General features: G+C 40.4%; 7 protein-coding genes and 1 long non-coding RNA gene across 14 annotated transcripts; 3 read left to right on the top strand and 5 right to left on the bottom strand.

Annotated features, from left to right (window-relative positions):
* Positions 1 to 25784: 25784 nt before the first annotated feature.
* Positions 25785 to 37972, bottom strand: LOC311039883 (23 kDa integral membrane protein-like). Of its 3 annotated transcripts, XM_084049893.1 has the most exons (10): positions 37785 to 37972; positions 34911 to 34928; positions 34827 to 34874; positions 33899 to 34021; positions 31839 to 31913; positions 29702 to 29797; positions 29227 to 29291; positions 28839 to 28911; positions 27341 to 27424; positions 25785 to 26800 (listed from the first exon to the last, which is right to left on the bottom strand). In XM_084049893.1, the coding sequence occupies exons 1-10, from the start codon at positions 37842 to 37844 to the stop codon at positions 26672 to 26674; spliced, it is 771 nt and encodes a 256-aa protein (XP_083906019.1). In that variant the 5' UTR covers positions 37845 to 37972; the 3' UTR covers positions 25785 to 26671. The 3 variants fall into 3 exon arrangements, with proteins under 3 accessions (XP_083906019.1, XP_083906018.1, XP_083906020.1); XM_084049892.1 differs by having other exon boundaries at positions 34827 to 34928; XM_084049894.1 differs by lacking the exon at positions 29702 to 29797 and having other exon boundaries at positions 34827 to 34928.
* A 4738-nt stretch (positions 37973 to 42710) lies between these two features.
* On the bottom strand, positions 42711 to 59642 carry LOC311039457 (tetraspanin-8-like). 2 transcript variants are annotated; one of them, XM_084049347.1, is made up of 9 exons: positions 59595 to 59642; positions 59488 to 59559; positions 49450 to 49512; positions 47911 to 48030; positions 46974 to 47048; positions 46629 to 46724; positions 45378 to 45500; positions 45197 to 45280; positions 42711 to 44566 (listed from the first exon to the last, which is right to left on the bottom strand). In XM_084049347.1, the coding sequence occupies exons 2-9, from the start codon at positions 59542 to 59544 to the stop codon at positions 44495 to 44497; spliced, it is 690 nt and encodes a 229-aa protein (XP_083905473.1). In that variant the 5' UTR covers positions 59545 to 59559; positions 59595 to 59642; the 3' UTR covers positions 42711 to 44494. The 2 variants fall into 2 exon arrangements, with proteins under 2 accessions (XP_083905473.1, XP_083905472.1); XM_084049346.1 differs by having other exon boundaries at positions 59488 to 59626.
* Positions 59643 to 65386: 5744 nt separating this feature from the next.
* Positions 65387 to 77080, top strand: LOC311039798 (bestrophin-4-like). 2 transcript variants are annotated; one of them, XM_084049782.1, is made up of 14 exons: positions 65387 to 65459; positions 65703 to 65859; positions 67510 to 67604; positions 68914 to 69001; positions 69409 to 69554; positions 70120 to 70274; positions 70974 to 71051; positions 72342 to 72494; positions 72864 to 72944; positions 73631 to 73782; positions 73961 to 74075; positions 74608 to 74735; positions 74817 to 75086; positions 75882 to 77080. In XM_084049782.1, the coding sequence occupies exons 2-14, from the start codon at positions 65708 to 65710 to the stop codon at positions 76321 to 76323; spliced, it is 2055 nt and encodes a 684-aa protein (XP_083905908.1). In that variant the 5' UTR covers positions 65387 to 65459; positions 65703 to 65707; the 3' UTR covers positions 76324 to 77080. The 2 variants fall into 2 exon arrangements, with proteins under 2 accessions (XP_083905908.1, XP_083905909.1); XM_084049783.1 differs by lacking the exon at positions 72342 to 72494.
* A 939-nt stretch (positions 77081 to 78019) lies between these two features.
* nots (nothepsin) lies at positions 78020 to 83700 on the bottom strand (the record flags this gene model as incomplete). Its single annotated transcript, XM_084049491.1, has 10 exons — positions 78020 to 78199; positions 78764 to 78862; positions 78985 to 79129; positions 79361 to 79483; positions 80025 to 80224; positions 80715 to 80833; positions 81429 to 81546; positions 82088 to 82271; positions 83410 to 83537; positions 83674 to 83700. The coding sequence occupies 10 exons, from the start codon at positions 83698 to 83700 to the stop codon at positions 78020 to 78022; spliced, it is 1323 nt and encodes a 440-aa protein (XP_083905617.1).
* Positions 83701 to 84155: 455 nt separating this feature from the next.
* cct2 (chaperonin containing TCP1, subunit 2 (beta)) lies at positions 84156 to 97779 on the bottom strand. Its single transcript, XM_084050294.1, has 16 exons — positions 97700 to 97779; positions 96009 to 96083; positions 95853 to 95918; positions 94400 to 94511; positions 93003 to 93079; positions 92730 to 92842; positions 91098 to 91300; positions 90540 to 90640; positions 90285 to 90412; positions 89987 to 90090; positions 89118 to 89237; positions 88236 to 88364; positions 87252 to 87355; positions 86294 to 86393; positions 85445 to 85586; positions 84156 to 84742 (listed from the first exon to the last, which is right to left on the bottom strand). The coding sequence occupies exons 1-16, from the start codon at positions 97700 to 97702 to the stop codon at positions 84712 to 84714; spliced, it is 1608 nt and encodes a 535-aa protein (XP_083906420.1). The 5' UTR covers positions 97703 to 97779; the 3' UTR covers positions 84156 to 84711.
* Positions 97780 to 98909: 1130 nt separating this feature from the next.
* Positions 98910 to 100603, top strand: LOC311040192. Its single transcript, XR_014600247.1, has 4 exons — positions 98910 to 98994; positions 100021 to 100084; positions 100270 to 100294; positions 100485 to 100603. It is a non-coding gene; the product is annotated as an uncharacterized lncRNA (long non-coding RNA).
* A 4853-nt stretch (positions 100604 to 105456) lies between these two features.
* ncaph2 (non-SMC condensin II complex, subunit H2) lies at positions 105457 to 127970 on the bottom strand. 3 transcript variants are annotated; one of them, XR_014600245.1, is made up of 21 exons: positions 127868 to 127970; positions 126442 to 126566; positions 125705 to 125806; positions 125024 to 125085; positions 124347 to 124428; positions 122866 to 122928; positions 119082 to 119161; positions 118217 to 118377; positions 116825 to 116982; positions 116175 to 116279; positions 114754 to 114817; positions 114281 to 114379; positions 113585 to 113629; positions 113431 to 113501; positions 112253 to 112364; positions 112047 to 112124; positions 108824 to 108873; positions 108597 to 108698; positions 107023 to 107172; positions 106258 to 106523; positions 105457 to 106209 (listed from the first exon to the last, which is right to left on the bottom strand). XR_014600245.1 is itself a non-coding variant. In XM_084050291.1 (20 exons), exons 2-20 carry the CDS (start codon positions 126547 to 126549, stop codon positions 106386 to 106388), a joined length of 1830 nt encoding a protein of 609 aa, XP_083906417.1. In that variant the 5' UTR covers positions 126550 to 126566; positions 127868 to 127970; the 3' UTR covers positions 105457 to 106385. The 3 variants fall into 3 exon arrangements, 2 of the variants coding, with proteins under 2 accessions (XP_083906417.1, XP_083906418.1); XM_084050291.1 differs by having other exon boundaries at positions 105457 to 106523; XM_084050292.1 differs by having other exon boundaries at positions 105457 to 106523; positions 126442 to 126560; positions 127860 to 127967.
* Positions 127971 to 130746: 2776 nt separating this feature from the next.
* socs2 (suppressor of cytokine signaling 2) lies at positions 130747 to 142423 on the top strand. Its single transcript, XM_084050302.1, has 3 exons — positions 130747 to 131222; positions 137633 to 137859; positions 138432 to 142423. Exons 2-3 carry the CDS (start codon positions 137733 to 137735, stop codon positions 138932 to 138934), a joined length of 630 nt encoding a protein of 209 aa, XP_083906428.1. The 5' UTR covers positions 130747 to 131222; positions 137633 to 137732; the 3' UTR covers positions 138935 to 142423.
* Positions 142424 to 144179: the final 1756 nt, after the last annotated feature.

Here is a 144179-nt window from a genome sequence, read left to right as displayed (position 1 = left end):
ACTTTTATTTTACCTCTGGGGCAGAATCTGCCAATGCTTGTCAATGCAAATGCGTGGATTCTTGGCAAGACCATGAATCCACGCATTTGCAATGACAAAGCATTGGCAGATTCTGCCCCAGAGGTAAAATAAAAGTGGGGTGGGAGCGCGCCCTTACAAGTAAAAGGCCTGTGTTCAAAATGTTACTTGAGTAAAAGTACAAAAGTATTGTTATAAAAATATACTTGAAGTACCAAAAGTAAAAGTACTAAAAGGTTTGAAAATAGCAGATCTACAAGCTCACAACGCGTCGCGACGTACTTTTACTTCTACTTACTAAGTAGAAGTAAAAGTATTGAAAATGGGAAATACTCCAGTAAAGTAAAACATCCTCAAAAGTGTACTTAAGTACAGTACTTGAGTAAATGTACTCAGTTACTTTACACCACTGGCAGCTTGCCATCTAAGTGCCAACATTGTTTTTTCAGCTGTTCTTCCTGCCAGCTAGAAACTCTCTGAACTTGATCATCATTCATTATCAAAAACAGTTTGTCCTTTAGAGCTAGAACCAACAGTCAAACTGTTTTTGTTACTCTCTTATCCTTGATTACTCTTGTATTTTTGTCTCATTTTACCATGTTTTTTGTTGCTATAGGCCTACTAACTGTTGTTGAATACTGCAGTGCACAGTATTTAGATTTACTATTATTATTTACAGTATTATTACCATTATTGCTGCTACGATGTCTGACTCTCTTGCACTCATAAACAACAACCTTGAACCTTCTTGCTACAGTAGATGTCTTGCTAGCCACATTAAAGGGATAGTTCACCCCCAAAATGACTTTTTTCCTATCGATTAGTCACCCCATGGAGACTTGAATTCATGGATATATTTTTGCTTTTGTTGCATAACTAAGCCAATAATTTGATGACCAGTGGACCGGTAGGCAGCGGTTCTGGTAGGAGATACAAAGGAGACTCTTTGAGTCTCCTATACCGGAACCGCTGCCGGTCATCAAATTATTGGCTTAGGAATGTGATAAAAACATTTTTTTTTTAATCCATGAATTCAAGTCTCCATAGGGTGACTAATCGATAGAAAAAAAAGTCATTTTGGGGTTGAACTATCCCTTTAACCCTGGCATCCCTATTTTAGAAAACTCTATACAGGGATAAACCCATGATGGCAAAATCACATCGCCGCTGTCGGGAAGAAACCTTGTATCTCCATATTTCAACTGTTTATGTTTTCTTCTTAAATTAACGCCCTACTTCGTCATACTACAGTGTCACACAAAAATAGCAGATCTACAAGCTCACAATGCTTTGCGATGCAACACGTTGTGAGCTTGTAGATCAGCTATTTTATGTTATTTAAAAAAAAACACATTATGTGTGTCTGTATAGGACCACAATGGAAACAAGTTCCCAGGACTTTTTTGTGTATCCTTTTAGCCTATACCTCGACCTTAGACTGTACCTCGTGCTGTTTACATTTCTGATTAATAAAGTATTCAGTCATTGTGAGTTTGAATGAATGAAAAGCATTAAAAAGAGCTTGTGACTAAATAATAACTACATTCAATCAGGGACGTGCACAGATAGACTCTAGGTGGTGCTAGAGCACCTGCCCTTTGCCCTCTTGACCAGAAGTGCCCTTTTGAAAAAAAAGGGCACATTTCAGTTTACAGCAGGGGTCTCTAGGGGGTCCTCAGAGTTACTACAGGGGGTCCGCCAATTCTTTATGTGATATGATTTTTCTTTTTACCATAACCACTCGAAACCTAGCATCCCTTTTCTGAGGAGAACTTTAGCCAAAAATAGCAGATCTACAAGCCCACAACGCCTCGCGCTGCAAGGCGTTGTGGGCTTGTAGATCGGCAATTTTTTGGCAAAGAGGTATAGGTGTAGAGGGAAAAAAGAGCAAATTTAAAAAAAGTATAATTTACTTGAGCACCTGCCCCTCAAAATGTCTGTGCACGCCACTGCATTCAATTCATTGGAACACAGGTTTATTTATTTTTTCATTTCCTGAAAAGTAACTATTTTGGACATAATTATGAGCGACTTTGGGTAGCCTAAGTAGAAAAGTGCTATATAAATCTGAGCTATTATTATATAAAGGTTAAGCCCCGACATCGACAATATACATTTCCTCCTGACTGAATTATTGCTTCCAAGTGAAGTGTGTATTAATTCGTACTTAATAATTTGTTTCTCGACCGTGTCTCTAAAGTAAAACAACACTGCAGGCATTCTCTGATCCGTGTCTTCCTGTTTCCCATTTCCTGTTTTCATAACGCCCTGTGTTTCGGTTTCCTTTGCTTCCTTATCCTCAATGAACTCCTGACAAAAAAGTGTCTCTGGCAAGACTTGTCCATGACTAGGAAATATTTGTGATTTTGAAAAAAGGATACGTGAAAAAACTTTTTTTGTTCTAATTTTGTTAATTTACTTTACTGATAAATAAGACCCAGTTATTGAAATTCCAAACGCGGAATAGACCAGTGGTGGAAAAAGTACTAAAATGTTTTACTTAAGTAAAAGTGTCAATACTGCAATGTAGAAATACTCTGTTACAAGTAAAGTCCAGAATTAAAAATTGACTTCAGTAAAAGTATAAAAGTATTGGCATCAAAATGTACTTAAAGTACCAAAAGTAAAAGTACTCATTATGCAGAATGTCCCATTTCACAAGTTTTCACATTTTGAAAATAGCCGACCTACAAGCTCATAATGCATGAAAACCTTGTTGTGCCAAATTGAAATGTGTAACATTTTCAAGATAAAAAAAAATTGCAGATCTACAAGCTCGTAGCGCGGCACTCGGTACCCCTGGGGGTCCCCGGACCTCACTTGGTGTAAAGTACTGTCTCTGTCTTCTGTTATTTGAGAAGTAATCTCTCAAGAACAGATTCCGACCTGCGGTGGAATCTGTCGGAGCGGTTCGTCCTAACCAGTGCGCATTGGCTAAAAGTGGGCGTGCCTTCAGATCAGGAAGTGGGCCGCGCTTTACCCAATCAAATGTAGTGGGCGGGATTCACGTGTCCATCCACCATGATCCACCCTCCCCCCCTCGAAACTAGCCGAAACTAATTTAACATTAGCGTCCTCGGAGCGGACAAAACCACGGAAAGATATTCACATTTTAAATTACTCTTTCATCATAGAAACAAGTGGGCTTATAACCAAAACCATCCATGTTCTCTGGGAGAAGTGGTGTTAGTGTTCCGTGTAGAAATATTGTTAGTGGGAATGAAAACATGGTCGCACCAACCGGAAGTGATGCGCTATAGGCAGACATGAAACCGGTGTTTCCCTGCGCTCTAGTCTAACATTATACTCCTGCCAGACTCCACAGAATATCAGAAAAGCAGAGGTCGCTGTTTTTCATTTTCTGTGGGGTCTGGCTACGCGAGACTATTTGAGAAGTGTTTGATGCAACCCTCCCAGCCAGCTGCTTGTAGAGCCACAACATTCAAGACAGATTAGCAGCCATGTGTAGAACAGTTTGCACAGCTTCACTGCATTAGAAATATAGCTATGGTAACCAGGGTGGATTACCACAAGCCACATGCAGGTACCTTACTTTTAAAGGAGTAGTTCACCCAAATAATGACTTATTAGTCGCAATCCTAAACCAATAATTTGATGATGATAATTAAGACCCTAATGTATCCGGAAGGAGACACAAAGAGTCTTCTTACTGGATACATTAGGGTCTTATTATTATATTGGCTTGGGATTGCGACAAAAACAAAAAAATCTCCATGAATTCAATGCTTCACAGGGTGTGTAATTGATAGGAAATAAGTCATTTTTTGGGTGAACTACTTCTTTAACCCTTTAAAGGGCAAGACCACTTTGGTAGAGGTTTGGGTTGTGTAGTTACCTTGCCATGATGTAACTCCAAAGGTGGGCAAGAAATACAAAATAATTGCTCCATTGATTAGAAATTGATAATTCAAAATATGCTCCTCATTGACTTATATTGTACGGTAAAACTGCTCTCAAAGTCACTCTTTTAGCACAAAAACGAACGCAAACAAAGTTGATTCAGACAATATAGAACGTCACCAAACCCAGTACTGTTTTTTTTTTAAATAAAAATGTCAACTTCCTGTTGATTTTGCCATTTTTAATAAGTAGAAAACCCGGACTGGATCGGCGGATCCGGATCCAGATCTTCAAATAGTAAAATCAACAGGAAGTTGACATTTTTATTTAAAAAAACAAACTGTACTGGGTTTGGTGATGCTCTATATTGTCTGAATCAGCTATGTTTGGGTTCATTTATGTGCTAAAAGAGTGACTGTTTTACTGTTTTACCGTACAATGTAAGTCAATGAGGAGCATATTTTGAATTATCAATTTCTAATCAATGGAGCAATTATTTTAGATTTTTTGCCCACCTTTGGAGTTACATCATGGCAAGGTAAATACACAACCCAAACCTCTACCAAAGTGGTCTTACCCTTTAAGACCGATAACATTAACAATAACATTGGGTCATCTTAGAATCGTCTCATATAAGAATTGCGGTCCAAAAATAAACAAACTGTCTCTGTGATATTGTCAGGGAGGTGGCTCTGTATCGTTTATGATAGTCAGTTACTCATATTTGAAACAGTCCGTTTCTGGCGAAAATGTAACTAATTCATCGGAAGTAACATTATCGTTTTCTCACCGTCAGTTGATGGTTCATGTCCATAAGAGTAAAACCGCCGGGGTCATTTGTTTATTTTTGGAACACAGTTCTTATTTGACACGATATTAAACACGTCTATGGGAATTCAGAACGGGGGGGAAAAACCGTGACCCAGGTAGGATGTGTAAATTACGTCAGACTTCGGTGCTCTATTGGGGTGGTTGTATTTTGTCTCCCTGCTCTTCTATTGAGACATTTAGATCGTGTCAAAGGTCACGTCTAACCTAGACACAGGATCTGACACGAATTTTGACCTGATGGTCATAAGATTCAATTTATCCCCTGAGCAAGCAGGCAGGCTCTTTTAGCTCAATGGTAAAAAATGTCTGCAATTGCGCAGAAAACCGGGTTCAAATCTGGGGTGGAAGAGGAAAGTTACGTAGTGCAGTATTCCAAAATATATATATTTTTATATCAATGCATTGCTGTATTGAAATGTATAAACTTTCCCAAACAAATCTAAAAAAGAATGTTCAGAAAGTTTCAAAACATTTTTACACTAGTGAAAATAACAGATCTACAGTACAAGTTTACTTTGATGAGTTCTCTATATTTGATCAGCAGCATGGATGTTTGTGGGTTTGGCTTGTATTCACACTGTAGCCCAGTCAGGACTTTCTACAGGACAGGAAGGACTAGTTAGTATCATGAGATGAGAACATATAATTATGAGATTATAGGGATTAAGCTGATGTTGATAGTTGCACTTGGTGTCAATGTAACTCTCTTTCAAACCTGTTTTTTTCCCCCTCCAACTCAACTGATAGCAGACTTTGCATGTAGTTGCATGTCAATTAGTGTTTTGCTTTAACATTTTGGTTAATATTAGGACAGGTGTTTTTGATGGATCTAACATGTTAGGAATGGAGTTTGAAGTTATAATGGGTATGTATAGGAAGGGGCCGTGTCTGATAAAATGAATATCAAATATCTAAATACTGAATCAAGCATCTTAAAAACTGTCTGGGGGCTCACAAAGGCCAGAGTAGACGATAAAATGACCTAACATTTTTTTGAAAGTTAAATATCCCTTTAATGGGTTAAGTTAAACAAAGACCAATTCTTTCAAACCATGGACCAGTTCCTAGATTAGGCCTTCTGTGGGTTAGGCATTTACTGTAGGGATGAACCCTAGTCAACAATCAACGGGGTACAAAGAAAATCAATTGAGTGATTCAAAGAAACTTGGATACCAGGCAAACATCAAACCATATAGCCTTGTCTAAACAACACGCTATCTAAATAACATACCTAGCATTTGTGGTCAAGCAAACAGTATGTCTATCTTAACCTATACATCTAAATATCAGTGGTGTAAAGTAACCGAGTACTTCTACATTGCGGTATTGATACTTTTACTTAAGTAAAACATTTGAGTACTTTTTCTACCACTGCTAAATAGTACAACTATAGCATCTTTCAAACAATAGAAGCAGTGATACAAAGAATGAGGAGTGCTAGAGGGTGAGATAGAGTCTGAAGTATACGTGGGCGATATGGCAGAAGTATCATATATCACTATTCTTTTCAGTCAGGATCACGATCCACTATCTTTACACTGCTAGTCTGAAGCAGTGGTGGAAAAAGTACTCGAATGTTCTACTTAAGTAAAAGTATCAATAGACTGTTTCAGACTGGTGGAAAATGGGGAGTGAGTCTACTCTACAGGCCTGACTGAGAGGCGGAGGTCAGGGGTCATTCCACAGCTTGGGAGCCTGGAGGGAGAATTATCTAGAAGTGTAGAGCGTTGGCCTGTTGGTTGTCTTTGGCAGTGGTGGAATATAACCAAGTACATTTACTCTAGTAGACTACCTGAGCACAATTTTGAGGTACTTTGACTTTGACTGGGTATTTATGTTTTTGATACTTTATACTTCTACTTTACATCTCTGAATCAAATAATGTACTTTTAATCCACAACAATTATTTGACAGCTTTAGTTACTTTTTTTTGGATTGAACATAACCACTTTAACACCTATTGAGAGCTTGTGGATCGGCTATTTTGGAAAAAAGTGTGAGTACTTTTACTTTGGTACTGCAAGTATACTGATGCCAATTATTTTGTACTTTTACCAAAGTTTACTGAAGTACAATTTTGAATGCAGGCGTTTTACTTAGTATAGTATTTATATATGGTGATATTGCTACTTTGACCTAAGTCCAAAATGTGAGTACTAGTGAGTACTTCTTCCATCACAGCTCTTTTGGAAGGGATGAACAGGCTTCCTGTGTTAGCTTATCTTAGTGAGCGGGAAGGGGTGTGACTGTGACCATGTCCTGTTTGCCTGTGAAACCGCCGCGCTTCTGACCGCCTGGTGCATTGTCCTTATAAACTGTTAACATCATTAAAAAACTAAAAAATGGGCCTGGGCCGCACTGTGGCGGTCCAGGCACACTAGGCTGCAATGCCAGCTTGACATGAAGGCTCTTGGTCAGATGCACCGAGGACGGGGCGGGAGGGCTGTGGAGCCGCATGCCGCCTCATACATTGGCATGCAGCAAGTCTAGGGCATTGGTTCTCAAAGTGGGGTCCGGGGAAATAAATTATGCCTATATGTGTAAGTGAGTGAAGTGCAAAAGCTCATCAGATGAGATAAGCGAAGACATCGGCCCTTTGCCACATCCTGGATTGTCAGACAGATGTGCTGATTGGAGGATGTGCTGTGGCTAACAGGGACCCGATGTTGAGCAACATCAGCAGGCTTTCACCACGGGTGCAATATGGCCTCCCGCACGGGGCGCTATAGCCTCCCCGATTTACAGGAAGTCTTGTAGATGTATTCTGTAGATAACTGTCATTTCTGCAAAAATGTAAACAGTTCTAGGCTAGCGTTTTACCAAGAAACGTTAGGGTGACAAAGGGGACAGGAAATACGGTTAAGAAGCACTGCACCTCAGCACTTCCATCCAGGACAGGTTGAACCCCTAACATAAAGAAAGCCAATTACTTTTTCATTATGTCAGTGATGTGAAACTGCATACGAGGAGTTAGATAAAGAAAAGTTAGGTAGAGGAAAGAGCATTGTATAATATTCACAACACATTTTTGAAAAATCGTGAACATTTGTGCAAACCTTTGAATATGTATTTTTAAAGTGAAAATGTGTAACCTCCCTGGAACAAAATATGTTGAGATGGGGATCCGCGGCCAAATACATATATTGGGGGTCCTTGACATGAAAAAGTTTGAGAACCACTGGTCTAGGGTTCGTCAGGGTTTTGGAGATTTGAAATCTCCACTGACCATTGCAGATTTCAAGAAGAGAGGAGGGAGGAGAGGAACAAGTGGGAGGAGGATAAACTCAAGTTGGTTATTAGAGGAAAAGAGGCTTCTGTCACAGAAGTTGCTCTGTGCAGAGCAGAAGAATGAGGGCGTCATGAAGGACCAGATGAAGCATAGCATCGCTGCTAAAGAGGGAGCGGCTCATCTAAACACCACCGGCAATTGTTCTACTCTCTCTCGCTGACGTTTACTTGTAACAGAGTATTTCTATTTTGTGGTATTGGTATTTGACTTTTACCTAAGTAAAACATTTCGAGTACTTCTTCCACCTCTGGAGTTATGGACAGGAGGACAACATGGTACAAATTGGGAACCCCCCCTCATCCACGCCCTCAGGGTAAAATGACAGCCCCATGTTGTGGACATCACAAGAGACATGTGATAAAACGCCTCTATTATGGTCAGGTATTTAAAGCCTGCAGTATGCTGCTAACACCAGCATTAAATATAGCTTATGGCAACATTACCTCACACAGCACAACAATGGCAAATACACACTCAAACTGTCCAGAGGGTCTGAGAGCACTGGACGTGGAACCACCCAGAGCTTACCACCAAAGCTGCCACGCCTTGACACTTGCAGTGGTGGACAAAGTACTCAACCCTTATTGACTCGAAATATAGATAGTCTTGGTTAGTGGTGGAAAAAGTACTCAATGGTTTTACTTAAGTAAAAGTATCAATACTGCAACGTAGAAATACTCTGTAACAAGTAAAAGTCCGGAATTGAACATTTACTTGAGTAAAAGTACAAAAGTATTGGTATCAAAATGTACTTAAATTACCAAAAGTAGAAAGTACTCATTATGCAGAATGTCCCATTTCACAAGCTTTCAAATGTATAAAAATCTTTTGAAAATAGCAGATCTACAAGCTCACAATGCGTCGCATCACGACGCATTGTGAGCTTGTAGATTTTCAAATGGCTGAAATGGATATAGGTCTGAAGTGGGTAATGTATGTTTTGCAATAATAATCAAAATCTACAAAGTAACTAAAGTTTTCAAATAATTGTTATGGAGTGAAAGTATAATATTTGCCCCTGAGATGTAGTGGAGTAGAAGTAAAAGTAATGAAAATTTGAAATAAAAATACCTCAAAATTGTACTTAAGTACAGTACTTGAGTATATGTACTTAGTTACTTTACACCACTGGTCCTGGTCAAATCTGAATCAACTACAAGTGAAAGTGTCTTTGTAAAAATGATATGGGAGTGCCGTCCTTGGTCCTTGGTGACTCATATTGTCCTTCTAATGCGTAAGGGGGCCGTGTTTTTTCAATTACGGTACTTTTTTCATTTTTTTATGTTTTTGGGGGGAAATGAAAAAAAAAGAAGAAAAAAGATGAATGAAAAAAGTAACAGAAAAAACATGTCCACCATAAAGACTGTCTGGGGTGCTCACAAAAGCCTGAGTAGACGTTAAAATGACCCCAAACATGTTCAAAAGTACAAATTGCAAAGTGCATTTTCTTTTGAATATCAATGCATGCACAAAAAAATACCAATAATAGCGAATGCAAATACTCAAGTACAGTACTCATGTAAAGGTATACTCCCAGGGTTAACACCAAATGCCTTGACAGGAGTTCTCTCCACTCTGCAGTAACAACATGGAACAGTCTGCCCCCTATTGGTGGTTGGAGACAAGTACCGAAGCCGTTAGCAGGTTATTTAAAATGTCTACACTTTACACACATTATTACACTCTTATAACTTTTATGACCTTGTTTTATTATATAAGTTGGACATATTTAGCACACCTAGGTGAAGGAAAATGGACTGAAATGTTGATCATTCAAGTGTTTTATGTCAAGTTGAAGACGAGGATCATTGTAAGTTTTGTAAACATTTGGTGTCACATGTGGGAGCATGTGAGGAACAAAACCTTGAATCATGAAACTTGAAACTCAGACAATTACACCCCCACTCTCTCTCTCTGCCACCCCCTCTGTCTCTCACTCACACTCACACACACACACACACACACACACACACACACACACACACACACACACACACACACACACACACACACACACACACACAGCCTGAATTAACCCCTGTGTTTGTAGCCTGTAAGCTACAGTAAATTGGTTGCCCCAGCAACCCATCTTAAAGCTATTTAAGAGGAAAAGGGTCAATGAGGGAATCCATTTTGTGAGAAGTAGCTCAACTAGCTACCCATGCGGCAATGTGTGTGTGTGTGTGTGTGTGTGTGTGTGTGTGTGTGTGTGTGTGTGTGTGTGTGTGTGTGTGTGTGTGTGTGTGTGTGTGTGTGTGTGTGTGTGTCAGCGTTAGCCCAGGATTTCGCAGAATTCGCACATCGTGGGCGAGATAATAATCTCATGTAGGCAGACAATCACAGATCTCAGCCTACTGTAATGTCTGGTGATATCTGAATTATACCGTGATTACTATAAAACAATGCACAGTATGTTTTATTTCAGTGACTATATTATGCTTCTTCTTCCCTACTAGGAAGGCGGGGACTAAGCTTGTCCCTCCATACAGGGATACGCTTAGTCACTGAAATGCCCCAAGGACTGTCCCCAGAATATTCTGTCCACCATCCACACGACACACACATGCTCACACTTGCATTCGCACGCACACACGCGCACACGCACACGCACACACACACACACACACACACACACACACACACACACACACACACACACATGCAGTGGTGTTTTGGTCGCTACACGGGATACCACAGCGTTCCACTGGTAATTCCCCCCCCTAGATTCACGAGCCAAGTACCCAAATGGTTACTTTGCATAACAGGTTTAACAGTGGCGGTGAGCGCGCGCGCGCGGGCATGTGACGTCATTAAAATACCGTAATCTGGGTGGTGAAAGGGCCTTTCTGTGTGGAGTTTGCATGTTCTCCCCGCGTCCCCTAGGGTAGGTAATACCCTCACAAAAACATGCAGTAATCCTGGTCTCTATACTGCCTTGCCCTGGTCAGCCGGGGCGCCTGATGGAGGGGAAAGGAACTGGTTGGAATAACGTGTTCCTTCCACGCGTTACGTCCAACCGGGGAAACTCCCCCCTGTCAGGTGAAGGCTAGTTAGCTCTCATGCATAGAGTACTGAAGTCCTGACGTCACTCGTTCATCCCCTGGGTCGTAAAGTAATTTCTCTATGGAGAATAACATTGGGTCATCTTAGAATCGTCTCATATAAGAATTGTGGTCCAAAAATAAACAAACTGTCTCGACGATATTGTCAGGGAGGTGGCTCTGTATCGTTTATGATAGTCAGTCAGTCATATTTGATACAGTCCGTTTCTGGCGAAACTTTAGCTAATTCGGCAGAAGTAACATTATCATTTTCTCACCGTCAGTAGATGCTTCATATCCATAAGAGTCACTCCGCCGGGATCATTTGTTTATTTTTGGAACACATTATTTGACGCGATATTAAATACGTCTATGGGAATTCAGAATGGGGGGAAAAACCTCGACCCAGGTAGGATGCATAAATTACATCAGACTTTGGTGCTCTATAGAAGGAGGCATGAGCTCGGCTCTGGGCTCTCCCTAGGCTGGCAGAAGGAGTGTAGCGAGGGGTTGCAAAATCGTGGGACAAAAAATATAAAATAAATAAATAAATACCGTTCCCCTGGGGGGAAAAATCACCACTACACCACTGCACATTATGTACACACGTATGGGGAAAAAAAGGACAAAGCGAGCCCAATTGGTTTCTACAGACAGTTTTGAAGCCACTTTTTTGGCGAATTGAAATCCGCCATCTTTGAACGTCCAGTCCCGAAATGAAACCGGAAACGACTGCTATTGGCTGCAACTGCGGCGAGGGCGGGTCCACTCGGTAGAACCAGTAGAAGCCCTAGAAACATACCATACTTTATCATAATTTTTTAAATTTAATGGGACCATAATTCACTGAACGCATATCATGATGATTTTAAAAAATACTTTAAACTAGCGATTGAAAAGATAAAATGCTTATGAAAATGTTTACTTAGGTAATGAAATCAAGTGTAAAGTCCGGCCAAATTAACCTTGTTCACTTCTATTGAGAGTACTTTGTTCTGCAGCCAGCACTGCCCTGCTGAAGGGGGAATAGCGACATCTGCTGGGCCATTATTAGGAACTGCATGCTTTTAGAGAACCAGGAAATGAGACACACACACGCGCGCGCACACGCACGCGCACACACACACGCGCACACACACACACGGCAGCTGGCAAAGCAGCCTAAGCCAACCATGAAACGTTATTTCATGCAGTTTCTACTCCTGACAGAATGACAGAGCAGAGACCACTGGCACCACACACTTTGACAGCATACTTTATGCCCGTGGTGGAAAAAGTACTCACATGTTTTGTAAAAGTATCAATACTGCAAGGTAGAAATACTCTGTTACAAGTAAAAGTCCGGAATTCAAAATTTACTTGAGTAAAACTACAAAAGTATTGGTATCAAAATGTACTTAAAGTACCAAAAGTAGAAAGTACTCATTATGCAGAATGTCCCATTTTCACAAGTTTTCAAATGTGTAAATTGTATAAAAATCTTTTGAAAATAGCAGATTTACAAGCTTACAATGCATCGCGATGCAACGAATTGTAAGCTTGTAGATCTGCTATTTTTAAATGGTCTAAATGTAAATAGGGCTGAAGTGGTTAATCTACAAAGTAACTAGTAACTAAAGTTGTCAAATAATGGTAGTAGAGTAAAAGTATAGTATTTGCCTCCGAGATGTAGTGGAGTAGAAGTTAAAGTACTGAAAACTGGAAATACTCAAGTAAAGTCAAAAATACCTCAAAATTGTGAGTCAAGTACAGAACTTGAGTAAATGTACTTTGTTACACCAATGCTTTATGCACAATATACTTTTTGTTTCTTTCAATCTTTCTTTCTCTGTCTCTCTTTCATGCTTTCTCTCTCAGTCATTTCTGTACTAATCTACTGCATGCTCTCAGCTCTCTCTGATTTATATTTCTATTAAATTACTCACTGAGTCACTGTGCATTTAATTCTGCAAATGGAACTCAAGGACGCCAGAAGATCGTCTGGTGGTAGACTGCAGGGAAACCCATTGAATACTAACTATACAGATCTGTATTAGTGGTGTAAAGTAACATTTACTCAAGTGCACTTAAGTACACTTTTGTCCAGGTCCAATCTGCTCAGTTCAAAGCTTGTTGGATAGTGACTTTGAGGACATTAAGCACGCAATGACACATTTTCGGGTTGTTTGGTGTTTCTAGGGGAGGCGAGATCTTAGTTGGGCAGGCGACCGCCTGTCCTGACTCTACAGTGGGGTCAGTAACGTCACTAGTCGGCGCTCGTAAAGACAGTGATGTCACTGAAATGCGACAACTTGTCTGTCTGCCATTTACCCTCTGCTGTGTTAACATTATGGGTAACTCGTTAAAGTGGCAAATTAAATGTGAAACACATCAACTATTAAGAAAACAAGAAGATATGCTGACAAAGACACTCCATACATTTGGAAACATATTTTTATTTAAATCAATATCGTCTCCAGTTGTAGGATCATTTTAAAAGTAGGCTAATTCTCATATCCTTGCAATAAGAGAATACCAGCACTCACGGAATAGTCCTTTTAAAGGTACATTTATTTATATATTTTAAGCATTTTAAGCATGGTAGTAAGCTGCAGAACAGTAAACAACGGACGCGTTTCGGCGTTAAGCCTGTGATGAAGGCTTAACGCCGAAACGCGCCACGTAAAATCGCCCATCTCCTAATTGAAAAGGATCATGCTGTTCCATCCCCTTTTAGTATAATGGCCTAACTCCCTAGTGTGACTTAGGCCAAAATAGGCAATTTTTTTGGCCTAAGTCACATGGTTTTGTGACTTAGGCCAAATTATTTATTGATTTAGGCCATTTAAAAAAATAATAATTGGGGCCTAAGTCAGATTTAATCCTATTTAAACCTATTTAAATATTATTATGTTACATAACTGACAGACAGTGTTATTTTTATTTTAATAGTCATAATTTGTTATAAACATTTTGGGTGAAATGATTAAGAAATATCATATAGTTTTGTTTTGGATCAGTTTTTTATTTTTCCTGAAAAACTTTTAAAAAATGACATAGGCCATTAGTTTAGCAAGGTGACATTTTGGTACTTTAAGTATATTTTGATGCCAATACTTCTGTACTTTTACTCAAGTCAATTTTGAATACTGGACTTTTACTTGTAAGGGCGCGCTCCCACCGCACTTTTATTTTACCTCTGGGGCGGAATCTTCCAATGCTTTGTCAATGCAAATGCGTGGATTCACGCAAGAGCGGATCTTTCCGCATGTCGCGCAGACCTTGCGTTTATCTGCTCAACACGACTTGTCCGTTTGAAGCAAAAAACTCATCTAACTATATAAATGGCGACCGACTTCCGCACCCTCGGTGAGGACACCCACAGCTCTGTTATCGAATAAACAACGCACCGCCAGACCACATGTCGCCAACTGACTCGCCACGGCGGCCGCGCTGAATTTACGCCTCGCGTAGGGGACATCTCATTGCTCACTACACCTTTTCCACCGCGCAACATAATTAATTCTACTCACCAAATGTCGGACAAAACGGAAGGGGAGGCAGCTTCGTACCGTTTACCGTGCGCACGACCTAATCACCACAACAGCAGGCAGCCGGTGCGGGGTTTTTTTCCTTTTTTTCCAAAAACATGTTTTGGTCACCATTTTCTCCAGGAACCATTTCTGGTGTAACGCCACCGGCAGCATGCGCTGGGTTGCCAGGTTTGCACAGCCAGCGCCAGAAAGAAGCAACCACCTACATCAAACAAACAACACCCATCCCAAGGGCCCCGCCCTCTTCTACGGGGGTCCCCACGCGCCCCTACACTTACAGGGGGTCCACACGCGGCCACGCTGGGCCCCGTGCGCGCCGGTGCGTTTTTTTTTTCATTTTTTTCCAAAATTTTTTTTTGGTCACCATTTTCTCCAGGAACCATTTCTGGTGTAACGCCACCGGCAGCATGCGCTGGGTTGCCAGGTTTGCACAGCCAGCGCCAGAAAGAAGCAACCACCTACATCAAACAAACAACACCCATCCCAAGGGCCCCGCCCTCTTCTAAGGGGGTCCCCACGCGCCCCTACACTTACAGGGGGTCCACACGCGGCCACGCTGGGCCCCGTGCGCGGCTGGGGTTGAGGGGGGCGTAGCCCCCCGAAACTCTAGTAGACATATAAAGGTAGACGCCTCCTTCGGCTCTGAGGCGTGCGTATCTCGGCCGTGCTTCCACTTCCTTCCGCTTCAGCAGGGCAAGCTGGAAACTTCTGTGTGCGTCACAGAAGGGGGCGTTCGGTAGGCCAATCAGAGGCAGGTGGGGCTGGTCTTTTCTTAAGAGGTAGCCGCGCAGCAACTAGTCAGTTAGACGCGCTGTAATTGGCCAGTAGTCAATGCGATGTGATTGGCCAGTAGTCAAACAGCCCTGCGGAAGAGTCTTGTATTGAGATACAGTCGCTCCAATGAACTGCAGAGGCCAATGAGGTATCTAGGTTTCTATATCTATGATAAAACTGCTGGAGGCAGGAGCTGATTTTCCCCCTCTGCCCAATCGGGTGAGTCGAAGGCGGACCGTCCCAAGACTCAGGAAGCACCATAGCGCTCAAGGCAGAAGGCGGTGCGGGCTACGGGGAGGGTCTTGAAAGTGAGTGACAGGTGGGTCACTCCCGTTTTTTAGAATCCGCTCGCTGCAAAAAACGGTGGCTGCGCACAACCTGCGTTTAACAGCAGCCGGCCATTTTTTGGTGGGAGCGCGCCCTAACAGAGTATTTCTACATGATGGTATTGATACTTTTACTTAATAAGTAAAACATTTTAGCACTTTTCCCACCAATGCTATTTTCCACAAAGAGATTTGGTGTAGAGGTGGGGGGGGGGGAAGAGCTGACCAAGTACAGAGCCAACCCCTGTCAACTAAGTCTTAGTTTACGTTTTAGTTTAAGTATAGAGGGTTTAAGTTAAGTGGTTAAACCTTGGTTCATGTGTGGTCTCCCTTTCGGCGCTCAATTTGAGCCGGGTTTGTGACAACGTGGGGGGCCGTGGCTAAGTAGGAATGTTTAGTTTTGCAGTGTTACACACCTTTTCAGTTTATTTGACAAAAGCTCTATTCTCACAATACCAAGTATTACCTGGGGAACTCGTGTACTGTAATTTAGAAATTAAATTACCCCCAACACATTTGTTTTGTGCAACACAGTCACATGGGATGAGCAACGTCTGTATTTCACCCAGTGGTGGAAAAAGTACTCAAATGTTTTACTTAAGTAAAAGTATCAATGCTGCAATTTAGAAGTACTCTGTTACAAGTAAAAGTCCCGAATAAAATAATTACTTGGGTAAAAGTACAAAAGTATTGGCATCAAAATGTACTTAAAAGTACCAAAAGTAAAAGTACTAAAATGTTTGAAAATAGCAGATCTACAAGCTCACAACGCGTCGCAATGCGACGCATTGTGAGCTTGTAGATCGGCTATTTTCAAATAGCCTAGGTATAAAATAGGGCTAAAGTGGTTAATGTCTGTTTTATAATGTAATAATGAAGAGCTGCAAAGTAACTAGTAACTAAAGTTTTCAAATAATTGTAGTGGAGTAAAAGCCAATATTTGTCTCTGAGATGTAGTGGAGTAGAAGTAAAAGTATAGACAATTGGAAATACTCCAGTAAAGTAAAAGTACCTCAAAATTGTACTTAAGTACAGTACTTGAGTAAGTGTACTTAGTTACTTTACACCACTGATTTCACTTGAATATTGAATATACTGACATAAATATGATCCCCCGAATATGATTGAAATTGCCAATGTGCCGTGTGACATAATAATAATAATAATAATATTATACTTAAATAAACATTATACTTTTCAAGTCATATTTATTTATATAGCATATTTTCAACTTATTGTGGGACAGGAGGAGACTACTCCAACTTTCTTCATTATAATATCTTTTCAGCACTTACAATGTAAGTGTTACATGATACTAACCATGATAGTGACCATGATACTGACCATGATACTGACCATGATACTGACCATGATACTGATCATGATACTGACTGACCATGATAGTGACCATGATACTGACCATGATACTGATCATGATACTGACATGATACTGACTGACCATGATAGTGACCATGATACTGATCATGATACTGATCATGATACTGACATGATACTGACTGACCATGATAGTGACCATGATACTGATCATGATACTGATCATGATACTGACTGACCATGATACTGACACGATACTGACAATGAAATGACACTGACAATAATACTGACTATGATACTGACATGATACTGACCATGATACTTAAATGACACTAACAATATTACTGACCACCATACTGACAAGATACTGACCATGATACTGACCATGATACTGACATGATACTGACCATGATACTGACATGATACTGACATGATACTGACCATGATACTGACCATGATACTAACATTATACTGACCATGATACTTAACTGAAATGTACGTTTTTCTTCATAATGTTTTCCACATTGTGTAGTTTAAATTCAGTTAATTTGTGTTTATTGCATTCTATTCTCTCTCTCTCTCTCTCTCTCTCTCTCTCTCTCTCTCTCTCTCTCTCTCTCTCTCTCTCCTATTTTATGGCATCTTTGAGTCAAATGTTTTATTAGCGCATATAGGTCAACGTGTGTACCTCTATTGTTATTTAATGTGTTGGGCTCATTACTGGTAGAGGTGTACACCTATTGTATAAGGTGTAAATGGGCCTATTTACTCATGTCTGAAGGCTGTTGTAACTGTAAGCAATTATTTGAAAGGAAACCTAAGCACTAAAGTCCCTTGGTAGTCCCAGCCAGGACTAAATGTCATTTTTTTCTCAATGTAGAAATAGAAGAAAGACACAGATTAATTTGCTCAGAATGTGAAAAAAAGAACATTGCAGAATAAAACTATTCCAAAGGTGAGAAATAGACAGAGACATACCCTCCTCATGCTCTCTTTAAGCTATACGGTAGGAGAGGGAAGAGCTTAAGAAATGTACATATTAAGCAAAGTAATCTTTTAAGCATTACATGTTTTGTGATTTCCCATTTTAGTTTTTTTTAAGCTTTTTATTTTTTTGGTGATTTCCATTGTATTTTAGTTTTTCTTTTTTAATTTTCTATTGATTTTAGGGGGAAGTTTTTGTTCTCCCATCATTTCATATTATAAGTTTGTATTCCACAGCTGTTCTAGTTTATTGTGGCATTTGCCCTTTATTTGAGTTAAAGTGTTCATTCTTGTTTTTTTTTTATCAGTTTGATAGATTTTTGTTTTTATTGAGGCACTTGAACTAAATACTTTTTAGAGTTCAGATGACCTTTTAGAGTTTAAATGGAGTGCAAACAAAAACAAAACGTGTGTTCAGACTTGACTGATTCCTTTAGGAATATGCCATAGCTGGGATTGGGGCTAGCAGTCTAAACATAGCCTTACTGTGTTAGGTCACACATGGGGTTGGCTTTCCCGCAGTGTGAGAGAATTGAAGAGAATGAGGTGGAGGAGGTTCTGCTCTGTTTTCTGTCTTTATGAGTTGTGTTTACAAGCAGTAAACCTTAAGGTACTCTGACGCCAAACACAATTCCTGTGGTTTGGTAGAATTCTGGGCTGAGAGCGGACACCCTGGAGTGTATCCGGGTGCAAAGGAACCAGTACACACAGGCTCCCCCTTATCCACCAAAATAACTTTGGTTCTAGAACCATTTCCGTTCTAGATTCTTGGAACCTCGGTGCTCTCACGGAACCGGCAAGATATACAAGCTCATATATGAGCTTGTAGATCTGCTATTTTTTGAAAAATCCTGAAAATTTGCATATATAACATTGAATATATATAACTGCTCCTAAACCGTGTTTTTCTGAGGCACAGAGGCAGAATAGACCACGTTCCCACTGGTGACTAAACACAATGAATAACAAACATCATGAATTAAATGTCCTTGTTGGCAGCCATTTGCTGTCATATTTTTAAGTGTCCATGAATTGTCCATATTATCAATGAAATTGTCCATATCCAAGTTGCACACACAACCCAAACAACAATAACAATCATTATACAGACAAACAAAATAACAGGTGACATACCGTGTGCGCCTTCAGCCCAGAACATTCAGGAGTTGTTACTGTACTTTTTTGTCTTATTTATCTGTATATATCTTCTTTTATATTTTGTAGACTCTTCTTGACAGAAGGAGCTCCTTTCACCTCAGAAACCCTGTTAGTTCCTGTTCTGCCCTGCTCAAACCCAACAGGTGAAGTCAATGTTGCTGTGATTAGTGTCACATGATATCTGCCCCTTCAACAGACCACAGTGCAAAGAACTGTAGATGGCACTATCTTACACTATATATATATATAAATGTTGGGATTTAGAAAAACTTAAAAAATACATATTCAAAGATTTGACAAGAATGTTCATGTTTTTTTTTTTAAATAGCAGATATACAAGCTCATAGCGCGGCTGCTAGCTTGTATGATAGAGTAGGTTTTTTCCCTATCACCCATATGTATAGATACTTATGCATGGCAGAAACATCACATCAGTATGTATATAAAGTACCGGTAACTTTCATCAAAGGCGACAAGAAAAAAACCAGACTCAGGACACAGGCAGCCATTGGATGTAACGAAAGTCTATTATTCAGAGAGAGAGAGTAATGGAAGGTTACAGTATCAGCAGGTTCACGCATCATCGGTCGTCGCCTCTCTCTGCCTTAAACAGAGAAAGCCCTGGACTTTAACAGCGTCCAGTAACATAAACATATGACATCATTGAAGATACATCAAGCGTCCAGCCTTCAGAGGGGTTATCCTGCTATTGGTGGATAGTGATGATTACGTCGTCGTCAGATGAGGATGATGATGGTAGATGATGAAGATGATGTGTTGACAGTTTATCTTTGAACAAACAGCGTCCACATGTCTCGAACAACACATTGGCCTCGGCACTGACCTGGTCACTGGTCAGTGATGACTTCAGTGGCGCTGAAGGAATTGTTAGCAGAGAAGAACATCGAGATACAGTGTTCTCAAAACAACTGATAGCCACAGAACGCCTGTAGCTAGTTTGACCTTGCATAGACAGAGACAGGAGAAATAGGGTACATGACTGAATTTAGGCCAATATGACAGCATTATATTAATTTGACATTTAAAGCAGTTTTAGGGCACTAGACAAATTATGATCAATCAAAATAACTCCATCAAGCCTACATCTTATCATGATTTGGATAGGGTCAAAGGGCAAGTTGATCAAGTCTTGTACCTTGTGACATTATTCAAACCAAATCAGACACAGACAAACCTTACAGTGACTAGGTAAGGACACAGAGATTTCAAATGACTTAGGGGCAAAAATAAATGGTTAGTTATTCAGATAACATACACATTTTTACTTCTTCAAAAGGACTGTATAATTTATTCAGATATTAATTCAAAATTGTACTTCTTCAAAAGGACTGTATATAATGGTTATTTATTCAATTAGGAAGCAAAACATGGTTATATTTCATGACATTTTAAGACACCACACCAAAAAAGTTTTCCCCTTGCAACTTGCAAATAACTTTATTATAATTCAAAAAAATCTCAGCTAATGTACTGTCCCAACAAACCTTTTCAAAACATGTTTAGATTAATCAATTTTCAGCACCGTTAATGACATTGGCAGCTTAGAGATAGAGTGAGAGACAACTGGCCAGTCTGACAATTTCAAATTGAAATCTGACAAGACACCTACGTGTCCGATCCGATTCTGTGCATGTCCAGGAATAGAAAAGTTACCCTCCTCGTTGTGAAGCTGCGGTCCAGTGCTTTATTTAACAAGTTGACCTGTAGGTCCAAGTATTTGAAAAATGGAACGGTACACTCCTGATACCTGTATTTATTACATCATTTTACAATTTATTTAGGGAAAAACTCACGTGGAATGGTCTTAAAACTCAAGAAATACTTTCCGATTGCATCATGTAGGCATGGGGGCATCAAACATCTATCCAAGACATTAGTTGAAATCTGTAAGATAGATGGAAATCAAATTTACTGTTTGGCATGAGACCTACAGTTGACTATAGTATGAAACAGAGTTTAAAACAGTTTGGAATAAAATTAAAGTTTTAGCCCTGTATGTCACAATTAGCAGGTATTGTGACATTATTGTTGTCCAGGAATTGGATTAATGGAGTGGCTTACATTCTCGTTCTAAAATGAAACAAAGACAAACAAAGCACATTAAACATTTAAATCAAATCATTCATCAAACTCCCCTCTATTTGACACTCATATATCTGTAATATAGTGTGTGTCAGAGGACGAATTTGTTGATGAGAAAGAAAAGAAAATCAAACTGAAAATCAAAAGAAAAAAATGAAAAAAAATCATTTTTTTTTTTTTTAAAGTTATAATTAAAATATTTAAAATTAAAATATAACAATGAAAAATAAGGAATAAACATCTTTGTTCTGAAGAGTATATTAGAGTTAGGTAAAGTACACCAAAATAGATGGAAATTAATTTTTTTCCAAAAAGAGCAGATCTACCAGCTCAAAAAACTCTTAAGTTAAAATGATAAAATATTTTCAAAACTTTTAAAATAATTCAAAATGACTTTATAATAAACTTAATATTATAGTTAATTTTTTCCAATATCGATATTAGAACATATTGAATCGTATTAGGGTTAATTTAACTGAGATGGGTTGAATGGAGTTGAACTCTATGGAGTAGGTCGTTGCCAAGCAACGTGGCAGTTAGGATTACGAGAACTAACACTTCCTGTAAGGTATTATGGGTAATGTAGTTTTAGAGACCAGAGTGGTAAACTAATTTTAACTGACTGGAAAATGACTGAAATTTGGACTAAGATTGTTATAGAACGAGCAAGACAGACAAACGCGCATTCACATTCACGCATGCCTGCATAGCTGAATCGCTCACACACATAGAAAAGATAAGAGAGATAGAAACTTTCACCTTACGCTCTCTCACTCCCTCGCACTCACACACCGTAGAAGACAGACACACTGGCGGACCCACAGAGAGAGAGAGAGATAGAGAGAACAAAAAACAATCGTTCATTAATACACACAGACATACCGAACCTAGATATGGTCGCGATAAACTAAATTTGGAATGAGAAATATTTTACTGACTGGGTTCAGTATAGGCTACTTATTAGTTTAAATTATATAAAAAAATATTTAAAAGAATTTAAAACTTGGAATTTTCAAACTTAGGATTAAGGCAAAATATATTCACTGGTTCAAAGGAATATAAAATGTATTATTAAGGCATTTAAAACTTATTGTTTAAAGCTCAACATATTAAATGGATGGATGATTTAACCTACAGTGGTCAAAATAAAACCGGTCTGTGTTCAATATATATAACTTTGACTGGTGACAGAAGAAATCAGAGAAAAAAAATATATATATTTAACAAACCATATAAGACAAAACAAACAAACAAAAAAATGTACTGACAAAGTAGTAAAACACAAACTTCAAACGGACTCGGGCCGATGCAGAAGTTTCTGAATTACAAGGGAGGCAACCTGGCAATGCCGTACGGGAGTATGCAGCTGCCTATTAATGTTTTGTACTCGCGGACTGGGGCCGATGGGTGGTACTAACATAGAAATACAACTGCATACAAATGTGTTACCTGTAGCTAACAGGTAATATGAGGCCAGGGGAAGAGCAACGCTGAAGTACCCTTGAACAGCTGATTTGAGACCCGATAAGGCGGACGTTTTATGCCTGTCTATCTAAGGCTAGAACAGTAGACTAGAACATTAACCCACATACAGCCGATAGGCAGTGTGTAAAGGGGTGGCAGGGGTTAATCTTAGGTCAAATATCAGTATAGAAGGAAAAATGAGTACATTATGACAAACCTGAAATAGTATATATTCATGTAGGCACCACACAGACAACCCCCTCCCACCTAGTGTAAAACTATTATTAGATAAATCTAATCGAACCGAACACCAATGACGTGATAAAGTGGTAATTCGAGGTACAAAAAAAATTATCCATATGTTTATATATATGGTCACGAATACATTGAAACACCCAAGTTTGGATTGTGGGTTATTTCTAGATGCATTTACATAAATATATATATAAATAAAGACAAATAACTGTAAGTAACAGCTGATAGCCAAACATCAGTGTAAAAAAACGTTGAGGATGGATGTGTCTGGTGGTGATCAATATATACAATGGACAAGCCAGAAAATAAAACAACATAAATAAAGACCACTGTATTCTAAATAAGAGGATAATTTATGAGACATTCAGGGAATGTCCTCCCAGGTGATAAAACATTTTTACTTGACTGACTCCCTGGCGGAGCTGTGTTAAACAGTAATTTAAAAACAGGCTGATAATTTATGAGACAAATCGTTCGGTAAAGACAATAAAATAAAATAAAAGGTATACTCATCAGATCAAGGTTCACAGGGAGAAGTTACGTGGAGATCCCAATCACTGGACCATGGTAAAATAAAATAAAAATATATACATACCGAATCAATGGTTCGGGGATCTTGACTCCGATGGCTGGACCATGTGGAATTTGAGACATGTGGAGAGTCAAAGGGCAAGTCCAAAGGTCCAGCGATCGCGTCCAGGTCCAAAACAAAATAAATAAAATAAAAAATGTGATACTGTTCAAAGATAACCTTCATCTGAATAGAAGTGATACATCGTTACACCCAAGGCTGGTTCGTTTGATACGTATTAAAACAGGGGAAGCCAGGGGAAGAGAGTCTGACCGTACAGTTCCGGTCAATAGCTCAGTTCCCCTCGTCCACCCTGTTTCAACCATATCCGGCTCGAAGGACCAATTGATAGAGTAGGTTTTTTCCCTATCACCCATATGTATAGATACTTATGCATGGCAGAAACATCACATCAGTATGTATATAAAGTACCGGTAACTTTCATCAAAGGCGACAAGAAAAAAACCAGACTCAGGACACAGGCAGCCATTGGATGTAATGAAAGTATATTATTCAGAGAGAGAGAGTAATGGAAGGTTACAGTATCAGCAGGTTCACGCATCATCGGTCGTCGCCTCTCTCCGCCTTAAACAGAGAAAGCCCTGGACTTTAACAGCGTCCAGTAACATAAACATATGACATCATTGAAGATACATCAAGCGTCCAGCCTTCAGAGGGGTTATCCTGCTATTGGTGGATAGTGATGATTACGTCGTCGTCAGATGAGGATGATGATGGTAGATGATGAAGATGATGTGTTGACAGTTTATCTTTGAACAAACAGCGTCCACATGTCTCGAACAACACATTGGCCTCGGCACTGACCTGGTCACTGGTCAGTGATGACTTCAGTGGCGCTGAAGGAATTGTTAGCAGAGAAGAACATCGAGATACAGTGTTCTCAAAACAACTGATAGCCACAGAACGCCTGTAGCTAGTTTGACCTTGCATAGACAGAGACAGGAGAAATAGGGTACATGACTGAATTTAGGCCAATATGACAGCATTATATTAATTTGACATTTAAAGCAGTTTTAGGGCACTAGACAAATTATGATCAATCAAAATAACTCCATCATTGTAGATCTGCTATTTTTTTGTATAGCCAAAGAAATCAAAAAATGACACAGATGCGTTCCCGGTCTGAGCAGAACCATTGTAATCAAGGATAGGCTACAATACATCAAGAACAGAGGCCGGTGATGTTTACAGCCTACAGATAGATAGACCTTATTCATTTATTTATTTCAAGGGGGAAATTCAATCGTCAATGGCAGTTACAGTTGGTTTCCCAAAGGAAACTTTGCATGCATTTTTTAAATACAAAATATGAAGGCTGTCAATCCGTTATGAATGGATATGTGTAGCTACAGAATATCTAAAGTGGATATTAAGCTGATTTGTGTGTTTTAGATACACATGCACGCTTCGTTTGGATATATAACTTGGACGATTGCTGCTGTTTTACGTCGGCAACGCATTCATGACAGATTACACCCCTTAGAAATGTATATGACATTACTCACACTTTCATTGCACGCGAGCGGAGAGGAGGATTACTGAGACGGATTTAGTGAGTGACTCACTGAGTGAGTGACTCACTGAGCCTACAGTGTGTTCTGAAGCCACTTTCACTGCTATAGTAGATAAAAGCTGATTATGTGACTCAAGTGTTTGGAAATGTTTCCTGGAAGATCTGGAAGTTCAGTGTTAGCTCCTTGGGGCAGTGGTTCCCAAACGTTTTCCTTGAAGTCCCCCGGCCTTCTCACATCTGACACAAGCCGCCTGAAACCCTCCAACGTGCGGGTGTGCATGCACACTCGTGTTTCTCAAACATGTTAACCACTTGAGCCCTCTATGTAGACTACTTCTCCTGGGACGAATAATGAAATTAGCAGATCTACAAGCTCTATGAATTTGTCTGTAGATCTATTGTAGACTATTTTTTGACAATATAAACCCAGAAATTCAAGTTATAATTTTGTGCAACATGTTTAAAACGTTGGCCTACCTCCTAAAAGACAACTTTAGACAACTTTGGCAGATTAATCTGATCTGATCTGATCGATGCTGAGTGCATCTCAATCATAAAATCCACATCCTTCTGCTATCCTCCTCCACAGAAAATGATGTTAAAGATCTACCAAGCACACTTTTCAACAAACAGCAACCACATCTCATCCATTGTTACAATAAATGTACAAACAGCTGAGTTCAAAACTCAAGTCCATTTTATTCAGAAAATAACTTTTAAGTGGAACAGTCTCTCACAAAGTGCTTCATAAATATCTACACACACACACACACACGCACGCAAGCACGCACAAACGCACACATACACACACACACACGCACGCACGCACGCACGCTCACGCACACGCACAGACACACACACACACTCACACACACACACACACACACACACACACACACACACACACACACACACACACACACACACACCCACACACACACACACTTATAACTTGTGGACAGCAGTGCATTGAATGCTTTGTTAAACGAAGCAGTGTGCTGTGAGGGATGGAATCGTTTAAAGGGGGTTTTCTTTCTTCTTCTTTTTTAAACCTGGTACCTAGGATAATTTGGACCACAAACGAGGGGTGGGTGTTGAACATTTTTGGAATTGGTCCAATCGTCAGGAGAGGCAAGCCGGTAATTCAAACTAAAACTTTAAACAAAAACAAAAATACAGTCTTATATTCTTTCAGTTTAAATGTTCTGAAAAAACAACAATTCCCCTTTAATCAGACTAATTAAATCCACACGTGAACCAAACCCAAACTAACTATTTTCACATAAAAAACTTTAAAAACGTGTCAGTGAATCAAACCACATAACCACATTTCATATAATATGTATATATTATTACTAGGTAATCTGTTTGTAATTAATGACCTGCGTTGCTTGTAGATCTACTATTTTTGGCAGAGAGATTTGGTGTAGACGGAAAACAAACAAAAAAACGTTCCAAGTACAGAGCCAACTCGGGTCCAGTGTATGACGGACAATTTCAAGATAAATTAAAATCTCTGAGATATGATTATTTTTGAGCGTTTTTTTTTTTTATCGCAATAAATGATAATAACGATAATGTTTCCGTCCCGTCGCTAGTTAAAGGTCAGTGATGGTTTGGGCTGGTATTTGACTCTGTTGTTGTCGTCCACGGTGACCTCTACTGGTGGAGTCGTCCAGTACTCCTCTAGACCCAAAACCAATGAAACAACCATGGCTGTTAACTGAAACACAACACACAAAGACATAACTTTTACTCCGAGTTGTCTTTCCTTATTTCACCCCAAAAATTCATGGATTTTTTCCCCCCGCACTCCTGAGTCAATAATTTGATAACCTGCGGTCTCTCCGGTAGGAGAATCAAAAGAGACTCCTTTGTGTCTCCTACCGAATTAGCATCTTTATTATTGGCTCAGGAATGTGATAAAAAAATGTTTTTAGTGAACTACTCCTTGTACTGTTTATTTCTTACCTCCAGTATTGTAATATAATTATTATACATTGTTATTGTCAGCAGCACAGTCTGCATACGGAGCTTTCCTCACCAACATTTTGCTGCTTGTACTTGTTGTATAAAGTGGTGGGAAAAGTACTCAAATGTTGCACTTAAGTAAAAGTATCAATACTGCAATGTGTGTGTGTGTGTGTGTGTGTGTGTGTGTGTGTGTGTGTGTGTGTGTGTGTGTGTGTGTGTGTGTGTGTGTGTGTGTGTGTGTGTGTGTGTGTGCGTGTGCGTGTGTGTGTGTGTGTGTGTGTGTGTTTACCATCACAGTAACAAATGCTGAGATTACTCCTATGTTGACTTTAATCAGGATACTCTGATGTCGTTTCAGGATCGGCCCACAGGGCTGCAGAGAGACAATCAATCACCAAAAATGCATCATCAATACATTGATCAATACTTTGAACTCAAACACAATGTACAGGTAAGTGAAGGCTAGGTATGCAGTGGTGGATGAGGTACTAAACCACAGGACTTGAGTCAAAGTATAGATACTTCTGATCAAATATAAAGTAACGGTTGTCCTGTCAAATTTGCTCTCGAAGTCACTCTTTTATGCCATTAAGGTCTGAGGCCGATTCTACAAATGCCGTTTAAATCAATAGTTCTCACACTTTCAAGATTTTTCAAAAATCTTCAGAAACAGCAGATGTACAAGTTCGCAAGCTCGCAGTGACGCACTGTGAGCTTGTAAATCTGCTATTTTTGAATAGGCAACAGAAAAATCTGAAATGACACAGATGCTTTTCCAGTTTTAATGCGTTAACATAAATGTTATAAACCAATTAGAACAAAGCCGATTCTGCCAATATATAACATTGCAAAAGTACGGCTATTTTATATATTTTTTGATATTATTTTTGATAAAAATGTCAACTTCATGTATAGACATTTGAATTAGGAAGAAGACCCGGACTGGATCTGCAGATCCGGGTTCCAGATATACAAATAGTAAAAACAAAGGAACTTGACATTTGTATTTAAAAGGTAATAATAATAAAAAAAATAGCTGTACTAGGTTTTGGATTATGTGTTATTGCGACCGTAGGTCGCACTTACTACAGAAAGCTGCTCCAGGTGTCCGTCCGTCACTCCGTCACTCCGTCACACACGTCACACTTTTGCCCTGCTCATATCTCCGCACCCATTGCCCCGATCCATGCCACATTTTGCACACACACTCCTTACCTGCCAAACTACACCCTCCAAGGACCCCCGGAGCTCCAGGGACCCCCAGCTGCCTCGGGGACCCCCAAGTGTAAAAAATGAGCACATGTGGACAAATTACCAAATGACCACCCCAACGGGGCTGCTCACGGGGCATTCCCGGGGACCACCCACTCCTGGTGCTCCAGAACGGATGCAAAAGTGGTGGCGCCCCCAGTGGAGGACCCCCTGCCACTGCAGCTCACATAAAATGCCGTAACTCGGGGGCTTGCCCCCCACAAACAATCCCTCCTTTCCCCTATAAACACACTCTCTCTCCCACACCACACACACACACACCAACAGCTCTTGCCTGCACACCTAGAACCAATCGCCGTTACAGCCCTCTTCTGTATACATGTGACCTACGGTCGCTTATCTCCCGATTAGGGAGTCTTACTGGTATTATATGTATAGTAGTGTGTGTGTGTGTGTGTGTGTGTGTGTGTGTGTGTGTGTGTGTGTGTGTGTGTGTGTGTGTGTGTGTGTGTGTGTGTGTGTGCGTGCGTGCGTGCGTGCGTGCGTGCGTACGTGCGTGCGTGCGTGTGTGTTACCTTTTCATACACCCAGATGCTTGGTTGTTGCTCAGTCACATGTACACAGGGTTCTTCTGTGGAGGAATTAACACTAAAGACAGACAGACAGACAGACAGACAGACAGACAGACAGACAGACATGCGCACGTTTGGATTGAAGCTGATATGATGAAAAAAATGCCCAAAAATATGATGAAAATGATATGATCAAAAAAATGTGGATATTCAAAAATAGCAGATATGCAAGCTCATAGCGCGGCACTGAGTGCAGCGCTATGAGCTTGTAGATCTGCTATTTAGATATGTACAATATGAGTGTTGATGAAGAGAGAGAGAGAGAGAGAGAGAGAGAGAGAGAGAGAGAGAGAGAGAGAGAGAGAGAGAGAGAGAGAGAGACAGGACGTACCAGAGACATGATGTAGGAACTCTGTCCTTCCAGTCTGCATGACTCGTCAAACCACAGCAGTGGTCCTGACAGACAGACAGACAGACAGACAGACAGACAGACAGAAAAACAGACAGACAGAAATACAGAAAGACAGACAGACAGACAGACAGACAGACAGATTGGCAAGCAACTCTGTGAGATATATATACGCAGTATACAAGTATTAAAATATGATGTGTTAATCATTATGACTTTATTATTATCTGTATACATCAGTTAGTGCCAGCTTTAAAACACTGATGTACGATATCTGTTAGTAATAGTTGAGTTGAGTTAATTACTAGTTACAGAAACATGGGGTGCGTTCGGAAATACGCACCGGGAGCGCACTCACATATTAGTTTGTATTGGCCAGCAGTGCGCTCAGTGCTATATATCCGAACGCACCCCTAGTCAGAACGCACCTCAGGTCAGACTAGGAGAGGTTGATTACCGATGCCTGGAGTTTGTAAAGTTCTGTCTGGGCCTGTGGATCAGCCTCGTAGAGGGGGGTCATGTTGCGAAACCTGGCCTCCAATTCACTGTCCATCTACATAAATACAATAGAGTTCAAATATATTAACTCACTGTCCATTTGCAGTAGAATTACAATAGAGTTAAGGCTGCCACGATTACAGATTTAAGTTGATGATTAATTGTCACACAAATAATTGCGATTAATGATTTAATTGTGGTTTTCTCTCTGTTTGGCCTTATAGGCGTCGTAATCATAACGTATTTGACAAATAACTTAAATATACAAAGAAATGAATGACATATTTATTAATTTGATACTTTTTAAACATTTAAAAATAGCGGGAATAGGAATAGGAAAATTGCAGATCTACAAGCTCACAATGTGTCGCACTGAGCAGCTTGTAGATCTGCTATTTTTGACGACGAGATTTGGCATAGCCAGAAAAGGGCATGATCTATTTAACAAGATTGTAGAGTGAAGCCAAATGCCTTAAACTCATTATTGCTCTTATCATGCAGATGCCAGCAATTAGCAGAAGGATATATACAGTATATCCACACAGATGAAACAAAGAACATTATTGTAACAGCCTTCACTTTTCCATTTAATTTATTTTTTCTAAATCTCTGTCTTCACTGTTTTGCTTGATTCACTGCCTTTTTGTTTTGGCCATTATTTTAATGCCATAAATTGTTTTGCCATTATTTGAATGCCATTATTTTAAATGGTTTTAATGTTGTTTTTGCTCTTCTTTTTGCTTTATTGTTAAATTATTATTGCTTTTCTGTAAAGCACTTATGCTTTATTTTTATTTTTGTATTATCTTTTGCTCTGTAAAGCACTTTGAGCTGCATTCATGCCATGAAAGGTGCTATTTATTATTATTTATTATTTATTCAGCATTGGGTTATCGTCAGATAACTTATACAAAATAGAGATAAAAATAAGATGGACGGATCTAAACCCTGTTGGGTATCGTGTAGGACGAAAAATGAACATCCGGTATTGAAGAAGAATTGAAAGTAGTTTATAGTGAAAATATAAACTCTTGCTCCAAAGCCTTTTTGCAGGTGCAGGGGTCGCCCCCTACAGATCATTAGACAGAATGCAGATTTATATTGGCTGAATTCTTCAGGCCAGCAGAAGACCCCAGGCAGTGGTGGAAAGTCAGCTTGTAGATCTGCTATTTTCAAAAGATTTTTATACATTTGAAAATTTGAAATGGGACATTCTGCATAATGAGTACTTTCTACTTTTGGTACTTTAAGTGCATGTTGATACCAATAATTTTGTACTTTTACTCAAGTACATTTAGAATTCTGGACTTTTACTTGTAGCAGAGTTTTTCTACATTGCAGTATTGATACTTTTACATAAGTAAAACATTTGAGTACTTTAGCTCTATGGGCCAAAAGCTGCCTGTTTGGTTCCAATGGGAAGTTTTAAACAACAAAGAACTTCTGTGCATATCCAATGGGGACTTCCAATTCAAACAGTTTATTGTTATTAAACAGTCAATTATTATTTTGTCAATCTACCCACTGAGCATTTTTTGGTCTATTAGACGTCTAAAATACGTCTATGGGGTAGGCTAAAACAGGGTTATAATTGGTCTACTGGTGAAAGTTTTTTAGCGGTCTAGGCTTAGCCTAGACGTTGATTAGCTGTTTTTTAAACGTCTATTTATAGACCGTCTATATTATAGACGTTGAAATGACGTCTATAATATAGACGGTCTATAAATAGACGTTTAAAAAACAGCTAATCAACGTCTAGGCTAAGCCTAGACCGCTAAAAAACTTTCACCAGTAGACCAATTATAACCCTGTTTTAGACGGACGTCTAATAGACGACTATTGCTCAGTGGGTAATAGATCCATTTGAACGACCAACAGACAGACAGGCTGGCAGAAAGACAGAGTGGTAGACAGAAAGAGAGGCAGACAGCCAGGCAGGCAGGCAGACAGACAGACAGGCATGCAGGCAGACAGACCAACAAAGACATACAGACAGACGCTTTCAGATAGACTTTTACATAGAGACAGACATAAAGTCTTTCAGATTGACACATTTACAGACAGACAGACAGACAGACAGACAGACAGACAGTTACCTTTGCTTGGTCTTGGATCAGTGGAGATGCCACGACCATCAGAGCAACAAATTCCACAAACATCACAGTTGAATACTGAAGAGAGATGTTACACCAGTTAAAGACGGAAAGTAACCAAGTATCTTTAGTACTTAAAGGTAGGGTAAGTGATTTTCTTTGGTTAAAATAAGTGTTAAATAGCTCTATATTCTGATAGTACTCATTGCTATAGAGTGTTTGTTCAGTAACAGGAGTCTCCATGTCTCAGCTCTTTATTAAACAGAAAATGCATTTTCAGGTCGGGATACCAATTGTATCCAATCAGGGCAGATAACTCAGACAGGATACAGATTAAACAAGTGAAATTGGAAGTGATGACACAAAGAAATAAGCTGACAAAATTGGAACTGGAACACTATAAAAATGAAGCTGATGGGTACTCTCTCCTGATTGGCTCAAATGTTGTCACCAACCTGAACATTTATTTTCTGTTTATTAAAGAGCTGGAGAGACAGGGAGACTCCTGTTACTGAACAAACACTCTATAGCAATGATTACTATCAGAATATAGTGCTTTAACCTTTTAACAAAACACTTTTTTAACCAAAAAATGTCACTTACCCTACCTTTAAGTATAATTTTGAGGTACTTTTACTTTACTTGAGTGTTTCCATTTTTCCATCATATATATTTCTACTCCCACTACATCTCACTACAGTTACCTGAAAACATTATAGTACTAGTCACTTCATCTGATCTACAAGGTCACAACGTGTCACAATGCGACATATTTGAGCCAGGGACCCCCATATAAGAGAAGATTGGTGATGAAGAAAATAATGTAATGTCCTTGACATGAATGTAAGAGCCATTATTGGTATGACCTTAAATGTTATTGGTATGACCTGTATTGGGTCATACACAGCCTGCAAGTACTGTAGTATGGCTCTTTGATTGCACTGAGTAATTAAGCCTCAGCCTATGGGTTGCTCCCTTGTTATTTGATTAGTCACTCACATAGTCTGGTGGGATTTTCTGTTTGTTCAGTAGAGTGAAGCAGTGTGGGGAGCAACACAGTTTTTTGACCACACTTAAGAGAAATAAGTTGTACTGTATAATTTCAAGTAAAGCACCTTTGTTGATTTTTTACTGTCTCTGAGGACTTATTTTTGTGCGTCAAGCTGATTGCTAAAACTGTTACACAGAAGGGTAATCTAACAGGGAGGAAGGAAGATTGCCACTTCAATGAATATGTTTGAGAACCACTGCTTTACGCCATTGGTTCTCAAAGTGGGGTCCGGGGACCCCCAGGGGTCGGTGGGGGCGTTCCAGGACACAGTCCTGTTACTTTTCTGACACACCTCGTATGACCATCACACCGCTGTGTGAGGTCAGGTTTGTATCAAGTCTGATAGTGCAGGGGACTTCAACATTTTCAGGCCAAGGACCCCCTAGCTGAGAGAGAGATGAAGCAGGGACCCCCTCTATATTGTATAAAATTGAGTTTCAGATTTAAAAAAATGTTTACGTGGTCTGCTCTTTTTTCCCCTCTACACCTTGTTCCCCCTCTACACCTCTTTGCCAAAAATAGCAGATCTACAGGCTCACAACGCCTCGCAGCTTGTAGATCTGCTATTTTTGGCAAAAGTTCTCCTCAGAAAAGGGATGCTAAGGTTCAAGTGGTTAAGGTAAAAAAATATCATATCACAAAGATTTGGCAGACCCCCTGTAGTAACTCTGAGGACCCCCTAGGGGTCCCGGAACCCCTGTTGAAGACCCCTGTGATAGTGGGTTCGTTTCAGGTCATAAGTTGCCATAGTAACAAGCACAGACCTTGTGTGATTTCTTCTCATTTGGAAGAAAGATCTTCTTTGTTCTAATTTGGCATTTGAGGGCAGAGGGAGATTTCTGTGAGGATGTCCTGATGAGCGACAAGTGTAGCGCCCGTGTTCCAGTGACTGTAGCCCATGATAAGCACCACTGTGGGTGCGTGTGTACGTGTGCGTGTGCATGTGCGTGCGTGCGTGTGCATGTGTGCGTGCGTGCGTGCGTGCGTGTGTGTTTGTGTGTGCATGTGTTACCAGTATCAGCAGTGCTTTGACATCTTTAACGGAGGCACAGATTCCCAGTACAGACAGAATGACTGTGATTGGACCAAATATTCTCAGGACCAGTATGCCATGACCTCTGCTCCACTTGGCTGACTGGGATGGAGAGACAGAAACGGAAAAAGGGGGGGGGGGGCAGAGAGGGGGGACATGAGTGGTATGGGAGGGTTGAAGAGAGACAGAGAGAGGAAAACAGAGAGGAGAGAGAGAGAGAGATTGAGCGAGAAGGAAGGAAAGAGAAGATAACAGAAAGAGGGAGATTAGGCCTAATTAATATCAAATAATGATAACCAATGCTGTGCTGCAACTATGAACCTTGCACGCATGCACGCACATGCACGCACGCACACACACACACACACACACACACACACACACACACACACACACACACACACACACACACACACACACACACACACACACACACACACACACACACACACACAGTATTTGCAATTTTCAGTGCTTTTACTTCTACTCCACTACATCTCAGAGGCAAATATTGCACTTTTACTCCACTACAATTATTTGAAAACTTTAGTTACTAGTTACTTTGCAGATATAAATTAGTATTTCATAAAACATACATTTACAAAGACTTTAGCCCTATTGTATACATAGGCTATTTGAAAATAGCCGCTCTACAAGCTCACAACGCGCCACGATGCGACGCGTTGTGAGCTTGTAGATCAGCTATTTTCAAACATTTTAGTACTTTTACTTTTGGTACTTTAAGTATATTTTGATACCAATACTTTTGTATATACTTTTACACAAGTAACATTTTGAACACATGCCTTTTACTTGTAACAGAGTATTTCTACATTGTGGTATTGCTACTTTTACTTGAGTAAAATATCTGAGTACTTCTTCCACCACTGCACACAGGCATAGTCACCTCAGCTGAAGTGTGGTCGTCTGCATCGTAGGGGAATCCCACTGCAATGTGGTCGTCTGCATCGTAGGAGAATCCTACTGCAATCATCAGCAGGCCAAACACCTGAGTACAGATTAGAACACACCATAACACAGTTGAACCAGACAAGACAACTCTGGGTACCCTCTACAGCAGTGGTTCCCATACTGGGGGTTCCCCAAAGTATTTTGGGGGGGTCCCCATGAGATTAGCTTAATGTGCAACATTGTTTTTCACACTGAACAAGATAAGTCTAAGTGTATACAGGGTATCTGCACATTTCTAAAGTGACAATTTAGAGGGGTAACCCCAGGGAGTCTGTCTGGCTGGCTGTCTGTCTGTTATCAGATATGTTTAGCAAGATATCTAAACAATCCATGTGTTTTTGCCAAGAGGGGGCATGGCAATGGGCAAGGCATGCCACAAAAAGTACATTTATGACATCTCAAAAAGATAAGGATGGATTTATGCATAACTTTGTGTGAGTTTGTCATAGGCTAAGGAAGAACTGATTAAATTGTATAAGCCAAATAGGCCAACATCACAAAAAGGTGAGTAACTTCTAAACAAATTCACACAGCACCACAAAAAACTTGGCCGGAAATGGTCATGGGCAAGGAACAACTGATTAACTTAATTAAGTTGAAGTTGACCAAATTCAGTAGTTAATTCACCACCATATAGGGTAGGCCTATATGGTGGTGTGCATGGCACTGCAACATTTTGTGAACAAACTGCATTCTTTGGGTGTCTGTGCGCTTCTGAACACATTTTCTAGTTCTAAATGGTCCCAACATTGTATGACATTGTAAGTCATTATAATAACTCAATATCTTGTCATAACCACTAACGTTTTTGTTAGTTATAAAATAATGATTTGGTGATCACAGTTATCTGAAATTGACAGAACACAAAGCCTGTGTTTATGTGTTTATTCTCTCTCTATGGTTAGTCATGGTCAGTATCATGTCAGTATCATGGATAGCATCATGGTCAGTATCAGGGTCAGTATCATGGTCAGTATCATGGTCAGTATCATGTCAGCATCATGTCAGTATCATGTCAGCATCATGGTCAGTATCATGGTCAGTATCATGTCAGCATTATGGTCAGTATCATGGTCAGTATCATGTCAGTATCATGTCAGCATCATGGTCAGTATCATGTCAGTATCATGGTCAGTATCATGGTCAGCATCATGGTCAGTATCATGTCAGTATCATGGTCAGCATCATGGTCAGTATCATGGTCAGTATCATGGTCACTATCATGTCAGTATCATAGTCAGTATCATGGTCAGTATCATGTCAGTATCATGGTCAGTATCAGGGTCAGTATCATGTCAGTATCATGGTCAGTATCAGGGTCAGTATCATGGTCAGTATCATGTCAGTATCATGTCAGTATCATGGTCAGTATCAGGGTCGATATCATGTCAGTATCATGGTCAGTATCATGGTCAGTATTATGTCAGTATCATGGTCATTATCAGGGTCAGTATCATGGTCAGTATCAGGGTCAGTATCATGTCAGCACCATGGTCAGTATCATGGTCAGTATCATGGTCAGTATCAGGGTCAGTATCATGTCAGTATCATGGTCAGTATCAGGGTCAGTATCATGTCAGTATCATGGTCAGTATCAGGGTCAGTATCATGTCAGTATCATGGTCAGTATCATGTCAGTATCATGGTCAGTATCATGTCAGTATCAGGGTCAGTATCATGTCAGTATCATGGTCAGTATCATGTCAGTATCATGGTCAGTATCATGTCAGTATCATGGTCAGTATCATGGTCAGCATCATGTCATGACAGTATCATGCCAATATCAGGTTATTCAGTCATCAAAATGATTTCTATAAGTTTAGGGTAGTGTAATGGATTAAATAAAATAATGTACCCATAAATTGACTGATAAAAGTATTAAACTCCCTGTTAAAATGCATCAGAATACAGGAAATTACATCTACTGTGTTAAAAAGTTTCGGGGGGGAAGGACCCCCCCCAAACGTGTATACTATACAAGACGAGTAAGTATATATTAAGGTCGGGTCTATAATGCATTATAACCACATTTATAATGCATTATAATGCACGTATAAGGCCTTATAACACTTTCCATAATCATGCATAACAACTTATAAAAAGGCTTATTAAGTATTATAATAAAAAATGCAGATCACAACGCGTTGCAAAGCGTCGCGTTGTGATCTTGTATAAAAGTATTGAAAAGTAAAAGTACCTCAAAATTGTACTTAAGTACAGTACTTGAGTACATGTACTTAGTTACCTTACGCCACTGCATACAGATACCACAGAAGAACACACACTATCACAATGAAACCCATTAGACCGCAACACAGTAAATAACAACGCATTAAAACATGTGGAGCAGTGACCGGTAAAAAACTGCTGGTAACCACATCTGGTAAAAGAAACCAGCTGAACACATCTGGTAAAAGAAACCAGCTGAACACATCTGGTAAAAGAAACCAGCTGAACACATCTGTTACAAGAAACCAGCTGAACACATCTGGTAAAAGAAACCAGCTGAACACATCTGGTAAAAGAAACCAGCTGAACACATCTGGTAAAAGAAACCAGCTGAACACATCTGGTAAAAGAAACCAGCTGAACACATCTGTTACAAGAAACCAGCTGAGCTGAACATAAACTGATGACATGAATTTTTAGTTTTTTCAAAACTAGGCTACTCATTAACTTACTATAGAAATATTGCAATTGCTACTAGTTATTTCAACTAAATATAATGAGCATAATAAGTGACTACATGTAGGCCTGTAGGCCAAAATAGTTCTGAGCTATTAATACATTGGTGTAATGTATCAAGTTGTACAAAATGAAAATGGCTTTCATGTGAGTTAGATGATTAACAACAGTTACACCCATAAAGAGCTTCTAAAATAACAGTTCTTACCAGCAGTAGGATGTTGAGGCCCACAGATAAACTCCTCACGAACCTGTGACACTTTGCCATGAATCCAAACTCTCCAAACACCTTCTACTGGAACTGAACAGAAAACAACAGCGGTAGCTGGTACTATATCTGTACAGGGAGCTGTGTGTGTGTGTGTGTGTGTGTGTGTGTGTGTGTGTGTGTGTGTGTGTGTGTGTGTGTGTGTGTGTGTGTGTGTGTGTGTGTGTGTGTGTGTGTGTGTGTGTGTGTGTGTGTGTGTGTGCGTGCGTGCGTGCGTGCGTGCGTGCGTGCGTGCGTGCGTGCGTGCGTGCGTGCGTGCGTATGTGTGTATGTGTGTGTGTGGTGCTGTTGTACATTGTTTAAAAATGATCTCAGTGTTTGGTTAGGCAGAGAGAGAACATGACCAAGTTAGGAAGACTGCAAGAGAGAGAGGGGGAGAGTGAGAGGAGAGGAATGTAGAGAGAGAGAGAGAGAGAGAGAGAGAGAGAGAGAGAGAGAGAGAGAGAGAGAGAGAGAGAGAGAGAGAGAGAAAGCATCCCATCTGTTTTAGCCATTAGCTGTCATTAACAGACTATTTAACCAACCTCCAATTTCTCCCACCCCCCATCCCGTCCAAAAAAACTAGAGGGTGGCAGTGAAGTTAACTTAAGCCCGATTTCAAAAGCAAAAGAAAATGCAGATCTACAAGCTCACAACGCATCGCGTAGATCTGCTATTTTTGCCATTTAAAAGGAAAAAAAAAAAATGTCACCTTTCACATGCCCAAAATAGGGAGGCATGCAGTTTTGAATGATTAATGAATGTATATTTACAGAAATAAAACAAGTGTCAACTCTATAAGTGTTGATCTAAAATATGATTAATATTTATGTTAATGTTTATTCACCTCTGAATAAACATTCAGAGGTGGAGGAAATGATTTCTTAGGTTAAATGCAAAATCTAAAGGGTGACAACCCCAAAAGTATTCACATTTGTTACTTAAGTAATAGTATCAATACTGCAAAGTAGAAATACTCAGTTACAAGTAAAAGTCCGGAATTCAAAATGTACTTGAGTAAAAGTACAAAAGTATTGATATCAAAATGTACTTGAAGTACCAAAAGTAGAAAGCACTTATTATGCAGAATGTCCCATTTCACAAGTTTTCAAATGTATAAAAGGTAGACTAATCTTTTGTAGATCGGCTATTTTCAAATGGCCGAAATGTATATAGGCCTGAAGTGGTTAGTGTATGTTTTATAATAATAATCTAAATCTACAAAGTAATTAGTCACTAAAGTTTTCAAATATGGTAGTGGAGTAAAAGTACAATATTTGCCACTGAGATGTAGTGGAGTAGAAGTAAAAGTAGGCCTACTGAAAATTGGAAATGCTCCAGTAAAGTAAAAAATACCTCAAAATTGTACTTAAGTACGGTACTTGAGTAAATGTACTTAGTTACTTTAAACCACTGCAATTTCGCAAATGACGCCCCTGGGTAAAGTATATCTAAGCACGCCACAGGTTCCCAAACTTCTCCATGCCCAGGACCCCCGAATAACCATTGACAGGTTTCTGCACAACTATCTACTGCTGGGGGGCAGAATGCAGCACTCTTTACAGCATATCTGCAACACCTCTTTCTACTATGAGACAGACTGGTAGTTGAGGTCATGTGATCATGCACTTCAGCTCACTGCTCCAGCTCTGTGGTTCCCAAACGTTTTAGCTCGAGACCCAAAAGTGAAATTAGACGTTTGCCCGGGAGCGAAACTAGTGGAAATAGCAGATCTACAAGCTCACAACGTGGCACGAAACAAGCTCACGACTTCTTTTTTAAATGTATCTATTTAAGGAAATTATTAGATTTTCTGATTTTATTTTTGAAATACTTTTGAAAAATGTTGGAATCGTTTTTTTTTTTTGAGGAAAAGTTGTAATGTCTTTTGTTTAACCTTTTTTAAATCTTTCAAAATAATATATAACAATTTTTAAATTCAGGAAACGGAAATAAAAGGGATATTTACTCGCAACCCACTAAAATGGGTCCGCGACCCACAAATAGGGTCCCAACCCACTGTTTGGGAAACAGTGCTCTAGCTGACTCTAATCACGTACAGCTGATTAGTGTAATCAGCTGTGCATGTTTCAGTCAGAGTGGGTTTGCCCCCTGAATGTGCACAGACTGCACACACCCAGTAATGTTTGTAAACAACCTAGATAGCCTCTGGCTGCTGCTCCCCTATTGTGAAATGGCTGAAAGGAGGACATCCCCCATTTTCAACCTATCTTCATATAATTGGTCCTCACTAATGATAGCATGGTAACATTTTGTTTCCTACTAGGTCTGTGTCTCCGAGGAGGGCTGTGGACAGTTCAGAAACCCGCCTGTGACATCATCGTTTGGCAGGTTTCTTTTTTTTTTGTGAACCAAAACAAAGGCTTGAACAATGGCTTGAACAACAAAAAGAACAATGGCTTCCATTAATAGCATGCTAACTTTCCAGGAATAGAAAGCCTGCAGTTTCTATTACGTTGGAATGGATTCCCCATCGATGACGGTTTCTGAACTGTCCACCAGTGTTGCCAGATTCCGTGAGAGAAACAAGCAACCAGGCTAGGAAAACCAGCCCAAAAGAAGCAACTATGGGCCACATGAGCACTTTAACATATACATCAGCTATTTGAAAATAGCAGATCTACAATCTGCTGTAGATCGGCTATTTTCATATAAAATCTTGTGGGGAACTTATATCTGGCAACCCTGCTATCCACAGCCCTCATCTGAGACACAGACTCAGAGTAAAATGGTACCATATTATCATGAGCATTAGTGAGGAACAATTATTTAAAGATAGGTTGAAAATGAGTGAAGTCGATCTACAAGCTAGATTGGCTATTTCGCTACTTTCTTTCAAAGTGTGATTCCTCAAGCAGGAACCTCTTGTTTTTGTATCCAACTTTTTTTTGTTAAACGTTTGTAGTTTTATTAGGCCTACCGTATATCGAACTCTGACTGGTTCGCATTACAATTAGCCTGAAACCTGGCCTTAATGTGTCAATAGCGTTGGGCCCCTTGGGGGCCAGGCCTGGTTGCAGACTTCTAGTATTGGAGCTCTAGCTGTCCTCCGCTTTGGTCTCTGGCTCTGCTTTCAGGGTGTTTGCCAACTCTTGCTTTGGAAAGTTCTCCAGACTCTTTTAGGAGCCATGAAACATAACAGTGCCACGAAGGTAAACAGTCACCGTTACTACAACACATTCTGAGTTATATTCATTCACTATGATCCGTCTTCCTTTAAAGTAACATTCGTGTTTTTTTTATATCATTTCCGTCAGGCAAAAAAGCAGAGGTCAGAGATTATGTTTTCACCCTTGTGTGTCTGGAGTTAATCCCCAAAACATCCGTACCGATCAGCACCAGATTTATTGTGCAGACTGCCAGTAGGCCAAGGAAGACAGTTCACCCTGAATGTTTCAAATGGGCCTCATGGTGGCACTATCTACCTTACAATTTGAATCCAGTGTCGAATGTTTGCCTGCGTGTGTGTGTGTAAGTTGCATCACTGTTGCCAGATTGCGCGCGAGCAACAAGCAACCAGCTTGCTGCAAACACACAGAGCTGCGCACTGCGCATGCGTGGACGCACTTTCCCTAACCGACAACACGCCACTTCGCGCTTACAACTTTTGGACATGGCAACCCCGAAAACCCCGCCCATCACCGAAAGGCTCCGGCCCCAGCCGAAACACAACGAAGCGACGGCCATTGAAAACACCAGCTCGCTCGCTCCACACAGCTCCTGCACAGTTAACTCCTCAATTCTCAAATAAGCACACATTTCGAACCAATGTGGAAATATTCTCACACAAACAAGCCCAACTTAGATTTCTGACCATTACAAATGTCAATAGACACGCAGGACACGAGGCAGTGGCCCTGCGGAAATCGCGGCCTAATGCGCAAGAATAAGCCTCGGCTGGTAGTGACCGGGCCGCCCGACGGATGTCGGATGTCGGCGGCCCGGCGATAGCGTTAGCATGCGCCTAACGCTAATGTTAACCAACGCTGCTGACGGATGACGGATGTCGGCGGCCCGGCGATAGCGTTAGCATGCGCCTAACGCTAATGTTAACCAACGCTGCTGTCGTCACTCAAACGGCTACGTTAAACATCTTATCAACAACCTGTATGAACGTTAGTGTGGTCAATGTCATCAATGCTAACTAATTAGCCCGTTGAAGAGTGTTATTTTGGTGACTTTTGAGGGTTTCTGTGACACTATGTCACGATGTAGCATCTCAGAGTGTTATGTAACACGGAACGGAATGAATAGCTTAGCACTTCCGGTGGTTCCTTCACAATTAAGGTTGCAACAAATACACACACCATGCTACACGAGAGCCTCGCGCCAGCGACTAGACGGAAGGGTCGCGTAGCGACCCGCACCTCTAGTACAGTACATTCACACTATGTTTTGGCCTGTAAGTCCTAAGCCATAGGTCATACAATCTGAATTGGATGATGACGCAACTCCCCACATGGGATATACCCATTTGATCCTGACCATTTTCTGCCATTCACCCAGTGGTGTAAAGTAACTAAGTACATTTACCCAAGTACTGTACTTAAGTACAATTTTGAGGCATTTTTACTTTAGTGGAGTATTTGTAATTTTCGGTATTTTTACTTCTACTCCACTACATCTCAGAGGCAAATATTATACTTTCACTCCACTAGAATTATTTGAAAACCTTAGTTACTTTGTAGATTTTGATTATTACTGCAAAACATATACATTAACCACTTCAGCCCTATTATATACATTTCGGCAATTTGAAAATAGCCGATCTACAAGCTCACAATGCGTGGCGATGCGCATGTACTTTGTTACTTTCCACCACCGCTCTTGTGAGACATTTTAAAACAGACTAACCAAGGCCAGAGCTTCCCTTTCAGACTTTATTCTGTCAAACAACCATAAAACAACAGAACAGCAGGCAGCAAATTTGACTTCAGGACATTTTTCTGACACTTGTTTATCCGTCCAACTTGTCCAGGTCATTTCTAACATTCAACAGCTTGCACAATGATCAACATTACAATGAACAAATGACAAGCGGTAAAATAAATCATCTCTAAACCCCAAACTAAGATATACAACCCTGAGATGAACACACTGTGTAAAAACAAGTTATTCATAATGCGTTTGAAAAGACATCTTTACGTACAAATAAAGTAAAAAACCTTCATAAATGTGGAATTTCAGTTGAATATCCGTTTGATCAAAACTATAACTATTACTGATACACAGCTAAATCTGGAATGATAATTTAAAGGGATAGTTCACCCCAAAAATGACTTTTTCTATCGATTAGTCACAGACAAAAACAAAAGAATATCCATGAATTAGGGGTGACTAATCGATAAATGGACTTAAACAGGATGAAAGCTGGTTAGTTTTTACACTCTGTTAAATTAACAGTCAAGACTTTACAATGGATCAATGCTATAACTATTAACAAAACTAGAAATATTATTTAAAAAAAGATAGACAAAACTGAATTCAGACAACAGTACATTTGCAGTTATGATGTGATTCTGGGTAGTACCGTCAGTAGTTTGGCTACAACCTACCGTACATTGTGTGTCACCCATAACACAACAACATACAGTAAATAAGACTTTATAAAAGAAATAAAGATCAAGTAGTTTACAGTGAAAGAGGCTTTACAATGGCTATATTGCAGATTTATGACATAGGCAGTAATACTAATGGTTAAAGGGATAGTTCACCCCCAAAATGACTTATTTTCTATCAAATTCACACTCCATGAAGCCTTGAATACATGGAGATTTTGATTGTTTTTGACGCATTCCTAAGCCAATCATTTGATGACCGGCGGACCGGTGTCATCAAATGATTGGCATAGGAATGCGACAAAAACAAAAAAATCTCCATGAATTCAAGTCTCCATGGGATGTGTAATTGATAGAGAAAAATTCATTTTGGGGGTGAACTATCTCTTTGATACAATCCCACACTATTACTCTGTATTTTTACATACAGTACTTCCGAGCTCTTTCATGAGCTCCTACCTTGACCCAAAGTATTTACAGCTGTCGTACAATACTAAGAATCTGTGTAATGACGTATGGAAAAGAGTAAGAGGTTTATTGTCAAGTTGTGAAACTCAAGTTAACGTAACTATGATAAAGCCATAGAATTAGACCCAACTTTAAGCATTAGGTGTCCAAGTTCAGATGAAACAATACCTAAGGGTTATAGATCACTGAAGGAGAATTCCGGACTACCTTTTTCTCACCTTTAATATATTATTATATCCTAGGACGAGTGGTACAGTAGAACAAAATCATAACTCCATACCCGAGCGTATGGTCCGTGCACTCCGCCGTAGTGTTTACAAACTGACTTGGATGACGTCACGGGTGAAATCCCGTCTCGCGAGACCTCCGGAGGGGCGTATCCAACACAAACACTATGGAGCGCATGGACACACTGTACTAGCATGGACCGTACGCTCGGGTTTTTAGCTGCGGTGGACTCGGGGTGGAGTTATGCATTTTTTCTACTGTACCACTTGTCCTAGAACATAATATCATATGAAAAGGTAAGAAAAGGGTAGTCTGGAATTCTCCTTTAAGGGGTTACAGTAAGAATTATAGGTTAAATGTGATTCTTCAGGGGTGTATTCTTGGGGTCCGCGGGGTTTAAGCTGTGGTTGGCCCATCCTTCTTTCCAATCTGACAGTAGAGAGACATAGAAAACGCCATGCCAAAGATCTACACACACACATAGGACAAACGGGAAAAAAAACACACACACACACACACACACACACACACACACCAGTACTACATCAGCATAATAAGTCAAGTGAATTAAAAGTTAAAGTCGTCACTGTAGTTGATAGGCTTGTCACAATTATTACATATTGTCACAATTATTACATACTCGTCTAATCACAATTATTTTTGCATAATCGTCACACATTTTCAAATATTAAAAATAGCATAAATGGCTGATCTACAAGCTTACAACACGCCACGTAAGCTTGTAGATCAGCTATTATTAAATATGTCAATAATGTATTTGTATATTTAAGTTATTTGTCATGTATGCCCTTTGCAATTTGTGATTATTAAGCCTAAAAACCAAACAAAAATGTAAAGTTTTATTCATACACACAATTAAATTGTTAACCGCAATTATTTGTGTGACAGTTAATCATCAACTTAAATTTGTAATTGTGACAGCCCTAGTAGTTGAGCAGCTACTTCTACTGTGTGTGTGTGTGTGTGTGTGTGTGTGTGTGTGTGTGTGTGTGTGTGTGTGTGTGTGTGTGTGTGTGTGTGTGTGTGTGTGTGTGTGTGTGTGTGTGTGTGTGTGTGTGTGTGTGTGTGTGTGTGTACCAGTAAGATAGCAATGGCGAATGCGATGCCGAGGACGATCTTCATCTGACTCTTCAGACTGTCAATGACGAAGGTGGAACACGGCTGAGAACAAAAACAAAATCTACAATGAGCTCTCTCGCTCTCACTCTCTCACTCTCTGATTCTGTCTCTCTCTCATTCCGTCTCATTCTCTCCTTACCGTAGAGTAGACTTTCATGGCGCCGGACATCTCACACTTTTGTGTTGTGTCTTTACATTCACAGGAATCAGGAACTTTGCCACCCCACTCCTTAGCTCCTTCCAACAAACCACAACACTTAAACTACACACACACACACACACACACACACACACACACACACACACACACACACACACACACACACACACACACACACACACACACACACACACACACACACACACACACACACACACACACACACACACACACACAGGGGTATTAATGATTAATGATGTTTACCAAGGTTATAAGTACCATACCAACCAGTGTTAAAGTTTGTTTTGGTCGCATTCCTAAGCCAATAATTTGATGACCGGTGGAGTCTCCAGTAGGAGACTCAAAGCATCTCCTTTGAGTCTCCTAGGTACCGGATACATTAGCATCTTTCCGCCGGTAAGACTTTTTTATTTCAAGGTTTGGTATGCATTAGGCCACAGACTCCCTTTACTCAGAGAGTGTTCAAAATGAAATCAAATGGACCCGTAATACCATACCATTTTGTACACTCTCTGAGTTACAGACCTGTAGGGCTCCATTTCGTCCCTAACCATCAATAATGTTGCCGGGGGTCCCCGGACCCCACTTTGAGAATCACTGGCCTAGGTCCTGTCTACAGATTGGTTGTTTGGAGCTCTGAAGATGGTAAAACAAAATCTATGGCATTGGTTCTCAAAGTGGGGTCCGGGGACCCCCAGGGGTACTTGAGGGGGTTCCAGAGGGTCCCCAGCTAAATTATGGATAGGAACCAAATGGACCCTTATGGGTCTGTAACTCTGAGAGTGTACAAATGGACACTCTCAGAGTTAAATTAACATTGATTTTACAATATGAATTGGGGTCCCAGAGGTATAAATGCCATTACATGGGGGTCCGTAGCCTAATGCATGTTAAACTGGGGGTCCTTGAAATTAAAATGGTTGAGAAACACAGCTAGAGAGCCGTAAAAACCTTCTCTTATTGGGGTCCCTGGCTTATCTTTTCAAAAGGGGGTCCGTGGGGTAATAAGAGTCAATTTGGGGGTCCTTGGCATGAACAAGTTTGAGAACCACTGATCTATGGCACATTTGTCGGAGGAGGTGCTGTTTTCTGTATCCATAGATGGACTCTTACTAGATACACACTATGTTCCACCATACATCTGCTGCCATCTATGTTCAAGAATACTTCCTATATGAACATACAGTACAGTAAATAGAAATGTGTTACCTCCTCTTCAAACTTCTGCAGATCTGTCTGGACATCAGCTGGTTGATCCTTCAATGGAAGAAGCTTTTTGATGCTCTCTTTGGCCCATTCCATAGCCTACACACACACACACACACACACACACACACACACACACACACACACACACACACACACACACACACACACACACACACACACACACACACACACACACACACACACACACACACACACACACACACACACACACACACACACACACACGGAATTTATTGTATTATTTTGATGTCTATTTTAACTAACAGTATCCTAGTAATGGTACCCTGGTTAAGTATCCTGGTAACCATATCCTAGTGACTGTACCTTGTCCTCGTAGACGGCTCCGATGATCCCTGCAGCCACGAGGAGGATGAAGATGAACAGCAGGCCGATGAAGAACTGCAAACACATAGATTCAATACCAGCAACTGTAAGAAGACCTCTAGACTGGGCTGGTAATAAGGGTGTGTGTGTGTGTGTGTGTGTGTGTGTGTGTGTGTGTGTGTGTGTGTGTGTGTGTGTGTGTGTGTGTCTCTATACTTGTTGTGAGGGACAAATGTACAACTGAATTTTACAATTTTCCTCGTCCTCACAAGAAAGACATTTTATGGTTAAAAACGATTTGGGGAGGTTAGGATTAGACAGGTTTAGGAGTTGGAAGTGTGCCAGATTTATCCTTGGTAGCTTGTGGATCGGCTATTTGTGGCTTTAGGGTTAAAATGGCAACAAACAAAAAAATGAAGAAAAAAAGATGCGATTCATAAAATCAAGTTCAAGTTCTCACAAGTAATAATAGAAACGTGTGTGTGTCCGCGTGTGTGTATATGTCACAGTGTTGATTTTGTCGACTAAAACAACTAGCTTTAAATAAAAACTAAGCTACAATGACTAAAACTAAGACTAAATATACTGTCAATTTCGTCAACAAATAAAAACTAGACTAAATGTTAATGAAGAAAAGATCCAGTATGTTTGGTTGTGATCAGGTGTTGATTTTCAGCATGCAACCAAGTGTAAAATCAGCCATTATGACGCCATCAAGGCACCACCAACATACGTTTTAGTCAACTAAATCAACTGTAGATTTAGTCGACTATAATCTTATGATATTTAGTTGACAAAAACTAAAACATTTCAGATGACTAAAACTAAATGGAATTTTATTCAAAAGACTATGACTAAAACCAAATCAAAATGGGCTGTCAAAATCAACGTGCGTGCGTGTGCGTGTGCGTGTGCGTGTGCGTGTGTGTGTGTGTACCAGTAGTAGCAGACAGCGGTTCTCCTGGATGGCTCCACAGCATCCCATAAAGCCCAGCACCATGATGATGACCCCTACAGCTATCAGCAGGTCCACGCCCGGTACCGCCTCATTGGTTATCTACACACACACAGGGGCGGGGTTACATCAATGACTGACAGGCAACGCTCTGATCACACACACACAACAATATCTGTCTGTCATGTGATACTGTATGTTAACTTGTCTGTCAAGGATGATATAAACAAGGATAAGACAGACGTCCTATACGCCATAGCATGTGCCATAGACCATTCATAGAGCTTGTATATCTGCCATTCTTGAATAGGCAACGAAATCTTAAATGACACAGATGGCCTTCCCAGTCGTAAAGGGTTAAACCAAAATGAAAGGCTGCTGCCTCTTTTAACTCTGAGTGCCCGGATCTCCCTTTTTTTTTTTTTACAAGATCTCCCTTCTCGCACATCAGTGCATCCAAGACAATGCCCCCCCCCCCTCAAATAACCCCTCAGCCGCACAACCCCTCGACTCGAAGCCTCCACTCGCAACACCACCGTTCTCCTTGTCCCAAACCCTCCCAGAGAACCTGAGAGCACTACAGTCGACTCATGCTTTTAAAAATGGACTAAAAATCTACCTTTTTAACAAATCGGTTTCTTAATTGTCTTGGGCCTTTGTTTTCTTCTCTATGCCCTGATTTTACCAATGTTTTTATTTGACCCTTTAGCCTAGTAGGGTCCCATGTAATTGTTTGGCTGCCTTTGATGTTTTTATGCCATGTTTTTAAACCCTGTAGCACATTGAGATTTGCAAAAATGTTACAAATAAAAATAGATATTATTATTATTAAATCATATTGTGCGCACATTGAAAAACAATATATTTTTCTTAACCGATTATTTAATGCAGGTGGGCAATCATTAAAAGATGTTGTTCATTCATAATGCTTGTCCTCCCGGTTCTCATTGAGAGCTCGTATTTTCTGTGAAGCTTTCCCCACAATACGGATTCTGGGTTTTAACCCATTAAGACCTGGAACGCATCTGTGTAAGTTTTTGATTTTAGCTAAAAAGCATTATTTTACACTTTGGCAATTCAAAAATAGCAGATCTACAAGCTCATAGGCTATGAGCTTGTATATCTGCTATTTTTGAAAAATCAAGAAAATGTGTGCAAATTAATATATTTATATTCTTTTCAAGCGAACATTTTTAACTCAAATCTTTGCTTCTGGGGGTCCCTGGAACAAAATATTTTGAGATGGGGGTCGGCGGCCAAATACATATAATTTTGAGGGTCCTTGACATGAAAAGGTTTGAAAACCACTGATATAGAAGCTTTAGAAGACATAAGTAAGAATCGGCCTCAGGTCTTAATGGGTCTAGTGGTTATATGCATTTCTTCCATCTTCTGACTCCAGTTTGCCTCCCCAGTGCCTGACGAAACTGATGCATCTGCCAACTGGAGTTGCAGGACCAGTTTACGTGACGTTTCCACCCTAATCCTGTCTGTCACGTGACATCAACCTCGACAACTCACCTTGTTTGAACCTCTGGTGACCTTGACATAGATGGACGCAGCAAGGATGATGCAACCGCTCACCTAGAGAGAGACAGACAGGGAAGATGGGTGAGACAGAGACACACGTGCACAGAAAGAGAGACCACTACTACGCTCTACAGAACACTACTCTGTATCAGAATGTCTGTTGTCCAACACGTCAAAAACATGAGCACGCTTACAAACGCATGTACTCATTAATACATTAACATATTAAGAAAGACATTGTCAATAAAGGCATTTAAAGAAAATCTGCTGATAAGTTATGATTGAGAATGGATGATTGTCTTCATATCAAAAGAAAAGGTCACTCTGGTGACAGCTAGTGGAAACAATATGTAACAGCAGGCTTATTATTATTTCAGTCAGTAGTTTTGCTGTCCAATTACTGTTAGTGTGAACCTGAACCTAACCTATAGGACTATAAACATATAGCTGTATCTATACAGTATATAAACATTATCTACCCGTATATGGAATATGACCAATTCATGTTAAATCCATCATCTCAATTATACTAAACTCGTGCTGTTGCTGCTGAGTGCAAAACAATGCTTATATTAAATATATTCATTCAGCTCTCATCCAGAGAAGCACACACACAATATGAGGCCGACTGAAAAACACGGCTCTTCAACTTGACATTAGACCACAAAATTATACCTTAGGTCAGATGTCAAATTTTGAAATCTATTGAAGTTCAATGGCTTTCTGTTGATCTGATAATTATGATGATACCAGTGTATTGTGTTACCCAGCATTATTTTTGTCACCATACCATCTTGTTTTTTGTATCTCTATCCTACCATTTTATTTTGTTGATTTGTGTTGATTTTCTCTTCCTTTCCTATGTATTTTTAACAATGTGCAAATAAACTACACTGAGTCAAAGGAGAGAAAACCAGCTGTTTAGATGCATTAACGGTTAATCAATTGAACCCTAGCATCCCTTTTATGGGTGGGAACATTCGTCAAAATAGAGGATCTACTCCTCTACAAGCTCATAATCGGCGTTGTGAGCTTGTAGATCACCAATTTTTGGCACAGAGATTTGGTGTACTGTAGAGGGAACCAATTGACACCTAATACTATTGCTGGTATCAACACCTTAACATTAACCCATTAAGAAGACCTGAGGCCGTTTCTACAAATTCCCTCTAAATCAGTAGTTCTGACTTTCAAAACATTTCAAAAATACACACACACACACACACACACACACACACACACACACACACACACACACACACACACACACACACACACACACACACACACACACACACACACACACACACACACACACACACACACACACACACACACACGACTACTATTTAACATTAGCTCTTAGTATTTCCATTAGCATTGCTATCTGTTCCCAGAAGCCTTGTCTAAGAGGGTTTAGGAAAATAAAATTCACTGGCTGTGTGGTCTTGTTTGCTTAGGAAAGGTTCCAAACCGAGTCAAACCACATGAACCCTAGTATGCCTATTCTGGGCATGTCATAATAGGCGAACATTCACCAAAAATAGCAGATCTACATATGCTCGCGTGAGCTTGTGGATGGCGGGTTTTGGCAAACATATTTGGTGGTGTAGAGTGAAAAATGTCAATGAATAGGCGTATAGGGTTTAAAGGGATAGTTCACCCTGAAAATGACCTTGTTTCTTTTGATTAGTCACCCCATGGAGACTTCATGGATATTTTTTTTGTTTTTGTCGCATTCCTAAGCCAAGTCTCCTACCCGAACCGCTGCCTACCGCTGGTCGTCAAATTATCCGCTTAGCCAAAGAAATCTTAAAATGACACAGATGCGCTCCCGGTCTTAATGGGTTAATAGATGACACTATGACGTTTCTGAAATCAAAATGGACGCACAAAGCCACCACTTCAAAGCACAGTCAGGTATGTTTCTGATTGTTGATATAAGGCGTTACCCTGAAGTGGTGCCGTGATTCTTACGATACTGTATCCATGAGCTTATTGTATCACATTGCGTACACAACTCAGAGGTCTGTCTTGCAATACTGCCAGGGCAAAGGAGACAGAAAGGTTTTAGCCTACGCTGTTCATCCCACCAATGAGTGTTCCTTACAAATCAGTCATAATTTAAAAGCAGTGGTGTAAAGTAACTAAGTACATGTACTGTACTGTACTTGAGTACAATTTTGAGGTATTTTTACTTGAGTATTTCCAATTGTCTATACTTTTACTTCTACTCCACTACATCTCAGAGGCTAATATTGTACCTTTACTCCACTACAATTATTTGACAACGTTAGTTACCAGTTACTTTGCAGAGAGAGAGAGAGAGAGATATAGAGATATATATATATATATTATAAAACATACATTAAACACTTTAGCCCCATATACCTAGGACAAGAAAATAGCCGATCTACAATCTCATAACGTGTCGCATCGCGTTGCAGCAAGTTGAGCAAGCTCTCAGCTCTGAACTCACCAAAATCTATACTTGGCTTACTGATACCAAACTGTCACTACACCTTGGTAAAAAAGAATCCATTCATTTTGGGACCAAACATTCCCTCAGTAAGATAAATGTAATCGATTTCAAGGTGAAATTCGATGACACAGTAATCTCTAGCAAAGAAGAGATGACCTATTTGGGCTGTATTCTTGACAAATACCTGAAGGTGAAAACATGGCAACAAAGGTGATCAAAAAAGTAATTTTTGGGCAGAATGTCCTCTTTTGTCAACTAAAGTGCTCTCGGGACTCTTTCCGGAGCCCTCTTAAGTCCCTCTTTGAATATGCTTGCACCTCCTGGTACTCCAACATCTTGTAACTAAAGACTAAGCTTCAAACCTCCCAAAACAAACTGATTCGACTGCTCCTTGGCCTGGGGCCCATGACCCACCTTTTTCCCACACATTTTGCTAGCTTAGGATTTCCCATGCCCTCAATACCTGCATACCTGACTAAATACCTCCAAAACGTTTCAGACACATTCAGCCACAATACTAGAGGTAGCGTAAACAACGATCTGCTAACAACACCCAGGCACCTATAGAACAAACAAAATGGGTAAATTCTCCGTCTACAGCACTGCCACCCAAGTGTGGAATGCCCTGACCTCATCCCTTAAATAATGTGGTTCACTGGCTACCTTTAAAACAGCCCTGAAAATTCACTTCTCCCTTAGACAGGGGACCCCCCCCCCCCTCCTTGTTCTTTCTACTCTGTACATAATGTTTTATATTTGTGATGATATCGAATGTTTGTGCCTTTTTTTTAATGAATTGAATACCTCGGACGCCAATGGAAACAAGACCGCAAGGACTTTTTGGGTGTTATCCTTTTAGACAAAGTGTTTGACTGTACTCGTGCTGTTTTACATTTCTGTCTAATAGAATATTCAATCAATCAAAGTCTCTCTGTGACTGACCTCTCCACATACTGGTCATATTTATAGTATGAGTCACTAAGGTTGACTTGCAACACTTTTAACCTCTTAAATTTACACAAAGCACAGCACCGGTGTTTTAAACACACTGCCAAGTCCAACTAGCCTGTCCAGTACAACCAGTCTGAGCAGTTCAACACAAACATTTGAGGGCTAAGTGCTTAACCTGGTTACGCTACTGAATGAATACCGAGACAGTTCAGTGGTTGGCATGTCAAAAGTATGAGGAAATTAAACCATCAACCACTTTGATCTCATTTTGTTCGCTGTGAAAGTCACTCACATCTGTGGTACTGTTCCTTTAAGAGTCCACACACAAACCTGTAGGTCGTAGAACATAATATACCTCAAACTTGTACAGAACTTGAGTAAATGTACTTAGTTACTTTACACCACTGCATTTGATACTTAGTTAGTCCACTTTCCACAGTCAGTTTGCACTCTATGGACATTCTCCACTGTTTACCACTGCACAAGGACTTTCGAGAACCGCCAACCTCCCCCCCCCATATGCCTATATATGGGCATGCCTATATACTGACAACATCAGGGATCATATATGGGCATAACAGGGACACAGGGGCCGTCTCTCTCTCAGCTGTCCTACTGCCTGTCTTTTCTTTTCAGAATTATTTTTGGGCTTTTATTTGACAGGACAGAAGGCTGACAGGAAATGGGGAGAGAGAGTGACATGCAGCAACGGCCGCCGGAATCGGGAGTCGAACCCGCGACACGCTGGCAGGCTACAATGAGCCTAGGTGCCTGGCCCGCTACACCAGTGATCCAGGCCGCCTGTCTTTTCTACACTGTCTAGATCCCTCTTAGCGTTCCTTAGCTGTCTGTCTGAACCAAACAGTTTATTCCATTCCTCTCACAGACAGTAAATTCATGTTGGGTAAGAACATTACTTTCTGCAAGAGAGAGAACACTGTATAATCACATTACAGCACTGCAAACAGCCCCCCCCCCACACACACACGTCTTAACTTTGTTTAAATCCAACAGTGTAATGGAAAAACAGCTTCCAGACACACCTTTAATTGCAGCGATGACTCAATAGAGGTATGTGGGTGGGAGGTGTGTGTGGGGGGGTTACTGAAAAGAGGTCTTAAACCAGCCGACAAAATAAACATTGACTTTACGCAAGGTTTCATCTACTCTCGGCAGAGTTACAACAAGACACTGACTGACTGTGTCTGTCTGTGTCTGTCTCTCTCTGAGGGCTTTGTGAGGCAGATATAAGAGTGAGAGCGAGAACCAGTTCTAGCTGTACAGCTACATTCTGTGGTGCATGATAATAGCAGCAGTAGAACAACAGTAGAGGTGTGACACTGGTCACGGATTCTTAGGAATAAAAATGACATTTCAGTCTGTCGACCAGGTCAAACAGACACGTTCTGTGTCAGGGACCAGTAAGACAACACAGCCGTACACCCCAACAACATTCTGTGTGAGGAAACAGTTAGGGAACAGCCATAGAACCCAACAACATTCTTTGTGAGGGAAAAGTTAGGGAACAGCCATAGAACCCAACAACATTCTTTGTGAGGAAACAGTTAGGGAACAGCCATAGAACCCAACAACATTCTTTGTGAGGAAACAGTTAGGGAACAGCCATAGAACCCAACAACATTCTTTGTGAGGGAACAGCCATAGAACCCAACAACATTCTGTGTGAGGAAACAGTTAGGGAACAGCCATAGAACCCAACAACATTCTGTGTAAGGGAACAGCCATAGAACCCAACAACATTCTTTGTGAGGGAACAGCCATAGAACCCAACAACATTCTGTGTGAGGGAACAGCCATAGAACCCAACAACATTCTTTGTGAGGGAACAGCCATAGAACCCAACAACATTCTGTGTGAGGGAAAAGCCATAGAACCCAACAACATTCTGTGTGAGGAAACAGCCATAGAACCCAACAACATTCTGTGTGAGGGAACAGCCATAGAACCCAACAACATTCTGTGTGAGGGAACAGCCATAGAACCCAACAACATTCTGTGCGAGGGAACAGCCATAGAACCCAACAACATTCGGTGTGAGGGAACAGCCATAGAACCCAACAACATTCTGTGTGAGGGAACAGCCATAGAACCCAACAACATTCGGTGTGAGGGAACAGCCAACAAGCTCACAACGCATTTTAAATTACATTCACATTTGAAAACAATGTACCTATAATGATACGCCCAAAATAGGGCGCCAGGTTGAAAGTGGTTAATACATATACACTGTGGTCCTATAAGGCCAGTGTAATTTTATTTGTTGCGTAATGTTCAACATAGCCTTTGAAAAGACCAAAACCAACAACGCATTTCTTCTACTAGACAAGTAGACAACACCAGATATAAGTAGCTCATATGCAAACACCCCTACTCCACACCCACACACATTTCCATTTCAGATTTAAGGCGGGATTCATTATAGAGTTGTTCCAATAGGAAGTATAGTGTTAATCATAAATTAATTGTGCAACAATGGAGTTGACACCGTTGTGGGTTTGAACTTTGGCTCGAGTCTGGCTATAGCTTGCCAATTATTTGAGATACTAATCACAATTTCCACTATTCAAAAACTATTTTTATAGTATAAAATGATTGAATATGTTATTTGACATATCTGCCATGTGCAATTATTGTTTGCAAAGACAAACAGCTGTGCAAAGTTCCAATGATCAATGTCAAAAATACAATTGGAGTCATTCATCACATTTATTTGACAATGAATCATCAAGTCAAATGTCATGATCGTGACAGCCCTAACTATGTCATCAGTATGACCATTAGATAGAAGACCACCAGGCTATGATGTTTCATAGCCACTAGGACTGTAAGGTTAGCACAACACCTTCTAAACACGCTTTCTGTAGAAGAGCATTTATAGCCTACTGTTCACAATGTAAACAGTATAGATAAAGCACAGATAAAGAAAGGGGAACTGATACAACCTTTGTTTTATTAATGGAGGAGGTCCCTCACACACACACACACGTAAGAGTTGCTGTAACTGGGTAGTCACAGTTCATTAGGTCATGTAAGGGCTTCACACACACACACACACACACACACACACACACACACACACACACACACACACACACACACACACACACACACACACACACACACACACACACACACACACACACACACACACACACACACACACACACACACACACACACACACACACTATTTTATTTAAGTAAAAGTAGAGCAATACCACAATATAAAAATACTCTATTACAAGTAAAAGGCCTGTGTAACAATTACCAAAAGTAAAGTACCAAAAGTAAAAGTACTAAAATGTTTGAAAATAGACAATCTACAAGGTGGAAGTGGTTAATGTATGTTTCATAATGTAATAATTTATATCTGCAAAGTAAAGTAAAATTATAGCCAATTGGAAATACTCCAGTAAAGTAAAAGTACCTCAACATTGTACTTAAGTACAGTACTTGAGTAAATGTAGGCTACTTATTTACTTTACACCACAGCAAATGGCCATATGTTTTACAGGCTAAATATGAATGTACACTGCATGAGAAGATGGGTATCAGTCAAACTATCTATGGGACTTACTCCCACTCAATGACATGCTTATGTTGTCTGTGGTAAATTACAGGGGAAACCCACATACTTTTCATTCCAACTCTTTTACAGAGATCTAGCTAGTATCTGTACATCATCCAGTTGAAATACTAGTGCAGATTTGGTTGATGTTTATTTCCTGAAATCTGTTTTGTGAAATGATGATACATTATACCAGTTAGTTCTGATGACCATGTATTACATTAGCCTTCTAAAGAGAACATTTTCTGCCCCAAGTTATTCATGTTAATGACATTGATGTAAACACCCAAAAACCAAGAAGGAATTTATAAACAGCTCTATTGCAACAATGTCCACTATAACACAAAGCAGCTGCATCCAGTTAGTATTGATTTACTGTCATAAATCATTCTCAGCCTGACTCCTCTGACAAACACTGAGCAGTGAGCTGCTAAATATATGAAAACATTTCCAAAGTTAGCTCCTCTGTTCTAGTATTTCTGTCTCTTTCTCCCCCTGGTGAGATGTCAGTATTATTTATGAACCACGCACACCCTCCGAAACTCAAATCATTCATGGATGAAGAATGTAGAATTTCAACAAACATCTGGACATGAAAATCCTCCGCACACACACACACACACACACACACACAGTTAACAGAGTTGAACATTACTTATCAACGTGTCAGTTTAAAGGTGCGATAAGTGATATTTTTGCTTGGTTTGTTCAATCTTCTTGTAGTGATAGTAACCGAGGGCTATAGAGTTTTAAAGCAACTTTTTGTAACTCAAATCTTTGCTTCTGGGGATTCTACAAAAGTCTTCTAAATCCTAACAGTTTTCTGGAACACTTATGCTGCTATAATATCAGTGGTTCTAAAACTTTGTCATATCAAGGAGCCCCAAAATATTTTGTTCCAGGGACCGCCCAGAAGCAAAGATTAGAGTAAAAAAAATTGCTTTAAAACTTTTTTTTCAAGAATTAAAAAAATAAATAGCAGATCTACAAGCTCAGTGCCATGCTATGAGCTTGTAGATCTGCTATTTATGAATAGCCAAAGTATAAAATAATGGTTTTAAAAAATGACACAGGTGCACACAGGTGCGTTCCCCGGTCTTAATGGGTTAACTCACCTGCTATTCAAATCAATTCAACTACCATTCAAATTAATCAGCCACCAAGATGTTCAACCAGCTAGTAGTGGAAGAACAGGTTCCTGACAAACGACACCACACCAGTTCATCCTGTGTTCATTGTTACTTAGATGGTTGCTAGTTGCTTGAATGAATTACAACAGAATGTGGCCTATTTCACCACCAGTCCAGGAGTCAAACAATCATGTCAATTTTTTGTTCTGAATATCTTCTCCTTAAACATGTGTTTAGCATTTAAAATGAGCCGGAACTGTGCCAACAGTGGGCGTGGGGTTGATTTAAGGTGTTTTAGACAGTTTCCGGAACACAGGTCTGTGATCCAAATTGAGTCAAGGACCCGTTCTTGTTTTAAGTTGTGAAATATCAGTCGTCACATTTTTCAAAAAATCACCAAATAATAATAATAAAGAATAGCAACAGTAGTAAGAAAACATAAATAGCATAGTAGGTAGATTATGTATGAGCAAACTAAGCATGTACTATGTGCTTAGTGTAAACACTGAGCGAAGGCCCAGAGGTTGATAACTAGTCACTGTCCACAAAAACACCATGACAACGCACACAAATACACACAAACACAGACTTTTCCTGAGACAAAGTCAGTGTTTTATCAACAAGTTAAACAACGGAATAACCTTCACTTCCTGTTCAGCATCATACAAACAAGAGCAGCTGTGAATGTGGTCTTTGATAAGAGGCTTGCCTCACAAGACAACCGAGGGTACCGACCACACCCTGATTCCACTGTCCGCCATGATGATGACACAGAACACTAACAGAACAGGTCATTATTTGCATTAGCACAGCAGTGGTGGAAAAAGTACACAATTTTTTTCACTTAAGTGAAAGTATCAATACCACAATGTAGAAATACTTCTGTGGCCAGTAAAAGTCCTGTATCCAAAATGTACTTTAGAGTAAAAGTACAAAAGGATTGGCATCAAACTGTATAAAGTACCAAAAGTAAAAGTACTCATTGAATAGAATGTCCCATTTCAAAAAGTTCAAAATGTATTTAAAAAAAGTATTTTAGAAAATAGACGATCTACAAGCTCACAATCGCCACGCATTGTGAGCATGTAGATCTGCTATTTTGAAATGGCCAAAATGTGTGTAGGGCTGAAGTGGTTTGTGTGTTTTGTAATAATAATCAACAATATTTTCTTCTGAGATGTAGTGGAGTAGAAGTAAAAGTATTGAAATCTGTCAGTACTGAAGAAAGTTAAAAAAGTACCTCAACATTTTACTTATATACACAGTACTTGAGTATACGTCCTTAGTTACTTGACACCACTGACAACAGCAGTCTCCAGGGCATATTCCAGTTCATACAAGCAGGTCTACATTAAAGGCCTAATGGTCAAAACCAAAACATGAACCGACAACTACGAGGTGAGTCATCCACTATCAACTTAACATTCCATTCCAAAGTAAACTGGGAGGTTTGATTCTCAACGTCACACTTAACCTCAGCAGGCCAAAAACCTATGTATGTAAGCCAGCTGCATTTGAACACTGATGATTGCAAATGTTCAGTCAATCAGTGTAATGACATGGAACCTGAGCTTCTCTACTCTGGGCATGTAATACAAGGCAAACATTCAGTAAAATAGAACTTATGATGAAAATAGCAGGTCTACAAGCCATATTCATATATATATATCAATTCTCCATTAAAATAAAAAGTTATGCTTTTACAACCTCTCAACTAGTAGTCAGATTATATGTAATTATATACAAATAAGATTAAGTAAGATGAGTGGATGGAGAGATTTGTCCTTAAGTTGACCAAAATGAGGTTATAGTGACCAAACAGTATATGTTTTTCTCCCCCATGACATGATAACATTCACCGGCTTGTCAAACACTCACCCAGAACAGGAAGTTGAAGAGGAACAGAAGATACTTGATGCATTTATTCACAGCCATGGCTCTCAGTGTTCTTTTTTTGTGTTTATGTGTTTGGCTCTCAGTGTTCTGAGCTTCTCTGTAGTCTCTGGTCAGGTGCTGAGGGCGGAATGATGGCGTCAATGAGTGTGTCAGACCAGAAGAATAGGTGTGGAAGAGGGAGTGTCTGAGAGAGAGAGAGAGGGAGGGGGAGGGAGAGAAAACACACACACACGCACGCACGCACGCACACACACACACACACACACACACACACCTAAACCAATTTACTATTCTACCTGTTTTCTCCCCTCTCTGCCCTCACATTATTGTCCTCCTATCTGTCAACACCACTCTAGCTCCCTCCCTATCCAAACAAGAAAGAAAGAGAAAGAGAGAGACAGACAGACAGACAGACAGACAGACAGACAGACACTTGGTGCAACATCATTATTAGTGGTGGAAAAAGTACTCACATTTTTTATACATAAGTAAAAAATATCATACTGCAATGTAGAAATACTCTGTGTTACAGGTAAATGTCTGGAATTCAAAATGTACTTGAGTAAAAGTATTGCATTCAAAATGTACTTAAAGTACCAAAAGTAAAAGTACTCGTTATGGAGAATGTCCCATTTCAAAAGATTTCAAAAAAATCTTTTGAAAATAGCAGATCTACAAGCTCACACAAAGTAACTAGTAACTAAAGTTTTCAAATATTTGTAGTGGAGTAAAAGTACAATATTTTCCTCTGAGATGTAGTGGAGTAGAAGCAAAAGTACTGAAAATTGGAAATACTCCAGTAAAGTAAAAGATACCTAAGAATTGTACTTGTTTTTGTCGCATTCCTAAGCCAATCATTTGATGACCAGCGGACCGGTAGGCAGTGGTTCCGGTAGGAGATACAAAGGAGACTCTTTGTGTCTCCTACCGGAACCACTGCCGGTCTCCATGGGGTGACTAATCGATAGAAAAAAAGTCATTTTGGGGGTGAACTATCCCTTTAAATCTAGACTTAATAAACTGGACCTGAGCTTTTTTACCCTCTACACACCAGTCTCTTTGCCAAAGTTTTTGGCTATGTATCCAGAATGTGGATGCTGGGGTTATCTAGCAGAAAGTAGCCATATGTGCCACAGACATACAAGTCTTGCCACGGACACGTTTGTCCGTGCACGGACATGTTGGTGATGACCCCTGGAAACAACACAGCTTTCACCATTGGAATTGCATTACGGAACACATTTTGTGCGTTTATTTCATCATAGCGCAACAAGAGGGACCCCATACTGTATATTCTTATTTTTTAGAATGCTTTCCATTCTGTCATACAGAAATGTGAATGGCGCGTACATTGTGGCCTTGCATAAAACTTTAAAATTCAGTTCAGCTCACAACCCAGACATCGTCATTGAAATTGTCAGCCAGCTCTGTGCCGACACATTATCTTCAACATCAAACAACACTGTTCCGTGTGAACCTCAGAATGGTGAAGTAGAGCAGGGCGTTCTTCACAGCTTCTTCACAGCTTTCATGACATCTGACAATTCAGCACTAATCTATTTGGCACGAGTGACTCCCTGTGACCTGTGTAGCATGCAGTTTAACCTGTAACCTGTGTAGCATGCAGGGCCTCCATCAGGTGCACACATAGGAGCCAACCAGTGCTCGAGCACCTGCCTGTTTGCTTTCATAGGAGACATTACTTTCTTATTTAAATATCGGTCTTGCTGAACCACAGTTGCTCTCCACCCTGCTCTCATTTAATACAATGTAGGTTAGGCTTGTTTCCTCATTCTGATATGTCTGAAAACATTTTAGTTGAGCATGGCAGTCTCCATGTTTATTGTTAAAACCAGAGTATAAAAGCAGAAAAATAGCAAATTAAGTTGCATTGTTGATTTCGCCGACTAAAACTATGACGAAAAAAAATCTTCGACTAACTTTTTTTCAATGACAAAAACTAAGCTACGATGACTAAAACTAAGACTAAATATATTGACAATTACGTCAACAAATAAAAAATAGACTAAAATGTTAGGGAGGGACTAGTGGAGAAGAGATCCAGTAGAACTAAAAGACACGTCATTTTATGCTTGGTTGCACTCGGGTGATGCGCTCTGAAAATAGCCGATCTACAAGCTTCGCAGAAAATGGCAAAATACATTTTAATTGACTGAATCAACTGTAGATTTAGTCGACTACAATAATACTTTATTTTCTAGGGGAGGCTGGATTTTAGTTGGGCAGGCGGCCGCCTGCCCTGCCTCTATGGTGGGTACGCCACTGACGGTGACTACACTGTTGCCTACATCATGGGTTTTCAACTGGTGGTCCGTGGAGGTATTGCATGTGGTCCCTGACCATGCTTAGTATGTAGGAAAGTGAAGATTTGTATTATATTTTATTTTATCGATGGTGGATACTGTTAATGTGTGTGACAACAGAAAGGAAATTCAACTCAAGGATGACAGTTTTACACGCACACAGCGCAAAGTATTTAAGGGAGGTTTTAGTACATCAAGGTAAATACAGGCTTTTATTTGGACATCCGACTCCGAGTCAGACATCCGACTTCCAAGTAACTGACAACATTGATGCGTCACATCATACATCAAATAAAATCCTGTATTTACCTTGATGTACTAAAACCTCCCTTAAATACTTCCACAGAAATGGGAGTTAGAATTTCAAGGGAATGTGAATGGGGCGTGCATTGTGGCCTTGCATAAAACTTTAAAATTCTGTTCAGCTCATTACTTGTGGAGCTAGGCTGGCATCTATGCACAACTGTCCATATACAGTAGATCCAAATTAATCACAAGCACAGAATTACTTCAAATGATTATGAATATCCAGTTATAAATTGGTCATTGTAACCTACCTGGTGTATGTAATTCTATGATCAACAAAAACACACTTAAAAGAGGATATCTCTGTGTTGGAAATTGGGATAATGCATCTCTCTAATATGCCTAACACCTGTTGAAGTGTTGCTTAAAATGCTTTCCATTCTGTCATACAGAAATGTGAATGGCGCGTGCATTGTGGCCTTGCATAAAACTTTAAAATTCTGTTCAGCTCACAACCCAGACATCCTCATTGAAATTGTCAGCCAACTCTGTGCAGTTAGAAGTAAAAAATCCTGACTAGACACATTATCTTCAACATGAATCCTTTGTATCATTTGAAATTTGAAATGAGATGGGTCATTGACAACTGTTCTGCTGTACTAAAAATGTATATAAAAACGGACTATTTTATTAATTCAAAATTGCATGACCCTCCCTTGGATTCAAAGTAAAATTAGCTGACCCTCCCTTGTACTAAAATTAAAAAGGCATGACCCTCCCCTATTTTCCTCCAGGGACCCCCTTCTGTAAATTTCGACTGGTCCCTATGATATTTAGTCGACTAAAACTAGACAAAAACTAAAACATTTCAGATGACTGAATATGACTAAAACTAAATGGAATTTTATTCAAAAGACTATGACTAAAACTAAATTGCAGTCAAAATCAACACTGTTAAGTTGTCAGCACTCGCTACGCAACACATTTAAAAACATGCAGCAGAAGAAGGACATTTCTCAGACATAATGTGGGTGTGGTTTACATCATAGGACATTGTGCAAGTACACTCAAAAGTGTGAACTTACAGTAGGTTCTGTTGACAGGCTTTTGTATTTGGGCTTATCTGTGAATCATTATCATTCATATTTGTAATTATATGAAGTATGTACACTTTTACTAGACTGGGTCTATATTGTTTAACTTATCTGTTGCTTAAATTGCTACTGTCCTCCACACAGTGGGGGTTGGGGGTATAGTTGGGTAGTCATTCTTACAACGTATTTGCTAATATGTATATCGGGTTCATGCATATTTTCAGACATTTAAAACAAAACAAAAAGAGTATCAGAAAATAAAAATGTGTGGCCCCCCTGCAGTGACTCCGAGGGGGTCTAGGGGTCACAGGCCTAGGGGTCACGGACCCCTGTTGAATACCCATGATGTAGATCCCACAGTGGAGAGTGTGTACTGTGATAGGTTTCCTTCTTTGAAGAACACAGCGTGTGGCCAATTGCATTTTAGGGAAGAAGGAATAAATGAAAAAGAAAAAGAACAGCCTAAAAGTAACTAGTTATTCCTAGAAATGTACTTGAGTAAAAGTTAAAAATTTGTCTTGGAAATTTGAAAAAGAAAGTAAAAAGTATCAAAAAAATGGAATACTCAAGTAAAGTACAAATACTCAAAATATGTACTCAAGTACAGTACCCAAGTAAATTTACTCCGTTACAGTCCACCACTGCATGTTAGTCAATAAAAAAAAGAGAATGGCAAAACACATAGCTAGACAAGATGAGTAAAAACAAAACAAGTATGTCTGTATTGTGCAATACTATTACTCTGTCCACAATCACTTGTGTATTAAATACAAAAAATGACTGGTTGTGGGTTGTGGCATTACATTAGAATGATAAACAGTAACCAGTTAAACAAAAAAGAAAGGGGGAGTAGCTTATAATACAGCAAATACAGTAGTCAACATGCAGTACAAAGGCTTGGCCACTAGGTGTCATTGTCTGGCCGAATATTGAACTGGGGTTCAGTAGTACTCCACACTGACCTCCACACCACACCCACTCAACCCTTCCACCTCTACCCTACAATAGTGCTCCATGTTGGGCTACTTGGCTCTGGTGCTGCAGGGGAGAACAACAACAACATACTGCTACCAATAATAATAATCATTTTTACTGCACTTTTCAAACAGAGGACATGGGTCATTATCATGGCTGAACCGATATATCGGTCAACATCGGTATCGGCTGGTTAAAGTTGAGAGTTCTTACTCGATGGCGTTTGTGATATGATAATGAAATGTAAGCTTACCATAATCACAGTAAACATTATCATGTCATATTCAAGGGCTTTTTTTTTTACTAACTCCAGTCACTTACAGTTCAGCACAGCTGAGGTGTGGAGTCACTGTCCAGCTGATGCTCGTTGACGTTGACACTCGTTAATGTTCCTTGCATCAAGGCAATAGTCCATATTCACACGGCGGCCATTTTGGAATTTAACATTGCGTTGCTGTGGCAAATGGGGTGGCAACTGGGGTGGCATTTCATTGACTTAATGGCAATATGGCCGCCGTGTGAATATGGTCTATTATGTTGTGTTTCTGCAGATTCTGAACAGTTATTTCTTATAATGAAGATGTATTTGTTTCCCTGGCACAAAAGGGGGAAATAACAACAACAAAAACTAAATAATAAATATTGTTATCATCGGCTATCGGCTAAATTGTTATTTTAAACATCGGTATCGGCCAAGAATTTCCATATCGGTGCATCCCTAGTCTCGCTTATCAACATTAGCACATACACATAATGTATTTAAGTTGTTGACCTGAGACTCACTGGCCAGCTGCAAACAACACTACTATTTATAAATGAACATAAATGTCACACACGCACACACACACACACGCACACAACCACACCCACACACACACACACACACACACACACACACACACACACACACACACACACACACACACACACACACACACACACTCTAAGCCACATAGGCACAGCATGGCAGTGACACAGTGACAATAAAGACAGATCGAGACAGTGGAAAACCTGGATGGGGGGGGGGGGGGGGGGGGGGGGACAAGAGAGACAGATAGAGAGAGCAAGAGGTAGAGAGGGTAGGACAGAAAGAAGAGTAGAAAAAGAGAGGTTGAGAGGGGGAGAGGTGGGTGACACACAGGAGAGAGAAAGAGAGGAACACAGAGAGAGAGAGAGAGAGAGAGAGAGAGAGAGAGAGAGAGAGAGAGAGAGAGAGAGAGAGAGAGAGAGAGAACACAGTGGTAGGTATTTCTCCAACAGTTCCAGGCTAAATAACAGGAGAGACGCCAGACCACATGAAGACCAGGTCATATCTGTAAGTAGAAACTCATGTTATACTCTCATTGCATGTGTGTGTGTGTGTGTGTGTGTGTGTGTGTGTGTGTGTGTGTGTGTGTGTGTGTGTGTGTGTGTGTGTGTGTGTGTGTGTGTGTGTGTGTGTGTGTGTGTGTCACACCATTTATCTTTCTTTCATTCTGTCTGTCTGTCTGTCTGTCTGTCTGTCTGTCTGTCTGTCTGTCTGTCTGTCTGTCTGTCTGCCTGCCTGTCTGTCTGTCAGTGATAATGACAGTGACGTACTCCAGTCAGGTTGCCAATGCGACGTTCTTTGGGTTCCATCGTCTGTTGCTGCGTTGGAAAGGAAGCATCTACCGACTTCTCTACAGGGAGTTCACCGTGTTCACCCTTCTCTACGCTGTGCTCAGTGTGGTCTACAGGTACACACACACACACACACACACACACACACACACACACACACACACACACACACACACACACACACACACACACACACACACACACACACACACACACACACACACAGGAGAGACAGACAGGAGAGACAGACAGGAGAGACAGACAGTAGGACGGCTGAGACGGAGACAATGTAGGAGAGACAGACAGTAGGACAGCTGAGAGGGAGACAGTATAGGAGAGACAGACAGTAGGACAGGTGAGAGGGAGACAGTGTAGGAGAGACAGACAGTAGGACAGGTGAGAGGGAGACAGTGTAGGAGAGACAGACAGTAGGACAGGTGAGATGGAGACAGTTCAGGAGAGACAGACAGTAGGACAGGTGAGAGGGAGACAGTGTATGAGAGACAGACAGCTGAGAGGGAGACAGTGTAATATAGACAGACAGTAGGACAGCTGAGAGACAGACAGTGTATGAGAGACAGACAGACAGACAGCTGAGAGAGAGAGACAGTGTATGAGAGACAGACAGCTGAGAGGGAGACAGTGTAATATAGACAGACAGTAGGACAGCTGAGAGACAGACAGTGTATGAGAGACAGACAGACAGCTGAGAGAGAGAGAGAGAGACACAGTGTATGAGAGACAGACAGACAGCTGAGAGAGAGAGAGACAGTGTATGAGAGACAGACAGTAGGACAGCTAAGAGGGAGACAGTATAGGAGAGACAGACAGTAGGACAGTTGGGAGAGAGACAGACAGTAGGAGTGAAAGTTTATAACAGACATTTAGCTCTTATTATATAATATTATTAAGCTTTAGTATGTATGTGAAATATTGTTATGTAGCGCTACATGTATATTGGATCACTCCAATATGATATGATATGATGATATGCAGTGGTGGAAAAAGTACTCACATGCTTTTCTTATGTAAAAGTATCGATACTGCAATGTTGAAGTACCCCGTACTCCGCAAGCAAAAGTTCGGAATTCAAAATTTACTTGAGTAAAAGCGCAAGTATTGGTATCAAAATGTACTTAAAGTACCAAAAGAAGTCAATATGCAGGAAGTCCCATTTCACAAGTTTTCAAATAAATAAAATGTATAAAAATCTTTTGAAAATAGCAGATCTACAAGCTCACAATGCGTCGCGATGCGACGCATTGTGAGCTTGTAGATCGGCTATTTTAAAAACGGCCGAAATGTATATAGGGCTGAAGTGGTTAATGTATGTTTTGTAATAATGATTAAAATCTACAAAGTATAACTAGTAACTAAAGTTTTCTGTTGTAGTGTAGTAGTGGGAAAAGTAGTGGGAAAAGTTCAATTGTAGTGGATTCAATTGTAGTACATTATTTGCCTCCGAGATGTAGTGAAGTAAAAGTATATACAATTGGAAATATTCAGGTAAAGTAAAAGTGCTAAAAATTGTACTTAAGTACAGTACTTGAGTAAATGTACTTAGCTACTTTCCACCACTGCATATTTGTGGCCACAAGATCAGGATGTGGTTGTCGTGACTTGTATCTTGTGGTCATGACATAACTTATTGAACCATGCCACACCTCTCGTCCTCTTTATTAAGCAGAGTAATTGATTGATTAATTAATTAATTGATTGATTAATTAATTGATTAATTAATTGATTGATCAATTGGTGTGTCATAGGAAGGTGTTATCAGAGGACCAGAGGAGATTCTTTGAGAAGCTGTCTCTGTACTGTGACAGACATGCTGAACAGATTCCAGTCACCTTCATACTGGGTAGGTCTGACTGAATGACCACTTTTACTGAGTATGATATATATGACTGACTGACTGGTTTATGGTTTACTCTTTGAGTTTACCCACTGAAAGGTTTAATGAGTGACTGTTAGACTTTTTAGATTTAGATTTGTATTACTATACATACATTACATACATACATACAACCACTTAAGCTCTATAGAGATTTCGGCTATTTGAAAATAGCAGATCTACAAGCTCACAATGCGTCGCGATGTGACGCATTGTGAGCTTGTAGATCTGCTATTTTTTAAAGAGTTTTATACATTTCTAAACTTGAAATGGACATTCTGCATAATGAGTACTTTTACTTTTGGTACCTCAAGTACATTTTGATGCCAATACCTTTGGTACTTTTACTCAAGTAAATTTAGAATTCCGGACTTTTACTTGTACAGTATATGTGTGTGTGTGTGTGTGTGTGTGTGTGTGTGTGTGTGTGTGTGTGTGTGTGTGTGTGTGTGTGTGTGTGTGTGTGTGTGCGTGCGTGCGTGCGTGCGTGCGTGCGTGCGTGCGTGCGTGCGTGCGTGCGTGCGTGCGTGCGTGCGTTTTAATGTGCATCTGTGCGTAGATTAGATTGGAGTGTCAGACAATGATGTTAGCTCCATCTAGCTTCCATTCCAGCTGAAACTCATTAGGAGAAAGGCTTTAGCTCAGATTACACAATACAATGACAGTCATGTTTTTTCCCCCGTAAATGGGTATTAGGGCTCCTAGTTTACAAGATAACCACTTAATCAATTTGTAAATGTAAGTTGAACGTGGACATACAGTATTTGGGAAAATAAAAATACTAATTGTGTTTTTTAGCTCAGTCTGACTTTTTTTTAGCTCAGTCTGACTGATGATAACTAAGTACATTTACTCAAGTACTGTACTTAACTACAATTTTGAGGTATCTTTACTTTACTGGAGTATTTACAATTTTCAGTACTTTTACTTCTACTCCACTACATCTCAGAGGCAAAAATAGTACTTTTACTCCACTACAATTATTTGAAAACTCTAGTTACTAGTTACTTTGCAGATATAAATGATTATATTATAAAACATTAACATTAACCACTTTAGCCCTATTATATACATAGGCTATTTTCAAACATTTTAGTACTTTTACTTTTGGTACTTTAAGTATATTTTGATGCCAATACTTTTGTACATTTATTCAAGTAACATTTTGAACACAGGCCTTTTACTTGTAACTTGTTTTCATACTGTGGTATTGCTACTTTTACTTCTGAGTACTTCTTCCACCACTGATCTCATCTCTTTCTTTGATTTATGGAAGGTTTCTATGTCACTCTGGTGGTGAATCGATGGTGGAACCAGTTTGTCAACCTGCCCTGGCCGGACAGACTCATGTTCCTCATCTCCAGGTATACTACCCATCTGTTTCATTTAGCAGTGATGGGAAAAATACTAAAAATGTTTTACTTAAGTAAAAGTATCAATACTGCAATGCAGAAATACTCTGTTACAAGTAAAAGTCTGGAATTAAAAATGTACTTGAGTAAAAGTACAAAAGTATGGGTATCAAAATGTAGTTAAAGTATCAAAAGTAGAAAGTACTCATTATGTAGAATGTCCCATTTCACAAGTTTTCAAATGTATACAAAATGTATTTGAAAATAGCAGATCTAGTGAGCTTGTAGATGAAATGTATATAAGGCTGAAGTGGTTTTGTAATAATAATAAAAGAAATACAGAGTAACCAGTAATTCAAGTTTTCAAATAATTGTAGTGGAGTAAAAGTATAATACCCCCCCCCCCCCCCCCCCCCCAGTTGTGTCCAGGGCTCTGATGAATACGGCCGCCTGTTACGGCGTACATTGATGCGTTACGTTAACCTGACATCTCTGCTCATCCTGCGCTCGGTCAGTACTGCCGTCTGTAAACGATTTCCCACCATTGACCATGTGGTAGAGGCAGGTAAGTGTCTGTCTGTCTGTCTGTCTGTCTGTCTGTCTGTCTGTCTGTCTGTCTGTCTGTCTGTCTGTCTGTCTGTCTGTCTGTCTATTTGCCTGTCTGTCTGTCTGTCTGTCTGTCTGTCTGTCTGTCTGTCTGTCTGTCTGTCTGTCTGTCTGTCTGTCTGTCTGTCTGAACTGAACTGAACTGAACTGAACTGAACTGAACTGAACTCCCAGGTCAAATAAAATCAATCAAAACAACAGACACTCTTCTCCTCTGTCGCTAATATTTCCTGCAACCCATGGGATTTGCTCATTATCAGCCAGTTAAGATGGCCTTCATTCTTCAGAAATTATATTTATAGTAATATATAGTTATCATATGACTCTAAAGCATCAGATTACTGCTGGCTTCCTATTCTACTAGTTAGTCAACTGGTTCTAACTTCTATTCAGACCAGTTAGTTAACTGGTTGTTAACTCCAGCCCTTTTTTTTTACTGTATGAAAACAACCTGTAGGTTTTATTACAAGTTCCAAGTCTCCGAATTCACACTCCGAAAACTCTCTCTGTCTGTCTGTCTGTAGGTTTTATGACTCCAGAAGAGCGGAAAGTGTTTGATAATATCTGTTCTCCTCATCTGAAGTACTGGGTTCCAGTGGTGTGGTTCACCAACCTGTGCTCCAAAGCACGGAGAGAAGGACGAATACGAGACAGCGTGGATCTACAGACAATACTCACTGTAACATGCTATACTGTAGTGTGTAGCCTATAGAACTCATTTGAAGCACATTGAAATAATACACAATCCTTTAGTTGTTAAGGTAGAATTAGCCCATTAAGACCGGCAACGCATCTGTGTCATTTTCAGATAAAAAAAAAAATAGCAGATCTACAAGCTCGTAGCACAGCATGTATACGCTTGTAGATCTGCAATTGTTTTTGACAAATCATGGAAATCTGACATTTTTTAACTCCAATATTTGCTTCTGAGGGGTCCCTGCATGGAACAAAATGTTTTAGCGGGAAAATACATATAATTCTGGGGGTCCTTGACATGAAAAGAGTTTGAGAACCACTGATATTATAGCAATATACGTTTTTTTCAAAAAGGATTTAGAAGACATTTGTAGAATCCCCCAGAAGCAAAGATTTGAGTTAAAAATGTTCGCTTTTAAAAATATATATATTCAAATATTTGCACCAATTTTCTCGATTTAAAAAAAATGGCAAATATACGAGCTCATAGCTTGTATATCTGCTATTTTTTAATAGCCTAAAAAAATCTTAAAATGACACGTTCCCGGTCTTAATGGATTAAACTGTAGGCTATATTATATTAAATACTATATTATAGTTTATATTGTACTAAATACTTTGCTATGGTAAACTATATACTATTTCTCATTCCATCTTTTATTCTGCATGTCTGTGTCTATAGGAAATGAATACATTCAGAACATGGTGCTCCACTCTGTTTGGATATAACTGGGTGGGCATTCCTCTGGTCTACACGCAGGTACATGTCTCTCTGTCTAGACCAGGGGTCTTCAACAGGGGGTCCGGGACCCCTAGGGGGTCCTCAGAGTTACTACAGGGGGTCCACCAAATATTTGTGTGATAGGATTTGTATATTTTACCTTAACCACTTGAACCCTAGCATCCCTTTTCTGAGGAGAACTTTAGCCAAAAATAGCCGATCTACAAGCTCACAACGCCTCGCAGCGCGAGGCGTTGTGAGCTTGTAGATCTGCTATTTTTGGCAAAGAGGCTATAGGTGTAGAGGGAAAAAAGAGCAGACCACGTAAACAAAAAATGTCAAATCTGAAACACAATTTCATACGATATAGAGGGGGTCCCTGCTTCATCTCTCTCTCAGCTAGGGGGTCCTTGGCCTGAAAACGTTGAAGACCCCTGCTCTAGACATCCATGCATCCCGGCCTCCCGCATGCATCCGGCATCCATGCATCCATCCTTGCATGCATTCATCCATCCAGCCATGTATCCGTCTGTCCGTCCGTCCGTCCATCCATCCATCAGAATGTTTTGTATTTCCCTGCTTCCCAACTGGTTGTGTATGTGCGCTTTAGTTTAGTTTAGTTTATTTCGATGCACATCAACAGTATCACAAAACATAACACACTGTAATTCAATATTTCATACTGTTTGATCGAAAAGGCATAGGCTGCTCATAGCTTATTAATGCCTATCCTTTATACATGTTGGTTTAAGTTATTTTTTGTGACAAAGTTTATATTGAATGAACACTCCAAAATGATCCTCAATTACAGTCAAAACTACTTAGGTTGTTCATATTAATCGAACACTCAAAATGTTTCCATATTTACATTCATGACTTCACACCTACATGCGTGAAAGTGTAAGATATACACCCGAATGTGTGCATATACCCATATACGCACATTCAAATATACATACCGTATATATACAGACGCCAAAAAAATAGACTCACACACACACACACACACACACACACACACACACACACACACACACACACACACACGTAACCTGATCTGTCCTAATCACCTCTCATCCGGTCTGCCCACGGCTGGAAACTCTCCTTAGTAACAAAGCACCAAGACAACAACATCAGATATTTTGTCCTTTATCGAATTTTAAATTTCACTGTCTCTCTTTCTGTGTGTGTTCGTGTGTTCGTGTGTGTGTGTGTGTGTGTGTGTGTGTGTGTGTGTGTGTGTGTGTGTGTGTGTGTGTGTGTGTGTGTGTGTGTGTGTGTGTGTGTGTGTGTGTGTGTTTGCGTGTGTGTGTGTGTCTTTCTCTTCAGGTTGTAACTTTAGCTGTCTACACTTTCTTCTTTGCGTGTTTGATTGGTCGACAGTTCCTCGACCCTGCCCGGGGGTACCATGGACATGACCTTGACCTCTACATTCCTATTTTCACCCTGCTGCAATTTGTCTTCTATGCTGGCTGGCTCAAGGTCACACGCACTCACACACACACACACACACACACACACACACACACACACACACACACACACACACACACACACACACACACACACACACACACACACACACACACACACACACACACACACACACACACACACACACACACACACTCATGCACGCACACACACAACACACACAACACATGCACACACACGCACGCACGCACGCACGCACGCACGCAATTACACATGCACACAGGTAGGTAGTTTATGTGTGTCTGGTTGCTACATAGTTAACTTGTGTGGTTGCTAGGTACATAGTTCATGTGGTTACTAGGTAGTTCATGTGTTTGTGTGGTTGCTCGGTAGTTCATATGTTTGTGTGGTTACTAGGTAGCAGAACAGCTGATCAACCCGTTTGGAGAAGACGATGATGACTTTGAGGCTAACTGGATCATCGACCGAAATCTACAGGTCAATAACCAATCACAACACACAGAAACAGGTCAATAACCAATCACATCACACAGAAACAGGTCAATAACCAATCATTCATAACTCTTATATACAGGTCATAAACCGATCATAACCCTAAATTACAGGTCAATAACCAATCACAAAACATATATTTCTTTTGAGATATATCATTCAGATATATAGCTGTCTTTCCTGTAGGTGTCTCTCATGTCTGTATGTATCTCTGCAGGTGTCTCTCATGTCTGTATGTCTCTCTGTAGGTGTCTCTCATGTCTGTATGTCTCTGTAGGTGTCTCTCATGTCTGTCTGTCTGTCTGTCTGTCTGTCTGTCTGTATGTCTCTCTGTAGGTGTCTTTGATGTCTGTATGTCTCTCTGTAGGTGTCTCTGATGTCTGTATGTCTCTGTAGGTCTATCTCGAGCCTGTATGTCTCTCTGTAGGTGTCTCTCATGTCTGTGTGTCTCTCTGTAGGTGTCTCATGTCTGTGTGTCTCTGTAGGTGTCTCTCATGTCTGTAGGTCTCTCTGTAGGTGTCTCTCGTGTCTGTGTGTCTCTCTGTAGGTGTCTCTGATGTCTGTATGTCTCTCTGTAGGTGTCTCTGATGTCTGTATGTCTCTCTGTAGGTGTCTCTCATGTCTGTGTGTCTCTCTGTAGGTGTCTCTCATGTCTGTATGTCTCTCTGTAGGTGTCTCTCCTGGCTGTAGATGAGTTGCACATGAGTCTTCCTCAGATGAGTAGAGATGTTTACTGGGACGACAACCAGGCCAGACCTCCGTACACAGTGGCTGCTAAAGAAACCTGCATCGCCTCCTTTCTGGGCTCTACCACTGACATGGGGTAAACACAAATCTTCAGTGTAGATTTGGGTCCCAGAGATTTAAAAAAAATTATAATAATAATTAAACAATTAGGGGCCCATGGCCTAGTGCATATTAAACTCTAACCCTAACCTTGAAATGAAAAGGGTTGAGAATCACTGAACTAGTCAATCAATCTCTGTGTCTATATCCTCCAGTCTGTCTGACATCCTTCAGTTTGAGGAAGATGACATTACAGAAAGTCACCCACGACGACAGGAGTCGTTTCTGGCTCGACGACAGGAGTCATTTCTGGCTCGACGACAGACATCGGTAATGTGTAATTAACCACGTAACTCATTCAGTGCCAAAAACAACATTGTCTATTGCTGCCAGTGCCAGCGATTTTCGAGTGTTTTCACTCACCTTTGAAAAATCACAGAATATTATTCTTCACAACGATCGACCCGCCGATCGTTTTAAAAGACGTAGGGGGGGTCTCGTAGACTCTGAGAAAAGAAATTGTGTGGCCGCGATCGTCCATTCCATAGATATGGGCAGTTGAATGAGGGGTGGATTTTGTAACCCATTTTTCACCCAGTGCCAATGCCTAAGCTTGTAATCCTGGGCACTACTCTACCTCTGCCAACTGAGCTCCTGCTTCCTTCAATGCATGAGGAGTGAGCAGACCGCTTCTTATCACCTGACGGGGGGGGGGGGGGGGGGGGGGGGGGTTTTCGCCGGTTGGACGTAGCGTGTGGAAGGAACACGTTATTCCAACCAGTTCCTTTCCCCTCCATGGCTTAAACGGCTTAAAAACGAAAATCATCTGACCATTGTCTTCTGTTTTTGCCACGTTTACCAGGTTATGGGGCGTGTCCGCCGGTTGATGAGCGTTCAGGAGCCTCCAGAGTTGGTTCCGCCCCACCCCGCGTTCAAACGCCACAGCAGTGATGCCGTCGGCGGCTTCATTCCCTTCATGACTGACTACAGGTATGCAGACGGCCAATCATCCGAAAACGTTTAGGAACCAGTGCTCTAGACTGTATGATGATGTATCATCCATCCATCCAGGGCCCCTACTCCTTCCCCTCCCTCAGCCGTCGACACCCTGGGGACCCTGAAAGAGGTCAGAGAGGTCAACAGCACCCCGCCCTCCCCCTCCGCCTCCCCGCACCTCCCCCCACGGCTCGTCGTCAGCCCCCCGTTCTCCGGCTTCCGTGGCAACATGGAGTTTGGTGCTGAGGCTGTTGCCGGTAGCGACGGGGGCCCCGCCCCTCAGGAGGCGTGGCTGAAGCCTGGGACGGCCCAGTTAGAGCCGTCCCTCACAGAGGACAACCTGAGGTACCAACTCACAGATAACACAACTTACACTACAAAGGGTAGACCTCCGCCAGGCCAGGTTTGCTACCCAGGGACCAGGGTTGCTCATTGTACGTGGTACCACGGCGTACGCCCAAAGATCTTTTCAGGAAGTCAATCATAGCCAAACAGAATGGAATATGAACAAGCTGACTGATACATCTTGATCACAGGACTCAGGAGATAATGTGTATCGATTTATGTGAGCTTTTGACAAAATCTGTAGGAGTAGCAGCAAAAAAGTGTTTTGAAGAAAAGGCAAAGTGGCGGAAAATCTAGTCCGGCACAAATGGGTGGGGCCAATATGGGTAGTTGCGTCATGATCGAAGGAATCCGGGGAAATAAATATTTGATTGTACAACCTCTTTGTATTGCACATGGAGCATAACATAGCAGATGATGCTGAAACAAATAAACTGGTTTTGATGTGTTATTGAAATGTATGACTGACGCCGGACAGATAGCTGAAGTGTATTTTTAGGTCTGCAGGTAAATAATTATTATCTTTCTGTGTTTGTATTGAAGTCGAGATCAGTGGTGTATTCTAGTTTTTTTTTGGAGGGTATACAATAATTATTCCCTGCACGACATGCATGCGTATCATCAATGGATGAAATGGTTAGTAGGCGGTCTACGCTTTTTTCCCAAAAAATCTGCACGGTATACTGTCTACGTATATCGCGTAACACGGTAGAACACACCACTGGTCGGGATACTCTCAAAGGATGTGTTTTACTTAAATAAGACCAACCCTTCCTCTCCTTGTTGTCATCCTAGGGACAACTCTGCAATGTGCTACTCTCCCACAGAGCTGGGCCCCAAGAAGTTCCGTTGGAGTGTGCAAACAAAAGACAAGGACCAACCCTCCAGAGACAAGGACCACCCCTCCAGAGACAAGGACCAACCCTCCAGAGACAAGGACCACCCCTCCAGAGACAAGGACCGCCCCTCCAGACACCCATTGTCCAGGCTGCAGGGCAGACACCTCTCCTTCCAGTTCTCCCGTCAGTCGTCTAAATCCTCTGTCCGCAGCCTGCACAGCCCCATGGGCGCCGTGGGCCGAGTCCCATCGGCCCCCCAGACCCCCATGTCCCCCAACACGGACCATGACTTCCAGGGCATCCCGGCAGAGGAGGAGGAGGGACACGGAGAGAGGAAGGGAGCCAATGACAACCATGAACAAAACAACAACAACAACCACCAATCACAGAGGTTATAAAGAAGCTACGTCCAATCACAGGGCCCTACATTTAAGCGTGGATCAGACTACACTATTTCAGCCAGAGTTTGCCACCACCGACACATTTTCCTATGTCGCGGAGACGCACACGACTAGTATGAACAAACATGCATCTTTCCCTCTTGTAGTGTGACATGTCAGAAGACCAGCGATTTGGCGTCTGCGACACCACCACTACATAAAGAATAGCATACAATACTACGTAATGTAGTCACTAGCCAGTCTCCCAACAAAGACGCGGCAATAATTCAATTGCAATTTAATTTAATTTAATTGCATAGTCTGACAGACCATTGTGAAAGACAAAATTATTTTGTTGTCTGAACCTGGCATTACTAACTGGTGATTACCTTCTAAATAGTTCTCCACTAGCGCGGAGCGATACATTTACAAACTGGTTACCTTGTAAACGGTTCTCCACTAGCATGGAGAATGTGAATTATAATATTTGCAGTTTCACTGTACAAGCCGTTTGTACTTAGACATGCATTGCTTAATCTTTGAGACAAGTATATGCTACTGGCAGGATCAACCAGGTAGGCCTCCTGTTTACAAATGTACAAGATGAAATAGTACTAGCTTACTGCTACTTTAACTAATACTACTACCACTGTATATATAGCAGCAGGGTGAACAGTGTGTTTTGATTACTTTTATTCATGAGTTTTTTTTTTTAAATGTCTGTTGTCTATTTGTTGCTGTTGATGTATGAAGGTAGTAAATCATTTTCAACCACAACCCAACTTTTACTTTTACTTCACCAGGCACTTCTGGCCGGAAGTGCTTCCGTTTGGTGATGTCATGCACGTAGCGCCGAGCTGTGGTCTACTTTTGAGACTACTTTTGACATTTTTTCATGTCAAGGATAGTCTCGCGTGGCCAGACTGTTGCCTCCCACAATTTTCAAATGTTTCCGGTCATACAGTCTGGGACTCGGAAGCTCTGATCATGATTAGAATATAAACCGGATATGAAGCCTCCTCCCCACTTCCGTTTCGTCTTTACAGTCGCGCAAATTTATCCTAATATAAATACAAATCATCTAAGTATATTTAGCTTGCTGCTTAGCAGAAATGGAAATAAAATAATGAAATGTAAAGATATTTTAAAATATATTTTTGTGAATGGAAGTGCTTCCTCTCTCGGATTTCGGGAGTTGTAGTTCCAGACTCTATATAGCATTCAGAGATTGTGGAATAGTTGTCTGGCTACACGAGACTATGTCAAGGACCACCCAAAATGATATGTATTTGTTGTTCCCGCCCAAATGTTCGCTTTAAAAATATATTCAAAGATTTTCACAAATTTTCACGATTTTTCAAAAATAGCAGATATACAAGGCGCTCATAGCGTGGCGCTTGGTGCCGCGCTATGAGCGCCTCGTATATCTGCTATTATAGCCAAAGTATAAAATAATAGTTTAAGTGGTTACACAGATGCGTTCCCAGTCTTAATGGGTTTAAGTCTTGTTCTGTTCTCACGACAGTGAGAGTTGAGATGATTTTAGATTCGTCACTGTTGCGACAAAGCATGGGTGATGAATGAATGAGAGCAGAGACATTAAGAGATGCTGCTGTGCACAAACTTTAATTTCCTCTGTTTATCAATTATACTGATCAGTGTGGGGGTCTATCGGTTATGGATAGATTGAATGATTGATGAGCTATACTGGTGTCTAGTGTTCTTCTGTCTGGTGTCTGGCCCGTGCCAGCCCGACGCGGTCCTGTCCTCTGTCGAAGACGCTGTAGTACTGCGTCAGAAACACGTCTCCCAGGATCCACAGAGGTCCCTGGGGAGACATCATGTCCGCTGCCTGGAAGGCGCTGAAACACAACTCCCTGCCCCCGAAAACTTCCTGTACAGACAGCAGAGGAGAGAGAGAGATGGACAGAGAGAAAGGTTTTAATGGGGAACTGGAGACAGATAGGCAGTGGGGTAAAGTAACTAAGTACATTTACTCAAGTACTGTACTTAAGTAAAATCTCAGAGGCAAATATTGTACTTTTTACTCCACTACAATGATTTGACAACTTTAGTTACTAGTTAATAGTACATTAATCACTTCAGCCCTCTGTATATTTCGGCCATTTGAAAATAGCCGATCTACAAGCTCACAATGCTTCGCGATGCGACGCATTGTGAGCTTGTAGATCTGCTATTTTCAAAAGACTCTTATACATTTTGAACTTGTGAAAGCGGACATTCTGCACAATGACAACTTTTACTTTTGGTACTTTAAGCAAATTTTGATGCCAATACTTTTATACTACTCAAGTATATTTTGAATTCCGGACTTTTTCTTGTAACAGAGTATTTTTGTATTGCAGTATTGATACATTTACTTAAGTAAAAACAATTTTCCACCACTGCAGATAGGCAGACGAACCGACAGACAGACAGACCAATCAATCGATCATACCTTCCGTACGTAGTTCTTTGATTCCAGAGTGTACTCGACCCCTCCCAGAACAAACGTCACATGTGGAAGGCTGGCTAACCTGGCACAGTCTATCAGATACTGACACACACACACACACACACACACACACACACACACACACACACACACAGTTTGTTTTACATGGAATGTGATTATTTTTTTTAAACAATAATAAAAAGTATTATGTTTCGTTTTTGAACCTCTCCGATGTTAGTGGGCGTGGCTCCAATCAGCTCCTGCAGTTTGATAATGTCATTGGTCGGCCCGGCAATGAGGGAGGTTCCTGTGTCAACGATCGCCTCGCAACCACGAGGACAGAACGAAGCGATACCCTGGACGGCGATGCTGACACACGCACGCACGCACACACGCACGCAAACACACACATTAATTTCCCAAATCGTTTTCAACCCAAAATATAATACTATGCTGTAACTGTGTAACATGTTATGTAGGCCTGCCTGTTGTTCTGTGTGTGTGTGTGTGTGTGTGTGTGTGTGTGTGTGTGTGTGTGTGTGTGTGTGTGTGTGTGTGTGTGTGTGTGTGTGTGTGTGTGTGTGTGTGTGTGTGTGTCACCTTTCCATCTTAATTTGCCAGTATCCCTTATGAGAGACAGGGATCCAGTTGATTGGTCCGCTGAAGAGCGCCTCGTCCGTTCCTCCAATCAGAAGCTCTCCATCTGGGTCCCTGGTCTGCTTTCTTTTAGACAATTTCCCCCCAAATTAAAAGTTTATTTTATTACATACTTTTTGGTTCAAATGAAGTGAAAATGTCAGTGTTATTTCAGTGATGAAAAAAAGTTACTTCAGAGATGTTTGAATATTCAAATGATTTATTAATGAATGATTTATTATTAAACACTATAACTATTCAATTGATTAGTTAAGTAAACAATGTGACTACTTTTTCCACCACTGGGTCCGACACAGATCCTGATTTTGGAGAGTCCTAGCACACCCATGTTTTGTCAAAAAGTGCTCAATTTCATGAACATTTTTCAGAAATAGAAGATATTTCATAAATAGCGGATCAACAACCTCACAAGACTTTTGAACAGTGGTGTAAAGCAACTAAGTACATTTATTCAAGGTATTATTTGAGGTATTTCAAATAATACCTTTATTTTTATGGAAATTGGTTACAAATTGGGACACATCGGCGGTATATATAATTCCTGATCGCAATGTTGACAAAAAAAAGTCAAAGTAATAGCAGATAATGTCGGCCATTATTACAATACCTGCTGAGGTAGAATGAGAATACAGGTTTTTCTACGAGTTTCTGAGTCATCATGTTGTCAAACACAGGCTTCCCAACGATCTCGGCCAGAGAGGGGTAGGCGAGACCCAGGACTCCGTCAAACTGACCCATGACAAACGCTTGGCCCGGTTCATATACAGACTCCCCAAACTCCTGTTGCACCACCGTCAGACCTCCTATCTGGAGAGGAACACTATATATCATTTAACCCATTATTAGCCTAAGATCTGAGACCGATTCTACAAATGTCTTCTAAATCCTAACAGTTTTCTGAAAAACGTATGTTCCTATGTCAGTGGTTCTCAAACTTTTTCTTGTCAAGGGCCTCCAAAATGATATGTATTTGGCCACGGACCCCCATCTCGAAATTTTTTGTTCCAGGGACCCCCCAGAAGCAAAGATTTGAGTTAAAAATGTTCACAAGAATATATATATTCAAAGATTTGCACAAATTGTGACGATTTTTCAAAAATAGCAGATAAGTGCCTCGCTACGAGCTTGTAGATCTGCTGTTTGAGCTTGTATATCTGCTATTTTTTAAGCTCAAATCTAAAATGACACAGATGCTTTGCTTGGGTTAAGCTGATGATTAGAGCCTGAGTTATACTCACACACGATTCACAACACCGCACAAATCAAAGTATAACTCAGGCATATACACACACGTTACCTTCAGCGTCTCTCTGCCCATGACTCCCAGCAGGTGTCCTGAACCATAGTTAATTCCAAACGTTCTTCCATCATGGCCGAACGAATGAGAGTCAAATGCCTTAAAGCGCTGGTGGTTGGCTGGAACAAACAGTCACACACAGTCACACACAGTCACACACACACAAACGCACACACGCACGCACGCACGCACACGCAGATACAGACGCACACACACAAGCACAGTGTATAAATATACTAGCATGATGAGCTTTCTTGCCTACCTACAGTGACTGGCTGGGTCACAATGTCCCTCGAGTTTTTTCATGCACAAGAAACTATTCTTCACATCCATAGCAATTTGAATGGAATATATATTTATAAATGACTTTCGATTATCGTCTATTTTCGCTACACAATACCATCATACAACAAAGTATAAATTAACGCTTAAGTGGTAAATTGTCTTCGACACACATAGACTGGTGAGCCGAGGGCTGAACACAGGCGACATTTTGATTTGTTTGCTGTTGAGTCCATTGTGGAGGATAAAATGACATTAATTATCAGGTTTTGTAATGAACTGGCAGCTAATAATAGATTATCTATCAGTAACTGATAGGGCATACACACACTGAGCGACCATGAACTTCTAATCTGAATGTTGAATAAACTGATTTAAGGCCAGGTCATTTTGACACAAAAACGTGCACGTACGCACACACACAGAGCTTACCACAGGCCTGGCTCACACAGTAGGATGAAGGAACCCACAGGTCAGCGGATCCAGTATCAAATATAACAGTGAAGTTCTGTTTTGGAGTCCCAAGACTAATCTGGCCATAGAACTGAGCCTAAGCCACACACACACACACACACACACACACACACACACACACACACACACACACACACACTGAATACAGTATCTCATGTCAGCTTATTATCCCTTATCTTACCTTACCTTAAGTTATCTTACAGTATGTTAACTTATGTTATCTTACACTAACTCATATTATGGTATGCCACAAACATGAACACACGTTTATACACATGTTCAATAGGCTCCTCTTTTTAACTAAACCAAATTCATATCAATTTGGGGTTATCTCAAGAGTTTCTCAAAGATTTTTCATGTCACAGACCCCCAACTTGTGCAAAACATTATTTAGCCACGGACCCCCATTTTTGTGCGAGGGACCGGAATTATTTTTTTCAAAATAATGCAATGTTTTTTTCAAAAGTTCTAAATAAATAAATAAAAATACAAGCTTGAACCTCAGCTATTTTCGAATGTGGTTAAACCTGTAAATTTAAATGTTAATGCTATGTTAATTAATTTGGCTGAAGACTCCCCCTCAAGGACCCCCGGGGGTCCCCTGTGTTCTCTCTTACATCCATGTAGTTGATGAGTTTCTCCCTGGTGCGGTCCAGGAGACGCAGGGAGGGCGTCCCGGCAGGGAAACACTGAGCATAGCGACGGCCGAACGCGTCCGCCTGGTGATCTCTCACAAACTCCTCCAGCTCACCACCGGCACGCAGCAGACTGCGAACCGAACGCACCTTCGTCAGAGGAACTCTGGTGTGGGAGAACATTAAAAGATTCTCTAAGTCAAGGGCAGTGGTGGGAAAAAGGACTCACATGTTTTACAAAGTATCAATACTGCAGTGTAGAATAAAAAGTCTGGTAATCAAAATTTACTTGAGTAAAAGTACAAAAGTATTGGCATCAAAATATACCTAAAAAGTCCTCATTGTGCAGAACGCCCCATTTCAAAATGTATAAAAATCTTTTGAAAATAGAAGATCAACAAGCTCACGATGCGTTGCGATCGGCTATTTTCAAATGGCCAAAATACATCGGGCTGAAGTGGTTAATGGTTTTGTGATGACAATCAAAAAGTTTGAAGTAACTAAAGCTGTAAAATAATTGAAGTGGAGTAAAAAGTACAATATTTAGATGTAGTGGAGTCGTACAGTACTTGAGTAAATGTACTTAGTTACTTTAGACCACTGGTCAGGGGGCGTCATTCGGGCATTTGCTACCCCCTAGCATTCGCATTTAACCTCAAAATTCAGGGCTTTTATTCATATTTCCTCCACCTCTGGATGTGTTTATGCAGATTAGAAACAGAAATCACAATACAACAATTTTATTTAACTAGCAATATCAATAGTCTTTTGTTGGCCTTTTAGCCAAATGTACTAGAAGTCACTCATACAGAAACAATTCAGCATTTCCCCCCCATAAATGCACAGCTATTATTACATATCTTGTTCAAATGGCAGTGTAGACATTAAAAGAAGTGTTTGAAAGTGAAATTTCACAAAATAGCAGATATACAAGCTCATAGCGTGGCACCGAGTGCCACAATATGAGCTTGTAGATCTGCATTTTTTTTTTTTATTATGAACATTTTTGCATATCTTTTTGAATATATACTTTTTAAAGCGAACAAATCTTTGCTTCTGGGGGTCCCTGGAACAAAATGCTTTACAAATGTTCGCTTTGAAAATTCAAATATCTGCACTCATTTTCACGATTTTTCAAAAATAGTAGATCTACAAGTTCATAGCGCTATGAGCCTTGTAGATGTGCCATTTTTGAGAAGCCAAAGGAATCTAAAAATTAACCATATGCGTTCCCAGTCTTAGTGGATTAAAAGAAATAAAATAACAACTTTCAATGCCTTTAAAAACAATATTGTAACGGTTACCTGATGAGGCCCTGTGCTGACCAGGTAAGCCAGCAGACGGTCAGTAACACTGTCCACTTCATGTCTGTGTGTCTGTCCTGCTGAGACTGATGTTCTACTTGATGTTGGACAGTCCAGTCTTTGTTTGTCTACACAGTGTTGACAGACAGACAGGTCACAGTGTCTCTGACCTCAGTCACACCACACCATACGACAGCCAGGTCACACCCGTCCATATATCAAGGGGTTTCCTTTTTACCAGTGTTGCCATGTCTGCCTATTCACCTTGGCCTTTCTCCAGGGCGGCGCCATTGCCCTTTTCAGCTGCGTCATTGGCAACACACAGATACCCAACACATGACTGTTCATTTCCTCCCTAGAAGGCTGCAGGTGCAATGCAGGTTATCCGTGTGTTGCCAGATTTAGTAAGAGAAACAAGCGGCCACGTCTATGAAAACAAGCCCAAAAGAAGCTACTAGAGAAGGAAGTTATCTGAAGCAATTTAAAACTACCTAAGATTTTCCATTCTGTTCCTATAGCAACACATGTTTTTTTTAAATGGTTCAAATTGATATAAAACCTCTCAGTAGGGTTACTTTAATAAAGTGTCATTTTGTAATATTGTCCCACAACGTAAAGATGCTTGCTGGCATTTTTGTCTATAACGATTTTTAAATTGACCATCATCTACCATTGATGCAGACATTCCTCATTCAAATCATTACATTATACAATAAATCTGACAAAGAAATATACACAAATGCAAGTCATCTGGCTTGTTGCTTTTATTTTTTCAGTAAACAAACATCAACACTTTTGTTCCATATTTTGTAGACAACCCAGCTAACACTAGCATGCCCCTTCTGCTGAACAGTAGCATGGTAACAAGGCAATGTGTTATGAGCTCGTAGATCGGATATTTTGGCTATTCGTCATATGACAAAGAATGTAGGTCTTAAGTCGTTAAAACTATGTTTACCGTTACCTAGCATTGACTTCAGCCATATGGCGACCATATTTAGTGGTTATAATGGCTATGTAAGCATAACATGGAAGCCACCATAAGCACAAACCAGAGTGCCTAACAAGGGCTCAACATTAACAAACGTAAAAAAACTAGCGGTCCACAAAGCTGGGGTGAAACCTTAACCTCTTCAGCATAATCATCCATTAAGCTAGGCAAGTGAGCTAGCGTTAGCAGGGCTAGTCTGTACAGTGCTTCCAAAGGGACCTAAACATGAAAACCAAGAGCGCCGTTTAATTCTTCTTCTAAGTGAACTGGAAACAGATAAATACACTGATCGCCCTCTCCATAGTCCTCATCTAACAGGGGTGGTGGTCTGGAACCCGCTTCCTGTTGGGGAACAAACGTATTAGGAACATATTCACGCGAAAGAAAATAATATCTTTCCATCCATCTGCTTCTTTCTTTCTTCCAGTGTCCGAGTAGCTCAGTTGGTAGCAGGGATGGAACGATACAGTAACTGCATCGATTTTAAATTTCAGCAATCGAAGTATATCGAAATGTTAACAGCAACATACCGTATTGTTTGACTTTGTATCGTATCGTTTTGCAATGCAAATAATGGATTGTATCGATACTAAGCACGTGGGCGTTGTATTTAGCAATAAAAAAAAAAAAAAGAAAAACAGGGGTTTCATTTCTTTTCCATTACATATCGCTACACTTGGTCTATCGATATATGTGTGTGTATTCTCTGTGTTCATGTCAAGGTGCGGCTTTGTCCATATGTGCTCAAATACAATGTCCACGTATTTGCCAGATAATCACTGTATTTACTTATTTATATCCGTAATAATGATTTCAATAATCAACAATAATCCTCTACGACCCATTTACTTATCCATCTATAGCAGTGCTTCTCAAAGTGGGGTTCCAAATGCACCCTTACAGGTCTGTAACTCTGAGAGTGTACAAATGGAACCAAACACTCTCAGTACACTCTCAGAGTTATGGGGGTCCTTGCAATTTAAAAAGGTTTGAGAACCGCTTAATGACAGTATCCCATCCATCCATCCCTGCCTCCCTCCATACCTTGGAGCAGCCTTGATGATGTTGTCCACTCTGAGGATCATCTCCGCAGCCTCAGCGGCGCTCAGCAACACTTGCCTCTTCACCTGGAACGACTCTGTGATTCCCAGCTCACACATGTCTCCGATGGTCCCCTGGTACATGTCTGCACACACACACACACACACACACACACACACACACACACACACACACACACACACACACACACACACACACACACACACACTTGTGTTGAAATTAAAAAGTCACATTTACGATACTTAACATGTCTAGTCCTACTGTAATGTGTGGTTGTGTGGGTGAGTGATTATTTTGCAATTGCTTCTGAGAGCAATGCCACACGCACACATATTACTAACTAGATTAACACTACTGGAGATATGACACTGCAGCAGCTTTGGACCTGGCCTGAGTGACTTTTGAAAACTTAAGCCAAACAAAAAGAAAGAAAGAAATATTTTGTGCTGGTGAATTGTAGCAGGGGTACACTAGCACAGAACGTTTGAAAACCACTGGCGTAGAGCACTCGTTCTTTAACCCATTAAGACCTGAGGCGATTCTTAAAAAAATTTTCAAGAATTTTCAAAAATAGCTACAAGCTCATAGTGCGGCACTCGGTGCCGCGCTATGAGCGTGTATATCTGCTATTTTTGAATAGCCAAAGAAATGTAAAGTGACCCAGATGCGTTCCACGTCTTAATGGGTTAAGTGGGGCCATCACCAACTATTTGAAAACAGCCGATCTACAAGCTCACAAAGCGTCGCAATGCGTATCATGAGCTTGTAGGTCTGCTGTTTTTGATTAAAAAGATTTGGAATAATCTATCATATAGTAGTACATGTACTCACCGAGTCCATATGTGTTCTTGTTCTCCTGGTGAGCGGCTCTGAGCTGAGAGATCAGTTCAGCGCTGTCATAACCTGCATTGTCTGCTATGATGGTGGGCAGCTGCACAAAAAAAATTTTTTTTATAGTTAATAAATGTAGTGATAACATGGCTGGTTAGTAATTTAACCGACTGGTTATAAATATGTGACAGAGTCCCAAGACGACTTTGTTTTCCCAAATAAAACATGACAGCACAAACTTCAAGTACATGCACACCTCTCCGAACACATTGCAAATGTTACAAGCGGTTATTGCATTTTCAATCATCTGAAATCATCCAAAGCATGATATTTTCTCTAACAGGTAGAAACCTTGTACGTCCAAAACCATTCATTTTGGCCCCCGAGGGAGTGCTGTGCCAAGTGGGAATTAGGTCGGATAAGCGGTTGTCCAGAATCTCCATCGATAAATCCTCAAATCTCTGTGTCCCCTTTGTAAATGATGGTACCGACTTCATATAGAGAACTTATAGAACATTTAAATGGTTAACCGATTAAGCCAGTGGTCCAGGGACCACCAGCGGTCCTTGGGGGGAGGGGTACCAGTGGCTCCCAGCAAAATTATTTCAATCATTTTAACCACTTAGCTTTGGCTATTTTGGAAAAATCTTGAAAATGTGTGCAAATCTTTGAATATATATATATTCTTTTAAGCGAACATTTTTAACTCAAAGCTTTGCTTCTGGGGGTCCCTGGCACAAAACATTTTAAAACGGGGGCCAAATGTATATCAATTTAGGGTTCCTTGGCATGAAAAAGGTTGAAAACCACTGGTTTAAGCGAAAAGTAATCCACTATCCGTTTAGGACCAATTAACTGAAAATATAAATTGCTTCAATCAATTTGAGGACAGACAGACAGACGGACAAGGCGCTGCAATGTTTTAATAATTACATAAGCCGTTTAAATGTATTTTTACCATCATCAGAGCCTTGGAAAATGACTCCATAGCTACAGCCTCCTTTCCTGGTGTCCGTATGGCCAGATCAGTCACCGCCTTGGCCATTAGCATCTCAGAGCAACCTGGTGGGGCAAAGAGAGTGGGGTGTGACCGTTAGGATCTATTGATGCGTGTGTGTGCGTGTGTGTCAGTGCTGATTTCGTCGACTAAAACTATGACGAAAAACCTTCGTAGAATTCTTTTCACTGCCGAAAACTAAATACAAACTAAGCTACGATGGCTAAAAATAAGACTAAATATATTGACAATTTCATCAACAAATAAAAACTAGACTAAAATGTTAGTGAGGGATCAAGTAGAACTAAAAGACAAGTCATTTTATGTTGCGTTGCGCGTGTGTTGCACTCTGAAAATAGCCGATCTACAAGCTCACAACGCGTCGCGCTGTGGCGCGTTGTGAGCTTGTAGATTGGCTCTTTTTCTTCCCAATTTAGTCGTAATACCAATTGATTCCTCCCCACACAAATTTCTGTGTTGTCACTGCTGTTGTATCCTACTGACTCACCCTGCCAGTGAGGAGCCCCCACCGAGAGGACGTAGAGCCTTCGTCCTACTCCTCCCGCCCAACACTCCCCGCTGACAGGTGCCGCCCCAGCCCGTAGCAGTACGTGCAATGACCATTATCACCCTCCTCCCCGCCCGGCTTCCCTCCCCTGAACACGGGCCAATTGTGTTCGTGCAGACGCTCGACAAAGACAGATGCACCACGGTGGATTCGAACCCACAACCTCCGTGGTGGTGGGCAGGGACTTTACCACTGCACCACCCGAGCGCCTACTAAAACATTTTAGTTGACTAAAATATGACTAAAACTGAATTTTATTCAAAAGACTAAAACTAAATCAATATTTGCTGTCAAAATCACGCGTGTGTGTGTGTGTGTGTGTGTGTGTGTGTGTGTGTGTGTGTGTGTGTGTGTGTGTGTGTGTGTGTTTTGCATACCTCCTCCATACACTGTGCGAGTTTCTTTGACAGTCTGAGCGAGAACACACAGTGCGTCGTGCAGAGACCTCTCAGCCTCATCCAGGATCTGCTGGGTGGCTCCACGCAGCACAATGGTGCACGCCTCCCCTACACAAACACACAGGAACATCAAATGTTATTGATACTGTGGAGAACATTTTAAACTATCATTGCATTATGAATAGGGCTGGGCGATATAGACAAAATAAAAATCACGATATCTTTGACCGAATACCTTGAACGATGCTGTAATGATAGCGTATTGCAACGATAATGTATGTATAAAACACTGTTAAAAAATAGCTGATCTACATGCTCAAAAGCAAGCATTTCAATCATTTTTAAAACTATAGTGGGCTTATCCCATTCAATCCGGGAACGCATCTGTGTCATTTCTAAGATTTCTTTGGGTATTAAAAATAGCAGATATACAAGCTCATAGCGCGGCACCAAAATAATATGCATTTGGCCGTGGATCCCCATCTCAAAATATGTTGTTCCAGGGTCCCCCAGAAGCACAGATCGGACTTTTCACTTTAAAACATATATACACTGTATATTCAAAGATTTGTCCAAATGTTCAAGATTTTTCAAAGCTCATAGCGAGGCACTCGGTGCCGCGTTATGAGCTTGTATATGTGCTATTTTTTGAATCGCCGAAAAAAATAAAAAAAATTACACAGAAGCGTTCCCGGGCTTGAAGGGTTAAAGTGATTAAGACCAGGCAAAGACAACATTTATGTCATGACATATTAAAATATCCCAGACGATATCTAGTCTCATCTGACGATGGGTAATAATATCGGTATAATGCCCAACCCTAATTATGAAAGTATTATTGGCGTGTTGTTGGTATCGTACCCATGGCGACTCCAGAGAAGTGGATGAGTGTGTCTTCTCCAATCATCACCTCCTCGATCAGTTTGCAGTGTCCCAGCTTCACTAGTTCGGGATGGTCAAACGTACTGGTGATCTCTCCTCCTGCACACACACACACACACACACAACAATGTGAAACAGTTTGAAAACATGGCACTAGAATCATGTTGCACTGTCTTCATCAACGTAACATTAAACCTTGATAGTCACAATTATTTTTGCATAATAGTCATTATCGTTTCCATGTTGAAAGATGTTCACATATTTTCAAATATAAAAAAAACTGAAATAGCAGATCTACAAGCATACAATTTGTAGATCAGATATTTTTACATGTATAAACCTTTTTAATGTCAATCATTTCTTTTTATATATTTAAAGGGATAGTTCACCCCCAAATTGACTTTTTTTCCTATCGATTAGTCACCCCATGGAGACTTGAATTCAAGGATATTTTTAGTTTTTTGTCGATTTCCTATGCCCATAATTTCATAACCAGCAGACCGGTAGGAGACACAAATAGTCTCCTTTGTATCTCCTACCGGAACCGCTGCCTACCGGTCCGCTGGTCATCAAAACGATATCCATGAATTCATGTCTCCATGGGGAGACTAATCGATAGAAAAAAAGTTTTTTGGGTGAACTATCCCTTTAAGTTATTTGTCATCTGCCCTGTGCAATTTTCTATTACGAAGAATAAAAAAGGAACAGAAATACACATCTATTCATATGTTCAATGGCCAAACACACAATACAATCCTTAATCGCAATTATTTGAGTGACAATGAATCATCAACTTAAATTTGTAATGGTGACAGCCCTAGTTAATCCTATAGATCCATCCATCTTACCAGTGACCAGAGCCAGCCTCTCCACCCCGGAGAAGTCGGCATGTTCGATGGCCATCACTCCCGCCTGAGCGAACAACTGCTCTGGATAGTTGTAGATCAACTGTCTGAGAGAGACACACACACACAGACAGAGGTGTAACATTACCACACACTACTACTAGAAATCAGTGGTTCTAAAAGTGAGGCACCGTCTGGGGACGCCCGGGGATCCTTGGTGTATTCATGGGGTCCCCAGCAATATTGAGATTGGTGGGGTGTGTGTGTGTGTGTGTGTGTGTGTGTGTGTGTGTGTGTGTACCTGTTGATGAAACAGTTGATTCCGTGTTTCAGGATGCGTTCAACTTTCTCCTTCATCTTTTCTTTCTCAGCCATTTCAATTTCTGCAACCTTCGCTGTCGAGTCAACTCTCACCCTGGAGCCAAAGATCTACACAGACACACACACACACACACACACACACACACACACACACACACACACAGAGTACGTTAGTGAATTATATTGTACTTGGCATGTATGTACTGTGACAAAGACGTGTGTAAGTACTGTATACCTTAATCTTGTCTGTGTCCATGCCAGTGTTGGCAATCAAGATGTTAACATTCTCCATTCTTTTGGGCTGATTCACCCCAACCTTCTTATCCAACAGGAAGCCTACACACACACACACACACACACACACACGTTATGTTCTATGGTGTGCTAGCTGGTTGTTTTTTTGGTACCACCTATGACCAATCAGTGGTCTGCACTCTGCAGTGTTTTCAAACCACCTTTTGGTATCGCTGATTATAGCAAGTTTTTTGTAACTGTTATGATTTAGAAGACATTTGTAGAATCCCCCAGATGCAAAGATTTGAGTTCAAAATGTTCGCTTAAAATATATATATATTCAAAGATTAGCAAAAATTTTCAAGATTTTTCAAAAATAGCAGATCTACAAGCTCACGGCGCGGCACTTGGTGCCACGCCGTGAGCTTGTATATCTTCTATTTTTGAATAGCCAAAGAAATCAAAAAATGACACAGATGCGTTCCCGGTCTTAATGGGTCAAAAGCTGAAAGACGGACAGCATGTCACTGTGTGTATTGTATTTATGTGTGTCGTTTACCCTCGTCCAGGTAGGAGTCGATGAGACTCCCTCCCAGCTTCTTGATGACGTGCACGGCGTCCAGGTTCCCAGAACCCTTCAGCCTGAGCACCGCGTCCACCGCCAGCTGAGAGAAGTGGGCCTTGTGATGAGTCAGCAGCTTGGAGGACAGGGTGGTCCGCGCGATGTTCAGCAGATCCACCTGGAACTGGACCGGGTCATTACTGAGAGAGAAACACACACACACACACACACACACACACACACACACACACACACACACACACACACACACACACACACACACACACACACACACAGTGAGTTTACTGTAGTAGCATTTTATTGTGTTTAATGTGTAAAGAGAAAAGGCAATTACATTTTTAATTTGGCCCTACTTTCGGATCATTTGGTCCACAAAGTGTGGGAATACAAATTATCGGATTTGGTCCATCCGTTCGCCTCAGGATGTTTGGCGTATAGACTCCTTATCAGACAACTTCACACTGATAAGAACCAGTATGCGCGTGCTGGCCGGCACCAACTGAAGCCCACCGCTCATAAGATGCAATGGAAAAGCGGTCACTGCACTCACGTGTAAAAAAATGCATCCCATCAAACTTTCAGATGCTGTTTTTCTCCCAGTGTGGAGGAAGAATACTTAGGATATTTACTAAGATCTCTCACACTTGAAATATATAAAATGTATAATCCTTGGTTTCTGTTGTGTATAAACAATAATAGCAATTCAAAGCAGTTTTTCCCCAAACCACACCTGGCTGTCATCAGACCAGAGGGAGTGCTCTATGATCACGTAGTCTCGCGTCACCAGACAACTATTCCACAATCTCTGAATGCTAAAATAGAGTCTGGGACTCCACTTCCCGAAAGCTGTGTAACGGAAGTTGTTCAGACCGGAAAAACATTCGACCAATCACGACGCGGTGCCCACGGACCTGTAGTCCTAGTGGAAACAGAACCGAGGCGGAAGCATAGTCATAGGAGCGGTAGATTCATGTTATTTGTGCGAGGATTGTTTATCACAGAAAACTGAGAAAGGTATCATGGAATTAACGCAGAAAAAACTGTGAAAGAAGACACTAGTAGACATAAACGATATTTATGAGATTCGTTGATTCCAGTCGGACTCATTTGCGCCACTGCACAATGCTGAAACGGACGTGGGTAGGGGAGGGGCATCCGCTTTCCCCTTACACATGATCAGAGCTTCCGAGTCCCAGACTGTATGTCGGAAACATTTGTAAATTGTGGGAGGCAACAGTCTGGCCACGCGAGACTATGATCACGGCACAAGAGCCTGCTCTTGCAGCTGCAGCCCGTCAAGCCTAATGTTTGCGGTGTCCCGCGAAGGTGTCGTGCGCAGAGAACGGCCGAGAATAGCAGACCTCCAAGCTCACAACGGTCGCATCCGCAACTCGGTTGTGAGCTTCTATGTCAGCTATTCTCGCTTAAGTATAATAACAATTACCCAGTTGCCCCTCCGGATGCCAAACATCCTGGGAGCAACTGAATGGACAAATTCCATTAAACCATTTAGACCTGAAGCAGATTCTAAAAACGCCTTCTAAATCCTGACCCAGGTTTTCTGAATAACTGCTAAAATATATAAGATGTTATGTAATGTGTGTGTACCCATGGTCTACTGCAGCCTCTCTCAGAGCATCTCTTGCTGCCTGGGTTGCTTTCCTCCATCCTGCAATGATCGTCTGAGGATGTATCTTCTTAGCGATCAACAGCTCTGCTTCCTACACAGTACACACACACACACACACACACACACAAAGAGTAAAAACTAAAAGTTATGAATCAAGAGTTTAACGGTCTCATGACAACACCTGTGGGTCAGACTAATGTCTGAGTATTCATACACATATGTAGATGAACACAATAACACACAGCTCTCACCCTGAGCAGTTCAGCAGCCAACACAGTGACTGAAGTGGTTCCATCGCCAACCTCATCATCCTGAACCTTGGACATGTCTGACACACACACACACACACATAACAATTATTATAAATCAAATTATCAATCACGTTGGAAGAAGTGCCAACTCTTTTATTGACACATTTTTCATGCGTGTTAGGTTTAAACCATTTACCATTTAAACACCAGCTGAAATTGCATATTTAAACTGCATGCAGCGATTTGTGGACTTTGAGGAACTTTTGATTTAAAAATATACACAAAAATGTAATATTTTCAATACTCTATCGCATCACTATGTCTCCATTATGACCTCGCTCTAAAAGTGTGAGGGAAGAAATCATTTCAGCTCGTTTTTTAACCCCATTTTATAATTTCATGTGGCAAAAATATCCCATCTACTAACTCAAAATGAGTCACATTATGAGCATGTAGATGGGTTATTTCCATTTATTTTGGTACATCTTCACCTCCTAATGGGGGGAGGCATTGGAACCTTCGGATTGATATCTGTATGTTCCTGATTCTAAACCTCGAGTTCTCCATTCACTCCTGTTGGAACTACGTACCCTATACTATTTTTTTTATGTCTACACAAACCTGTCGGCCACAATATGCCACCAGATTGAAAGTGGTTAATAATTAAGCGCTTACCTGTTGACCGATTTAATTAACCCTTTGAGACCGGGAACGCATCTGTGTCATTTTAAGATTTCTTTGGCTATATAAAAATAGCAGATCTACAAGCTCGTAAGTGCCGCGCTACGGCATAGCCAAAGGTGAAAAATCGTGCAAATGTGTGCAAATCTTTAGTTTGAATATATATATGCTTTTTTAAAGCGAAAGTTTTTAACTAAAATCTTTGCTTCTGGGGATTTTACAAATGTCTTCTAAATCAGGTTTTTTTCCTAAAGTTTTTTTTTTTTTTTAACCTATGTTGCTATATTATCAATGGTTTTCTAACTTTTTTCTTGTCAAGAACCCCCAAAATAATATGTATTTGTCTAATATATAATAATAATATTTTGTTCCAGGGACCACCAGAAGCAAAGATTTGAGTTTAAAATGTTTATAAAAGATTTGCACACATTTTCACGATTTTTCTAAAAAAATAGCAGATCTGCAAGCTACGAGCTTGTATATCTGCTATTTTTGAATAGCCAAAGAAATCTTAAAATGACACACATGCGTTCCCTTCCCGGCCTCAAAGGTTTAAAGAGTCTTGAACACTTCAGGAAGTCACAAGCTGTGATGCCATGACGGCTGTTATTTTCTTCTGAAAACAATGTCTCCGCAGAAAAAAATCATTATATTTTTTCACATTGAGCATCCCTAGTGTATGTATTCATGTGGGTGAGCTGAGTGAGAGTACTGACCAACAAGGACCTTGGCAGCGGGGTTGTCCACACCGATGGCTTTCAGAATGGTGGCTCCATCGTTGGTTACGGTCACATTTCCTTCTTTACCTCCTCCCATCAAGATCTTATCCTGAGAAGAGGAGAGGAAAACCATGAGCCGGCTGTCAACAAGCACAAAATATTAGGTGAATTAAAAACAAACACTTCATTCTGCACATGTAGAAGTGCATTCACAGAACTTCTATCAACTCTCGTTTAAGTCTCAAGGAGGAACACTGGACACCATGCAGTGGTCGTTTTGTCTGCATGAGTGAAACCCTTGCTCAACATCTGCGTCTAGAACAATGGTTCTAAACCTTTTCAGGCCGAGACCCCCCAAAATAATCATATTTGAACTGGGGACCCCTCCATTTTGTTTGACTCCGTTCCACAGATAAATATCTGGCGTTGCGAGGCGTTGTGAGCTTGTAGATCGGCTAGTTTCACCATTTTTGTCTCTTTCTTATATTATTTGACAATTTGGCCGATGTTTCATGTTATAGTTTGTCAATTACTTTTGTTGCAGTAATGTTTTTTTTAAATATATATATATATATATATATATATATATATATATATATATATATATATATATATATATATTTTAGGTATTAAAAATGTCTTAAAAATCCTTAAATTGTCACTTCACTATCATCTGGGGGCCTCCAAAAATCATGTGGGGACCCCCCTGGGGATACCGACCCACAGGTTGAGAACCACTGGTCTAGAACACCATGGTCAATGTCATTGTTGAGTGGTTCAGTTTTTCACAAAACATATGAAAATAAAAGTGTGCCCTACATGTGTTTATTAATTCATTCATGATTGCCTTTTGGGGGGAAATGACATTAGATCAGTTCTGCACAGTGCATATGTAACTGGGTATGTGTGGAACACAACTCTGAGGTAGCTAGATGAGAGCAGGACAGTGTGAATTATAACGTTATATCTCATCGTCGCCAAAAAAAGGTATGCAGACGGGTGGTCCGGGAGGCGACTGTGTGTTTCCTCCCGGGTCTCAGTAGAAGGGGGGCGGGGGCAAGGAGAGAGCCTGGTGACGCCGCTAGTCACTGCCTCACATCCTAGACGGCGGGGGGTTGATAATTTACGATTCTGTCCCTATCGTTACATAACTCCTACGGCACTGAGTCGGCTCTGAACACATAGGACCGACAATGGACGTCCATACAACCGTCAAGTTTGTGTGTCTGTGAGGACCTGTCCAGCTGACCTGCAAATGTGAGGCATCCAGTCCAAATGGCTTGAGGCAGAGCAGCGGAACTCTCAATGGACAACGCAACTCGCTTATTTTAGAGTGTTATAATCACTCATACCTCAGACACCATTTAGCTGCATTCAACTCGCCGCTGCTAGTGTGTATAAAGAATTGGTGTCAAGTGTGCTTTTGGTGAAATGTGTTTGATTGGCATACCATTCCTTTTGGTCCCAGGGTACTTTTCACCAGGTCTCCGATAGCGATAGCTCCGATGAAAGAAGACTAGAAAGAGAAAACATGAACTGAGTTAAGTATTTGAACATGCAATATGTTTTATTGTATTTACATTTTAACACACACACACAGTCTTACCAGTCTGGCGGTCTCAGCCTTCTCCTCATCTGCTCCATGTTTGAAGATGTTGACCGGGGCCATGGATAGGGACGCCTGCAGTAACCATAGCAACAAATCAAGGTTCAAGGTGTTGTCTTGTGTACAGTTATATAAGACAGGTATGTAAGAGCAAAACTGATTTTGTTCTGGTTCCTCATGACATTGTAGCAGCATCAATAATAATAATAAACATACATAAAAGGTAAATAAACAAAAAAGGAATAATCAACCACCTATCTATGCACCCATCAATACCACTGTTTCAAACTGATCAAACATTACATTAACACTAAAGTCAACCAGTCAACCTGAATCAGTCCATTCGTCATTACCACAAAATACTAACACAGATGAATAATTTTATTATAACAACTACAACAAAAAGTAGAGTCGTATCTGGCCTGTTATTCTCTATTCAAGGGAGATTACTTAACATGAAAACATAATTGACAGAAAATAAACGAAAAATGAAGCAATGGGGATACATTTTTTAATCAAAAGTAGCAGATCTACAAGCTCAAAATGAGCCTACAGATCTGCTACTTTTTCATAAATAATATTTGTATTGACTTTTTTGTTTTATACATTACATACACTACCACACACATTCATACACATATACCCTTGGACCTTAATGATAATTGTGTTCAGCCTAGAGAGAGGGACTGGCAGCTAATTGCAGTACAGGGCCATGTGTGTTCAATTTAGTTTAGTTTATTTGCAATTTGGGACCGTGTTTTTGGACATTCTTCTGTAATCCAGTTTATAATAAACACCCTCAAAGAGAAGAGGTCTCTCGGCATTTTTGCCAATGCACCAGTGGTCACAAGTTCCAACCAGCTAAACAATCTATCCTACATTACAATCATAATAATAATGATAAATACATTAAATAACAGTGTAATGATATAACCTAATTGATCCAATTAATTAAACATTAAAACACGTATTGAACTCGAACCCCTCCCTCATCCCCAGAAACACCTAGAAGGTTCCAGGAGTAACATAATTGTACAGGTCAACAATGTTGGTGTAACGCACTGTCACAGTTGAGCATCTTCTCTGGTTGCACTTTAGACATGAAAAGCATTAATGAACAACACGCACATCGTGGTCTTATTTACGCTTTGCTGTAGCTATGGATGGAGTCACATCATTATAGCCTTGATCAGTGGTGTATAGTAAGTTAATAAGTCCTAGGTAAAGCTCTATGGGTGGAGCAGAACAAAGCATCCTCATGTACAGAACAACCTTAAGGCTTAACGTGTTACCTATAAACCTAATGAAACTACAATATTGAACGTGTGTCTGTCATTAACAGAAATATAGCCTTTACAGTGAAAACATTCAGAACAAAAGTAGTTTTGGCCAGTACTTATAGTTAGCTTAGCCTCCCCTAGCTTAGCAGGCTAATACGCCCCATGTGCTTCATTGGAACTGCACTGTCAGCCGGCTAGCATCATGCTAGCTCTGGTTCCATAGCGTTATTATGGACCAGAGCTAGCATCACCGGCTAACGGAACGCAACAAACGTCGCCGTTTGTTTACGTTAATGTGAGTTTAAATGAGTTTATGTTTTGTCCCACTCTGCCACCGTGGCGTCACCGTCAGGGTGTCCATGTAGAAGTATTGTGTCATAATAATAATAATGAAGTAAAGTGTTTTCTCACCATTTTGTCTCTCGGATGATGGCTGAAGCTGTGCACGAGCGGAGAAAAGAGGGACGGATGCAGAGCGATGACGTAATGACGTCAAAACGACGTGACTGCGCACTTTAGTTTATCAGAGTCGTTTTTTTATTCACCTTTTCTCCACTCCAGGACTCAAATGTTTTACTGAAGTAAAAGTGTCAAATACTGCAATGTAGAAACACAAGATTACAAGTTAAAGTCCGGAATTCTACATTTACTTGAGTAAAAGTAGTGGTATCAAAATGTACTTAAAATACCAAAAGGAGAAAGTATACTCATTAAGTTTTCTAATGTATACAAGGTATAAAAAATATTTTCAAATATATTTTCAAATGGCTGAAGTGGTTACTGTATGTTTTGTAATAGTAATCAAAATCTAAAAAGTAACTATTAACTAAAGTTTTCATATAATAGTGGAGTAAAAGTACAATATTTGACTTCTATTTATAGTGGCTAATAGGAATTTACGGAGCCCCTGAAGGGACATTACTAGGTAGATTGTTTGAAGGGTAGGTACATTTTTTGGAAGGGTCACTTTATTTTTAAAACGTGGCGGTTTATGTTTTGTGGTATGGGGAAAAGAATAATATGTTGGCAGAAAAGAAAACGAGACTATAAAACATATTTTTAGGGGATGACATTTATTTAAAAAGGGGAAAGATTTTTTTTTTGGGGGGGTGACTTTATTTTTAAAAGCTGGCGGTTTATGTTTTGTGGTATGGGGAAAAAAATAATATGTTGGCAGAAAAAAACGGGGGGGGTGACTTTTTTTTTAATAGTTGCTTAATTATTTAAGGGTGTATAAAATTTATCTTTTTAGTGTATGACATTTTTTGAAAGGGGGATGATTTTTTTTTATTTATGGAATATAATTTTTTGTCTGATAAAAAAAACTTTTTGTCAATTTTTTTTTTTTTTTTTTAATGTTTTTTTTTTTTAGGTTAGTTTTTTTTTCCTGCATGACTTTGAAAAAAAAAAACTTAAAAAAAAAAAAAAAATCTTTGTAAAAAAAAAAAAAAAAACTTGGACCAAAAAAAAATATAGCCTATCTCAAAAATAAAACCTCTCCTTTTCAAACTCGTGCGCACGAGTTTGAAACTCGTGCGCACGAGTTTGAAAAAGCACTTTATTTTGAAGGACAGGGCTTCCGTCAAAGGAGTTCCGGCAAGTACGTCCCTTCCTCTTTGACCAAATTTGGTCACCAGACTTTCCACTTTCCACCACGGAGGAAATAGCTGGTCAGCTAACGGTAATCTGTTTACAAGGAAATGATTGTAAGTGATTATGTGCTCTCATTAATCTACCGCTATCTGGGAGAATTAATGAATGAATTAATGCGTGTGTACAGCTTGCTTACTAACGTTAGCCATTATGCTAGCTAACGCTAACGTTAGCACCGTTAGCTCCATGGGTAGCACCCAGCTAGCACTGGCACTGACCCACTACGTTAATGTACGTTGCCGATCATATTTATGTTGTATATGGCATTGGTTCTCAAAGTGGGGTCCGGGGACCCCCAGGGGTACTTGAGGGGGTTCCAGGGGGTCCCCAGCTAAATGATGGACAGGAACCAAATGGACCCGTATGGGTCTGTAACTCTGAGAGTGTACAAATGGAACCATAACGGGTCCATTTGGTTCCATTTGTACACTCTCAAGAGTTAAATTAACATTGATTTTACAATATGAATTGGGGTCCCAGAGGTATAAATGCCATTAAATGGGGGTCCGTAGCCTAATGCATGTTAAACTGGGGGTCCTTGAAATTAAAATGGTTGAGAATCACAGCTAGAGAGCCGTAAAAACCTTCTCTTATTGGGGTCCCTGGCTTATCTTTTCAAATGGGGGTCCGTGGGGTATTAAGTGTCATTTTGGGGGTCCTTGACATGAAAAAGTTTGAGAACCACTGGTATATGGAGTGCAGCGTTTCAAAGTGATTTAATTCTAGGGAGAGAATGTCATCATATTGGCTGGCATGTTCTATCATGTTCTATGACATGAATAACGTTGACACCAAAAATAGCAGATCTACAAGCACAACATGTTGCGTCCGCGACGCGCTGTGAGCTTGTAGATCTGCTATTTTTGGGGCCGACAACGTTGTGCGATGTAGCATATATATACTGATGCAATATCAGTTGTATGTACAATACAGGCTATTTAGAATAATGGAGAGGGCTGTCAAGCTAAGGTAAAGCAATAAAATATGTTTGGCCCCTGTAACCCCATATCAACAAATACTTCAAACTATCCAAATGGAAATGTCAATAAAATGTCTATTGTTTTAAATTCCAACTTCAGCTACAAAGGCAAAGCTGGTGTCATCGATAGTGGATACATTTCCATGCCTGAGGGACTGTCATGGGTCAGTAAGTAAAGTTAATACATTGTTACAAAACATTCCAATGTGAATCCTACTGTAATGTGAACCATTATTGGCAACTCTGAATTTCAGTGTTGCTGCTGGTTATTTCCTAATGTGTGCATGTGTGTTTGTGTGTGTTCTTTTCTGATAACTTTCTCTACTTTATGATGCATGTTTCAACCCAGGCCAGGGAGGAGTCACATGAAAAAGGTAAAGCAAGGTGTCTTGGATTGAAATAAGGTACAAGTTGCCCTTCTATCTCAATCCAACTCAAATGTACAGTGACTACTGTACATTTAGGAGTGGATGTGACTATGCTTTTTGCAACAAACCGTTCTTGTAAACTTGGATGTTCATCTATCACCATTAGCTTGGGTTAATCTTTTTCTGCTCTTCACAGAATCAAATAACTGCAGACAAGCCTTGCCAAAACATGTGGCCACCACTGCAGACTGCAGATGGGACAAATTCAATCCAAGCCATAATCGAAGAGTTGCCGCATCTAGTGGACACTCAAGGCATGGTGACGTTACATCTCACAGAATAAGTTTAGTACAGACTAAATCGATTATTGTTTGTGCCTTACACATTTTTTTTGTCTTTTCCTGTCTGTACATTTCTCAGGATTTCTCGATGTTAAATCCTGAGTGTACTGGGAGATGAACTCTGAATTCTCTGCGAAGATCACTCACATGGCCGGCCAGGAAGGAGAAGACGGGTGACCTTTGCGTCAACATACAGTAGATTTGCTCTCAGCTGGTATTCACATAGAGCTCACATATTCCGGGAGCAGTATGGGTTAGCTCCCCAGCCTTGGTCTCCAGCCTTGGTCTTCCGTGAGGAAGAAGCCCAACAAACAGATGGATCATGCAGACACATTTTTTGTAATGTAGCCTAATATATAAGTTGGCATAAGATATTGATAGCTAATTACAGTGACATTATTTTAATGCTGTGTAAGGGCAGGCATGTGTGTTCCACCTACATGTGCATTCACACTCATGTTCAGTAACTTTGGACTCTATTTGGACTTGAGCACTACTGGGGAATTGACTCAACCTAGACTCCAGATATAGTGACTTGACTACAGCACTGGAGCTTTGGAGTTCAATTTAACCTGTTGTATCAACTTGTAATAATCTTGTTCTTTCCTCTCTTTTCTTTTCTTCTTCAGCCTGTGGCAAACCTGGTGCAGTAGCTGACCGCAGCAACCACAGAGTATCCATATGTTTTTATGCTAGGGGAGGGGCATAAGTGTTCCCAAGCTTATGTGATAATAAATGGGGCGGCCTTGGCGCACCCATCTCTTTTGGGTGATGGGTGTTTTAAAGCATTTTATGTCTTCGATCTCAATTTCCCTGAAACCATGTTCCCAGGTTTGGGAGTTCATTCAGACTTTCATCTTTGACATCCCAGGCTTCCAAGATTTCAAAAATGGGTTACCCCCCACACCCCTGTTCAATGGTTCAAGTCATCCTGATGATAGTAAAGTACACTAGCTTCCAAGAGTTACCCCCCTCCAATGGTTTGAGTCTTTGTCATGTAAGCTAAGTATACTTCAAGTGCAAAAGAAAAAGGTTTTTTAATTGGTCTATTTTTTGGCCAAAGGCTTTCTGTTAGCAACATGAATGTGGGAATGTATGTCGGCATAGCATGAGATAAATGCAACATTTAGCATGTAATGACTTATGTAATGAACTAAGATCTATATGTTTTGTGGGGTAATACTATTCAACAGAGTTCAACGTGACATAAGCAATTGATAATGTAGGAAACAGCAGTCATGAACATGGCAAATGTCAAAGCACAAATGTCTATTTGTAATTCTTGTATGCACTTTTAATTTAAGCTGTCATTTATTCAGTGTGTATGTATATAAATATATATGTGTGTGTGTGTGTGTGTGTGTGTGTGCACACACACACACACACACACACACACACACACACACACACACACACACACACACACACACACACAGAGCTTTGGTGGAAAACATCGGATTGCTGCTGGACGCCCTGCCAAGGTTACAACCTGACCTGACCATGTCTACAGCCAGCCATCTAAGAGGGCTTGAACAACACACCCAACATGATGACACAGTGATGATGTGATGACACAGTTATTGCTGATGTATACATTTCTGCAAAGAGTGGCAAATAAAGACCCTGATTTTGTAGGCTACGTGGTTCTGATGAGGAGTTAAAGTGACCTATCTATTTGATTTATTATTTCAATAACTTCAATGACAATAGCTGTACCTTAGCATGTCAATGATGACCCAAGACGACTCACCTCTGCATTCACATGCCATTTGAGGTACTTAATAGCTGCAATAGCAGAACATGACCCAAGATGATGAAACGATGATTAGCATGTTAATTAGAAAGATGACCCAAGACGATTGTTAGAGTGAATCACCTCTCTTTCACTTGTAGAAGTTGGAAGTAAGTATAGAAGTAACTTTTTTTTGATCAAAGTAGTTTTTCAATCCTGTAATCTCATTCACATAATATGGGCTCCAGCAGTAGTTAAATAGGTCTATATGGTTATACTGTATACATGCATGCATGTATGTTTTTATTCTTTTTTAATTTGTAGAAGTGATTCTATAAATAGGCGAAGCTCTCTCTCTAAGCCTATCTAGTTTTAGTTCTCCAATAGCTGCAATAGCAAAAGCATGAGGCATGTTAATGAATTAGAAAGATGGGGGCATTATATAGGCCCATGGTTCTCAAAGTGGGGTCCGGGGACCCCCAGGGGTACTTGAGGGGGTTCCAGGGGGTACCCAGCTAAATGATGGACAGGAACCAAATGGACCCTTATGGGTCTGTAACTCTGAGAGTGTCCAAATGGAACCAAATGGACCCTAACGGGTCCATTTGGTTCCATTTGGACACTCTCAAAGTTAAATTAACATTGATTTTACAATATGAATTGGGGTCCCAGAGGTATAAATGCCATTACATAGGGGTCCATAGCCTGATGCATGTCAAACTGGGGGTCCTTGAAATAAAAATGGTTGAGAATCACTGCGAGAGCTGTAAAATCTTTTCAAATGGGGGTCCGTGGGGTAATAAGTGTCAATTTAGGGCTCCTTGACATGAAAAAGTTTGAGAACCACTGATATAGGCTACTCCATTCTACATTGTGTTATTACGTTGGTGGCATATTATAGACCTACTTAATATTCTACAATTTATTGAAACTAAAAAGCGGCGCAATTACTTCAGACTAAACTTGCATTAGAAAATCGTCCAGAAGAGAAAAGGGGGAAATAATAATGACCCGTCCGAAGGGCCACTCTTCCTGGGTACCAGATGGGACGAGTGCCCCCCTCCCAGCTCTGGAGGTGTGCCTCCGAGCTCCAGGTGGGTCCCCCGTTGTCCCTGCCCGAGCCCCGGAGCAACTCAGCAGAGGGGGAAGAGGGGACCCCACGCTTGCCGGGTAGAGACGGTCCACGGGCCGCCCTGAGCTCCGAGGCGCACCTCCAGGGCACTCGTCCCATCTGGTACCCAGGAAGGGTGTCCCTTCGGACGGGTCGGGCAGCTGAGCACCGGCCGACACGGGGAGCCCCGTGGACCCCTGGCCAGTCCACTGGGACCTCGGTGGAACCCCGGCTGCCACCCCCGCCACGGGGACCCCTGTGGACCCCCGGCCGTTGAAAAAAAAACTTTGAAGATGAAACAATACTTGAAAAAAAAACACTCACTTTGAAAAAAAAAAACTTGGAAAAAAATAATAATAATCTTTGAGAAAAAAAAAAATCTTTGAAAAAAAAAAAAAATCTTTGAAAAAAAAAATATTTTTCTTTGAAAAAAAAAATATTTTTCTTTGATTTTTTTTAATTTTTCCTCCTTTTCAAAGTCGTGCGCACGACTTTGAAAAAAAAACACTCACTTTGAAAAAAAAACTTTCTTCACTTTGAAAAAAAAAACTCACTTTAAAAAAAAAAAACTTTTTCTCCTAAAAAAAAAATCATCCCTCTTTACAAAAATGTAATTCTCTAAAAAGATTATTCTATACACCCTTTAATAATTAAGCAACTATAAAAAAAAATGTTAACCCCCCCCCAAAACAATCCTTCCCCCTTAAAAAACAAATTCAACCCCTAAATATTTTGTTTTTATAGCCTCCTCCTTTTTTTCTGCCAACATATGATTTTTTTTCCCATACCACAAAACATAAACCGCCAGCTTTTAAAAATAAAGTGACCCTTTTAAAAAATGTATCTACACTTAAAACAATCTACCTAGTAATGTCCCTTCAGGGGCTCCGTAGGAATTAGACTATGTGACAACCAGGAATAGTTTGGGAAACAAAGAGAAACTTAACTCATCAAAATGTGTTAATTGACCCCCTATGACAAACATGAACATATATATAGTGATCCATAACTGATTCTAATTCAAGATTCAAGAATATACATGCTTCATGGCTTGTATGAAGCCTTGTATGGCTGCGCAAACTATTTACTGTACATGTCTTTATTTTTTATTACTCTTATGTTTTTGCATAGTATTGTAATCTGTCTGTCATTAAATGTTTTGAGGAATTGAGTACACATGACCCCAATGGAAACAAGCCATAGCGCTTGGGTTTTAAATCCTCTTAGCAGACCTTGTATTGAACTGTACTTTCCTGTTTTTTTGGCAAACTGCTAATAAAGTATTCAATCAATCAAGCTGCCTTTCTAAATCATTATAGGCTTTGCTGCCACCTGCAGGACATACAAACGCCACTTAATTCCATGCAGTGCAGCAGAGCACACTATACAGATTAGTGGTGGAACAAGTACTCAAATGTTTAAAGTATCAGTACTGCAATATAGAAATACAATGATACAATTAAAAGTCAGGAATTCAAAATGTACAAAAGTATTGGTATCAAAATGTACTTAAAGTACCAAAAGTAAAAGTAATAAAATGTTTGAAAACTGCAGCTCTATAACCACACAACGCGTTGCGACACGTTGTGAGCTTGTAGATGGGCTATTTTCAAATAGCCTAGGTATAAAATAGGGCTAAAGTGGTTAATGTATGTTTTATAATGTACTGTAATAATTTATATCTGCAAAGTAACTACTAACTAAAGTTCTCAAATAATAGTGGCGTAGACTGAGATGTAGTGGAGTAGAAGTAAAGGTTAAAGTATAGAGAATTGGAAATACTCCAGTAATGTAAAAGTACCTCAACCTTGCACTCAAGTACAGTACTTAGTTACTTTACACTACTGCAATTAGACAACTCTCAGAGTACAGATGACCCTTGGGACCCGTCACCCTCAACCTTCATGAGGTTTAGTCATTGACAAATGGAACATTATACATTAAATAATAACAGATTATGACTAAAGAAAAGAAAAGCCACAAACACAGGGAATTGTCACTTTTTATTTGGCCTTGCCCATCTTAGGACAAATAAACTTGAACTATATACATACAAACAGTTAAACTGCAATTCATTAGATTGAAAGACACATTCAAGACACACCACATTTATAGGAACATATATAACCACAACAAAAACATGCAATGACGTTGTGTTCCATTACAAAGAACGTTAAATGGTCTTTCTCCAAACTCTGATCTTTAAAGGAGAATTCCGCCTGACGTTTTTCTTACCTTATAGATGATATTATATCCTAGGAGGGGTACAGTAGTTAATAACTCCATCCCGAGTCAACCACTAAAAACCAGAGCCTATGGGGCTAGATCGCGTATTTAAAATAGCTTTTTTGTTTTGTTTTTTTGTGAGACCTAACGCTGTTATGGACAGAAAACCCTCCACAATGTTTTTGTCCCAAATGGGCTGCCTTAGTGTTGACAAAGTGACGTAGATGACGTCACGGGTGAAATCTCGTCTTGCGAGACTTCCGGAGAGGCACAGTCATCCAACATAAACACTGTGGAGGGTTTTCTGTCCGTAAGAACGTTAGAGCTCACCCAAAAAAAATAAAAAGCTATTAAAATACGCAATCTAGTCCCATAGGCTCGGGTTTTTAGCTGCGGTGGACTCGGGATGGAGTATTATTTTTTTCTACTGTTACCACTCGTCCTAGGATATAATAATATCATATATAAAAAAGTAATAAAACGTTGGGAGGAATTCTCCTTTAAAATGGTCCTTCTCCAAAGCGCTTTACAACATTCGCTCACTGATGGCAGTGGAAACCGTGCAAACGCACAACCTGCTCATCAAGAGCAATGAGGAGGAAAAGTGTCTTGCTCAAGGACACTTTGAACACACAAGACGAGTTGATCGCAACCCCTCTCCTCCTGAGCCGCCGCTGCCCCCCAGAATCAAACGGCATGATGAGCTGCTTTGAGGTTTTTAAAGCGGTCTGTAGCCCTGTCCGTGCAGAGGAGGGTCAGAGCCATGGTGTCCAGGCTTTCCTCCAGGCCCTCGGCCTGGTCGATCTCCACCGTGCCATCGTTGGCCTGGTAACGTACAAGAGAAAGACACATTCATTCGTCAGTGTGTGTGTGACCAGTGGTGGAAAAAAGTACTCAAATCAAAATGTACTTAGTACCAAAAAAATAGTACCAAAAGTAGAAAGTACTCATTGTGCAGAATGCCCCATTTCACAAGTTTTCAAATGTATAAAATGTATACAAATCTTTTGAAAATAAGAGGAGGTAGTACCAGTTTACCTGTAGACAGACAACCCCCTTCCCTTTTTTTGTATATATTTTTAATTTTTCATGCTTTTTTTTGGTACATACTGTAGTGGTATTTTTTCTCTGTATTTTCATGTTGATATTTGAACTGTTTGGTTGCTACTATATATGTCTATGAAATTAATTCAAGGACCCCAACGGAAACAAGTCCGCAAGGACTTTTTTGGTCGGACCTTTTAGACAAAAGTATTATAAATGTAACTGTGTTGTTTTACATTCTTTTGCCTAAAAAAATTTCAATCAATCAATCAATGCTCACCAGCTGGAGGGATGCCAGCATGTACTTGCACGCTTCAAAGTTGTCCAGCCCACACACGATGGAGGCGAAGGACTTCCTGTGGTTCACGCTGTCTAGACTCTCCACGATCCTGTCGCCATAGTCGTGGATGTCGAATACTGCGCGCGTCTCCTAAAGGTAGAGAGAGATATACAGGCAGAGAGAAAGAAAGTATATGTGGTTATGTGAAAGACAGAGAGAGTGAACCAACAGCCAAGAGACGGTTGGTCAGAAAGAGTAGAGAGGTGAACATACCCCAGAAGCAAAAGATTTTAGTTACAAATGTTTGCTTTAAACACACACACACACACACACACACACACACACACACACACACACACACACACACACACACACACACACACACACACACACACACACACACACACACACACACACACACACACACACACACACACACACACACACACACACACACACCTAAAAGCTCATAGCGAGGCACTCGGTGCCACGAATAACAGAGATGCGTTCCCTGTTTGAATGGGTTAACCCATTGACTACGACTCGCAGTATACTATTACTGTCCAACTGTTTTCCAAAGCATACCATGGCATGGTTTGTTTAAAATGACAAGTAAGCTATTGAATTCTACTAATTTCAGTACGGTATTTAAGTCACTGCAAGATGGCATTTTAAAGCATGGATTTTAAAAGTAGGGCCAAAAATAGCAACTGGAGAAAAGACTGATTTACAAACCAAAATTTAAACGTGCATGACACACATAGCTTAGTGACTGTTATATTTTGGCAGCAAAATTATTCTCAATTATTCAGGTTCTCAAGTTCGGTAAGATTTTAATAACATATAACCATTATCCCGTTAGACAGCCGAGCCCCCCCCTGTTCTTGTACATATTTTCCCACCCTTTTTTTCCCTTTTTTCTTGTACATAGTGTTATTTAATCCACAAGGACTTTCATGAACGGACCTGTTAGACGAAGTATTTTAAATGTAACTGTGCTGTTTTACATTTTATTTTTTGCCTAATAAAATATTCAATCAATCAATCAATAGTATTTGTCTATTGAGGCATGCTATGTATTATGGCAAAAAGAGAATTCATGCACATCCTAATAACATTAGTGTCCTGGTGTTGGACAAAATCAAAAGTTAAGTCCCCACACTGGTTCTCAGCTCCACTTGTTTATTGCCGTTCTCTCTTTCAATCAAAAGATCTCCATTAGGACATTGATGAAAATTTTAATTCCTGATGAAGATCTTTTGATAAAGATAAAACTAAATAAGTGGCGCTGAGAACCAGTGTGTATTTTTTTTTTAATGTTTTCTTATTTTTTAAATATATTTTTAGGGCCTTTCCTTTTCTGCCTTTAGTTATAGTGGAATGTGGAGGTGGACAGGAACCAGGGAGAGAGACATAGGGAGCAGTAAAGATCGTCGGGAACGGGACTCGAACACGCGATGCACTGTCAGGCTACTTTAGAGCCTTGGTGCCCGGACCGCCAGGCCACGTTCTGGGCCAATTCCTTTTTTAAATGTTATGGATTATGTCTGGTGAAGCCTCACGTAGGGCCGTACCTGCAATTCCAGCACGGGACGAATTTTCTCCTCCCATTCTTCCACTCTGCGCGACAGTGCCGTCTCCTGTGCGTAACCTTGAGAATTTTTGAGGAACTTTTCCTGGAGAAGATTACAGAAGATAGGGTTTAACCATCAAATTCCATGCTGTGTGACTCTTGAAGGATATTGATCAGTCAACGACAACGAGTGGGCTTTGTGCCAGAGACACTGAATGCAATGCATACCACATGTTTCTTCACAAGGTCCTCGTAGCTCAGTCCCTCTGTCTGGCTTGCTGGAAATCAACGGGACAAAACTAAGTTAATCACCGCCAATTGAAAACAGTTAGCTCATTCAATCCGGGAACACGTCAAAGAGGGATATACATACACACATACAATTGACACATCTGTCATTTTAGATTTCTTTGGCTATTCAAAAATAGCAGATATACAAGCTCATAGCGCCTGCTATTTTCAAAAATCATGTATATTTGTGCAAATATTTGATTATTTTTTTTAAGCGGACATTTGTAACTCAAATGTTTGCTTCTGGGGGGTCCCTGGAACTAAAAATAAAAACGTATTCCAAGATTTGCAAACATTTCCACAATCTTTGAAAAATAGCAAATGTACAAGCTCATGAGCCATGCTCATCCTACTATAATTCTAGTAAGCTGACGGTGGGTGGGTGGGTGGATGGGGTCTTGGGTCTCCGATCAAACTGCGCATGCGTCGTTGTGTGCCAGGTTTCGCGAGAGAAACAAGCAGCGAGGTCTATGAAAACGAGGCCAAACCAAACGAACCCTATAACACCAACATTGGCCCTAAAGCGCTTACAATCGGCGGACATGGCAACACCGACTCTACACCATAGACCCCGCCCACTCTCTGCTGTGGAAAGTAAACACTCCAGATTTGTTTCCCCACACACGATGCACATTAGCTCCATAAAGAACGGTTCTATGTCGTTCTCTTCCAGGATCGGGCGAACGTCCGCCAAGGCTCCGCTGTTTACCCTTTTGTATACATCGTATCCCAAAACTAATGGTAGATTCTAAACCGCACGGATGTTTAAGGTTTGGTCGCCTGCATAATATTTTAGGTCGCCAGCGAAACTACCCGTTTAAATCGCTTATTTAGTCAGCCTGTGGCCATGTTTCCCATTGTAGCCAAACCGGGAGCAGTAGTGGCAGCGGACGTAGGGTTTTTTTCCGGGTTCAATGGGAAACATGGCCACAGGTTTCGCGAGAGAAACAAGCAACGAGGTCTATGAAAACGAGGCCAAACCAAACGAACCCCATGCGACCTGATAATAATGTCCAAAGCATGTCTGTGTATGTTTACATCCATTACTGTGTTGGCGTTAGTTGGGATTAATGTTTATTAGCCAAACCAAGTTACTATGAGCCGTTAGCGTGATGCTAAGCTAACGGACGTTTGGCGCAAGCATGCGGCTAACGCTAATGCTAACGTCGTCATCGTGACTTAATCAACAATGTAAACGTTTCATCAACACACTTTATGAACCTTACTGTGGTTAATATTATCAGTGCTACCCAAGTAGTCCATTGAAAAGTATTATTTTGGTGTATTTTGTGTATTGTAACTTGGACACTGTAACTTAATGGTAGCTGGGGCGACGCGTTGTTGGCTCATGGTTCAGAATGCCTCATGGGTATTGTAGTCATTTTCTGCTATTTCGGTTCTACTGTGATAGACTGTGCTACATTACCTGCTGTTTAATTGTGAATCATATATGCTATGAATATATGGTAATACAGTGTTTATTTTCCTGTATTTCCAGGTTTATGACCTGAGTCATCTATGACCTGTGTGTCATCTGTGTGTCCAGTACTTTGTACTGTGTTGGTTAAAAAAGACAAAACACGAGTTGTGACAAAGACGTGTGATTCTCTGATTAATGTTGTTAGTGGTGTAAAATGCCATCAAAAATATACTCAAGCCTGCTGCAGGGCAACAGAAAATAGCAAGCCTATTTTGCTCTTTTATATAGCAAATTTTTATATATATACGAGGGGACGCGCGCCCTTCACCGGGTATGGTCTAGTGAGCTATAAATCTTAAAATGACACAAATTATGCTTTCCCGCCGGTCTTAAAGGTGTAATCACAGCAAATCACAGTTCAATGAAAGAAGCGAGACTTAAGGTTGTTACACACCGGGGCGATTTTTTCGTGCGAATAATGCGTTTTTTTTTAAAACCTTATAAAGTCAATGGCTCCGTACATGGAGCGAAAAAGCGAAAAAGCGAAGCGAAAAAGCGTCTTTTAATTATTCGGAACGAGTCCGAATTTTGCGTATATTCGCTATTTTCGCCGGTGTGTAAGGACCTTTTGGCTGCGTGGGAAAATTATTCACCATAGGGCCCGTGTGCACACACACACACACAAACTTTACCTAGCAGTCAAAATAGTACATCGTCATGTAATACAGTGGTTTTCAACCCTTTTCATATGAAGGTCCATTATTTATTCGGCAATTGAGCCACGGACCACCGTTTGATAGAATATTTTGTTGTCGTCGGGTACGATTTTGTCCACAATTCCATGTTGTATTGATGTTGGTACCATAGGAGAGATAGCAGGCAAACACTGATCAAAAATAACGATGCTTATACATTCTCTAATTATGTAGACTTCTTCTAAATTAAGTAATGCAGATGTTTAACAATAATTGAACTATTGAGAGCGTAAAATGAAACCAAATGGATCCGAAATCATTTTACGCTCTCAAGAGTTAAAAATCTACCTAAATAAGGGTCCATTCAGCTAGCAACTCTCCATCATTTAGCTGGGGACCACCTGGAACCCCCCCTCAAGGACCACTGGTGGTCCCCGGACCACTGGTTGAGAACCACTGATCTAATATTATGGCACAAAGACAAGCATTCACCATGTTGACATGATACATCGCTGAACCAATTATTCGATTACTGATAGAGTACCGAAGTCCTGACGTCAATCGTTTAATCCCAGGTTCGTAAAGTAATTTCTCTATGGAGAATAACATTGGGTCATCTTAGAATCGTCTCATAATAATTGTGGTGCAAAAATAAACAAACTGTCTCTGCAATATTGTCAGGGAGGAGGTTCTGTATCGTTTATGATAGTCAGTCACTTATATTTGATACAGTGCGTTTCTGGTGAAAATGTAACTAATTCGGCGGAAGTAACATTATCGTTTTCTCACCGTCAGTTGATGCTTCATATCCATAAGAGTCAAACCGCCGGGGTCATTTGTTTATTTTTGGAACACAGTTCTAATTTGACGCGATATTAAATACGTCTATGGGGATTCAGAATGGGGGTGGAAAACCGCGAACCAGGTAGACAAACCCAGGATATGTAAATTACATCAGACTTCGGTGTTCTATTGTATTTGATTTGTGCCGAACGAGGAACACTTTACATTCTAATGGGCGTCACCATCTGGGTCCATCATTTACCTGGTATATCAGGGAACTGTAGATCAAACTCAGGCAGGGCCTCGTGTTCACCATCAGAGTTCTCATCATCATCAGCACCTTCATCAAAGAGGGATATACATATACACACACAATTGAATCAACTCACAACATTACCGCTCTTCACAAATATAAACAGATTTTTTTGGGGGGGGGGGCATTTCAGACATTAGAGGCTGTCATAATACCGGGGAGGTCGGGGAGATGAAGGGCCTCCACGTCTCCCTGCTCTGCTGCCTCTGGCTGCAGGTATGTTTTCTGGAATTCCTCTTGGAGCTCCTGGTCAGAAACAACCACACCCTGTGGACAGGACGGGCCTCCACAGTTATTACATAATCACATAATCATTATTTGAAATAATCAGAGTTATTATTTTTGGCATAATCGTCGACATAATCCTTTCCATGTTGAAATGTTCATAGATTTTAAAGTGGAAATAGTCGATCTACAAGTTCACGACGCTTTGTGAGCTATTTCCCATAATTCTTTTAACGCGAGCGTGAAACGCAAACAGATTCTTTAATGTTCAATGTCAATCACAAAATTAAAATTGTTAATCGCAATTAATCGTAAAATGGCATGATCGTGGCAGCCCTAGATACAGTGTCACCAGTGGTGGAAAGTAACTAAGTACATTTACTTAAGTAAAAATGTTTAGGTATTTGCACTTTACTTGAGTATTTCCAATACTTTTACTTCACTACATCTCAGAGACAAATATTGTACTTTTACTCCACTACAATAATTTGAAAACTTTAGTTACTTTGTAGATTTGGATTATTATTACAAAACATACATTAACCACTGCAGCTCTACATTTCGGCCATTTGAACATAGCAGATCTAAAAGCTCACAATGCGGTGCGACGCATTGTGAGCTTGTAGATTTGAAAACTTGCGAAACTGGACATTCTACATAATGAGTACTTTCTACTATTTTGATACCAATACCTTTGTACTTTTACTCAAGTAAATTCTGAATTTCTGACTTTTACTTGTAACAGAGCATTTACACATACAATGCAGTATTGATACTTTTACTTAAGTAAAAATAATTGAGCACTTTTCCCACCACTGAGTGTCACAGTGTGTTCAAGAGTCTCACAAAAAGGACCAACACAGGCCTGGGCCGTGGCGTCGCGGTCCAGGCACCCTCGGTTGAAATCCCTTAACTGACAGCCTGTCGCGGGTTCGCGTCCCGTTCCCGACGACCTTTGCTGCGTGTCTTCCCCCATCTCTCTTCCCGTTTCCTGTCAGCCTACTTTCACTGTCCCCCTCCAAATAAAGCTATAAAAATCTTTAAAAAAAAGGACCAACACAGCAGCTCCATGTATAACATTTAGTTTATGTACAGTACACCCCCTTACCGCTCTTCTCAAGGTCCTCTTTCGTGTGCTCAACTTCTCTTTGATCTTGCTGACATAAATGTAGTTGAGATCTGCAACACAACATACAACCAGTCTAATCACATTATCTCTTAACCCTTGTATGTGTTGAGGGTTTATTTTGAGTCGTCATTACCTGTGAACGTGGGCCCGTTTCGTAACTTCTGTTCAGCTGGGTCACCTGCATCAGTAAGACAAAAAAAGAAGAGTTTTTTTTTCCTTCAAATGAGGACAAGGACAGCCTTTGGCCACTAACCCATTCAAACAGGGAAACACATCCGTGTAACCACTTAAACCATTATTTTATACTTTTGGCTATTCAAAAATAGCAGATTTACAAGCTCATAGCGCACCGAGTGCCGCGCTATGATCTTGTAGATCTGCTATTTTTGAAAAATCTTGAAAATTTAGATGGGGGTCCGCGGCCAAAAACATATAATCTTTGTTGTTTGGTTGCTATAATCAGTGGTGCTCCAACTTTTTCATGTCAAGAACCACCCAAAGTTATATATATTTGGCTGCGGAGCCCCATCTGAAAATATTTAGTTTCAGGGACCCCCACCCCCCCCCCCCCAGAAGGAAAGATTTGAGTTACAAATGTTCGCTTTAAAAAAAAATATATATATTCAATATAAGATTTAAACACATTTTTACGATTTTTCAAAAAATAGCAGATCTGCAAGCTCAGTGCCGCTTGTATATCTACCGTACTATTTTTTGAATAGCCAAAGAAATCTTAAAATGACACAAATGATGTGTTCCCGGTCTTAAAGGGTTAATAGCATCCAGTGCAGTGAAACACATTAGAATAGGTATGATCACAGTCTCTTACACATCCCACTGATGAAGTTACGGAAGTCTTCCACTTGAGAGTCGCCTTTCCTTTTTCTCTTGCCCCCATTACAACCCGCAGGTACAGAGTAACATTTCCCTTAAGAAAAAATGAAAAAGGACAAAAAAAACGTTTTAAAGACAAGGTATTGAGTATTCTAGTGCATACTATGATAAGGTGTTTTCTTCAGGTTGGTGCTTTGAGGTAATCACCATCATTTTTGCATAATCGTCATGATCGTTTCCATGTTGAAAGATTTTCACACATTTTCAAATATTAAAAATAGCAGAAATAGCTGATCTACAAGCTTGTAGATCAGCTATTTCTGCTATTTTTTTTACATGTATAAAAATGAAATATGTCAATCATTTTTATATTTAATTTTTTATTTGTCATATCTGCCCTGTGCATTTTTGATCACGAAGCCTAAACATTTGACAGTGGACGTACGTACTTGAATGCCATTTTCTTACCTGGTTTCAGGGGCTTACTCTCCCCGATTTCTTCATAGGGGTCATGCAACTTCCACATGTCTGCCTGTATAAACAAAGCAAGCCAGTAAACTGGTCAGTTTGACTCAAGAGTGGGTGCGTTGCAAACTGGATTTGAACCCGTGTCTCTCCTCCCATGGGAAATCGAGCCTTTAACAGCTCAGCCAAAGTAGGTTAAGAGAAACACAGATACTCGGCGTGGATCTTTGACAATTTGTCCGGAAACGATCAATACATTTTAGGATAGAAACATGCCATGCAGTTGCTCAATCTCAATTACGGTAAACTACTTAAACCCCTTAAACCCCAGCATCGGTAATGTGGGGAAAGCTTTCGCTGAAAACAGCAGATCGACGTGTTGTGAGATTGTCAGCGAAAGCTTTCGCCACAATAATAACAGAAAATACACTAGTATTGAGCCCTGAGGGACTCCCATATGGGGTTTAAGTGGTTAAGATCACATCTACAATAAGTGCTAGTTTAAAACGCTGCTATCAATATTCAATAGGCTGCTTTTGGTGTGAACATACCCTTTGGCTTCAGGGGCTACTTTGCTATGTGCATTTTAGTTCTAAACTAGCCTGAATATGAAGGCCTGGCCCTAACTGGGCCCTACTGGGCCGACCAATTACCATACTTTTAGGCCGAAAACCCGAAAACCCCCAAAAGGAGTCGTTGTGTGCTTAATGTCCTCAAAGTCATGCAGCCAACACGCTTTGAACTGAGCAGATTGGACCTTCCGTTCCAGAGATGATGGCCAAAACATCTTGAAATTGGTCACTTTTGCCGATTTCGAATTGAGTTTTGGCCATTGTCGCTCATTTTTCTTTAACCCATTAAGGACCTGAAGCCGATTGTACAAAGGTCTTCTAAATAATGTATGTTTCTATATCAGTGGTTCTCAAACTTTTTCATGTCAAGGACCCCCAAACTTATATGTATTTGGCCGCGGACCCCCATCTCAAAATATTTTGTTCCAGGGACCCCCAGAAGCAAAGATTTGAGTTACAAATGTTCGCTTTAAAATATAAATATATATATATATATATATATAAATCAAAAAGTGATCCAGATGCGGTCTTAATGGGTTAATAACACAGGCTAGGAAGGTCGGACGGCGACAAACTAGATACCTGAGTAAAGTTCTCTTTGAGCTGCATCCAACACATCCACTGCCATTTCCGTCAGCAAATGGGGCAGTTGAAATTTATTTTTTGGGGGGTAATAGATTTTTTTATTTTTTTTGTGGAACCCGAGGCCCGGCCCGGCATAGATTCTGGGCCCGGCCCGAAAACGTCGTGTCGGGCAGAGTCGGGTTCGGGCCGAATTTGAGAACTCATCATTGCTATAGCGAGACTTGATATGCGGTGCAATAAGACAGAGTAAGGCATTATAGTACATACATTCTTCCTCGCCGCCTCCTCCTCCTTCTGCCGTTTCTGCTCTTCCGCCGAGGGCTGGACGTGTCTCTCTCGAAGCACTCTGCCTTCACCAGCAGCCTGACCGGCCTGGGGTTGGACACAGAACAACAGAACCTAAGCCCTTACATACTTCGGTGTAATGATCAATAGTGAAAATAGCAGATCTACAAGCTCACAAACAATGCATTGTGAGCTTGTAGATTGTCTATTTTCAAAAGATTTTTATACATTTGAAAACTTGAAATGGGACATTCTGCACAATGAGTACTTTTACTTTTGGTACTTTAACTACATTTTGATGACAATACTTTTACTCAAGTACATTTTGAATTCCAGACTTTCACTTGTAAGGGTGCGCTCCCACCGCACTTTTATTTTACCTCTGTGGCAGAATCTGCCAATGCTTTGTCAATGCAAATGCGTGGATTCTTGGAAAAAATCTGCAAGACCAGGAATCCACGCATTTGCATTGACAAAGCATTGGCAGATTCTGCCCCAGAGGTAAAATAAAAGTGCGGTGGGAGCGCACCCTAACAGGGTTTTTCTACATTGCAGTATTGATACTTATACTTAAGTAAAACATGCGAGTACTTTTTCCAACCTTTGTTTTTAACGGGGGTGTGATGTCGTACCTGGTTTCTTTCGATGTGTTCCCGCGGGCCCTCGTCCATCTCCATGCCATTGTCCTCCAGAGGAAGGAAGCTCCCGCCTCCGTCGTCGCCCGCGTCCATGTCATCGTTGGCCGCAGGCATCACAGCGTTCCACGCTGCTTGACCCGGCCCGTCTGGCCCTAAAAACACAGGTACACTATTTAAACAGAGCCAGAGGACTATAGACCCGTCAGTGGATGCCAACAGACCATCTGCTTTCATCCAAAGTAACCTTCAGTCACTGTTGATTTTGACAGCAAATCTTGATTTAGTTTTAGTCTTTTGAATAAAATTCCATTTAGTTTTAGTCATATTTCAGTCATCTGAAATGTTTTAGTTTTAGTCGACTAAATCTACAGTTGATTTAGTCGACTAAATCGTATTTTGGCGGTGCCTTGATGGCGTCGTAATGCCTGTTTTTGCACTTGGTTGCATGCCGAAAATAGCCGATCTATAAGCTCACAACGCGTTGCAGCGACACCCGAGTGCAACCAAACATAAAATGACTTGTCTTTTAGTTCTACTGGATCTCTTCTCCACTAGTCCCTCACTAACATTTTAGTCTAGTTTTTATTTGTTGGCAAAATTGTGAATATAATTAGTTTTAGTCATCGTAGCTTAGTTTTTATTTAGTTTTCGTCAGTGAAAAGAGGTAGTCGGCAAACATTTTTTGCCATAGTTTTAGTCGACAGAATCTACACTGCCTTCAGTGCACTACACTTTTGCAAAAGATAAGTGATACGGACTTAGATATTTGTGGCCTCTAAATAGAAACGGTTATACCAAGGCAAGATGTGTTGTATGTATTATGTATTCTTCCCCTGGGACAGTCCCTCTGGGACTACAACTACTTTTATCACCGCTGGCCTAACCCATTCAATCCGGGAATGCATCTGTGTCATTTTAAGATTTCTTTGGCTATACAAAAATATAGCGCGGCACTCGGTGCCGCGCTATGAGCTTGAAGATCTACTATTTTTGAAACATCGTGAACATTTTTACAAATCTTTGAGTGTGTGAGTGTGTGTGTGTGTGTGTGTGTGTGTGTGTGTGTGTGTGTGTGTGTGTGTGTGTGTATATGTTTAAAGCAAACATTTGTTACAAAAATCTTTGCTTCATGGGAGTCCCTGGAACAAAATATTTTGAGATGGGGGTCGGCAGCCAAATACATATCTAAAAATGTTTTCTAAATCCTAACAGTATGTTGCTATATCAGTGGAGCTCCAACTTCGGTGCCGCGCTATGAGCTTGTATATCTGCTATTTTTGAACAGCCAAAGAAATCTTTCAAATGACACAGATGCGTTTCCGGGCCTAATGGACAAAACACTTTCCTATGGGCAGCTACGGCTTTGTGGTTCTGCTTCTGACCCACCTTGGTCCTGGGTGAGGGACGTGTCGTTGCGCCAGTTCTCCCCAATGGCTTTGGACCACACCGTGTCCAGCTTGAAGCGGATGTCGATGAAATCTTCAGCATCCGGGATGTAGGTGTTTATCCTAAAGTCCCTCCAGCTGCCTAAATCCTCACCTTTCAGGCTAAGGCAGGCAGGCAGGCAAAAAAACAACAACAACATTACAGTCTGTGAGGTTCTTAAAAATTCTCAATAAATGGATATAATTGATGTATGTGCCATCGGATTGTACCAAAGTGAATGGTAATGCTATGTGCTACTTATTGAAAATAATATTGAAAGCCAGTGCACAATCTGCACATTTTGTTTTAGTCTTCTACTGGAGTCAGTTGCACCACTTCACACCAAGTTCAAACTTAGCCTAGTTATAGCTTAACCCATTCAATCCGGGGACGAATCTCTGTCATTTTAGATTAGATATTTGGCCATTAAAAAATAGCAGATATACAAGCTCATAGCGCGGCACGAGTGCCGCGCTATGAGCTTGTATATCTGCTATTTTTTTTAAATCGTGAAAATGTGTGCAAATCTTTGAATATATATATATCGCTTCTGGGGGTCCCTGGAACAAAAATATGTTACAAATGTTGAAAAAAATAAATATATATTCAAAGATTTGCACACATTTTCACGATTTTTCTAAAAATAGCCAAATAAATCTAAAAATGACAGATACTTTCCTGGTCTAAAGGTTTTTTTTAAAAGCCATTTAAGCTATAACTAGGCTAAGTTTGAACTTAGTGTGAGGCGGTGCAACTGGGTCCTGAAAAAGATCCTTTTTAGATTTAGTACATTTTTGGTCATCTGAAATGTTGTGTGGGCACTCACCTGATGAGGGGTGCTTTCTGCTTCTCACGGGGTTCAAAGGGAATGAGAGCCTCAGGAGGGAGAGGTGGCACATACACGTTCTGCAATAGAAGATACACACCGTTATTCACTCAATGATTACATGGTCAAGATTTCCCGCTCAAACCTGTGTGATCTTTTTTTTTTTATCCATAAAGACCGGGAACACATCTGTGTAATTTTTTTTATTTGAGCTAAAAAGCATTGCTTTACACTTTGGCTATTCAAAAATAGCAGATCTACAATCTCGTAGCGCGGCACTACGAGCTTGTAGATCTGCCATTTTTGAAAAGTCGTATTTTTTTTGCAAATCATTGAATATATTATATATATATATTTTAAAGTGAACATTTGTACAGTGGGTGACCATTGACTTTGTCGTTTTTTTTCATTCTTCTCATGCGTTTCATGCAGGGCATGTATGATTTCCACTCTGTGCCACTAGGGGCAGCAGCGGTCTACTGCCTACAGCCCACAGCAGACAGCAAGAATATATTTGTTACTAGTTACTGTATATCCTCTCCAAACTGTACATACATTACTTTACACTTTTGTATTATGTTTTGACACTTGCTTTGGAAAATGTAAACGTATGTTTTATCATGCCAATAGCTCATTGAATAGCAAAATTGTTTGTTTTGGGGTTTTTAGGCACTGTTTTTCCTAGAAAGACAGAGAAAGATCCTGTATGTTGCTTACAGTACAAGATGTGACATTTATATTAAGCAAAATATTAAGCAAATAAAGTTAGATGGCATGATGCTGCGCTTAACATTAGTTTGATTTTAACGTCTTAATTGATAAAACGAGACGGGAAAATAAACGTATTTTTTTCTCTTGCCAATAGATTGGGTTTTCTGTTCAGCGTCGGGCAGTCAGGAACGCATCTCTGTCATTTTAGAAATGTTCAGACACACATTGGTTTCTGTCTGTCTGTCTCAAAAGTCTGTGGAGAGAGAGAGAGAGACAGACAGACAGACGTCTTATATGTTTTTTTTTTCTCGCATCAATTGTTGTGTAGTAATATTCCAACATTTTCCTCTATAAATGAAACAGCCCAGCTAGTGTAGCGGATAAAACTGCTGTCCGGTGATTTTTCGACCCGTGTTCGAATCCCACGCGATGAGCATACAAATTATTCATTCTCGTCTATTAGTTTGTATTGGCCAGTGCGTTATATATATATAATGTATGTATAATGGATTAATATTCATAAAACCAACAGACAGACTTTTATTTTAAAACATAGCAGATCTACAAGCTCGCAAAGCATCATGGTGCAACACTTTGTGAGCTTGTAGATCGGCTATTTCCACTACTACTTTATGGGACACTGCTCTCTCTCTCTCTCTCTCTCTCTTTAGTTTGATGAACATTGAACCTCATAATAACATCACTCCGTTCGCGACTGCATACAGAACGTGTGTCGGCTCTGATGTTTATTAGACAGCATGGACCTCCGCTCAGGTCCTGGAATCCAGAGCCTTATGTCAAGACTTGGCTGCGAGCACATCGCACGGCAGAAAGCACAAAAACCAAAGTGGCACAGCCTGTCATGTCAGATAACCCCGAGCCACTTTGGCAGTTTTTATAAGACAGGGGTTATTGGCGTCTTTTTGGTTTGTTTTATTTTATTTCCTCGTTTATAATTATTTCCTCCTCAATATTGTTTAAGAATTAATGTGCTATCCATGACATGCTGTCACCAGTTTACCAGTTCACTGTCTGTTATTTAATGATGATCGAATATTGGCTAAATGTTTACAATTTCTTCTGTCCAAACAATGAAAAGCACTTAGAAAAGGCAAGTGAGTCTCTCTTTAATTAAGCATGATGAGACATGTGTTTTCCACAAAACAATTGAATATCATTGAATATAATGGCACCCTTGTCATACTACTATGTTATTATAGCTTTCAGTTGGCCACCACAGGCACAGACAGTGCGTTTTAGCGCAGCGCGGCCTGGCGCAGCGCGGCGGAGTGGTTGCGTGCGGGGGGTCGGGGGGCTTTCGTGGGAGGGGGGGACGGGTGGATCAGAGCTTAACCCTAAAACCGAAATAAAGTAACAAAAAAAACTCCAATCCGCTCAAGAACCGCGCTCCCCCACTTCCAAAATTAGCACTAGCCTACAACACTGGCCCAGTCTCTTGCCAAACCGGTTATGTTAATGTATGCAGCCTATTCCAAATAAGCCAAGTGAGGAACTCTGCTATCAGGTTCCCCCTCCCCCCTACAGTACCTCTGTAGGCCTATCTCTTCTATCAAAGTATTTGTTCAGATACAAATTCAGAGCGGCCAATTTTGATATTTTTAATGCGCCTACATGAAGTTAGAGGGATGGGCAGAAATGGTGTAGGGTGTAGGCTATTTTCAACTGTTAATGGGTTTTTCTTTCTTCTCAAATGAATTCTACTTTGTTGTACAACAGTGTCCCATAAAAGCTCACAAAGTGTTGCATCATGATTTGAATTCCGACTGAAAACGCCACCCTTGCGTCTCCGTGTGTACAACCAAATACGCATCTTTCCTGCACCGATGACGCTTGGGGCTTTTACAGCGCTGCTCCTACACTACCACGCACCGTCAGCAACAAGTGGACATGGAGTAAATGTACTTAGTTACTTTCCGCTTAGTTACTTTCACGTGCATATAAATGAGCCACGCGGTTTTATAAGAATGAAAACAAACGCCTCGCTGTTGGCCATGGATCACATGACGGTCGTCTGTTACGGTCATGGATGAACTCAAAATGTTACTTGAGTTCAATCAAAGTAAAAGTACAAAAGTATTGGCAAATATACTTAAAGTACTGAAATATTTGAAAATAGCTGATCTACAAGCTCACAATGCGTCGCAATGCGTTGTGAGCTAGTAGATCGGCCATTTTCAAATAGACTATGTGAAATAGGGCAAATAATGTATGTTTTATAATGTAATGATTTATATCTGCAAAGTAACTAGTAACTAAAGCGTTCAAATAATGGTAGTGGAGTAAAAGTACAATATTTTCCTCTGAGATGTAGACAGACAGACAGACAGACAGACAGACAGACAGACAGACAGACAGACAGACAGACAGACAGACAGACAGACAGACAGAAACCAATGTGTGTCTGAACATTTCTAAAATGACAGAGATGCGTTCCTGACTGCCCGACGCTGAACAGAAAACCCAATTTAAACGCTCTAAGCACACGTAATTATTGCTAGTTATTATTATTATTATTATTATTATTATTATTAATATAAGACATCTATCTGTCTGTCTGTCTGTCTGTCTGTCTGTCTGTATGTATGTCTGTCTGTCTGTCTCTCTGTCACAAAAAAAGTGACTCCAAAGCGGCACCTTGTGGTAGTATTTGGAACTTAAATTTACTGCAAAGCGGGTGAGGCAAATGAGTGAAGTGATTCTCTTATGAAAAGCGACAAAGTCAATGGTCACCCACTGTAACTCAAATCTTTGCTTCTCAGGGGTCCCTGGAACAGTCCTTGATATGAAAAAGTTTTAGAACCACTGATATAGAAACATATGTTTTAAAAAAAAAACCTGTATGATTTAGAAGACATCTGTAGAACCTCAGAATCAAAGATCTTTTGTTGAGAATGTTTTTTTTCAAAAATAGCAGATCTACAAGCTCGTAGCGCGGCACTCGGTGCTGCGCTACGAGCTTGTAGATCTGCTATTTTTGAATAACCAAAGAAATCTAAAAATGACACAGATTCTTTCCCGGTCTAAATGGGTTAAAACGGGTAAGGGTACCAACCGTGGTGGAATCGCCGTCTTCTGGGAAATCTCGGTCCGACGTGACGCAGTCCAAAGATTTGAACTGAAGGACAATAAACAAAGACAATTGTAGAGACAATCTCTGTAAGACTTAACAGTGAGTGACATTCAGTTGGATCACTTGTTCTCAAAGAGAACCCTTGAGAGGGTTCCCTCTCCAGCAAAATGAGGAACAGTTTAAATGCTTAAAAAAGGTAGGGTAGGTGATATTTTTTGGTTAAAACAAAATGTTTTGTATTAAAAGGTTAAAGCTCTATATTCCAGTTACAAATGTGTCAGGATTGTGCTACATTTCCATCTTTTAAAGTAAATTTGAAAAGATGGTTGCTTGTAAACCAAAGCTGCAACCATTCGTGATCATGTTTTAGGTTTATTTTTATGCCTCGTTTCCTATGTAATGTTATGTAAATGTATTCCACCGTTTGTCTGTATGTTTTCTGATTTTATGTTTTATGTGAGGACTGTGGATGAAAATTAGTATCTTTGCTAAATCCGGTGTATTTACATCCATGTGACGTCCATTAATATGCTCTGTCCTGTCCAAATAAACAAATAAAGTAAAGTGTCTGCTCATTTATTTGTGTCATCACTTCCAATTTCACTTGTTTAATCTGTATCCTGACTGAGTTCTCCATCCTGATTGGATAAAATTGGTATCCCGACTTGAAAATGCATTTTCTGTTTAATAAAGAGCTGGAGAGACAAGGAGACTCCTTTTACTGAACAAACACTCTATAGCACTGAGTACTATCAGAATATAGAGCTATTTAACACTTATTCTAACCAAAGAAAATCACTTACCCTACCTTTAAGACCCATCTTATTTTTAGGCTATTATTCGATAACAGCCGATCTACAAACTCAAAAATAGCCAATCTACCAGCTCAGTGTTGAGAGCTTGAAGATCAGCCATTTTGAAAAGAATGTTGGCAAATCTCTTATGGGGGGGGTCCTCCTTGACACAAACATTTTCAAATAGGAGTCTGTGGGCAAATGCATATCAGTTCTCAAACATCAAAATGCTTGAGAACCGCTGATATACTGTAGGTCAGTGGTTCTCAACCTGTGGGTCGGGACCTCCGGGGGGTGCCTAGATGACAGTGAAGACCATTACTGCATCAGAAGTAATCAACAAACTATACAATAAAAACTGGTCAAACATTGGCCAACTTGTCAAATTATATAAGAAAAAAGGCAAAACATTTGGAAATAGACGATCTACAAGCTCAGAACGCCTCGCCGAGCTTGTAGATCGTCTATTTTCACAATTATTATCTGTGGAAGTGAGTCAAACTAAATGTAATTCCTACAATTCCAAGAGCTTGTCGGGGTGGGTGGGGGTCCCCAGTTCAAATATGATTATTTGGGGGGGGGGGGGGGGGGGGGGGGGGGGTCACGGCCTGAAAATGTTTGAGAACCACTGATATACAGTACAAGGCGATGTTCCGCTTCTCTCCTTACTGCAGTGTCCTCCTCCTCGTCTTGATTGGAGTCCGCCTGGTCCGCGTCGTCCTCTGCGGACGTCGCCGCCTGCTTGGCGCGCCTGTCAGGAGCACACGACATTACATTACGGTCATTTAGCAGACGCTTTTATCCAGCGACTTACAATAAGTGCATTCAACATAGGTAGGGAACGAAACTACTAATCACCAGGAGTCCTAAGTGCATTTTCTGCTAAAACAAGCAACTAAGAGTATACCTAGCGCTAAAGTAAAAGTGCAATAACTCAAATCTTTGCTTCTGGGAATTCTAAATCCTAACAGTTTTTTAAAAAGAACGTATGCTGCTTTGCTTAAGTGGTGCTCAAACTTTTTCCATGTCAAGGACCCCCAAAATGACATGTATTTAGCCGCGGACCCCCATCTGAAAATGTTTTGTTCCAGGGACCCCCAGAAGCAAAGATTGGAGTATGTTCCCTTTAAAAAAATATATTTGCACAAATTTTCACACTTCTTTTAAAAAAAGTAGCAAATCTACAAGCTCATAGCGTGGCACTCGGTGCCACGCTATGAGCTTGTACATCTGCTATTTTTGAATGGCCACTTAAATCTTAAAATGACACAGATACGTTCCCGGATTAAATGGATTTAAAAAGGAGCCTACTTAGGGGTGCATAAGTGATTAAGAGAGGTGCTCACCTCTTGTTTTTGTCATTGATGTATTCCAGAGTCTGGAACACCAGATTGTGTAGAAGCTCCACCTGAAATGCAAATAGAAAATCATCAATACGGGGACACTCATGGAACATCATGGAAATGGTGTCTAGCAGTGTTGATTTTGTCGACTAAAACTATGACGAAAAATGTTGCTCGACTACCTTTTTTTCACTGACGAAAACTAAATAAAAACTAAATGAAAACTAAGCTACGATGACTAAGACTAAATATATTGACAATTTCGTCAACAAATAAAAACTAGACTAAAATTTTAGTGAGGGACTTAGTGGAGAAGAGATCCAGTACAACTAAAATACAAGTCATTTAGTAATAGCAGATCTACAAGCTCACAACACGTCGCAGCGCGACGCGTTGTGAGCTTGTAGATCGGCTATTTTCAGCATGCAACCAAATGTGAAATCAGCCGTTACGACGCCATCAAGGCACCGCCAAAATACATTTTAGTCGACTAAGTCAACTGTAGATTTAGTCGCCAAAAATCTTATGATATTTAGTCGACTAGAACTAGACAAAAACTAAAACATTTCAGATGACTAAAATATGACTAAAACTAAATGGAATTTTATTCGAAAGACTATGACTAAAACTAAATCAAAATTCGCTGCCAAAATCAACACTGGTGTCTAGTGTGTTTTTACATACCTTCTTGCTGTAGATGCAAGCCGATCCTTGAATAAGCAACGCTGCTTCCGCAAAATTCAGCGTGATTTGGCCGCCATCAATAGTGATGCTCATCTCCTCCAGCTACCAGGGCAGAGGGGAGTATTTTATTTTCATCAATTCAATACTTTATTAACGGTTTGCAAAAAAAAAGCACAGAGGTACAGTTTCATACAAAAGGATGCTAAAAGGACAAACCCAAGAAAGCACTATGGCTTGTTTCCAGTGGTGTAAAGTAACTAAGTACATTTACTCAAGTACTGTACTTAAATACAGTTTTGAGGGGCTTTTACTTCACATTACTTCCAATTTTCAGTCATTTCATTTACTTCTACTCAACTACATCTCAGAGCCAAATATTGCACTTTTACTCCACTGCAATCATTTGAAAACTTTAGTTACTAGTTACTCACAATGCGACCCATTGTGAGCTTGTAGAGCTGTCGTTTTCAAAAGATTTTTATACATTTGAAAACTTGAAATGGGACATTCTGCATAATGAGTAATTTTATGTACATTTTGATGCCAATACTTTAGTACTTTTACTCAGGTGCACTTCGAATTCTTTTACTTGTAACAGAGTATTTCTACATTGCAGTCTCGGTATTTCTACATTGCAGTCTCGGTACTTTTACCTAGGTAAAAGTATCGATACTTTTACCTAACCTTATGATTGTGAAACGTTACAACTTCAGAACTCATGAATGTGTCGTTCATACCTCTTCCAAATAATCGTTGAGTTCAGACGCAACGTCAATTTCCCAGTTCTGGGTGAGCTCACGGATGGGCTTCAATAAGTGAGCATAACGGCTCTCTGCGGGCTCCATGGCTCTCTCTGCTGTCGCTGTACAAAAGGAAAACAGTACATGTCAGTGGTGTGTAGAGCATTGGTTCTCAAAGTGGGCTCCGGGGACCACCCGGGGGTCATGGGGGGGGTACCAGGGGGTCCCCAGCCAAATGTGTTAATCATTCAGCGTCACAATCATTTTAACCATATTTTATAATTTGGCTATTCAAAAATAGCAGATCTACAAGCTCATAGCGCGGCACTGCCGCGCTATGAGCTTGTAGATTTGCTATTTTTGAATAATCCCTGGCACAAAAATATTTTTGAGATGGGGGTCCGCAGCCAAATACATATCATTTTGGGGGTCCTTGACATGAAAAAGTTTGGAGAACCATTGGTGTAAAGTGACTAAGTACGTTCACTCAAGACAAGTACCATACCTAAGTACAATTTTGAGGTATTTTTTACTTTACTGGAGTATTTCCAATTTTCAGTACTTTTACTTCTACTCCACTACATCTCAGAGGAAAATATTGTACTTTTTACTCCACTACAATTATTTGAAAACTTGAGTTACTTTGTAGATTTGTTTTATTATTACAAAACATGCATTACCCACTTCTGCATTTCGGCCATTTGTTGTATTGATACCTTTATGTAAGTAAACAATGTGAGTACTTTTTCCCTCCACTGCTGTTACTATATAAGACTTGGCTAATGTTGATGGAACATTATGTCTTATTAGCCCTAAAACATGACAGTCATGGCGCTACTTGTTCCTGGTTTTGGACATTTCTCCATTTACAACCCGCACATCTACATAAACGTTCAAATATAAAGAGCTGAACCCCCGGCCACGGATGTACCAAGCTGAAACGCTGGGGTCTAGGTACCCGTTTCTTCCGTATTGTTGAATAAAAAGCATTTTAATCCGATCGGTGGCCATTTTCTCATAGAGTTATAATGTATCCTAGTGCAATACACCTCCCAACCGATAGGGGCGGGTCGTTGAAAGCACACAGAGAAAAAATGGCCACCAATCGGATTAAAATGCTTTTTATTGAACAATACGGAAGATGCGGGTACTTAGACACGAGCGTTTTAACTTGTAACATCCATGGGCGTGGGATAAGCACTTTATATTTGAAATCTGAACGTTTATGTGATGTACGGGTTGTAAATGGAGAAAATTCCAAAACCAGGAACAAGTTACGTCATGACGCTTGTGACAGACGAGCGTCATGTAAACCAATGACTAGTCTGACTTATATAAGACTCATACAGAGGAAATGTACGACACAAGAGTATCCCACAGAGTTCCCATGTCTGTTAAAGTAACGTTTATTCGACTACATTACCTTCCTATTGGCTGAATGTAGCTTCTATGTTCTGCTGTCGGTGTTTGTTGTTGTTGCTCTGTGTTGAATAAACCGCCCAACGGCCCGAGCGCGCGCAGCTGTGTTCCGTGAAGACTTCCGTCCAACGCGCGCCGCCGACTATATACACTTCCTGTGTGCGAACGCAGCGCTGCCACCTATCGACCTGGAGGCTGCAGTACACACACATAACATCCGATCAGTGGTGGACACGAAATATATATATACATATATATATATATATATATATATATATATATATATATATATATATATATATATATATATATATATATATATATATATACATATATATATATACACATACATATATATATATACACATACATATATATATGTATATATATATATATATATATATATATATATATATATATATATATATATATATATATATATATATATATGGTGGAAAGTAGAACATTTGCAAGTTTTGAGGTAATTTTACTTTACTGGAGTATTTCCAATTTCCAATACTTTTACTTCTACTCCACTACATCCCAGAGGAAAATATTGTACTTTTACTCCACTACGATTACATAAAAACTTTAGTAACTAGTTTCTTTGTAGATTTTGATTATGTATTATTACCAAACACATTAACTACTTCGGCCATTTGAAAATAGCAGATCTACAAGCTCAGATTGGCTATTTTCAAAAGATTTTTCATACAAATTGAACTTGTGAAATGGGACATTCTGCACAATGAGTAGCCGACTTTTACTTTTGGTACTTTTAAGTATATTTTGATGCCGATACTTTCCTACTTTATCTCAAGTACATTTTGAAAAATTGATTTCTACTTGTAACAGAGTATATCTACATTGCAGTATTTATACTTTTACTTAAGTAAAGACATTTTAGTACTTTTCCCACCACTGTAGGTATATATATGTGTTCAGTGTAACTATTCCTATTATTTTATCAAAGAAGTGACATACTAGAATGCATTTTACGGTTCTTGCCGCACGGTGGCTCCACTAGCTTACATCTTGCAGTATGTCGTTTAGAACAGTGGTTCTCAAACTTTTTCATGTCAAGGACCCCCAAATTGACACTTATTAGCCCGCGGACCCCCATTTCAAAAGATATGCCAGGGACCCCCATAAGAGAAGATTGTTATGGCTCTAGCAGTGATTCTCAACCATTTTAATCTCAAGGACCCCCACTTTGTACACTCTCTGAGTTACAAACCCATAAGGGTCCATTTGGTTCCATTTGTACACTCTCAGAGTTACAGACCCATAAGGGTCCATTTGGTTCCTATCCACCATTTAGCTGGGGACCCCCTGGAACCCCTTCAAGGACCCTTGGGGGTCCCCGGAACCCACTTTGAGAACCAATGGTTTAGAAGCAACTGTTTTCCAGTCACTGGTTCCCTCGCAAATAAAAGGCTTTTTATGTAGTTTTGTTAAACTGCACAATAGGATGGGACATGTATTCATTCAAAAATACTTTTACTCAAGTCAATTTTGAATTCCGGACTTTTACTTGTAACAGAGTATTTCTACATTGCAGTATTGATACTTTTACTTAAATCTATACTTCAGTATTGCTATCATGAATTATTTTTTTCCAACATTCTCTATTGATTTTCCACACATCATTAATAATGATATCATTATCATAGCGTTATGGTTTTTTATCTCAATCGATGGGACGATAAATAATGAATAGTCTACACACTGACAGGTATAAGGATACAAACACCACCAGGTTAGTGAGATTACATTCAGACTAGCTTGTAATAAACAGTGGTGTAAAGTAACTAAGTACATTTACTCAAATACTGTACTTAAGTATAATTTTTAGGTATTTGTACTTTACCTGAGTTTTTCCAATTTCCAATACTTTTACTTCTACTCCATTACATCTCAGAAACAAATAGTATACTTTTTACTCCACTATATTTATTTAAAAACTTTAGTTAGGCCTATACTAGTTACTTTGTAGATTGATTATTATTACAAAACCACTTCAGCCCACATACATTTCGGCCTTTTGAAAATAGCTGATCTATAAGCTCACAATGCACAAAAGATTTGTGCACATTTGAAAACTTGAAATGGAACAATCTGCATAATGAGTACTTTAACCTTTTTGGTAGGCTATTTGGTATTGGTATTTTGATACCAATATATTTTGTACTTTTAAAACTCAAAGTACATTTTGAATTTTGGACTTTTACTCGTAATAACAGAGTCTTTTATTTTGGTAATAAGTACCAGCAAAACACGGTCTGATCTCATGGCCGAAATATGAAATATGTTATTACAGGCATTCATGTGTGTTTTAATTAAGAGAGAGAGAGAGAGAGAGACAGAGAGAGAGAGAGAGAGAGAGAGAGAGAGAGAGAGAGAGAGAGAGAGAGAGAGAGAGTTAACGCGTCTACTCTGTGACATTTTTAGATTTCTTTGGCTATTCAAAAATAGAAGATCTGCAAGCTCATAGCGTGGCACCGAGTGTGCGCCGCGCGCGCGCGAGAGAGAGAGAGAGAGAGAGAGAGAGAGAGAGAGAGAGAGAGAGAGAGAGAGAGAGAGAGAGAGAGAGAGTCACGTTCATGATCATATCAGTGTGAGTCCACCTTAAAAAAAACGCTTCGCAGTTCGCACCACGTGATCAGGTTCCTGGAAAGTTCCTGGAAAACCTCCTTTTGTGTGTGTAGGCGGGTTGGTTGTGTTTTGCGCGCGCGCGCGCGCGCACACACACACACACACACACACACACACGCAGGCACGCACGCACGCACGCACACACACACACACACACACACACACACACACACACACACACACACACACACACACACACACACACACACACACACACACACACACACACAGAGCTGTGCTGTCAGAGCGGACAGGGACACAATGTTCGAGTCACAGAAAATCCTTCACTGACTGAACTGGCTACTTTTCCCGGGAATATGATTTAGTTCCTTTTTTTCCCCGCGCCAGCCTGGAATCTATAATGAACAGCGTGTCATCAGCATAGAGACTGCACACTCACTGACTAACAGCTCGATCCACGCGATCACTGCCTGGTGTGATCCACTGAAGGATCCAATCCAAGCGACATTTGATTTGATCGAATGATTTATTATGTCGTTTGACATTTTTAAAAGGAGGAACATTAACGATCGAGCCTAAATATTTGCGTATTGGTGAATATTACTGGTAGGCTGTATAATGGTTGAGGTTGTTCTACATGGAGGATCGTTGTAATAACCCGGCGGGTTGTTGTGGAGGCTGGTAGAGCAGCTATAGGATCCGTGTCACCCTTTATTGTGTTTGTGTGCGTCTGGATCTCTGGGGTGAGTGGCTTCATTGTTGTTGTGTTCATATTCATAATGATGTAGAAATGGCCTAATAATAATTATAATCATAATAATTATATTTTGTATAATCATGATCATGATTATGACCGTAATATTAATTACGATCATAAATATTTAAAAATATATATTATTATTAACTGCAGCGAAAGCTTTCTCCACAATAATACAACAATAATAATAATAATAACAACAATAACAATGAACAATAATAACAGAAAACAGACAATACACTAGCACAGATCCCTGAGGGACTCATGAGGGACCACATGGGGTTAAGTGGTTAATAATAATAACAATAGGCTATTATTATTATTATTATTGTTATCATACTTAACTTAACTATAGACCTACATGACGTATAACAGGCCAAATGTTTATAGTCTTGTAGATCTTACAGTCCATAGCAGGCTACAACAGTGTTGGAAATCTTCGAATAGGCTACATTAAAGCGAACATTTTTTAACTCAAATCTTTGCTTCTGGGGGTCCCTGGCTCAAAACATTTTCAGATGGGGGTCCGCGGCCAAATGAATATCAATTAGGGGGGGTCCTGGCTTTGCATGAAAAAGGTTGAAAACCACTGATCTAGTAGATCAGTCAGATCTACACGATATCATATCAGTCCTTGTTGGCTTGACCACACATTTTCAAGATTTTTTCCAAAATAGCAGACATGAGCTTGAATATCTGTTATCTTTTGAATAGCAAAAGCTAAGTGGTTAAAATGATTGTGACGCTATGGTAACTCATTTCACTGGGGACCCCCCTACACTAGGTCTGATGATCTACTTAGACCATTCCTTGTTGTCGGCGAGCGACACCATCCTGAGATGGAGTAAATTATATAGGCTTAGGCCCCCCCCCGATGCAGGCTTCATACAATGGTCAATGGTGTGATAATCAGTCATTGTTAAAGACAATGTAATGATAATGATAATGTAATGTTGATTAATAGGGTTCAATGAGTAGGCTATAGCATCTTTAAGACAAAAAGGGGTCATCAATATGTCCGTACACACGGACAAATGTGTCCGTGGCAAAGACTTCAGTCTTGTCCGTGACATTTTAGATTTACACACCATTATAATGATCTTATTTTGATCATAAGAGCCATTACTGAATGTCAAGTCTCCAGGTTTTCTTTACTTATTTACTATGACACTATATATGACACATTAGGGGTCCTAGTGGTTCTCAAATGTTTTATTTGCAAGGACCCCCATAACTCTGAGAGTGTACAAATGGAACCAAATGGACCCGTAAGGGTCCATTTGGTTCCATTTGTACACTCTCAGAGTTAAGGTGGCAAAAACACTTTTTTGACCAAAATGTATAAATATTAAGTATTTATAATAATGTAATAAGTAAAAGTCCGGAATAAAAAAATTACTTGAGTAAAAGTACAACATAATTGGATTCAAAATGTACTTTTCGATGAATTGAGTTCAAAGGACCCCAATGGAAACAAGCCATATGGCTTTCTCGGGTCTAAAATCCCCTTAGCAGACCTTGTATTGAACTGTACTTTTCTGTGCTAGTTTTTGCAAACTGCTAATAAATTATTCAATCAATCAATCAATACTTAAAGTACCAAAAGTAAAAGTACTCATTATGCAGATTGTCCCATTTCAAGTTTTCAAATGTGTAATCAATCTTTTGACAATAGCAGATCTAAGCTTACAATGCGTCCCATCGCCATGCATTGTGAGCTTGTAGATCTGCTATTTTCAAATGGCCGAAATGTATATAGGGCTGAAGTGGTTAGTGTATGTTTTATAATAATCAATCTGCAAAGTAACTAGTAGGCCTAACTAAAGTTCAAAAGTATTGGTATCAAAATACACTTAAAGTACCAAAAGTAGAAAGTACTCATTATGCAGAATGTGACATTTACACAAGTTTTCAAGTGTATGAAAATGTATTCAAATCTTTTGAAAATACCAAATGTATATAGGGGCTGAAGTGGTTACTGTATGTTTTATAATGATAACCAAAACCTACAATGTAACTAGTAACTCAAGTTTTCAAATTATAATATTAGAGTAAAAGGAAAATAAAATAAAATAAAAAAACTAAAATTTGCACTTAAGTAAATGTACTTAGTTACTTTCCACCACTGAATAAAAGCCTAGTGAAAACTGGCTAGATCTTGTTGTATTCAAGAGCACTAACAGCCAGACCGAGTTCGAGATAATCAGTTTATTCCCATCAAGGTCATGACAAAATAATTCAGTTTTTCTCTCTTCTGAATTTAAGTAAAATACAAATATAGGCCACATTAGATGGCAATCCTTCTATTCCTTCTAGTCAGAAGTCAGAAGTTTCACAAGTTTTCGAATGTATAAAATGTATACAAATCTTTTGAAAATAGCCGATCTACAAGCTCACAATGCGACACATTGTGAGCTTGCTATTTTCAAAAGGCCAACATGTATATAGGGCTCAAGTGGTTCATGCATGTTTTGTAATAATAATCAAAATCTACAGTAACAAGTGACCGACGTTTTCAAATAATTGTAGTGGAGTAAAAGTACAATATTTGCCTCTGAGATATAGTGGAGTAGAATAGTACAAGTACTGAAAATTAAAAATACCTCAAAATTGTACTTAAGTACAGCACTTGAGTACATGTACTTAGTTACTTTACACCACTGGGTATAAGACAGAGGAGTGTCAAACACATTACAACTGCAACCCATGATGACAACATTAGAGAGCCCTTACACCACTAATATGCAGAAAAAAAACATTAGAAATAAGCAGGGATCATCAATATGTCCGTACACGGACAGATGTGTCCGTGGCAAGACTTGGCCTGGTCCATGGCAAATTTTAGATTTTCTTTTTTTACACACCATTATAATGTTCTTATTTTGATCATAAGACCCAATTACTGAATGTCAGTCTCCAGGTTTCCACACTGAGAGACGTGTACACTCTCAGAGTTACAGACCTGTAATGGTCAATTAGGGATAGCTCTTCATGTCAGTGGTTTTCAGCCTTTTTCATGCCAAGGACCCCTAAATTGATATACAATTGGCCGCGGACCCCCATCTGAAAATGTCTTGTTCCAGGGACCCCCCAGAAGCAAAGATTTGAGTTAAAAATGTTCGCTTTAAAAGATATATATTCAAAGATTTGCACACATTTTCAAGATCTGCCCAGAGTGCCCATACCCTAGGTGGGGTTGGCGAAAGGGCCCACTCTGTGTGGAGTTTGCATGTTCTCCCCGTGTCTCTCAGGGTAGTTATTACCCTCACAAAAACATGTAGTAATCCTGGTCACTATAACGCCTCCCCCATGACAGCCGGGGTGCCTGATGGAGGGGAAAGGAACTGGTTGGAATAACGTGTTCCTTCCACGCGCTACGTCCAACCAGGGAAACTCCCCCCTGTCAGGTGACAAGAAGGTCAGTTGGCTCTCATGCATTGAAGGAGGCATGAGCTCGGCCCTGGCCTCCCTAGGCTGGTGAGGGGAGTGTAGTGCCCAGGATCACTTAGAAAATTGGCACCGGGTGAAAAATAAGGTTTACAAAATCGTGGGGCAAAAATGTATGTATGCATAAATTACTCAAAAATAAGTTATTCAAGTTGGCTAATTGAGTAATTAATAGTCTACTAAAAAGTCTCAGATTGAACCAAAAGGAAAATAGCACCCTTATGTATTGACAGTAAATCTCTTAGCTGCAGTAGCCTATCCAACTTTGGAGGTCAGTGGTGGAAGAAGTACTCGATATTTTACTAAAGTAAAGTAAAAGTAGCATTACCACAATATAAAAAGTAAAAGTACCTAAACATTTACTTAAGTACAGTACTTGAGTAAATGTTCTTAGTTACTTTACACCACTGATTTGTAGGCCTGTAACAACATTTTAATTTCAAAGACCCAGAGTTTGATCAAGTTTTAATATCTGGGATCCAATCTATATACACTGTAAAGTGTTAATTTAACCCTAACTCTTTAAGGACCCCTGGGGGTCCACAGACCCCATATTGAGAACCACTGCACTTAACCTGTACATTTTGTGAACTGCATGGGTGAAACATTTTCTATAAAATTACGTTGGCCCATACATTCTGTTGATGTGCTTAAAGGGTCTACACCATGAATTTTAACTTTTTCTTCATTTTTGTGTGTTTTTGGTCTCCCCCACCTCTCTTCTGTTCCAACAAATACCCGACTTCGAGCATGCAGGCTTTCATAGGCTATCTGTGGTTTTTATGTAAATTGGTCTGAAAACAGTCCGTCAGATTTGTTCCCCCACCCTACGTCACGTCTGGGAACAATTCCTCCCGTTTTTCAGTTCTAACCCCCAAAAAAAAATCAAAAAAAAAAAATCAAAAAAATGTTTTTCATTTTTTTTTTTTTTTTTTTTTTCTTATTTTTTTTTTTTTACTTTTTCCACACAGAACCAGGACATAACATGCATGCAAACTGGCTCAATAGCGCCCCATGCCAAACAGGACAATGTGGTATTGCAGGTGAAAGTGCTTTATAAGCCAGAGAGAAGTTAGTTGGAATGAGTATATCTGAGGCTTGATTTAGGCTCAAACCTTTTGAAAAACGTTTGAGGGACATAAACAATATGATATCAAATATTATTATTTTTTTTTAAATTCATGGTGTAGCTCCTTTAAAGACGGGGTGCCGTGATTTTCAGTGCCCCCCTCCCCTAAAACATAATCATCAGGTATTATAGTTATACTAGGAGGAAGATTTTTTTCAAAAAAGTGTACAGAAATGGTTAAAATTATGTTTTTATGTGGACACGCCTCCAGTTCATTAAGTATACCTGGTTCTCACATTAGCACCTCCTCCACCACCTTAGCACCACCCACCTGTCCTAGTCCCTCCTCCTCCTCATGCCCACACCTGTTGTGTTATGATAATGAGGGGGAGGGTATAATTTTACTGTGTCATTAAAGTGCTGTTTCTCTATTGGCACGTTTGACCCTCAAGGGTTCAGCCTCTAGGAAGAAACTCAAAATAGTCAGAGAAGACATAAAACACTTAATGAAGTTCTATCAACCTCATAGACACATGAAAAACAGAAAAAGTGCAAAACCATGGCACCACCTCTTTAAAACATTCAGCCAAGGGCGTATCGTCATAGAAGCCAACGGGGCCATGGCCCGGTCTATAAAACTCTGCTCCCCCAGGGGAAAGAAAAACAAAAAAATCAACATAACAACATTAGCACCCCTCACCCTATTCTGTTGTTGTCAACCACAGAAATTCACCTTTGTTTTCAAATCGGGCTTATTTGCATTCGGCCGAATTGTTAAAGGGGTGGCCATTAAAAAACGGTTTCCCCGTCAAACCGGTTCTCTTGCCAGGCACCAGCGGCTGCTGGTGGGGGGCCAGTGGGGCCACAACCAGCAGCGCCCACCACAACGCCAGACCCGCCACCACCAGCAACCATCTCCGCGGCCAGCAGCACCATAAGTGCGCCCCTGCTCCCCGGATTCCAGCGGCGCAGTTGCGCCTACAGACCTCTCTGCTATCGATGAGCCAGCAACTCAACCCAAACTAAGCCGCTTCCCAACTATACTTGCATATTGTGTTTTATTCACGTTTCTCTCGCTTGCATTAACGCTGATGGTAATTCTCAATAGACTGTCACTTATCAGCCATCGTTGCGCGAGCCGCCACCCGCCCACCAGATTCTAACACCCCCCCTGGCCCGGTCCACGTTAGAACCCACCGTACGCTACTGCATTCAGCCCTGCTCATATCTGTAAATACTCTACCACCACCACCACCACGCCTGCTGACCGGGCATGGTGGAATGTTTGTGTTTTACATTTGTATCTCTATTTCTTAGTGATATTTGTGAGAGCAGAATTACGTACACAGAAAATGACTTGGCTTTTTAGGTTGCTCTCAAGCAACCACCCAAGCCTTCCTTGCACTGTATGTCTGAAGTTATTCCAAATATATATATATTTCTTTTTCTCTTTCTGTGTCACCTGATCTGTGGCTGAAACTTTGTACCACCTGCAGTGTTTTAAAGGGATAGTTCACCCTCAAAATGACTTTTATTCTATTGATTACACACCCCATGGAGACTTGATTGAATTCATGGAGATTTCTTAGTTTTTGTTGCATTCCTAAGCCAATAATGTGATTTCCGGTAGAAAGATGCTAATGTTTCCGGTAGGAGACTCAAAGGAGTCTTTTTGAGTCTCCTGTCATAAAATTATTGTCTCAGGAATGCGTCAAAAACAATAAAATCGCGGGTGTGTATATCGGGTGTGTAATTGATAGAAAATAAGTATTTTTTTTGGGTGAACTATAACTTTAAGTAAAAAGGAAAAAAACAGCAAATAGGAGCAAATTGCTGTTGTGCAGACTTTTATTCTTTTAAACTCTTTCTGTGTCTTGTAGGCGAGGGCTGGGAAGTGCCACTTGGAGCACCTGGCATTCCAAACACCCATCCCATGTCTGTGTTGTGGGCCTACAAGTAGGCTAAAAGGGTGGTTCTTCAATGACCTGCCAGTCATCAGAATCTACAGAAGCCATCCAAAATGACAGACGGACAGACAATGATTCCAGGGTGGTAGATTCGGACGAGTGTCGCATAGCATTAGCCATGAAAGACTTGAAGAACACCGGTAAGGCTTTTGATATCATGTCACCCATTTTTTTATCTATGTCATATTAATATGTTAACCCATTAAGACCGGGAACGCATCTGTGTCATTTTAGATTTTAGCTATAGCCATTATCTTATACTTTGGCTATTCAAAAATAGCAGATATACAAGCTCATAGCACGCACCGAGTGCCGCACTATGAGCTTGTAGATCTGCAATTGTTTTTTTAATCTTGAACATCTTTGAATATATATATTTTTAAAGCGAACATTTGTAACTCAAATCTTTGCTTGTGGAAGTCCCTGGAACAACATATTTTACAAATGTTCGCTTTAAAAAAAATATATATATCAAAGATTTGCACAAAGTTTCACAATTTTTCAAAAATAGCAGATCTACGAGCTTGTAGATCTGCTATTTTTGAATGGCCAAATAAATCTAAAATGACAGAAGATGCGTTCCCGGATTTAATGGGTTAAATACAGGTGAATACAATATAATAGCCTATACATACAGGTGATTGATTGATTGATTGATTGATTGATTGATTAATTGATTGATTATCTCTGTGTCTTGTCTCCGGGAACACAGGCTGGTACTGGGGCAGCCTCACGGCCAACGAAGCCAAAGAGATCCTCCACGACGCGTCCGAGGGCACTTTCCTGGTGCGCGACAGCTCCCAGCGGGACTACCTGTTCACCATCTCCGCCATGACCTCGGCGGGGCCCACCAACCTGCGCATCGAGTACAAGGACGGCAAGTTCAAGCTGGACTCGGTGGTGCTGGTGAAGCCCAAGCTCAAACAGTTCGACAGCGTGGTCCACCTGGTGGAGCACTACGTCCAGCTGTCCCGGAGCCTCGGCAAGGGGCCGGGGCCGCCGGTGAACTCGGACTCCTCTCAGCCCCCCTCCTCCTCGGCGGGCGCCCCGAACGGGACGGTCCAGCTGCTGCTGACCAAGCCCGTGTACACGGCCACGCCGTCGTTACAGCACCTGTGCAGGATCACTATCAACAAGACCACGAGGCGAGTGAGAGACTTGCCGTTGCCCAACAGACTGAAGGACTACTTGACAGACTACGCCTACAATGTGTAGGAGGAGGAGCTACACGGAAGAGTCCTGGAACTTCAACATAGACATATAAAAGGTAGACGCCTCCTCCGACTCTGAGGCGCCTGTATCTCGGGCGCCATATTTGAGGGGGCACGCTCCCTGAGCACTGGCCAATCACAGCGTGTCTTTTCAGAGACTTGTCAGAATCTTGTTGTATAAAAATACAACGGGATATTTTTATACCACTAGATTCTGACAAGTCCCGGGAAAGACGCTCTGTGATTGGCCAGTAGTCAGGAAGCTTTCCTTCTCCAAAATGGCGGCCGCGATACAGGTCGCTCCAATGAACTGCAGAGGCCAATGAGGTATCTAGGTTTCTATATCTATGCCTGGAACTACACTACCAAGCCACAGAGTAAAAAAAGACTACAAAAAAAAACACGAATAAAAAGACTAACAAGAGCATCAGACGTGTACGACGGCAATTTGACACTTTTACTGTTCCTAAGTTTCTAATTGTCACCACTCTTCATACTAGCCTGGCATGGCCAGACTAATATCACTGTGTAGATATTAGTCTGGAATATCTGTGTGGAACCTGCATTTCCAACGGGCGAATTTAGAAAAATGTCTCTGGTGATAAACCCGCCCCATATTTGCATACTGGGTATACTGGGGATTGGTCCCTCACTACTTCGGAGGGAGTGAAATCCAATCACAACTGAGCGGTGCCACACCAAATCTGCAGAGGGCAAATTATTTTTTTTGGCAGATTTGTCTGGTTTCCAGGCTATCTTCATACTGCCTCCGTGATACCATTAATTAGACACGCACAACTCTTAACCACTTTCAACCTGGTATACCTATTTGAGGCATTTCATTATGCAATGCGACACTTGTAGATCGGTGATATGACACATCATCGCGTGACAGAATAAAATAGGGCTTAAGACGACATGGTACATGTGGAGGAATACCCTATTCCTCATAGTTAAACACCCCTGCTCACCACAGGTGCCCTTTATCAACCAGAGATAGCACCCCCCCCCCCCCCCCCCCCCCAGCTTCTCTGCCGCGAACATAGCCAATTGTGCTCGTGTTATGGATTGGCCAAACTTTAGGTCAACTTAACTTTGTAATCGTGACAGCCCTAGTCACACCACAACAGAGTACCAAGAACGCTGCTTTCAGAATACTGGCCTCAATTACTGCAGTTTAATTAAAAATATGACACATATCCTAAATACACAAAGAAATGACTGACCTATTTAACAGCTTTATACTTTAAAAAAATACATTAATAGTGGAAATAGCCAATCTACAAGCTGTCGCATCGAGAAGTGTTGTGGAACAATTAATGAAACATTATGAATAATAATAATATTTTCTGTTTGGCTCTTAGTTTTCGTAAACAAGTTGCACAGGACAGATATGGCAAATAACACATATTTAATTACTTTATACTTAAAAATAAACATTAATAGTGGAAATAGCCGATCTATAAGCTCAAAACGTGACCCGTTTTGAGCTTATAGATCTGCTATTTTCACTATTTTTGAAATGTTTTAACATGGAATTGATTATGATGATTATGCATCAATTAGAATAATTGCAATTATATAAAATAATTGCGATTAGACGATTACAATAATTGTGACAGGCCTACATCCACGGAGGTAGGTAGGTAGGTGTAGGGCCGCCTCGTGATCAATGCCTGTGTGTTGGTTCCAAGTTCCCACAGTAAAAGGTTGCTGGCTGGGACAGCTTGTGGTGTCTATTATGGCAGGGACCGGTTAGCCTCGTCTCCGGGGTTGGTGTGGGAGGTTCATGCCTACAAAAACGTTTTCATGCTGAAGTGTTCTTCTTACCGCCAGTCACTCAGGTACACGCCCTTTGTCCACATTTTGATGCTCTTTATCGCTGGTTGCAGACTCTGCCTCTCATGTTTGAGACATGGGTGTTCCGACACTGTTCTGACTTTTGGTTGTAAAAATGGTTTTATTTGTTTATTATTATATTTGTTTCCTCTTTATTTTTGTACTGTAGGCAAATTGTAGAAGGGAAAAAGGTGCTTAATAATAATGCTCATTCGGCTATGATTTCACAGTGGAAAAAATGCAAGCGCTTATAAAAGAGCCCCAGCAGGTTCCCATGAGCAAAGTCCCCCCCCTCATGCGAAGAGATTTAAACTTGGTTCATTTCCAGTTTAGTTTTTCTAAACTCTGGATCAATAATTCATTGTGCCATGACATCATGGAGCAGGGGACTGAATGTGTAGCAGCAGAGTCTTGTGGGCATGTCACAGTAACTGTGACAAAAAGAGATTTGGCTTTAGTTTTTTTTAGCGCACAAGGAAGAACGTTGCGTCTGGGAATAATAAGTCTGTTTAAAAAAAAAGAAGTATTTATTGATTGATTATGTACTACTGTGTTTCTCGCAACATTTTTTTGTAAATTAAGCAGCACAAATTTTTCAAAAGCATGCTTTATTATCCTCATGGCAGAGCCAAGGACGGCCAGAGTTCTCTAGTCTAGACCCAGTGGTTCTCAAACCTTTCTGGATCAGGGCCCACTTGAACATTTTAACCCATTAAGACTCTACAAATATCTTCTATAAATACAAGTGTATGAAACAGTTTTATGAAAAACTATTGTGTCTATATCAGTGGTGCTCAAACTGTTTCATGTCAAGGGACCACCCACAATTATATGTAATTGGCCACGGACCCCCACCTCAAAATATTTTCTTCCAGGGACCCCCAGAAGCAAAGATTTGAGTTTTAAAGCTTTAAAAATATTTTAATTTTTAAAGATTTGCACGAATCTCGATTTAAAAAAAATAGCAGATCTACAAGCTCGTAACGCGGCACTCTGTGCCACGCTATGAGCTTGTATATCTGCTATTTTCAAATAGCCAAAGAAATCTAAAATGACACAGATGCGTTCCTGATCTTAATGGGTTAATGATCAATCAATCAATTGTGTTTCGGCTCGTATCAATGGAATTAACATAGCATACTTAAAAGCTCATGTGTATCGGTATATCAGAAAGAAGACATTTCTTTCAAGGTTCTAAAGAAAAAACACCATGAAATTGTTTCTACACTGATTTCTTTTTTTTTTTCATGTATGTCTGTTGAAATCGTAGTGTTTTGCCAATTATTTGGGGCCCACTTGCAATATCCTCGCGGCCCACCAGTGGGCCCCCGACCCACGGGTTGAGAATCACTGAGACATTGCCAATGCAGTGAGGACAACTGTGACCTTGTGACCTTGTTGCATCATCCACTGTTGTGATCAGTGCACAGTAGGAGGCAGGTCTGGTTTGAATCCTGCTTCTGGCATTCTATGGTGCTTATAATAATCATGTTAATGGTTTTCTGAAGAAAACTAAACAAATAAAAACAAAAACGTGGAATCAAACTTCTTGAAAAATACTTGAGTACCCGACCGTGGACTTTTAGGAGTTGTCATCTGGGTTCATAGTTGTTGTTGCAAAACATTGTATCTTGCACCTTAAATTACTGCTATGTCTCAATAAAATTGCCTTCTTAAGAACTGAAACACAAGAGGTTTTACAGAACAATGTTTTTTTGTAAGAATAGTATGAAAATGTCAATGCAAAATGTCTTCACGTGCTGTGTTATATTTGTTAATGTGTTCTATAACCAAACTAACCAAATAAGGGTCATACCCAGTGGTGTAAAGTAACTAAGTACATTTACTCAAGTACTGTACTTAAGTACAATTTTGTCTCTGTCTTTTTTTTCTTTTTTACTATACTGGAGTATTTCCAATTTTCAGTACTTTAACTTCTACTCCACTACATCTCAGAGGCAAATATTGTACTTTAGCTCCACTACAATTATTTGAAAACTTTAGTATTTACAGATTTTTACATACATTAACCACTTCAATCCTATATACATTTCGGCTATTTGAAAATAGCCGATCTACAAGCTCACAATGCGTCGCGATGCGACGCATTGTGAGCTTGTAGATCTGCTATTTTCAAAAGATTTTTGGACATTCGAAAACTTATGAAATGGGACACTCTGCATAATGAGTACTTTCTACTTTTAGCAATACTTTTGTACTTTTAATCAAGTAAATTTAGAATTCCGGACTTTTACTTGTAACAGAGTATTTCTGCATTGCAGTATTGATACTTTTACTTAAGTAAAAGAATGGAGTACTTTTTTCCACCGCTGGTCATACCCATAATCACTGAAGCCACGTTTCAGCTATAGGCGTAGACTATGTTTTGCACCCTGTCCATCCGTCCATCCGTGTGTCCGTCTGTTGACAGCTAATCTCCGGCACCGTTGGCTTGGTCGCAGCAAGAACTGTGCACACACACTCCCTGGATGCCAATTCAGAACCCCTGCCCCAACTTTTTCACATGGACCTGTTACAGCGCCACCAGGAGGCCGAGTTTTTGCAAAACAATTTCTTTAATTTCCTATACAGACTTTGTCCAAATATCACACAAACCGGTATACAGTATCTCTATAATGCATCAAGACAACTAAAGGCAATAGAGCCATGGTAGAGGCAGATTTTTGAAAACCAACAATAACTTGATACGATAGATCGACTTCAAGTATTAGAATATAAAAGTAGTATTTGCGATAAAAAATATATACTTTTTAGAGTGGCCGTGGTTCCACTAAAGCAAGCCATTCACTAGTAAAGACCACACCATCAAACATAATCGAGTTGGGTTATTGAATCTGAAAACAGCATGGATTGATTGAGCAATGGAGGAATGGGGGGATGTGCGATATTAACGAGGGGATGTGAAGTCAGAGGGATGGCAGGCGAGCGGGATGAGGGGATGGAGGGGTCGGGAAGACGTGATGAGGGGTGAGGAGGTGGAGAAGGAGCAAGGAGCAAGGAGCGAGTGGTGAGGTGATTCAGATGGGGTGGAGAAGGAGCGAGGGGATCGAGGGTGATTTGGTGGAGGGGAAATGGGAGAAGGGTGGCGTGATGGAGATGAGTAAATAATGATGGGACAAAAGGTGATGTGACGAAGGGTGATGTGATGAAGATGAGGTGAAGGGGCAAGGGGACGAGGGTTGGTGCGGTCCCAGGAGCAGGTGGTAGTTGGTGGTTCCGGGGGGGATGAACCCTGAGCAGGGGTCATCAATACGTCCGTACACGGACAAATGAGTCTGTGGTAAAGACTTGGTCTTGTCCGTGGCAAATCTTTGATTTACACACCATTATAATGTTCTTATTTTGATCATAAGACCCAATTACTGAATGTCAAGTCTCCATGTTTTCTT

Source organism: Gymnoscopelus microlampas, assembly GCF_963454915.1.
Source record: "Gymnoscopelus microlampas genome assembly, chromosome: 23".
NCBI lineage: Eukaryota > Metazoa > Chordata > Actinopteri > Myctophiformes > Myctophidae > Gymnoscopelus > Gymnoscopelus microlampas.
The sequence above is the reverse complement of the archived record's forward strand: the minus strand, read 5'-3'. Positions and strand labels throughout refer to the sequence as shown.

Bases quoted from the DNA above. Each gene is read 5' to 3' on its own strand.
- LOC311039883 (XM_084049892.1), bottom strand. From the start codon at position 37,844: ATGGCAAAGTGTCACAGGTTCGTGAGGAGTTTATCTGTGGGCCTCAAC. The intron at 34,929-37,784 runs GTAAGAACTGTT...ATCTGTACTCAG, and splicing joins GCCTCAACATCCTACTGCTG to GTGTTTGGCCTGCTGATGAT. The intron at 34,022-34,826 runs GTGACTATGCCT...TCTCCATCCCAG, and splicing joins ACGACCACACTTCAGCTGAG to TCAGCCAAGTGGAGCAGAGG.
- LOC311039457 (XM_084049347.1), bottom strand. From the start codon at position 59,544: ATGGCTGTGAATAAATGCATCAAGTATCTTCTGTTCCTCTTCAACTTC. The intron at 47,049-47,910 runs GTACACACACAC...ATGTGTTTGCAG, and splicing joins ACCGCTGTCTGCTACTACTG to TTCTTCATCGGCCTGCTGTT. The intron at 46,725-46,973 runs GTACAGTCACTA...GTGTGTGTGTAG, and splicing joins GAGCCGTCTACGAGGACAAG to GCTATGGAATGGGCCAAAGA.
- LOC311039798 (XM_084049782.1), top strand. From the start codon at position 65,708: ATGACAGTGACGTACTCCAGTCAGGTTGCCAATGCGACGTTCTTTGGG. The intron at 71,052-72,341 runs GTACATGTCTCT...CTTTCTCTTCAG, and splicing joins TTCCTCTGGTCTACACGCAG to GTTGTAACTTTAGCTGTCTA. The intron at 74,736-74,816 runs GTATGCAGACGG...CCATCCATCCAG, and splicing joins CCCTTCATGACTGACTACAG to GGCCCCTACTCCTTCCCCTC.
- cct2 (XM_084050294.1), bottom strand. The intron at 91,301-92,729 runs GTACACACACAT...TTTCTCTCTCAG, and splicing joins GAGGCTGCAGTAGACCATGG to TAATGACCCGGTCCAGTTCC. The intron at 90,413-90,539 runs GTATACAGTACT...GTGTCTGTGTAG, and splicing joins TGGACACAGACAAGATTAAG to ATCTTTGGCTCCAGGGTGAG.
- ncaph2 (XM_084050291.1), bottom strand. From the start codon at position 126,549: ATGGAGCCCGCAGAGAGCCGTTATGCTCACTTATTGAAGCCCATCCGT. The intron at 116,280-116,824 runs GTACGACATCAC...GTCCAACCCCAG, and splicing joins AACACATCGAAAGAAACCAG to GCCGGTCAGGCTGCTGGTGA. The intron at 114,380-114,753 runs GTAAGAAAATGG...TTTTTTCTTAAG, and splicing joins GAGTAAGCCCCTGAAACCAG to GGAAATGTTACTCTGTACCT.
- socs2 (XM_084050302.1), top strand. From the start codon at position 137,733: ATGACCTGCCAGTCATCAGAATCTACAGAAGCCATCCAAAATGACAGA. The intron at 137,860-138,431 runs GTAAGGCTTTTG...CCGGGAACACAG, and splicing joins GAAAGACTTGAAGAACACCG to GCTGGTACTGGGGCAGCCTC.